The following is a 144179-nucleotide window of genomic DNA, read 5'->3' as shown; positions in this document are numbered from 1 at the left end:
ATCTATTATACATTTTAGTCCTCATTTACATTTTGCTTCTCATACCAGAGAAACTATTCGGTATTTACACATGTGTCCTATTTATTTCACTTAAGAGTATCACCTTAATGTGCATCCACTTAGCTATAAATGTCTCTGGTTTCCCATTCTTTATGGCTGAGTAGTACTCCATTTTATAAAAAATCCACATCTTCTTTATCCAGTCTCCAGTTGATGGGCACTTGGGCTGTTTCCAAGCTTTAGCTATTACAAACTGTGCTGCTATGAACATGGCTGCACATATATCACTGTGGTATGATTCTTTTAATTCTTTCAGGAAGATCCCCAGCAGGGGAATAGCTGGGTCATATGGAACCTCTAAGCCTAGTTCTTTGAGGTATCTCCATGCTGATTTCCACAGTGGTTGCACCAGTCTGCACTCCCACCAGCAGTGGAGAAGGGTTCCTTTCTCTCCACAGCTCCTCTGGCATTTGTTTGATACTGTTACTGATAGCAGCCATTCCTTCTGGGGTGAGGTGGAATCTCAGTGTTGTTTTCATTTGCATCTTTCGAATGACCAGTATCACAGGGATTTTAAGACACATATTAAGGAAATTTCAGAGATGAGGAAAATTTATTACCATACTCTTGGAGCAGAAGAATGCATGTGAACACATCGGGCCAGCTGCTTCCTTGTGATAAGTGGTGCGTGTTTCATGGCGTTGCCATTGTAATGCATTCCTACCAAGGCACTTGGCTTTAAAGAGGATTTTGTGACTCGTGAGCTGGGTCTGTGTTTCCTCCTGTCTGGGATGAAGTCACCACGCTATCTTTAGAACTTCATCATCATTTCCGCAGCAACATGTTGAGCAGCTCTGCACAGAACATTAGGCAGACCCAAACCCACACAGCTTGGAGGGAAACTGGATTACATGCTGGTCTGTACAATCAGAAGCAGCCCCAGGGAAAGTTAACTAATGAGAAAGATCCTATTGCCCTGGCCTTACTCTACTGCTGGGAGAAGAAATGTTCCAGGCAATAGCCCGACTCCTAAAATGAGGTGGTGTTTTATACATTTTCTCTCTGAAGAAATGACTGGTTATAGATGGAGAGAAACCACACCCTCTCTAGTGTGCCTGTGAAAATCATTGGCGAAACTTTCAAATGGCATAGATGGAACTAGAGGGTCGGAGACGAGAATTCCAGTCTAGACCCATGGGAAGGCTGGCCCTCCCCAGTCCCTTGGATGCACTCATCTGAAACCACCCCCTTGTCAGCGTGGGTTCTTCTGCCTGAGTGCCTTCAGCTGGCCCTGTGGGCTACAAGCATTTGCAGAGCTTTCATCTCCACGGTGAGCAAAGCACAACACGGAATCTTCCTGACCCCTTTCTGGCCTCTGCCCTGGAAAAGGATACAAGTCCACCCTGGAAAGCTTTGAACACGTGCGTGTTCTTTCCTTGAATTCTGCAGAGTGTTTCCACAGCAAGTTGCTTTGATTCTTATTTTATCACCACATCGATATGGAATTTTTGTTTTAACAGATGATGTAATTTTTTTTGATCTTCCATAGCTATATTTTATTCATTTAGTGGGAGGCACCTTGTGTTTGATCTACTCCCTGGGAATATGTTTTGTACTGATTTTTGTAAAGTTTAACTAAAAGAAAATAACTAAATGATGAATAAACTTCTCTCATTTCTGACTCCAAACTTACTAGGAGTCAGAAAGAGTTGTCAGAATTAAAAAAACAACACTCAACTTTGTATTTAAAATCAGAAGAGAGGGAAAAGCACTTTGTCCTGTCCAAACTAGAACCTGAATAAGCAAAATTAACTGTGTGCAGACAGATAAATGTGCAAACTGCTCAAGTAGGGAGTAAATTTGTGGTCGGAGGAGCTGAGGAAGAGAGCTGGCTGCAGAACCACTGCTTAGAGTACATGGCAGAGACTCGTGGCCACGCGTGTGACAGGGAAATGCAGGTGCTCGCAGCTGCACCGCACCCTGCGAGTTCGCTCTGCCTCACTTCTGTCCATTCTCTGCGCAGAGAAGTGTGGGGCAGGGCGCGGACCCTCCACTGCCGCCGTGCTCAGCACCAGTGGCAGCTGGACCTGGGAACTCCGGGCACAGAGCTCAGCCTGTATTTAGAAAGAAAAGGATTCATGTCAGGATCAAAAAAGGTTTTTCTAGAACTTAAAACTGGGCAAAAGGAAATACGTTCTTGTAGAGAGAGACCCCTCCTGGATCCAAGAGTCTTTCAGAATGGTGGCTTCACTTCCATGGTGACCTCGGAAGACAAGTTCCCCAGTGTACCTTGGAAGGGCTTATTTCAGGGCCAACAGAACATCCCCAAAAAAGGCATAAGTGGAAAGAAAAATTCTTGATAATTTTTTTAAAAGTCACTTGTCAACCAGGGGTAGAGCTATAGATGGCTGATGTTGACAAGGGCAGGAAATAATCAGAGTTGTGGTTAGTTGTTCAGTTTGCTGCTGGCAACTTTTGTGTCCTGTGCAGGTGCCAAGCTCCATGCCCTCGGCTCCCTGTAACCCACAGTACAGGATCTGGCCAGGAGTTATGGGCCCGGCTGAGCGTCTGACCACACATCTCTGGAATCCTCTCTACCCTGCTGCTCTAATTTGGTTCCAAACTAGCTACCTATGTCCTGAGTGTGACCATAACATTCCTGCATCAGGAAAAGAATATTTTATCAAAACTATGGAGAAAGAAGGATAGGTCCTTTGCTGGTTGGTACAGGGTGTAAACCAACGATTTGAGTGAAAATCCCAGTCAAGCTCTTCACACCAGAAGGACATTCTGAAAGCTCGTGTTGGACAGCTCTATCTCCGGGAAATTATTTTTGTCAGACTCAACAAAAATCCATGTAAAAGCAGTTTGAGCCTTAAACAGAATCAGAGAGAAAAATGAGAAGAAAACGACACCTTCCCTTAGGTGAAAAGTGTCAGTCTCAGAGGCTGGGCTAGCAAGAGAGGACAGGACAAACAAGGTAAACCCTTCGAGGGTTCTAGTGAGGAAACCCAGCAAATGACCAGGTCAAGGAGATCCCATTCCACCAGCCATAGGAGTCTGGCCCTCCCCGCTCCCCACGCCCTGCCCTATCTGTCAGCCCTGTGCTCCAGCTCCCTGGCAGCAGAGGACAAGCAGCAGCCTCCGCCGAGTCAGTGCAGAAGTGACCTCTTGCCCATCTTTCCTTCCAGCCAGAATGAAGAACCAGGTGAGCAGTTCATGCAAATCAACCATCCCTGTAGGGCTTGCCGGGTCTCACACGTAACATTGACTGATGTCCTTTCAAACACAGGGCGGGGCTGCCTGAAAGCGCTGGGCTCATGGAGGGCAGTGGGGGCTCGTGGCACTTTGGTGGCCATACTCAAGTACTAGTCTTTGTGGATGCCTGGAGACAGGCCAAGAGCTGCTTCTTGCCAGAAAAGCAGCCATCTTCGGAGGACACCAGACCTTTGCTCCAGGCCTTAAAGCTGTGTCCCCCACTCGCCAACAGGGTCTCCATGAGCTCCTTCCACACCATCAGATCGGCTGGGTCACCAGCGCTGGGAGGCTTTGTGGGATTCCTTTCCCACCCTCAAACAATCCCAAGGTGATTGCTGTAGTCGCTGCATCCTGCTCACCAAGCAGAACCGGCACAGTGTCATGAGTGTAACGGAGCCGTACAACGTCTGGGGAAAGAGCAAAGACAAAGGTCACTATGCACTGGACGTGACCCAGGGCCAAGAGCTGCTGGAAGTCCACACAGTGTCTGGCATAACAGTGACCCGGCTTATGACTTTTAGATTTTATGGCGGGGCACAAACAATCTGCACTTCATAGAAATCTTCCTCGGGCCTTTCCCAAGCAGGGTGTGCAGTGTGGTCCCCTTCCTAAGGCGGCGGCAGGGAGCCCACAGCCTCCTCCCTGCGTGGCAGACACCAGGATGGCGGCGTCCTGGTTGCTGAGCCAGAATGTACAGCGCACTGGGCGCATTAAGGGCATTTCCAACCCCTGGTGTTTCCTGCCGCTCAGGATGTGACTCCGTGGGGAGGAGGGTGTGCTCTGTTAGGCCTGCCAGGTGAAGCAAAGCAAACTGCTCTGACAGCTTTGCTAGAGGTGCAGGGAGGAAAGCACCTACCAGATCCATAGCTGCGTTCCAGATGCCCAGGGAAGTAACACCTGGAACAGCAGCTATAACGTCAGTCGCCAACTGACTAAGTTTACATTAATCAGCTGTTGCTCTCTGAGATCCATCTGTCTCCTTCAAAAACCAAATGGCAAATGGAGATTGGGGAGGAAACACCACTGAATTCTCCAAGACTAGATGGAGGCGCTGGCCTTACTGCTCCTTCCTTGGGAGAGGAGCCTGCTCCGCTGGGCCCCTGGCACAGCAGGGCAGGAGTGAGGCACTTTGGCTGCGTCTCCTGCCTCACTCAGGACCAGGCCTGGCCTAGTGCCACTGTACTCCCAGTCCTCTCATGCGTGGGGTCGTGCGCCTGCAACTCTGCCACGCTGAACGCCAAGGAGCAGCGCAACGTTGTCTCTCCCTGTGTGAATGGAGCCTCTGCCCTTCCCTGCACGGCTGGAGCACTTCCGTGTGCACGGTGACTGCTTCTCCCTGACAGGAGCCAGAGTTTGAAACTGGCATTAGAACTCAGCGTGGTGAGGCCAGGGAGAAGAAAGCAGCACTGCATACTGCAGCCAGAGGCTGCCACTGGAGTTTGCATCTCACCGATGAGTTCAGGAAGCTTGACTAGGCTGGACCTCCCTCAGCCTCCCGCCTCTGCAAGGCTCCCAGTAGGTGGCAGCAGCGAGATGGAGCCCTCACGGGGTGTGGCTGAGCAGCTCAGTCAGGGCCCTCACACGTGGCCACCCCGGGATCATGGCCCTCACTCCGGTCAGCAAGCACTGGGAGGACAGACTTCCTGAGCCCGAGTGAGGGCCAAGGGGGCTGTGGAAAGTCCTCACTGAGGGGTGAGGTGGAGGCAGAGCTGCTGGGATATTGTTCTCAGAACATTCTAAAGATCGGATTCAGAGGCACATTCCAGAAACCATAAATAATGGCGCTTACTCTCCACTGTAGGATGCTTCAAAATGATGAACGAAATGGAAATAACTATCCCCCCTTTGACATCTTTTCAAAGTCTTCAGTAGTGAAAATCGCTGTTGCTTTGGAGATTTCCCATGCTTAAAGGAAAACACACAACATCATAGGCATGTGAATGTTTAGCTCTAAAGCATTCCACCAAACATTCTTTCCAAAGCTGTGAAAAGGAAATTGAACTCTGAGACCAACCTGGAGCAGAGGCTTCATCTCCTTGGAACCTGCACTGAAGAGTAGATCAGATGCCTGCCATGCACATGCTGGCACTGTAGGCCACAGCCTGCAGGAGTGCACAGAGCTTTCCACCTTGGTACTGGAAGAGAGGACTGGGCATGAAGCAAAAGAGAGCAGAGGTTGGGACGTGAAGCCAGAAAGAAATATCCACAACTGAAACAAAGAGGAGAAATCAAATACAACTTCTGGGAGAAACCCAGGCCACAGAGCACAGGGTTGTTCTAGGAAGCCCCATCTTCCTTCCTATTTCTCCTTCAGGATAAAGCTCATGTGCCCTGATCATACAGCATATAATTTATCGAATGCTCTGTCCTAATGCTCCCCAACTACTTCTTCCTGTACCAGAGACTACTAGAGAAACAGCTTCTTAAAAGTAAGACAGCTGCACAGTGCATGCCACTGGTGTCTTCATAGTCACAGTGCCAGGCATACAAAGAGCTCTTGGACAAGAGTGCATCTGTGGTTCGGCTATGAATTGTCCACTCTCCACTTACTAAGGCAAATGCACCCATTCCCTGGTCAAGCTGCTTGCCCAGTGATGCTTAGCTGTGATCATCATGCCCTTTGTCCCCAGGGGAAGACATGGAGAGGGCAGAAGGGCCAAGCTCCGCTTTTCCTGGAATGCTTCTGAAGGAGGCTCACTGGAGGGTGGACTCACTAGAATGCTGCCATAATCAGACTTCTGCCAACGGAGTTTCACAATCCCTGTCATTTGCAAGTATCGTGATTTTCTCCGGCACTTGGCAGCCACCATGCGAGGCACCTCCCGAGTCCCTGTCCCGCTCTGCCTCATTGTCAGGAGAGCCACACTGTGTTCATTTTCTCCCACAGACCAGGGCAGCTTCCTTCTAAGTCTGGATACCTGATGTCTCCTCTCCTTTGTGCTTGGTCCAAACAGGAACGTGAGACACAGTGTCCCCATAGCAATTTGGAAACTACCCGCCTTTTCTCATTTTGAAAAACCATGGTCTTTTTCAAATGCTCATTAGGAAACATACTATTTTATAAGTTAAAAAGTTATTTTAAAAGAAATTATTATTGTTGAGAACAACTGAGTAAGTGTACTCTTTGTTATGAAGTGAAGTAACTGGTAAGACAATGATAGGGAAAAGCTTTAGATAACTTCATAGATTGAATATAAAGGTAGATGTAGAGGCAAAATAAGTAATGTAATCCTTTAAGATTTGCTTTTCCCATAACTCTTGTTTAAGGTGATGGTTATCTGACTCTTTAACCAGTAGCTTCATTATAGATAACATTTTAACCTAACAAGTTGCAGTGCCTGGGTATTTACAATGTATATGTGCTTATCTTGTGTCTGTGACTTGTAAATAGGAACTGGAATTGTATTTACACATCAAAGACCACTAGGGATGAAATAATGACTAACAAAGGTATAAAAATAAGAAACTAACAAAGAACCAGGGCAGACACTGACCAGACAGGTTTCTGGCAGTCCCGCCTGCTTGCAAGTAAAACTTATATTATTTTACCCGAATTCTGTGTCTCTGTATATTTCTTTCCACAATTTCTGGAACATTTGGTGCATTGGCTGGGAATCGGGAATGAAGTAGCCCTTTTGGGCATCGGCCCAAACCCCACCAGAGGGAGCAGCTCTCTGTCTCCTCGAGAGGAAAGGCGCACCCCTGGGACTAATTTCCTAGGCTCCCCAACAGGACACAGAGACCCGCTCACCAGTTTCGAATCACCTGAACCCAGGACAGAGGACGACAGAAGGAGGGTGCTGCTGTTGGTGTCTCATCTGTCTCTTTCCTTTGCTGGGTGAGAAACCCCAGGAAACCCCTAGTCATTAACTTTTGGTTTTGCTTTGTAAATTTGTATTTTGTAACTTTGGGCAAATACAGTGAAGGGGCCTGATCACCCCTAGTGCTTTGCCATTTGGGGAGGTAGTTCCTCCCATTTGTTTTTGTTACGGTTAGGAGGTCACCGGGAGGGAATGTGATAACTTCTGAATGAATGTGTGAGTGAAAGAGTTCTAGATAGGAGAGTGAATGGAACAAGCTGCGGTACCAAGACAGAGGGAGGAAGCGATTGCACTTAAAGAGTCCTCCTCAAGTTGCGGAACTTATGTGCGGTCTGTCCAGTGATTCTGTGGTCGCATTTAACAATGGTGAGCTTACGCAACAGCCCACCTTAGCCTGAACAGACCTTAAAGTGGCCGAGAGGCCCGCAGCCAGACAGGCAAGTGAGTGATCCCCCACCTTTGTTTGTCTTGTGTCTCCATACAAGGGTATCCGTATATACACCAACATTCTGATCAGCTGATCAACATCTCATCCTACTGTTTTGGAATCCATGCTTAAGAATTTTAAGAAAAGTTTTACTGGAAATTATGGTATTAAGATGAAACCCAAAAATCTTAGAACCTTTTGTGAGTTAGAATGGCTCACACTTTGCCCAGCTTGGCCAACTGAGAGATCCCTAGATGAGGATCTCGTCTCATCCGTCTGGCTAACAGTAACCACCCCTGGGCGGGAATATCCAGATCAATTTCCCTATACTGATTTATGGCTCAAATTGTGCCACAGAATGCCTCCTTGGCTTCATATGTGCACCCTGGAAGCAACAAGCAATATCCTGGTCCTCCATCAGAAAGAGGACCATGCTGGAAAGAAACTGGTCCTTTCACATCTGGACCGAGAGAATTTAGACTTTCCCCCTCCTTTTGAGTTGCTAAGTTCACAGGTGCAGAGGAGGTGGGGACAAAAGCATGAGAACTGCTTGGCTTTAGAGCATCAGGGGGTGCATGCTGTGGTCAGATTCAGAGAGGATCGAATAGGGCTTACACCCAAATTGAAAAAACATTAAAAAGAGAAAATAAGTAATGGATTGAAAACAGCTAAGAAAGCTCTGAAGGGCATAAAACAAAGCCAGAGAAAGTAAGAAATTTTACAAGAGAAATCAAGTTACAAATTTTAGCTAATTGATGAATATATCTGTATTTCAGTTTGAGTTGATGTTTAACTGGTGTGCTTAAAATATTTCTTGTGCATTGCAAATTCTTCAATTGTAATTATAGGGTTAACTTGCTCTTTTCTGTACTTTGTTGATAAAAAAACTGAAGGTTACTACCATTTTATTGGTAGCCAACCAAATTTAAAGTAACAATCTGAGAACAAATTTTTTACAGCTAAAGACACATTATAAAAGGTCTATATTGAGATAAAAAAATATTAAAAAGCTATAAGTAAAAGAGATACAATTTTGATAGAAAAAATTTTGTATGTTTGTCTTATTAGAAAGATAAAAAGAGATATACAAGACCAGAAGGCCTAAGTATGTCAAAAGATATGCAAACCTGATTTATTAAAAAATATGTATGCTTGTTTGTTGGTTTCAAGTTTATTATGAAAAGTTTAAATATGTTTACATTGGTTGTTATCAAAGGGTTAAATTCTAAATATGTTACTATAATATGTGTACATTGGTCCTCTTCAAAGGGTTTAAGAGCCAACAGGTTACTATATGACGTCCTCCTTTATAGTGAGTTAGAAAAAAAGACTACTGGGAAAAGGAACAAATATGTCAGACCAAGGTACAGTATTTGAGATTTGACTTAAAAAAAAAAAGGACAAAGGAGGCTAGGTCCAGAGAAAAAGAAAGTCATTTATCCTCTGCCAAGACCCCTCCAAAATGCTTCAATTATTTGATTCCGTCTTTTCTACCCATCGTCCTAATTGGGAGGACTGTAAAGAACTTTGTTAAACTCTAAAGAAATGCAGAGAGTTTTAGGAAAAATTAAAAAGATCAATGCTCCTAAAATGCCAGCAGGCACACAAAATCCAGATGCTTGGCATGAATGGCAATTTCCAGTGAATGAGTGGCCCAATTGGAACCCCAATACCCCAGGAAGCCAGGACAGCTTAAGCAATTATCAGATGGCCCTTCTGGCAGGGATATGAGCCATGAGTAAAAGGCCTACAAATATGATTAAAGTGCTAGAAACACAGCAGGAGCCCAATGAGAGCCCTGAGAGATTTTATGAGTGGCTCTGTGAAGTCTACAAGATGTACACACCATTTGATCCTGCTATTCCTGATAACCATCAGTTAATAAATATGACTTTTGTGACCCAGTCAGCTCCAGATATTAGAAGGAAAATTCAAAAGCAAGAGACTTGGGAAGGCATGAATATAACACAGTTGTTGCAATTGGCTAGGAAAGTGTATGTGAATAGAGAGTCAGTGAGAGAGAAGGAATGGGCTAAAAGGGAAGATGAACGAGATAAGAGATGGGCCAATTACATAGCAGTGGCTACAGGAGCCAAGGTAGAGAAAGAAGAAGAAGGGTTTTAAATATGAGGACTTAGATTGTGACCAGTGTGGATATTGCAGGGAGAAAAGACATTATAAGAACAAGTGCCCACAGCTCAAAGAAAGGAAAAAGCAGGAAGTAAAGGAAAGAAAAGATACTGGCATGCTGTTGCCTGTGATGGAAGATAGTGACTGACACAGCCTGGGCTTGATGCAGTTAGGCCCCCATGAGCCCATGGTCAATATAATGATTGGGGGCCAAAATATGTCCTTTATGATAGAGAGTGGAACAGAGCACTGTGATTTACTGTTATGCAGCCTGACCCAAAAACAATGCTGGGAAGGCACAGAAGGATTGTTGTTACACTTGCAGGGAACTGGATATAAAGTATCATGGAAGAAAGCCCAGATTTGTGTACTGCATATTAAATACTTAGGATTTCAAATAACGCAGGGCATGTGTTATCTAGGAAATGAAAGAAATCAGGTTATTAGTGCCATTCCTGAACCCCAAACAAAGAGACAGCTGAGGGAGTTTCTTGGGGTAACAGGCTTCGTAGAATTTGGATTCCTGGTTCTGCAGAGATCACTAAACCTCTTTATGAAGCCCTAAAGAAAAAAAATCATTTACTTTGGGCTATAGAACAAAAAGAAGCTTTTAAGAAACTAAAACTGACCTTAGCAGCTGCCCCTGCTTTAGGCATACTGGATATAAAGCAGCCTTTTGTTCTATATGTGACTGAGAAGAACCATGTGGCCCTTGGAGTATTAACCCAAGAAGTAGGCCCATGGAACCAACCAGTGGCATACTTGTCTAAGAATTTAGATCCAGTAGCAAAAGGGTGGCCTCCTTGCCTTCAGGCCTTAGCAGCCTCAGTTTTGTTAATTCAAAAAGCAGACAAGCTGACTTTAGGTCAGGAACTGGCTGTGCAGGTTCCACATGAGGTCCTAGAACTGCTGAACACAAGAGGGCACTGATGGCTCTCAAATAATCGGGTTACTCAGTACCAAGCCCTTCTCTGTGAGAACCCCCACTTACAGTTTATTCCTGTAAAAGCCCTAAATCCTGCTACCTTCTTGCCCACAGAGAGAGGCCCTCCCAATCATGACTGCTTGAGTGTCACCAGTGAGCTCTTTTCCAGCCACCCTGACCTGACCTGCAAATGACACCCTTGTCTGATGCTGACCTCTTTCTGTTCATGGATGGGAGCAGCTTCATGAAAGATGGGGTTCGTCATGCTGGATATGTGGTAACCACGAAGGATGAGGTGATCCCAGCTAGGGCCCCTTCCTAGTGGCTAGTCGGCACAGCATGCTGAGCTCTGGGTGTTCATAAAGGGACTTCAATGGGCAAAGGGTAAAAAGGTAAATATACAGACTCTCGCTGTGCATTTGCTACAGTACATACCATGACATGATTTACCGAGAGCAAGGTCTTCTCAAGGCAGAAGGAAAGCAAATTAAAAATAAGCAGGAAATTATACAGTTCCTAGAGGCAGTGCGGGAACCTAGCAAAGTCTCAGTGATACATTGTTCAGGACATCAGAAAGGCAAAAACTTTGTTACACAAGGTAACAAGAAAGCTGACGCTGAAAGCCAAGAAAAGACAACACACTCAAAGCCTGCTCTCACCACTCCAGAGATTGGTGAGTCAATGCACAGCTGAAGAATGGGAGCACCAGGAAAGGCAGCATGGACTCTTGTGCTATGCCAGATCACCACTGCTCTGAGTTTCTTTGTTTTCGAACTGCGGATGTTTAAGCCTGATGATGAAAAGTTTGATGGACAGTATGTGACTTTTAAAACAGTAAAATGGGAACCAGAAGGCTATCCATTTACAATATTCTTTGATGTCTGCACAAGGGAACATTATGGGGGACCTGGGGTAACTTCTGATTGTGGGGGCTATTCAAGTGAAAAGTCATATTGCAAAGAAAAAACAGTCTGGCTCAATGACTCAGATGTAAGGCAAGTCACTGGCAATTGTGATAATTGTAAACAAGGTCAATGTAATCCTATATCTATGTATATGTCAGCCCCATGGAATCCTATTTGGTCACAAGGAGTAGTGTATCAAATTTATATAGGATACCAATCCACCGCTAGACATGGGCCCCAAAAGATAAAACGGTGGACACTGCAAATTAAAAAGATATGGAAAATTGTTCCCCCTGAAATAGGAAAAACCCCTGCCCTCCAAGAAATCCAAGTCATGCTAAAAGGACATTCCCAAAATTATACGGGGATATGATAAATTTAATTAATAGCACCCACACATTGTTCATGCAGGCAGATGAGAAGTTGGCATCAGATTGTTGGTTATGTGCCCCTTTAAATTTGATGACTTATGAAGCTATAGGAATCTACACCAATCTAACCCTCGATACCAGTAGGACAGCTATGCATTCACTTCTGAAATATCCTTCCAGTGTTATTGGAAATGGAACATGTTTTATAGGGAGACAAAGAAATAATGGGATAAATAATACTTGTACAAAATTAGACTTTTCAAAAGAAGAAAACAATTATGTGGCACAGAATGGGACCTTTTTCATCTGTATGGATGGAGTGTGCAAGATGATCTCGGGAAAAATCACCACAACATGTGCTCTGGGAATTCTAATCTCAACTTTATCTGTTTATATCCAACAGCCATGAGGAGGGAACCTTTATAAATCACCTTCCCAATGCAATTAACTTGGACAAAAAGAGGCCCAGTAGTGCTGCCCATCCTAGCTGTCCTTGCAATGCAGGAAGTCTCGCTCTAGGAGTGACAGCCATTAGCCTAGGGCATAAACAGTATATTTCATTAGGACAAGAGATTAGAAAAGATCTTGAGGAAATTGGAGATGCATTTCAGGCCTTAGAAACCCAGCTAGATTCTCTAGCCAATGTCATGTTACAGGCGAGCTCTTGATTTGCTCACAGCCCAGAAAGGAGGGACTTGGTTATTCCTTGATAAAGAATGTTGTTATTATGCTAATAAATCTGGTGTAGTACAAGAATCACTAGACAAACTGAAAGATCGGATTAAGGCTCTTGATGAGGAATTTGGTATAGGAGAGCCATCCTATGGGATTAATTTTACTTGAGCAGGATGGAAAACTTGGATAGGACCTCTTCTGAGTCCCTTTCCTGTTATAATATTAGTATAATGTTTGGTCCTTGTGTCATTTGATGGATTTCAAGATTTATACAGCAGCATATTGCTGCCACTCACCACTATCAAATGCTAGTGCTAAGAAATGCAGATAAACTAGACAGAACATATTATGGATAGAAGAATTATCCTGAAGTAAAGAGAGGGAGGAATGATAGGGAAAAGTTTTAGATAACTTAATAGACTGAATATTAAGGTAGTTGTAGAAGCAAAATAAGTAAGGTATTCCTTTAAGATTTCCTTTTCCCATAACTCTTGTTGTTCAAGGTGACGGTTATCTGACTCTTTAACCAGTAACTTCATTACAGATAACATTTTAACCTAACAAGTTGCAATGCCTGGGTGAATTTACAATGTATATGTGCTTATCTTGTGTCTGTGACTTGTAAATAGGAACTGGAATTGTATTTACACATCAAAGACCACTAGGGATGAGATAATGACTAACAAAGGTATAAAAAGAAGAGACTAACAAAGAACTGGGGTGGACACTGACCAGACCAGTTTCTGGTGGTCCGCATGCTTGCAAGTAAAACTTTTATTATTTTACCCAAATTCTATGTCTCTGTATATTTCTTTCTGCAATTTCCAGAACAATAACATTTTAAAAATAACACTCAGTTCTCTTTTGGCTGAAAGAAGATAGTCTTTTATTCCTCTAGAAAACTGAGTACATCCCCATTGCCATGAAAAACAGGTGCCTGGGACCCTCTGCTCCCGAGACTCGGGGTCGGTGCTGTCCCCTCTGGGCCCAGGGAAGTGTGGGCCAGTCAGCATGCTTCCAGGGGGCAAAGCCCTGCTCCTGCAGACTCCGCCAGCTCTCAGGTAGCTCTGACAAAGACAGCGGCCAGACCAAAGGCTGCTGGTGGAGGGGACACCCAGACCCCAAGGGGACCCCAAGGCAGTGCAGGGCCTGGGGTCTGAGAGGAGCCTGGCAACAGCAAACCTCAGCCCTGGCTGCCGATGGGCAGAACCTGCTCTCTCTGAACCCCAAGAGCGCCCAACATCCAGGCCCATCCAAAGGGGAGGAGACACATAGCCTGCTAGGCTGGCCCACATTCAGCCATGAGTTGGGAAAACACACCTGCCGCGCACTGGACATGCCCCTCTGCCCTCTCAGGCCTCCACTGGGGCACCTTCCAGGGGACTGGGGCACCAGGTCACAGTTGAATGCACTGCGGGAGCAGCACTGGGGGAGGGTCTGGGCTGCTGCCTCTCGGGTCACCGGAACTGAGCCGCTTTGCTCTGAGCCGCCCTTCCTTCCAGTGACCATGAACTGACCTTCTGAAGCCAGCAGCCACAGTAAACCCGTCCTTCTTCACATTGTGGGTGTCCGGTGTTCTGTGCTAGCAACGGGAAAGCTGCTCCCTGTCCTTGGTGAGAAAAGCGCTGCTGTCTGCTGGGCACAGGGAGGACGTCTCCCACCGCGGCTTGGCCGCCCGCTTCCCAGAGGAGAGCGAGGCACAGGGCGGCCTTCGCGCACTTGGTATTTTTCTAAGTGCTTTCACTCAGAGTTGTCCTTGTGCTGAGACATAGTCCAGAGCTGCAGGCTCTGTCATCTCATGAGCTCCTGGCGACCTGAGCCCCAGGGCATACTGCGCTGCCCCTGTGTGTGCTGTGGGAGGTAAGGAGGCGAGATCCCTGCTACACCCCACACAGACTGTGAGCCGGGGCCTGCAGCTGCGTGGACCTCTAGCACCCGGCTCTGTGCATTACCACCGCCTCCTTCGGATGAGCCGCTTTCCAGATGTGAGCCCCAGCGGCCGGTGCCTGGGGAAAACCCTCGGCAGCTGGCAACACAGGCTCCTGTCTCTTGACAAACATCTTGTTGACAGAGAAAGCTGTGACTCTAATTGGACTCCATCCCTTCTGCGAGACCCTTTCTGAACAGCTGGGGGTACATGAAGGGAGAACCCAGGGGAATGACAAAGCCCAGCTCACAGAGTAAGGGCAGAGCAAATCATTGCCCCAGTGTCAGATACACAAGCTGGAAAACCCAGCGTGTGACCACAGGCTGCGACACTGGCCAGGCAATAACAAGGTCATCCTGCCAAAACCAGAAAATAAAATCAGCCAGGAGAGGGAAGGTTCTTTTCTAAAGAAGCGTGTTTAAGATAGCATGTTCATGACTGTATCTTACAAATCTACCCTTACCTTTTTCTGCTCTTTTTGCTTTATTTACAGAACCCTAGTGAGGGCACCTCACACTCAGGCCTGATAAAAATCTGCTATGCCTAACGTCTCAGTAACATCTGAGTTGATACAAATTCCATACAATCTAATGAAAAAACAGGAGCACAGAAAAATCTGTAAGGACATTTGTAATAAGCAGAAGTGGTTACCGAGTATTTTCGGTAGAAAACTATGCACTGTGCTGAGCACTCTTCCACTTCTGATCTAAACCTTGCTTGCCTTCAGCTATTTCCAACTCATAATGCACAGTAACTGGCAACAAGGCAGCATGAATGGTTTTTTGTTTTGTTTTGTTTTTGTGGTGCCAGGGATCGAACTCAGGACTGTGCTTGCGAGGCAGTGAGCTAAATCCCCGGCCCTGGCATGAATGTTTACAGTCCATTACAATCTATGGCCCATTTCTGTCAAGGCACAGCTCGGTTAACTTCCCTTCCCCGCAATTGGAAAGTCAGTTTCGCAAGCACTTGCAAATTCATTTCACTGTCCCTGACTTATAAACGCATTTGTTCTTGGAGTCCCTCTGGAGTCAGCTGCAATGGCATTTCTAGTTCCCTCATTTAATTAATAAGTTAAATAAAAGCTCTGACATGTGTTCATTTGACATTCATGAGTCATGATGTGACTTTTTTGGGGAAATCACCCTTTCACAGATCAATAAAATAAAATATTTCACCATTTTCAAGTTGAAAAGAAGCCTTCAATTTTTACTTAAAATTGAATCTATCATTAGGTTTCATTTAAGTGCATTTACACATTCCTGTTCTGTATTCCTTTTCTGTATTTTGTGCAAGGTTAAGATTCACTTGCGTAGGGCCGGGTATGTAGCTCAGTGGCACGGCGCCTGCCTGGCAAGCACAAGGTCCTGAGTTCGATCCCCAATACCAAAAAAGAAAATAAAGATCCACCTGTGTGGATGGCCAGGTTCACTGAGCACTGCTTCCCCACAGCAACCACATTTTGATGCTCTGTGGCCAGAAAGGGTTCCAGCTCAAGTGGATGGCAGAGAGCGGGTGGGACGGAGGCACAGACGACACTTTGCAAATTACCATGCCGAGGCTGAGGTGGACAAAAATGTAACTGAAAATGACCGACTGCTTAACGAGGGTGCAGAAGGTGCATCTGAACAATAATTTCACAGTTAGACATCACGGAGCGCCTAAAGGCGCAGGTAGAGAACGCAGCCTCGCCTGTCCTTTCAGGGCGGGGTCACCTGGACCGAAGCTGGCAGAGGGGTCCCTGCACCCAGACCTGGCAACTCCAGGCGACCCAGCCAAAGCTGAGTCTTGGATGTGCTTCGGTTATCAGCCCCTGGCCTGCCGACTCAGTCTGCCACCTCCTCTGAAACCCAGTCTTCCAGCAACACAGGGTTTTAAGTAACTTTCACATTACAACATGAATGGCCTCCAACATGTTCCCTTCCTATGCCAAGCTTCATCTTAAAAGAAAAGGGGAACCCAAGAAGAGTGGTACTTTAATGTTTGACGAAGAGCAAAGGCAAATTAGTGGAGAGAGGACAGTCTCCCTACAATGGTGCAGGAACAACTAGACATACTAAAGGGGCCAGAGGTTCAGATACAAACTTTAAACCCATCAGAAACTAGTTCACCATGGGCCACAGATCCAAATGTAAACTCAAAACTATAAAACTTCTAGAGGCAAAGAGAAATCTCTGTGACCTGGGCTTAAAGATGACTTCTCACATACACACCAAACGTGGTCCACGAGAGAAAACTGACCAGCTGGGCTTCACAAACCTTAGGGACTTCTGCGTATTTGAGAAACACACTGACCCTAACGAGAACAGAAGTTGTAGACTGGGAGAAAATACTGGTGAAACACACACCAGCTAAAGGCCTTTGACTCAAAAGCCAGACAGTGGGAGAGCAAACAACCCAAGCGAGGAGCGGGGAAAACGACCCAGACCCCACCACGACGCCCTCCAGAGGATGCACAGGGATGGCAGCAGCTCCTTCCAAATTCTGCTACTTCTGCACACCCGGCCCAGACTCAGGCAGCAAGTACACGGGCCTCACAGGCGTGCTCGCTGTCCCGCACGCCTGCACACAGGCACGGCCGCACCCCCATCCCGAGCCCAGTCCAGGTGAGGACTCTCCCTGTCCCCTTGCTGCACTGAGCCGACTCCACTGCAGCATCCAAACACCACGGGCAGGCAGGAGACTTGCAGAGAAGGAAGCCACACTTCAGTCGCACTCAGCAAGTTTTAAAACACGAACTTTGCGAGCTGGGCTCTGTGGCGCCTGCCTGTCATCCCTGCAGCAAAGGAAGCAGAGGCAGGAGGGTTGCAACTTCAAGTCCTACCTGGGCAACTTAGCAAGACCCCGTCTCAAAATAAAAAACAAAAAAAGGCTAGGGTGCAGCTCAGTGCAGAGGCCTGGGTTCAATCCCCAGTACCTCAAAAATAAACTTTAAAAATCTTCTCAAATAGGCTTTCCATACATCTTTCTCTGGACTCCTAAATTAAATAATGTGTGTGTTCTTCAGGATTCTCACATAAAATTATCCATAGCCTTGAGATTAGGAGGCTTAATAAGAAGTTTAAATGCTTAAAGTACTAGGGCCTTAAGGTATGAAGTCAAATAATTCACTTTTCTACTAAGCTGAATTACAGGAGAAATTAGTGGATTCAAATATTCAACTCTTGTCAGTAAAAACTTCTGTAAGGAATCTGTCCACACCACACTGCTATGAGCCCTTACTCAATGATTATCCAGCTAGGGTGCCTAGGGCTAGGAATAACTTGAGTCATTTTAGCAGCTGCTTTACTAACAATTCCAATGCCTATGAAAGAAATAGTACTGACAACCACAAGGCAAAATAGTTCATTTCTTTAACAGCAAGCTTGAAAAAGAAATATTTTAGAACCTAGTGAAAAATATGTTTATTTAATGCACATTAGACACAAAGAAAGGGAAGATATGATTAGACACAATCCTATTTGAGCTGAGTTGTGAAAAGTAGAAATAGGAGGAGTTCATTCTGAAGGACGAAAACCGTTCAGTTGGCCAGAAATAATCTAGTGCTCTGTGAATACAACTGAGGGTTCAATCTGACTAAGGTGTGCCGTGTGACCAAAACCTACAGTTAATGTTTAAAAATAGAAAATATCATTACGGTAAAAGACACATTACCATGACTCCCCCTTGTTTTGAACACACAAAGAAAAGAAAGCATGAAGACAGAAGGAAAGGAGGAAAGGAGAGCAAGAAAGAAGAAAGAGTAAGCACAAAAGAAAGAGAAAGAAGAGAGAAAGGAAGACAGACTGAGTTCAAGTCCGTTCAGTGCAGAGAGAAACCGACGGCGAGGTTTCCAGGAGAGGGTGCAGAGGCAGGGGGGCCAACCAGAGCTCCTCACAGTGACCGAGCGGAAGAGGGCCATCAGCCCTGCACTGGGAAGGGACAAATCCTGCATGGTTTTGGCTCTGGGACAAGGGCACATGGCCTGGCCCTCCCTCACTGGTCATCACAAGGCCGGCAGGATCTGGATGGGCCTGTGGGTCACAGCTCGCCATCCCTGGACCGGGCCACAGCTGCTGTCCACAGCCCCGCAGTGGGCCTGCGGTGGCCTTGGCTGGGCCCCGCTGGGGGGACCAGGCATCAGTCGAACTCCCAGGCTCCGACTCCTGCTCTAAATCAACAGAACCCTGAACCGGGAAGGCAAACTGGGTTCCCAGCGCCCCCAGCCTTTCCATAAGCAAACGCCAGTATCATCTAGAGAAATGCGAGAGCACCCAGGGCCTCACGTTATGCCTATGGTATTGGCGTGTATACTGCTCAATGTCCACGAACAGTAACCAGGCATCCAATGTGGAGATCAGATGGGAGGAATGAGGCCTCTAATTGGCCTCCTCGGGGAGCACTGAGGAGGAAGAGGGCACGCAAGTGTGCTGACACGCTGCAGGGAAAGCAGAACACCGAGGTTCAGTGGCTTACCAGGCAAGGACCATGGAGGGCCGGAGACAGGCGAGTCCTGTGGAGCTCTAACTGCCCCTGCCATGTCTGAGAAAACACAGCCAAGGGGCGTTGGTCGCTTGGGGCTCTATGTCGAAGGGAGACACGAGCCTGCCAGATTTTAACCTGACTCTGTGTCTCTTTATTTTTCATCCTTGTCACCCCTTTGTCAGGCTCAAGCTCAGCCTGCAGGCTGGTTCCTGCAATGAGCCAACTCAGCTCATAAAAAGTGAAAGACGAAAGACAGTAGAAACAGACCAACGGAGGGAGAGATGATGGGCTGAAAAGTATTGATTCTTAACATGCTCAAGAAATAAATGACAAAATTGAGACTCAGCAGGAAACTGAAAATTTTAGGGAAGAGCCAGGTGGAAATTCTGGAACTAAAAGATACAATAATATTAAGAACACAATGGCTGAGTTTGTACATAACTAGCTACAACTAAGAAGATATAAGTAATTGGAAGATGTCAGAAGAGAATATTCAAAATAAAGAGAATAAGATTAAAAGAGCAGCAAAAGCAGGGGTAAGAAGAGGAGGTGCATGGCCTGGGGCCACAGAGCGAGAGGGAAGTGAGACCGAGCAATATGTAAAGGAACCGTAGCTAAGAATTTTCCAAGGCAAATGAAAGACAGACATCAAGCCACAGACAAAGAGCTGTATCCAGTGTCAGCAGGAAAAAAGAGAGACAAAGGAAAAACACTGCCAAAGGACGAGAGAGAAAGTCCTAAAAAGAGCCTGCAGGGATTGCCACAAAATCTCAGTATACCAAGCTCATACCTAAAAGGATCACACACGGCAAGGGAGGTTTATTCCTGGAGAGCCAGGGTGGTCAAAACATAAAATTCAAATAAGTGTACTGACAGGATGAAGAAAAAAATACACGTTCGTCTCAATGCAGATTCAACAAAATTCAACATTTTCAGTGCTATAAACACACACAGTGGCTACTCGGGAGGCTGAGCCAGGAGGATAGTGAGTTCAAGGCCAGTCTGGGCAACTTAGCAAGACCTCGTCTCGAAATACAACTTTTTAAAAGGGCGAAGAGGTAGCTACGAGGTGGAGTGCTCGCCTTGAATGTGTGAGGCCCCAGGTTCAATCCCCTGTAACAGAACAGGCAGAAAACCAACAAACCCTGCTCAGGAGGGACCCAGGCGCCCTTCCTCTCCCCCGTCCCATGCGGCGCTTTCCGGCTGAGGGGACACTGATTTTCAAGTCCCGTTTAAGCCGTGTGGAAGAGCCGCGGTGCCCGCTCCCCAGTGTGCTCGTTGCCCACCCGAGCTCCCCACTGCTCCTGGCCCTGTCCGTGCGCTCTGCACCGCCGCCCGCCCTCGGCCAGGCCAGGTGCCCTGTCTCCCTCCCGCCCGCTTCCATGCCGGGCTCCGAGGGATCTGGACCGAGTGGGATCAGAAGATGCATCCAGGCCCCGAGCTGTGGCCCTGCCCCGAAGCCCAGGCAGACATCTTTTCGGCGGCCTCAGCCCTCGGACCCAGGGCCCTGTGCCCATCTGCTGGGGCCAGGCCTGGGCATTCTGTCCATTTTCCTTGTGTGGTCTGCCCCACATCAATTACAGAATTAGAAATATAAGTTTAGGAGAAACAAAGTCACTTTATTGGAAAGGGAAGAGAAATGGGGAAGCAAAACCATTTTATTGGGGAAAGGAAAGGAAAGAAGTAGACAGCGAGCTACCTTGTCGGAGTAAGATGGGGGCCCGGAGCTGGGACTCCGGGTCTTTGTTCTAAGCCCCTTCTGTCCCACGGCGAGGCAGGGACCCTCCAGTTGCTCCCTCTGGCCAGGCTGCGCCAGGTCCCCAGCGCCTCTGTGCACTTTCTCAGATACGCACGCCCGTGGCTCTGCGCTGTCCAGGTGCCCAACTTGGGAGATGTACAGCAGATTTACACTCAAGGACAAGGTGCTGAAAGTGCATTTAGGGTACCACTGTGCAGAGAATGAAATGCACGTGTTTATGGACAGGTGCGTGCGTTAGTGCATGATTTACACATCGAGTTTTTATAATATGGTCTCCCCACCACGCTTCTCTTCTGCTTAACTGCAGGTGGAGGGAGGGAGTTGCGGCTGGCACGAAGGGAGTGAGCACCTGATCCTGTTCATTTGCTTAGCACTTTCTGTAGCAGGGGGTTTACAGCTGTCCTCACCTGACTGGGGGGCCGAAGGAGCCCTGGTTCACCCACGCGGGACCCCTCCCGGAGTGGCGTGAACTGTTGGCAGGGCTTTGCACATCGCCTGTCGGCACTTTAGGCTAGAAATGTTTAACCCGCGTGTACCCATGAGAAAGGAGACAAGTCTAGACTGCGGTACATTCCACTGACAAGTGGCAAATGTTATAAAAATTAAATTCTCTGCAAAGACGTAAATGCTTTTTTCCCTAGAGACTCTCTCGAGTCTTGAGTGAGGTAAATACTCTAATCATCAATGATAGTTTACAGGCTCTAATTCAATTGTTTAAAAATCCTCCAACGACAAACTTCGGATTTATAGTAATTTGGGTTTCTGTTAGATGGTGTGAGGAAAGGGGGAATGAAGTGCTCAAGACAGGTCTCAAACTTTCCAAGAGCTGATTGTGCTAGTGCAAAGATGGAGCAAGGCCCAGAGACATCTGGAACCTAGGATGCTATCAGGTCACAGGTCAAGCTGAGGCAGAGCTGACCTTGCCACTGAAGCACCCCTCGAAGACCTGTGCCGAGGCTTGCTGCCACTGGGCATGGGAGACCTTGGAGGCGGGTGGACATGTGCTTTGGAGGGGCAGCACCCCAGATCTATCCTGGATCGAAAGCCCACAACTGTGAGTCCAAATAAACTGCCTCTCTAACTGTCTTAGGCACAGCGGGGCCTCCATTCGTGAACTTAACTTGTCCTATGATTTTGGGAAAGACAGCCGCGGTTCAGCTTGTCACCCAGCGCAGTTTCCAAACAAAAACAAAATTTTGCCCAATGCTTCCGTTTGTGAACCAAGTTGTTTCAAACAAGAGCATTGATGAACCAAGGCCACTGTCTGTTACAGCAGTGGAAAGCTGACTGCCAGTCAGGGAGGCGAAGATCACCCTGGGCTCTCTGGGGTAATCACAGGGCTCCTAAAATGGACAGGCACAGGCAGACACCCAGGAAATGGTAGAGGGACTCGGCCTAGCACCTCGGCTTTGAAGATGGAAAATGGAGCCCCAAGTGGAGGAACGTGAGAGCCTGGAGAAGCTGGCAAAAGCAAAAAGATTCTCTCCACCAGGCACAGCGTCCGGCCAGCACCTTGCTGTCAGCCCACTCGTGGCTGCGAGTGTCCCCGTGAGATGTGCATTGCGTCAGCAGACTTGTGAGCGTGCATTAGTGAGGCAGAGGAACCCCGCACACATGGGGCCTGCAAAGACACAGTCACTGGAAAAGGCTCCCGGATGAAGGCGCAGCTCCCAGGACACTGACGCCATGGAAGGGGGGTTTGGGAGGAGGAGGTGACAGGAGGGTGTGACAGCCTGCTCGGGCCCCAGCGCTGCTCCCTGAGTCCCCAGCTTCGCCAAGGCACGTGGCTCTCCCACCTCACCTTGGACTGCTGCGGGCGGGGACAGCAGTGGCACTCAGTCCAGGACAGTTGGGACAAATGGGACGACACACAAGGTCCTTCTACCTGGCCAGTGCCTCAACGCTGGGTGACGAGGATACAGAAGGCATCTCTGGTGTTGTTTTGATCACTGCAGATTCTGACAACTCCTGACCAAATGGACAGTGGAGCAATGAACAAAGGGATTTCCTTGCTTCCTGGTCTGGAAGGGCTGCAGCTGCACCGCTTGGATCATCTTTCTCCAGACCCGTCCATGTGAGCATTCTCACTTACAAGTCAGACGCGCCTGCATTCACGCTCCATTTAAGCTCTGTTTCCCTTTAATGCTAGACCCGGGATCTGCCCTTCCCCAGCCCACACTGTGCAGCAGCGTGCAGAGGTGGCGGCTGGCCCACAGCCGAGTGGCTTCCCGGAGGTAGGGACGAGAGGAGGCTGACGGCTGACGTGCGCCGGGCCCTCAGCGACACGGCCTACGCCCGGCCTTCCTCTACGTCCCATGCTGAGCCACCACGTCCCCTTGCTGTCCATCAGCACAGCCCCAAATCATGGAGCCAGAGGGCCATGGCCTGAGGCCCAGAAACTGAGAGCCCGAATAACCCTCCCCTGAGGTGCTTCTCTCGGGTATTCTGTCACAGCAAAGGAACACTGGCTAATTCGCCCAAACTCTTGGCCACATGGGAAACTGCTGCAAGACCAGGCAGATGACTTCTGGTTTTAATATAGATTTACAAACTTCGCGAGGGGCTCCCGGCGCTGTGAGCTAAAATTCACACAGGCATGACTCTGTACATGTGGCACCTGCCGTCGGGAAGTCCTCACACTCTTCACGGGAAGGCCTGAGAAAAGCTCTTCTGTGACTGAAAACACACTGTGAGACAGGCTGAGATGCAGAAGTCTCCTCACTGGAGGCCAAGATTCCCGTGAGTATTTACAGAAGACTTTCACCTAAAGTCAGGTCAGTGTATATTCATTAGGGGTGCAGGAGAGACCCCAGAATTTTAAATAGACTCTTATGTTAACAGTAGGCACCAGGAAGACATAAGTCTTTCTATAAAAAATTTATTTCTCTGTAAATACAAATTGCAATATCAACAAACAATAGTCCAGTGGAAAAATACTAGGCATTAACATTGAAAACATTTTTCTTAATAAATAGAACTTTGGCATTCAAAATTCTAGCTGTAAACTCTATTACAAAACAAAAACAACCCCTTTACAAAAAAAGGAGGCAAAAACGACAGGGCAGAGGCATAAGCCAGCCAGCGGCTCACGTTCCCCTTCACGATGACTGCATCTCATTTAGGTCACGGACACTGTATTCACAAATGAGGTATCGTGGACAGCTCGGAAGCTGAACCTGGATGCGGAGCACCAGCCGCAGGGCCGACTGCACTCTGCTTCTCCGTGGCCACCGAGCACCTTACTGCTTCTGGCATCACACCCTGATGCCAGTTCACGCTTACACATTTAAATAACTTATATATTATCTGTATGTGCACACTTATCCACACATATACACACTTGGACACATTCCCAAGCAGCCCCTAGACCTGCGTCTGACCCCTGCCGCGGGCCCGTGACAGCACTGCTCAGGGCTGTGGGCGGAGGAATGAGATGCAGCAGTCTGAGCTCCTCTGCAGCGGAACGAAAGGTTACTGCAGGCAAAAGGCACGAAAGGTTCTCTGCACGCAGCTGCAGCCTGGTGTTAAGACTTCCTGATCCGAAACTACTTCCTGTCATATTCAATATTTCTCTGAAATAAGAAAAATCCCAAAATACTTTCCCTTCATGATTAAATGTATGGCATAATCATGTGGCAAACACCACTGATGGCATTTTGGGGCAAAGCTGGAAATTTTACTCTTTATACACAATAAAAAGTTTCCCTTTGAACACTGAAGAGAATTCTCACAAATGGACGCTCCGAGCTGGGCCGTGAGAGGTGCTGGTCAGGGCCACACTCTCTACGGGCGCCTGAGCGCGGAAGGGCAGGTGACAGCAGATGGAGGCGCCCCCAGGGACGGTGCCCGGGCTTTGCTGCTGCGGGGCCTGAGGGCCTCCACAGAGCAGTCCTTCCACAGCCTCTGGGGCGCTGCCCGTCTCCCGAAGCACACCACCCTCCAAGCTCGTCAGCAGGCCGGACGCACAGCACTCGTCTGGGGAACGCCTTCCAGCCTGAGATTGTCTCCAGCAAGCTACTTAAAGAGGTCCGATGCAGCGTCACACACTGCCACACCAGAACAAACTTCACTAGGGTATAACGCCACTAACACTGAACGGTGAATCCTATTTCAAATTCAAAAGGGGCCCCACACTTTAAAAAGATAAATTCAGGCGTCTCCTAGTCAATACTTACACTTTTTAAAATCAGAGCCACGGAGAATTTATCAACAGTGTAACCATGAGCTCACCCTGCTCTCCTGACTGAAGGGAATGACGGCGCCCGGGCCTGCGGTCGGTTCTGCTCGCCTGCACCTGAGACCCGGGTCTCCGCTGAGACAACTGCCCCTTGTCACGGGCTCTAAGTGACTGAGTCGGCCTGAGTCCAACTGGGAGCCCTCGGCCAGCGACCATGCTGGCACGGAGGGGCGCTTCCGGGAGGGTGACCTCCGCAGCCAGGAGCAGAAGGAAGAGAGGCCTGAGCGGAGGGTGTGCCCAGGCTCCCAGACTCCTGGTCGGTAACGCGGGCGGCCGCACCTCGCGGTGTAACAGCTGCCGCCCGAGGCGTGGACTCTGTCTCCAGGGCGACAGCAACACTGCGACCATTTTAACACAAGTCGGGGGCTCAGGGAAGGCCGTTGCTGACAAATCAAAATGAAGAATAAACACTGACAGTAACACAGCGGCACCCTCTGCAAACGCCCTCAGGGCTGTATACTCACCGCCAGGGCCAACAGCCGGGGCTCTGCGGGGCTCGCGCCCACCACAGCCCAGCCAGCGCCTTGGCTCCTCAGCGCAGTCTGGAACTGCAGTGAGCAGCGGCGGTTTGTTCATTTCCCACGAAGTCCTACAGACTTTATCTCAATATGGGAATTAAATTCTGTAATTTTTAGAAGACTTATTGCAAAAAAAAATTTTATCCCAGCTAAGCTACAAAACTGTATCCAAAATAGATGAAAACAAATGACCACCACTTCATTTAAAAAACACAACCACTGCAAAAATCTAAACTAACACCCTAGGAGACGTTTAAGGAAGAACCGACCCAAAGCGGATAGAGTCCGCTCCTCAGTCCTATTCTTCAGGGTGCGCTCATTTCTGAAACCCCGGCAGGGCGAGGACGCGGCCGCGAGACTGCAGTGTTTCTGCCGCCCCGTGCTGGGGGGCAGGGGCGCAGTCTACTTCCTGCACAGGGCAGCCTCACACATGCACCTCGGAGAGGCAGGCTCCTCTGCACCCAGCTCTCGGGGCTCATTCGCACTCTGCTGGTCTTTAAGCACTGCCATGGAAAACTCAGCGAGCACAGAGCACAGCCATGCTCTGCCCGCGACAGTCCCGCCGGGCTGGGGCCTCGGGTGCGGGATCGCTGCAGCACTGAGTCTCAGAGCTGAGGGAAGCAGGCCCACCGCACGCGCCTGCACCGCCCAGCGAGAAAGAGGGCAGCACTGTCCTGCACGACCCACAGCTCCGTCCCCACCTGGCCGCCGCCTGAACCAACCTCAAAGCCACACCGCCACGTGGAGGGCAGAGCCTTGCCACGAGGGCGTCCACAAGGCACAACCAACACCGACGCACCGGCCACGCTGCCGTGGGAGCGCGTGTGCCCGCAGCCCAGCTCCGGGGCAGCGGCCCGGCGCCCGGCACCCTGCGCAGCTCAGGACAGCGTGGCTGCGCTTCCACGAGGCGACACAGCCCCCGTCAGTGCGGGCACCGCACACCAGGCGGGCGGAAGATCTCAGCCCCGCCTGCTCCGTTCTGTGCTAGGGTTAGTCCAGAGACAGGAACGGGGACGGGCTTCCCCCAAAGCATTGTCAATTTCAAAACAGGTACGAAGCTGTTGAACTAAACACAGACGTGGGTAAACAAATAAGCTACTGTTCCAAAGTCACCATCAGTCTGGTTTGAAAACGGTGATCTTGGCCTCAGAAGGCTTGCACTAATTACACAGCTGCCTCTGTTCACAATGATACCCATAACAAACAAATAAAAATTGGAAATATTAAGGGGAATGCTAAAATTACTTCAAATTATGGAAAGCCTTCTGGTAACGCATAAATTACCTACAGTACCAAAAGCTACCAAGCCAAAGCCTCGGCTCCGTGACTGCTGAGACACGATGTGGCTGCTTCCTCCTGCTGCAGCACCTGCCCGCTGTCAGAACTCAGTGGCCAGCCCTGGGAAATCCCCGAACATGGCGAGAGGGCAGAGCAGACATGTGTGCCTTTCTCAGAAGCTCTGGGCTGGGAGCCTGAAGTCCTTAGACATTTTGTAAATAAAACATACACACACAATAAGATCCCCGCATATGTGCACACGTAAGACAGAACTACAGGAGTAGACGAATGCTACCCTTTCTGAAGGGCACCCTCCACAGCTCGGCCCTGTAATCAGCACTTTCAGCAGACAGATGTTTTCTTGTAGACTGTACCACACCTTTCAAATGGTAATTTGAATTTTTTGCCTGATTAAAAAAGCCCTCAGAACCTCCTCACATTCCCCTTCCCCTCAATGAGACAAATCCACAGAAATCCCTATGTGTAGCCTCGTGTTTCTTGCAGCTTCCTGTTGTAACTCCTAAGGAACCATGAAGAACTGCAGGCAGCAGTGCGGGACGCCGGTCTCTGCTGCAGGACCCACACTGTCACTGGGTGACGCAGCTGTCCCCCATGTCCTGAGCATAGCGGTCAGATATTGTAGTCCTCAGCTCATCGATGTCCCTCCGCAGCTGGCACACATCGGACAGCTTCCTACTGAGGGTCTCTGGGCTGTGGTCATTCTCCACATCTTCACCTGAACAGTTCATGGCTGTGTGAACAAAGCACAGAGACTGTCTGACATTTTTCCTTGAACAAAGCCATTTTAGGGTTTTCACCTTAGTCATCATGGAGATGTAACGCTACATATTGAATACTAGTGAGGCTCAGATTAAATGATGCATCATCTGATATGAAATACTGTAGATCTTACCTACTTGGTCCTTTACAAATTTGGCTAGCTAAAATGTACAAAATTCATAATGAGGCCCACAAATTCAACAGGGTCCTGGGTGGCAATATTCAAAGTGAAAGGAATGGCCTACAATGTCTCTTTCAAGCTCAACCAGAGCCCTCAGTTCTTTCCACTTGACAAAATCTGAAAATTCTTTGTATAGCAAGAGGAATTATTTTAATTTTTATGATCCCAAAGTGAGTTAACTGGCATGCAAATACTAGTTTTCAAAATACACAGAGAGGATGCTGGGGCTCCACTGTTCCCAACAGGGGATGGAGCCAGCAGCTGCTGCCAGGGTCTGAACGCCTGAGGGGAACCAGCTCTCCATGACTTCCCAGAAGTCCTCAGCAAAGCAAGCCTTGGCAGTGGCTGGGAAGGGTCTCTCCTTCTGCCTCCAGTCAGCGTGGGAGATGCAGGGGCCATCCGTCGGGCAGCCGATACTCTAATAAACATGCATGGGAACTCTGGAGTTCTCCATGACTCAGGAGTCAGCGGGGTGCTGAGCCGGGTGGCTTGTTTTCAGTGCTCTATGCACAATTTCCAGTGAGTGTTGCAGGGGACCTGCTGGTGCCCACAGGGAAGTGATCAGGCCTCACTGAGGAAGCAACAGGCCCTGGTTCACCGGGTGGGACAAGAGGGCGGAATGAATGAAGGCACAGAGGCAGAAAACAAAAGAGCTGATGGAATCTAAAATGCTCAAGAGCGACGGCAGGCAGCCAGGTGCTACCGACCTGTGCCACAGGAGAGGTCGCTATTAGGAAACCAGGCCCCGCTGGCAACGACATGGGAACCGGCTTCGAGGAAGGACGGGCCTGGTGACAGAGATGTCAGCCCAGGCAAAGGCTCCGCCTGTGAGCTAAGGGCAGCAGTCTGACGAGGATGGCCGGGGCTGAAGGGTGCTGACCGGGAGAGGGCAGCGAGCGACCAGCTGAAGCCTGGGCTGGGTGGGAGACGGCTGCGGCGCGCCTGAGGAGCAGGTCTAGGGGAAAGGCAGCCGTGCTGGGCTGCGCAGTTGGCGCGGCCCTGACAGCGCCAGCTCTCGCAGGCTCGCTCGTGACTCCACTCAGGAGCGCGCGGCCTCCCGGCGGGGCAGACAGACCGGGAGACCTGTCAGTGCGGCGTCTCCGGACAGGAGAAGGCAGCGGGCGGGGAGAGCACTCGGGGAGCGCCCAGGACCCCGGGGAGTAATGGTGGGGACTGGGCCTCTCCACAGTGCTGCCCTGGAAACCGGGTGCAGAGCAGAGTCACGGACACACGGGGTTCTGCGCTCCCACTTGAGAAGCAAGGTCTGCACCTCCTCAGAGCTCAGGGACTGGCGGGAAGTGGCGACTGCGGTGCAGAGGCTGCTGTCAGCACGAGGACGCTGCGCCACCCACCAATGGCAGTGCAGGACGCGGCTAAGCGGGCAAACAGGCTCGGCTGGGCGGCTCTGGCCCTCGAGCAGGGCAGGACTCACAGGCAAACACCCCGCTCTGCGCTGGGAGCCCCACAGCACGGCAATGCACGGAGCCTCCCCCGACTGCCCCCAGGCTGGCGGCAATGCCAGCCGCATCACAGCACTCTGCTCAGTCTGTCCAGGCCGGCCCCACTGCAGTCCCAGCACGGATGTTCTTAGCATTTGGCGGCGTCCACATCCACGCGCATGTGCACACACCTGCACAGTGGAAGGCACAGTCCGGCTGACACGGAAAACAGGCCTTGGCTGACTGAATGCTAGGAGCAAGAGTGGCACTGGACTTGCCAGCTAACAGGATCTCTCCGAGGGGACGGCAGCAGAGCCAGCCCTGTTCCAAACCCACAAGCTCACCAGCGGTCACCTCTCCCCGAGTCCCTGTCTGCTCCACTGCAGAGACCTGCGCGCCAATGCCCTACCACCCTGGGGCCACAGGTGGCGAGGGACACCCTGTGAGGGGCACGGAGGGCTCACGCTGGCCTCCACTGTGGGCGCACGTGGGAAGGGACAATGCCCGGGCCTGTGCAACAGGAGTGGCTCTGAGCTAGGCCCGTGAAAGCATCGCCCTCACAGGAATGAGAGCCAGCAAGCATCCTGCAGCTACTTCACCAGTGCCACCTGGACTGCCAGGCGGCTGGAACCCCAGGTGGTCCACGAACGACTGTCCCACCTCGAGGCATGGGACAGGCCCTCAGGCACAGGCCATCCGTCGGGACAGCTGTGCATGCACTACCAAAGGTTCGAGTGGGCAAGAATGTGTTAATCTACACAACCACCACTCGGAAACAAACGGGAATGCCACCACTTCTAGACAAGCAGCCAGGAAGCCCCTTCCAACCCCACCCAGGCAGCCTCAGAATGAACCAAGGACTCTGCCCTGCAGCACCCCAGTCAGCTGCGGCCCCAGTTGTTTCTGTAAGCACAGGGAGCAGGGGACCCCAGCAACACCTAAAGCCACAGCTCCAGGGAGGGCGGGAACACAGCACCCAGGGAAAGGCAAGCAGAGCCTCTACTTGGTAAGCTCCAAAGCAAGGCCCAGTCCAAGCACTTACACCTGATCCCCAGCAGTAAGGAGAGATTGGGCTCCTTGCCCTGGGCCCGCTCATTGAGGACACTGCACAGCGCCTTCAAGTCGAGCAGGCAACAGGACATCTCCTTGAAGAGCTGATCGATCACCGTCAGGTCGAAAAGCGGCCACTTGGGGAGCGCAGTCTGCTGCCCCAACAGCTCGGCTTCCTGGCCCAGACCCCGCAGAGAGCTGGGCTCTTCCGTCGGTCTGTGGTTCTGTGATGGATCAGAAACATCAGCTGTTAGAACGGGGAAAGGCGCTTGAAAGCCTCCGAACTGCAGTCCATGACCAAGTGTCTCATATGTGTACTTAGACAAGCTGACCGCACATGAGTGGGGGAAAAGTAAAGAAAAAGACTCATTTATACAGTGGAAATGGCTCTTCTCTGTCACCAACACCCTAGAGTAAGCCACGAGTGTGGAGAGCTGTGTGTGCCGCGCCTTAAAGATGGCGCTGGTTTCCGCCTTCCGCCATCCCGACGGTGAGAGCTCTTTATGATAAACAACTCCTTATTTGGCTGTGATGTGTCTGATGCTCTGCCCCCTCTTACGTGTACGTATCCGCATTCGCCACATGACTATCCGTGATTGGTTGGTTCAGGGGTACTTATTCTAGGGACGGGTGCTCCCCAGGGGTAGAAGAAAAAGAATGTTAAGTTTTCCTGAGTAAACTGCTAGAAGAAGAGCGTTGGTGTTGCGTCGTCATTGCTGGTCAAAGGCGAACGCGACAAGTGGTGGCCCGTACGGGGACCCTCAGCTCAGAACTTCTAGCAGTCAGGGCAGCGCGCTGGTAAGTTCCCGAGGTAAGTTGGGACAATAAGGTCCGCGGTCATTGCGGCTAGTTGCTCTTGTCTGTAGGCAGAAGGGAGCGAAGACAAGTTCGCGAATTCGCGAACCGAAAGTAAAGTTCGTGGGACAACGAACCGAAAACAAGACATGGGCGCTTCTCATTCGCACCCAATTTTTTTGGCTCTACAGGAGCTGCTCTTATCAAAGAATTTAAGATTGAAAAAATCCATTCTACAGAGGTTTCTAAATGAGTGTGATACTGCCGCCCCTTGGTTTGCAGTATCGGGTAATCTTACAGTCCCCTGCTGGGACAAACTAGGGCGAGACCTAGACATGGCAAAGGAATGGGGAACATTAAAACCAGGAGTTATACCCGTGTGGAAACTTGTTAGGAGCTGCTTGGGGGATCATAGGTGCTCTCATGCGGTAGAGGAAGGGCAAACAGTGTTAGAACAACTGAAAGAGGAGAGATCGGCAAAGTCAATTCATCTGAGACTGAAGGCTCTAGCTCTAATAGTGAATCTGAGGCGGAAAATTTGGAGAAGGAGATTCACGCTCTTTTAGAGAAATTAGATAAGACATCGATTAAGGAAAAGAAAAAGAGGAAGCCTCCGGAGAAGGAGAAGGGAGACCTGGTTCCATCTGCTCCTCCTCCCTATCATCAGGAGGAAATGGGTATGGGCCAAGGGAGCCGTAACCGGTCACTTTGCCCGGATGTATGGCATCAAGTCCGCACAGAGCTGACTCTGGCCTGTCCCGTGTTCCAAGATAACGCTGGGTTCCAGTGCCCGTGGATGCTCCTTCTTCTATGACACTGTTTAGACAGAAAAGAGATTTTGGGATCACAGCCGCCATTGTTGCTGCGGTCTCATTGGCTGCTGTGGGAGCTACCACTGCAGCGCTTGCCATGAGCCAAGCTGTTCAGACAGCCCAAACCTTAAATAATCTTTCAGCTAATGTGGCTCAAGCTTTGGATATCCAAAAGGGAATTATTGGCCAATTGAAAGGAGGGCTATTAGTATTGAATCAAAGAATTGATTTGACCCAAGAACAAGTTGATGTATTATGGCAGCTAGCTCAATTAGGATGTGAGTGGAAAATGCAGGGTCTCTGCATTACTTCTGTACAGTATCATAACTTTACTTATGCCGCTAATCTATCAAAAGTTTTGTCTGAGTATCTTTTAGGGAACTGGACCGGAGAGTTTGACACCATGATGGAACGGCTAAGAGTGGCCATCGTCCACGTAAATTCAACCAGAATTGATCTCTCCCTGGCTACAGGATGGACATCTTGGATTTCTTCCGCCCTGAATCATCTTAAGGAATGGGCGGGTATTGGGGCGGTAGTTTGCCTTCTGATATTGACCTCTCTGGTGGGCCTGTGGTGCTTGTGCCGGATGAGGATTACACAAAACCGAGACAGGGCTATGATTATTCAAGCGCTCACAGCCATTGAGGCTGGGCAGTCCCCCCAAACATGGCTTGCAGCCATAAAATTATGAGGCATCGCGTTCAGGCTGCACGGCACAGCACTGCACATGAGAATCGCTGTCTGCTGTTAGTGGTCTCATGGGGAGCATGTCTGATTGCATGCGGGTTAGTACCGTCCTCTCCCAATAAATCCTTTAACAACTCCCGCCTCTGGAAAAAGGGTACTGGACGGGTTGGACTCAAGTCGGGTTGAGAAACCTGATGTAGAGTCTATACAATGTCCTTTATGGTTGCCAGAGATCAGACCTCTACTCTCAGCCTGTTTCGCTTCTAAACAATAAGGGGGAACTGTGGAGAGCTGCGTGTGCCGCGCCTTAAAGATGGCGCTGGTTTCCGCCTTCCGCCATCCCGACGGCGAGAGCTCTTTATGATAAACAACTCCTTATTTGGCTGTGATGTGTCTGATGCTCTGCCCCCTCTTACGTGTACCTATCCGCATTCGCCACATGACTATCCGTGATTGGTTGGTTCAGGGGTACTTATTCTAGGGACGGGTGCTCCCCAGGGGTAGAAGAAAAAGAATGTTAAGTTTTCCTGAATAAACTGCTAGAAGAAGAGCGTTGGTGTTGCGTCGTCATTGCTGGTCAAAGGCGAACGCGACACACGAGAACAGGCATTAGATGCAAAGTCTCAGGTTCTGGGCTTTCTCGCATCTGCAGCATCTTGGTGAGATACACATTTTTCTATAAATGAGATTTATCCTAAGCACAAAAAGAACTTTAGGTCACTTTAACCTTATTCAGTAATTTTAGTGCTACTGGCAGTAGTAATTAATTACTTTGTACTTACTTTTTGTCTACTGAGAAAAAAGCATGTTATCATGTTAATGTTGATAGGAACCAAAAACTTCAAGTTTTAGGAGATGAAGAAATAAATTTAAAAATCAAAAAAGGGAGAAAACCCTCACTAACTCAAGACTTGCTAAATTTGAACTAGAAGTATCAATACGAACTCAGGATTTACCACTCAAAATGCTGCCTGCAGCTCCAAAATTATCACCTTTTCATCCTGAAAACTGCTAATTAAAGGTAAATTTAATCAGCTTTTCCACTGGAACAGTGTTTCAGGATAACCAAATAGCCTACAGTGATGACGAAGTTTTAATAGATAAATGCCAGCTATAAATATAAAGAAATGATGTAATTGGAAGAAATGAACATTTTCAGTCATCTAACGACTTGGGCACTGATCACCAGTGGATGTCAAACCATTGAGGGACAAGGCTGGGCTAATTCACACATCCAAGCACTCCTGGTGTTCTCAGGGCCTAACTTACAGCGGGAGGCTAGGCTCTCACCACCCAAACCCAGACAGGTCAGCATTTGTGTGCTGCGTTGAGAGGGACAACCAGACACGGAACAGTCAGACCGTGTGATCATCAGACACGGAACCACCTGACTGGGTGATGGTCAGTGCTGTACAATCTGGTTATGGAAACAGCACTCACAAAGCGTTCTCACCCCTTCAAAACGTGACATGAATTTCATGAGGTTTGTAGCACTGTGTAGCTTCAAGAAACACAAGAGTACAGAACAAGATAAATGACACCCATGAGGAAGCAACTGGACAAACCTACATGGTGGGACAATCTACAAGTATGAGAAAAACGGGCTTCTAGTCTTCAACAATCTGATATACACATGTACCAAACTCCCAAAATGAATTACAAGCAAATAATATTAAAGAAATCTAAGGATTTATAAGACACTACAATCAAATGCAATGAGTGGTCCTTGATTAAATGCTGTTTGCAACAGAACTAAAAATTTGGTGAAACTGAAATCTGAATATAGCCAAGGCATTTTCAAATGTCAAGGAATCATTATTCTTGTCAGATGTGACAACTATGGTTAAGAAAATGTCCTTAGCTTTTGGAAATGCATTCTTAAGTATGTAAGCATGAAATGTAACAATATGAGTCAAAACGTATACTTTGGTGTGCATATTCTTCAACCCAGTCCAGCCCTCCCTTCGCACTGCTGAGACAGGCAGCTGTTCCCTTGGTGAATCCTCATCTTGTGCCTTCTCTGCAGATTTTCAAGGGCCACTTTGTTCCACTCAGTCTATGCCCTCCTTGCTCACTGTGGGGCCTAGGTCTGCACAGCATCTGCTTGGCTGGAGCAAAGTCTGTGCAACTGTACTCTGGGACATAAGAAAACGAAAGGTCTGTCTTCCTATTATAATTTTCCTAAGAAACCTAATGGATTTAATTACCTGGCACATTAAAATCAAGTCTCCAGTTTAAAAAGTGTTCTATTAATTGATATACACAGACTAGGCCTTGCCTCGAAACTGAAAGAGGTGTGGATTATGGATTCCCTTCCCAGACGAGCATTTTCTCCTACTCACCTCAAGCAGTGCTTTCGATAATCTCTGGAGGTTTCTTTCTTTCCTCTCTAGCTCTTCCACCATCTTCTGTGTAGTCAACTTCTCTTTAGAAAGTTTCCCTTGGATGGACTAGAACAACAACAACGACAACAGCGATGTGAAGCAAAGCATGCAGCACGTAAAAGAAAGCGTCCACTCAACACAGCAACCAGCGACGCTGGATCCAAACGCTTTGGAAGATGGAGTATCTGAAGTGGTCAAAACATGGAGCAGTGTACATCTGAGAATGACACCACGACATCATGAAAATAATGCTTGTTTTTCATTACTAAAATCCAAGTTTTAAAGAAGTTTATCTGTGATGGTTTTCTTACATAATTCTAATGAACACAAACCTTTTAAAACAACCCGTGTCACTTCAGAGTAGATGGGCTCTCTGGGAATGTCTACTTCTGGACACTGAAATTCTTTCCTGACTCCATTTCACTGAATGATATATGGAGATTTATTTACTTAGCTGCATATTTATAATTTCTGGCCTGACAATATTATGTGGTTGTAATCCAGAATTCAACCTGAAGTTTCTTAAGATCTGTTACAGCTCATATCTGGATGTCCTCCCAAAGCCTCATGTGGTCATAGGTGGGCCTTTCTCAGACGTGGCTGGATGTGGAGTGTGTGACTCTGGAACTGATTCATGGTACAATGCTAGGATCAGGGGCGCTAGGATTAAGGGTGTGAGTGCTGCCCACCCTAAGTAGCCTGGATAAGATGTAAGAGACAGAAAGAGCTGTGGTTGTCCCCTGTTGCTTTGTTACCTTCTGCCTGCCATGGACTGTTTCTCCTCTACCACCCTGTCTTAGATCCAGCTATGGACTGAAACCTTTACAAACTGTGAGCCAAATAAACCTTTCCTCCTTTAACTTTGGGTGTTGGGTATTTTGTCTCAGCAAAGAGAAAAGTAATTAAGACAGAATTTGGTACCAGGGAAGTGGGGTTGTTGCTGTTCCTGACGATGTGGTTCAGGAGCCTTTGGAGCTGGCTTGTGAGAAGGGGAACTTAGGAGATGTGGAGATGCTGCCTGAAAAAGCAGAGCTGCAATGCCTGAGGCTGTACTGGATGGGAGATTCTGGTCAGAGCTCAGAAGACCAGAATGCTGATAGAAATTCTGCTGGTAAAGGCCAGGCTCAGGAGGTGTCTGCTGGGAAGAAGGGCTGCACTGGCTGCTGGACTCCAGACCATGTGTGTTACGCCTTGGCAAAAGTTTGTCTGCAATTTGCTCCTGTCCAGAGACTGCCTGAGACTGAGATTAAGGGCTGTGGACTAATTAATCTGGCAGAAGAAATTTCAAGGCAGTCAAATATTGAGGCAGTAGCATGGCTACTGGTGGGGGCTTTTAGCCAGATTTATGTTGAGAATTAAGAGCAAAGAACCCAGCAGAAATATTTAAAATGTTTTCAGTTTTGCCAGAAAGTTCGCTCCAGTAAAGTTGCAGCCTGCAAAGATGGAACACAGGAGAAATTAGTTGCCGAAAAGATTAGCTAGAAAAACCCAAGTATTTTAGAAGACAACAGAAAAGATGGCCTGAGGACATCAAAAGAACCCACAGGACTCCAGCCTTTGCAGCCTCAGAGTTGCAAAGGTAAAAGACTTTGCTTTCAGAAGATAGCCCCAGAGCCCCGTGTTCCAGAATGACAGTGGCCTAGGTAAACTGTTCCTCAGGATTGGGTGCACAGGCACTCAACCCCCACAGCCAAGAGAGAAGGAAGCCCGGCTCCTGCTCCGGCTGGCAGCAGACCTTGGTGTCATCCACATGGCGCTAGTGTCAGGCGCATGCAGAATGCAACAGCTGTGGGGTCAGGAAGGCTTCCACCCAGAATTCAGAACCCTGGGAGGCCTGAGAGGGCCGTGTGTGAAGCTTTGAGTGTGAAGCCAAAGGTGCAGTGGAGACCCCGGAAGTTTGGAGAAGCCAGGAACGTGGATCATCTGAGGAAAACTGTGAGGGAGCAGATCCGGCCCCACAAAAAAGCCACAGAAGCTACAACCACCACAAGAAGTGCCATGGGGTGGAGCCACTAAGCCCTGTGGAGTTCATATCTTGCCACAGATTCCCTCGGATGCTGGACGTGGACCTACAGGAATTAATGTCTGCCCCGCTGGATTCTGGACTTGCTCGGGTCACCTTCCTTCCTATCCTCTTTGTACCTTTTGGAGTGGTAATGTCTATCTTGTGCCACTGTGTGTTGGAAGTGTCTAACTTCCTTTTCATTTGCACAGGGGCTCCCAGCTGAGAGTTTGCCCTAAATCTCAGAGGAGACTCGGGACTTGGACTTTCAGCAGTGCTGAAACTGTTAGGACTTTGGCAGCTCCTGGAGATGGACTAAATGCCTTTAGCATAAAGGGTGTGCATGAGTCTGGGGGGCCAGGGGTGACATGTTACGGCTGTGTCTGGACGTCCCCCAAAGCCTCATGTCATAGGTGGGCTTTTTCAGAGGTGGCTGATCTAGGTGGTGTCTACATCTTGACGCTGGAATTGATTCATGGTGCAGTGCTAGCACCAAGGGCACTGGGATAGAGTGTGAGGGTTGCCCGCCTTAAGTAGCCTGGATTAGGTATAAGGGACAGAAAGAGCTGTGGTCATCCCTTGTTGTTTTGCTACCTTTGCCCTCCATAAACTGTTTCTCCTCTCCAATGCCCCTCTGCTATCCAATTGGAGCCAGCCAATTATGGACTAAAACCTCTACAAACTGTGAGCCAAATAAACCATTCCTCCTTTAACTTTGAGTGATGAGTATTTTGTCTCAGCAACGAGAAAAATAACTAAGATAAGGTTTGTGACTGTTTATTAGAATTGTGTAAGAAAAGCATCACAGATAAACTAGTTTAAAACTTATATTTTAGTAATGAAAATTTAACAGAGGGGGTGTTTTCATAATGCTGTACTATTATGACCAATTCAGTCATGCTGAATGTAATAACTAGCTACTGACTAATGTTTCTGCCCAGCAATGAGGCGGGCAGCCCTCTCCATGAGAAGCAATCACAAGTGTGTGACAGCAGTGCCATCTGTCAGGAGGGGGGAGGACTGATTTGGGAAATAATGTAAAGCTTCACAAGTCACGTGGTTGGGCTCAAGGGTACATAACAGAAAGTCTCGACAGAGAGGAGCTTGCAGACAGGTACTCTTATCCTAAAGCATCCAAGTTCTGTACGATTTCTAGGCTAATATTAGGCATGAGTGCTAAAAGCTGTCTGACAGTAAGTAACATGTCACCTGAAACACTCTTTATCATAAATTGTATGAAAAAGTATATTTTTGAGGGATATGGAAAAAAGACAGAAAAATTTTTAACTCATTTTCTTATAGTCTCTACTTAAGGCAAAATAGAACAAAACCTGATTACTAAGCCAGGTCTCCAAAATGAAGCACAGTCCATGTAGTATAGAACACCATTTCTTTTTTTTCTTTTTTGGGGGGGTACCAGGGATCAAACTTGGGAGCTTGCACTTGCAAGGCAGGTGGCAGAGCCACTGAGCTGAATCCCTGGCCCCACTCCACCATTTCTTCTTCTTTTTAATCATCCTATCTCCAACAACAGGTGTTAAGTAAGTAGTTATTTTTTGGTATTTTACCTAAAATTCATATGAGCTTTTGAAATACATATTAGTATATAAATTCAAATGGACAATATATTTTTGACATATTAATCCATAATACTGAGTGTTAATTATTTTGTGCATACAATACAGAAAACCTGAGAGACATTTCAATTTATTTGTTCCATCAAGAATGAATAACGTATGTTACTTGAATTCTGCAAAGCATTTTTTGAGATCTAAGATTTTAAAGGCAGGGGAAAATTGCTCAAAATGGTGGCATTCTACTACCCAGAAATTATATGACCTACATTCTTTTCTGAAATAAATATTGGGCTTTGTGAAATTCAGATTAACAACCTGCTTATGATTCACTGGATGTGTTGGGGATTAATAAAAATTTGGATTGTTTTAAAATGTCTACAGTCTCTCTCAAATACCTAGTAAACATTTTTAAAAATTCTGCTAAGTTACTAACCTATGATGAATGTTTTTGAATTCAAAGTTTTGAATTTTGAGCTAGAGACAAAAATAAGGGAGTGGTGAGCACATACAAAGAGTTAAAGCCAGGAAAGTGGGTAAGATCATAGAGAGAAGTATGCAGTGTGCGTGTGTTTTTATGACAGTGGTTTCTACTATTTTTGCTTAGGCTAAATTTACACCAATTTTGCTTACACCAAAAAGCCTAAATGACTTGTACCTGCCACCTAATATTTATGCGAAAACCACAAACTGCTCATTTGTGTTATGCAGCAGAGAGCCTGCTCCACACCCCGCCGGTGGTGTCCCGGAAGAGGGACCCTGGCAGGCCCAGAGAGCAGCTCCTGACCACATGGTGGCTTCGGTGCAGTGCAGGCTGCGCTCCATCACCCAGCACAGGTTTCTGGGCATTGTGTGCTGCGCAAGGCGCCATGCGAAGGGTAAAGCGGGGAGCCCGACCTAGGCCTACCCTGCAGTGAACTCATCAGGAAATGTGGCCAGGGCTTCCTCCAGGCGTGGGTGACTACAAGGCACACACTCCAATTGTGAGAGACAGAGGGGCTAGGTAGAAATATCCCAGGCAGTCAGACAGGCTGGATCCTCGAGAGTCAGGCCAAAGGTGAAACACCACAGCTACACCGGAGACACACTGGCTAAAAACCAGGCCTCGTGTTAAAGACAAGATAACCAGATCTATCTGCGTACTTCCTCAAAGAACAACCCCTGGGCCCAATGAAGTCTAGACAGACATCGGCCACCCCGGGGGGTGACCAGAGACCCCTGGACCCACCGCTTCCTAGGAGCATCTGTTCTTTAAAGCAGGGTACCAGGCTGCCCACTCGGGTCCCCACCCCTCAGAAGCTCTCCTATCAATACATGTCTTCCTGCTCTTAACCTCCGTGTTCCTAGGACTCATTCTTCGATTCTAGAGAACAAGAACTCGGCGCATCATACAGGGAACAGACGGGGAGATATAACACTTCGTATTTCATCCCCGGTGCTATTTCCTGTAACGCAATCTGTGAAGACAGACCTCACTGTGGAAACAAAGCCTCCAATTGCAGGCAAACACAAGGTGCTTTCTAGAGAAGAGCCTAGTGCTCCGAGGCTCTGGTTTATTTATTTACTTTTTCATAGTTTTTTTTTTCCCATTAACTTTATTGGTACATTTTATGTATAAAACACAGTTACATTCATCATTGGGATCTTGTACCATTACATGAGTCTCTTGGTTCTTATTTTTTTCCCCTTCCCTTGCCCACCCTTCACCCCCTCCACCCTTCCCTATTTGCAAAGACTTTGTTTCCATTTTTTCCTTTTCTCATATTTTTTCCTTTCCCTTTTTTCCCTTCCCCTACCCCTCCCAATTCCCCTGCTCTTTTAGACCTTTTCTTCCTGTTACACAATATCAGTTATACATTTTTTAAATTACAATATCAAGATCTAGGAGACATTACCACAGATTTTACAGAATTTAAAAGGATATAGAAAGCATATTACAACAATCTGTTTTGAAATAAATTTGACAACTTCTAAGAAGTACCTTGGAAGACAAATTAATGAAACTAACTCTGGAGGAAATATAAAATTTGAATAGCACCTATTAAAGAAAGTATATTCCTAGCTTGAAAACCTACCTATATGACAACAACAGGCTCATATACATTTTAACTGATAAATTATATCAAACATTTAAAGCAGAAAAAAGAAGGAACACTTCTCCCCTCATTTTAGGAAATCAACATTGTGCTAATACTAAAACTGGATAAAGATAATAGAAGAAAAAAGTATGAACATAGATAAAAAATTTGTTTAACAAAACAAACTATTGGAAATCAAATTTGGCAATATGTAGTAAGTGGTTTTATTATAGGGATGGCAGTGTTGGTTCAGCATTGGAAGATCCACCCCCATAAGTCATCATTTTAACAGAGGAAAGGAAAAAGCCATATGATCCTGTCACTAGTTGGAGAAAAAAGTATCAAACTAAATTCTACAGCTGTTCATGGCAAAAACTATCAGGAGACTAGAAGTAGAACAGAACCTTCTCAACAGATCAAAGACCTGTACTCTATACTTCAGCAAAAACACCTTATATGAATGGAGAAGATACAATGCTTTCTCCCTAATGTGGGGAACAAGGGGAGATATGCCTACTCTTCATCTGTCCATTAAACTTTGAAACATAGGCCTAAACCAAAATAGTCTGGCAATAAAATGACACAATTAGGATAGGATTGGCAAGGTAGAAGCAAAATTTTTATATGTAATAAAATGAAATGATGAAATGATCATCTACAGAGAAAATACTAAGAAATCTCTAGGAGTCCCTAGAACTTGTATTTGAATTTAGCAGGATTAGAAAACACAAGGTATATATAAAAATTCAGGTCTGTGTATACTTGCTATAATTGAAATTTAAAAGTTATGTAGGAGTACGAAGGACCTAGAAAAGTAAAAAGAAAATGAAAAAAGAAGTGTTGTAAGACGTTTAGTACTTAATTTTAAGACTTCCCCTAAAGCTACAGTAATCAAGGCAGTGTTGGTATAAGGAAAGACATATAGACCATTGGAATAAAACAGAGAATCTAGAAACAGAACCACACATATATGGTCCACTGAGGTTTGAAAGATTATTTAACATTAACATTTTATAGAACAAAAACTCAATTCAAGAGCAGAGGAAAAGATAGTGTTTTCAGCAAATGGCACAAAACACCTGGTATCTGTATATAAAAAATGAACCTCAACCCTTTATTTCCATACATAAAAATAACTTGAAAAGATCTATGAACCTAAATATGAAAGACTAAAACTATGAAACTTTAACAAGAAATTATAAGGGAAAATGTTTATGAATTTAGGGTAGGTAAGAACTTCCTAGGATACAAAAGATGTGATGTACAAAAGAAAAAAATTGATAAATGAGATGCCATCAGAATTTAGAACTTTAAATGACATCATTAAAATGAAAAGCAGTCCTTAAACAGACCATATTTACAATGCATATAACCTATGACCAGAATACATAAAGAACTCTTACAGCTCATTAACAGACAACCCAATTAAAAAGCAGACACAAGATGACAAATAGCCAGTACAGCACAAGAAAAGGTGTGCAACACTAGAATCACAAAAATACTACTCAGTACAATAACAAGATTGAATTATACACTCATTAGGGAGATGAAGTTAAAAGTTTTAAAAGCCTTGTCATGACTTTTTCTGTTTGTTGGATTCTCCCCGTTTGCATTTAATTTGTCACGCCCAATGGATTCATTCTGCTGGGCTTCCTGGGGTTGTGATCCCATTGTCTTTTCCTAGGATGTTGTCTACAATTTTTTGGAGTGCTGGTTTGGTATTCATGAAGTTCCTAAGGTGTTCCTTGTCATGAAAGTATCTTATTTCTCCATCAATTTGGAAAGATAGTTTTACAGGGTACATCAATCTGGGTTGGAGGCTGTTTTCCTTTAGGGCTTGAAATATGTCACTCCAAGCTCTTCTTGCTTTGAGGGTTTGCATTAAGAAATCTGCCGTGATTCTGATGGGCTTTCCTTTGTATGTGATTTGTTTCTTTTCTCTCACTGCCTGTAGAATTTTGTTCTTCTGTTGGGTTTCTGGAATCCTAACAATTATATGCCTATGTGTAGATTTTTTTTGATCAAGGCTAGCTGGAGTCCTATATGCCTCACTTATCTGTATGTCAAGTTCTTTTCCCTTGCTTGGGAAGTTTTCTGCCATCACTTCTGTGAACAGTATTTTTATGTCACCTGCACTCTCTCCTGTTTCTTCAGTGACTCCGATCAGTCTTATGTTATTCTTCTTTGCATCATCTAGCAGCTGCTGGATTGATTTCTCTTACAATTTTAAAGCAATTTTTCTTTTCCTGGTCACTAATTGCAATCTTATCTTCTATAACTGAAATTTTGTCCTCACATTGTTTCATTCTGCTGTGTAGACTGTCAATGGAATTTTTAATCTCCTGGAAATCTGTTTGTATCTGTTTTATGGATTCCATTTGTTTTCTATGTTGGGATTCCATCATGTTCCTCAGCTCTATTTTTTTTTTTATCTGTGTCGTCTCTAGATTAATCATGTCTTGCACTATGGGCACAATTTCTCCTGTTATCTGAGAAATTATTTCTGATTTCATTTTTTCCAGATCTTCTTTTGTTGCCTGTTCAGGGAGTTCAGGTGATTGAGTATCAGATTGTTCCATCTCATTTCCCTTTGGGGTTGCTGTAGGTGATCTGAAAGTCTGTTTTTGAGGCTTGTTTACATGTCTTCTCATTTCCACGTGGCGGGGGGGTGCTGCTGCTGGCGCCCCCGTGGCTTACCTCCTCTGCCCTGGGAGCGGTGGAATGGTGACCCGGGAGCCTCCTCCTGGGCACTGGGATTGGCTCACCTCCTCTGCCAGGCTACAGTTTAAATGTCTGTCAGGCCCAGGAAAAGACTTCACGTAAAGTTATCTGTCCTTGGCAGGAACCAGCCAGAGAGCTTCTGAGCATTTCTGCTGCTCTCTGGGGCTGCTCATCTCTGCACAGGCAGGAGTGAGGCCCAGGGCATGAGTCTGAGCCCAGCTGTGGTCTGGGCCCCACCGCACCCCAGCTCTGCCTGTAAAGGAAGGATGCTGGCAAAGCAGAGCATGTGAGGCGCACAGCAGCATCACCTCCCTGGCACCTGGCCAGTGGGCACAGGCCCCAGAGGCTGTCTCCTCACCTGGACCCAGTGTGGGCAAACACTCAATCCCTTTCCACATCCCTCTGGCCTGAGGATGGCAGGGTTTTCAAAATACTTGTAAAAACTTCAGACAGCAGCCCCAGGGACTCGGCAGAGCTGCCCCAAACCAAACCGGTAAAGGTTACAAGATAGCAAAGATTCTTGAAATGGCCCTCCGAGCACTCAGAAAATGAAGGAAAATTTATTCAATAAAACCTATTTTTAAAAAAAGACCAGCACAGACCTTGGTACGTGCAGCAAAACCCACACCATGCTACCTCTCACAACTCAGGAGATGCAAGCGCCGCTCTTGTCCAACCAGCAGTGTGGGCTCCGCTCCTGCTCCCTGCCCGGGACAGTAGGCCAGGCCCAGCCCTGAGCATCCTGCAGGCCAATGTGGCTGGGCTGTGTCTCAGTGATGGGCTGCCCCCTCCTCCTGACCCCCACCTGGGCCGGGCTTCTCCCTAGGGCAGGGACCCCACAGACTGCTCAGCTTGTGGGCAGGGGCGCCGGCCCAGCCAGTTCAGGGGAGAGGCAGGTCGCAGAGACCAGCAGAGGAGCCCCAGGCTGCAGAGCAGGGCTGGCTGGGCCACTCCCCACATCCCTATCCGCACTGCCCTGGCCCAGGCCTCTGCCCAAGGAGACACAGGCCACAGAGCAGGAGTCCAGGCACCATCTGCAAGGAACTGACTTCACAAGTGGTGTGCAGGGAGAAGCCTGAGGCGAAGGGCAGCCTCGGAAACCCTGTAGGTGAAGGCAACTGGCAACTGCTAGGTCCCTGGTGCTGCAGAGTGGAGTGCAGACTGGCTACTTTCCCAGAGCACTCTGAGCATCAGAACCAATCTCAGTGCCACCCAAAGGGAGGAGCCCTGCAGTGAACCAGAGTGGATTAGTCTGTGAAGCAATGTGGGTCACAGTGTGGCTAAAACCAAGTGTGGCTGAGGCGGGAGGACCCTCAGATGGAGCCCAGCCTGGAGAATGCAGTGAGACTTGTCTCAAATTATGCATAAAAAAAGGATGGGCTGTAGCTCAGTGCCAAGGCTTTGGGTTCAAGAGAAAACAAGCTGGCCATTAGTGCTGCTTGACAGGCAGATGTGGTCAGAAAGGAAGTCACGGCAGACAGACACACACACACATGAAATGTCCAGAAGAGGCACGTTTATGGACAGGAAATGGAGCAGTGATTTCTACTACCTAGGTGGGGATGAGTGCTCACAGATAAAACCTACAGGGTTTCTTCCTGAGGCGATAAAAACAAAGTTCTAGAATTGATTGTGGGCTTGATTTAGTGTATTACAAATATACTAAAAAGTACTGAATTGTGTACTTTCAATGTGTGAATAGTATGTGAATATCTCAAAAATTGCTACTAAAATCAGTACAATCAAGGAAAATAAAGAAAACAACTTTTATAATAAAGAATCTTCAACAGGACTTTCCCTTTTCTGCAACACAACTTATAGCCAGGCCAGGTAGGCAGTGGCTCCGTAAGTAACGGGCAAATGAATCAAAGAAGAGAGCTCTTTTCATTTCTGCATTTGTGGTCTGTGTGTTGTGTGTCAAGCACTCTGCTAAGCTCTAAATGTCCATTCTTGAGAAAACTCAGAAGAAAGGACATAAATATGCATACAAGTGTTACGGGCCAATGACACAGAAGAGAATTACATGGCATCGTAAGAGGGGAGCCCAGTTAAAGAGAGAATGGTCAATTCTACCCGTCAGGCAGAGGAGCTCTCCCCAGGTTTTATAAAAATGCTTCTGCGGAACATCAAGAGCCAAGCAGGTGTCTGTCAGAGGGGATCGAGGAGGGACAGGCACAGTGCTCTGGGGCACTTCGCGCACTTCAGGCACTGACCTTGGCTGAGCACCTTCGCACATGCACATGCACATGCACATGCACTTCCACCACACGCGTGCACCTGCAGGGCGCCGAGGGCAGGGATGTAAGGAGGAGCTGTAAGATCAGATGGGGCTGGCACACTAGAAGCTCAGATTTTCACCCATGGATCATAGAGAGGAACCACACTGTTTGTAAACTTTAATCATTTTAACATCGTCACAGAGCTGAGACATGCCAGTAGGAAAAGCTTAATTGGAAGACAGAGAACACCAGTCGGGAGAAAAGTGAGAGTGCTAACACAGATCTGGATGCAGGCCGGGTCCGTGAGACCGGGCGGGCGAGGGCACCGATGCCTGCAGAGTTCCAGTACTTAAGAGGGCGTGGAGTAGCAGCTCATTAGGGAGCTCTGAGAACGCCTGCCGGAGGGAGGGAGGGAGGGAGGGAGGCCAACGCCGGCGCAGGACTGCGAAGCTGTTTCCACAGGGAAATCCGTGTGAAGACAGGGACCCCGGGACCGGAGTCCACACAGCCTATGAGATCACTGCTGACCTGGCGGAAGGCGAGCTCAGCAGCGAGGCCAGACTACATCCGATAAAGAGCAGGTGATTCATGAGACAGAACAGTCCTTGCAACTCCTCATAGTTTATTAAACAGAATTCCTAAAAAACTGAAAGATTAATACTAAAGATTTTGTTATTTCACCGCAAGTGCCATTAATGTTCTCATGCAAATGTAAGTATACTTTAATACTTCTAGGTTTGCAAGTAGTAAATCAGCTTGTCACTGAATGAAAGTGAGAACAAAATAATTCTTACCTGAAGTTCTAAAGTCATCCTGTTAATTTCATCTTGTTGGCTCCTTATTATCTAAAACATAGAAGATAAGTCAGTTTGAATCAATTTACTTTTCCCTTTTGCTTTCTAAAAGTACCAATATTTCAAGCAATAAAGGAAAATATATGGGATTATAAATTTATTTTAAAAGGATCTTTATTTTACAAAGCTATTCATACTAAGCATTCTTGAAATAGCAATGTGATTTGGATCATACATAAAATTGCAAGTCTTTTTTGTTAAACTTTTCTTTATGTGATTTATGAAAACTTTTGAGACTGAACAATTTAAGAAAACATATATCCTTCTGTTTGGCCTTTTACTTAAATTTGAATCCTTTACATTTGCTTAAATTGCTATTTTCTTTCCAGATAAAAACATTCAAACGACAAGGTTCAAAGCTGCTACACAGTAGCACAACTGCAAATCACAGACAGCTGTGCTCACCGCTACAGCTTGCTCACCTTACTGGCCGCCTCATTCTGTCCTCTGAGATCATCGTTTTCATTCTGAAGCTGTTTTGTGTCTAACATGGGGAGGCGGATCCCATCTTCAAGGCATCTTTCTACTTTCTGCTGCAAACTGTTTCAGAAAGATCATTATGTGAGGAAAAGCAGCTCTATTTGTCGATCTGGGTCGATGGCTTCAATATGACGTTCCTTCTTCGGATATTTTTTAATCAAGACCCAGGAAGCACATGAGTAAGTAGACCCACATTTACACAGGTAAGAAAGGTCCACAAGTAGCTAGGGGCTGACAGCTTCCTCAGAACAGCAAATGAGAGACCAGAGTTGCTTATCATGTGACAATTTCGGCACAGGCAAAGCCCTTCATCACCTAAACTTGAGCTCTGTCCCCAGCCCCTAGCTGTCCCTTCTTCTCTAAGGACTAGGAATATGGATACGTGTCTTTGGTCCTTCATTCCAAGCTCAGCAAAAGTTTTCTTGTAAGGACAATGGTTACCTAAACCAGCAAAGTAACATTTCGTCTCAATTGATAAGAGCAGCGATTTTCTGTGTTTACAACCCGGCCTAACAGTTTGTCCTGTACCCACAGTAAGGAGAAACAACAAAAGAATCCCTCTGGCACATTAAACATAAAAGAATAAAGTAGAGGAGGTGCTAGCTTTGAGAAAAGAACACTAGTAATGTTAAAAGAAATTGTATTATCAACAATAATGACCTAAACCAAAACTGTTAACAGCTGCAAGACTTCTAGGGCTAGCTCTACCTCAGCGTTAATCACTCAGGAATTGCAGAGCACTAAAAGATTTCCTATAATTGCATTTTGATATTTTCTTTTTCTTTTTCCAATTATTATGGCTACCTGAAGCTTTTTCTCTCTTCCAAAAGAAATGTCATATTTATTAGTTCTTTGCCAGTCCTGGTGGTACAGTGAGGGCTTCAGACACATTTATGAATAATGGCACCAGAGATACTTTTATGTATTGCTAGTAGTCATCAAAGTATTTGCTTTCTTCATCTGTGAGAAGTATTCTCCCACGCTGACATGTGTCCCCAGCACATCACAGCTGCAGGGGAGCTGCCAGTCCTCAAGACGTTATCACCCTGTCACTGTCATCTCTGGTGGAGCACTTTTCTTAATTTATAAATCTCAAATGTTCTTAAGAATTCATGAAGCAAGAAGCTTAGAAGTACACAAAACAGGTAAGGATAACTTCAATAGTGCCTGATCACATATGTTATGTGACTCATAACTGAAGTTATGAGGAAACAGACTTTGAAGGCAGAAGTAAAAAAATATTAACATGAAATTCATGTGGAATCAGATGGATTCTGGTTTAAAAGCTGAATATATTGAGTTTCTTTTACTTGTTTTATGAGTCCATGTTTGCAGTACCTGACTACATTCCTCATGGGGAGCTGACACATGTACACACATCTTAATCATTTTTATTCCCTTTCCCATTTGCAAAAGAGCTATCTCTGTTTCCCTTTTTCTACCTTTTGTTCTTTATTTATAGTCTGACTTCAATACACAAGAGAAACTGTGATATTTAAGCTTGTGTGTCTGATTTATTTCACTTAACATTATGGTTGCGAAGTGCATCCACTTTCCTACATGTGACTCAAATTTAGCCTTCTTTATATCAGAGTAGTACATACTCCATTGCGTATAAATTCCTCATCTTCTTTATCCATTCTCCTGTTAATGGACTTATAAGCTGCTTTCAAGATCTAACTATTATGAAATGTGCTGCTATAAACATGGGCATGCATGTAACACACTGTGGTATGATGTCTTGAACTCTTTTGGGAAGATAACTAGAAGGGGTTGACTGAAATTTCTAGTTTTAGTTTTTGAAGAATCTCCATATTGATTTTCAAAGTGATTATACAAGTTTATATTTCCACCAATAATGTAGAAGGGCTCCCAGCCTTGCTAGCATTTGTTATGATTTGAAGTCTTGATGATGGCCATTCTTTCCGGAGTAAAATGAAAATTTCAGTGTTGTTTTAATTTGGATTTTTCTAATGGCCAGTGATGTTGACCATTTTTTCAGGTATTTATTGGCCATCTGTACTTCTTCTGAGTGTATTAGTTTCAGTCACCATTTCTTGTTTGGACCTTTTTATTTGGGGGGATCTACATTTTTTGAGTTGTTTATATATTCTAAATATTAGTCCTTATCTGAGGAGTAGCTGGCAATTTTTTTCCTAATCTTAAGACTGAATTTCTTACATTCAGTTTTTGGTGCTTTGTAATCTTATTCAGGATTGTTTCATCTATTTATAGTTGATAGCATCAGGTTTAAGTTTAAAAAGAAAAAACCTAAGTCTCTGTATCTTAGGTTCCTCAGGAACCCAATCTTAACTTTCCAGGCTTCAGTGCACACCCTGAACACAGCCACACCCCTGTCCACCGTGTTTCCCACTACAAAACTCAGCAGCTGTGTGCAGCGCGTGGTGTGCGAGGCCTGACACGCCTGGCGAAGCCCCCGCGCCTGCGGGCCACACACTTCCCGGGCACACACTCGTGCGGGGCAGTGCGTCTGTTGGCCCCTTTCCTGGTATTTAGAGGTTTCCTGGTTCCCTGACGAAACCATGAGAGAGAGTGAGTTTCATCAGCCTGTGCTGTCTCCAACTGTCATTGTTCTTTTCTCAGTTTTGCTCTTCTCATCTACAACCTTTGGAAAAATGTCTGCATGTTGATTCAAAATGGATCACGACTATCTATTCCAATGAAATTGCACTCTGACTCTCAACAGTATGTCTTTAAGAAAAATAATAAAGTAATACAAATTGATGTATTTTAAGTGAAATGCTTGAAAAAATATAAATGACTTAAGAATGAAGTGAAAGGATTCTGAGTCTTCTTACCTCTGAATGGAGGTTACTAACTCCTTCTCCTTTTTTTTCTGGCAGATTAACTGTGCTTCCTTCTCTTGACATTGTTTTTTGATCTCTTCAAGCTTTTTTTCTGTATCTATCAAAGCCTCTTGCAAATTTTTATTTTTTTCTTCTAGAACCTGCAGCTAAGGAGAAATATTTTTGCAGTTCATAATACACGGAACAGTAAATGTTTCTATGAGAAATTACTACTGTTCTCAAGAATTAATAGATTCACTGCTAATATCACACTATCTTCATTTCAAATACAGTATTTAGCACTTCTTTTTTCTGTGGAAGACAGTGGAAGGATGAGATTGTGAAGAAGAGAGGAAGGTTAGAAATTTCTAGAACGGAAAGAGGAAGGTTGATAATCTCCTTCTCATATTTTTGGTTGCAATGAAGCACACCTAAAATTCAGCACCTTGACCATTTCTCAGTGAACAGTTCAGTGGTGTCAACCAGAACTCACCTTGCACAACCGAAGCTCTGCCCCTCAAGCGACTCCTCATCTACCCCATCCTTCAGTCCATCTCCTGGCAAGTGCTGGTCTACTTGTCTCTAACTTGACTGCTCCATATAAGCAGAATCACACAGTATCTGTCTTTGCTAATCTCAAAATATCCCCAGCTTAATCCAGGTTGTGGCTTGAGTCCAAATTGCTTCGTGTTTAAAGCTGAACAACAGTACCTGCCTCGTGTGCACAACACCTTTTGTGTTTCTACTGATCCACCCACCCATGGGTTCCTGCACTGGTTCCAGCTTCTGTCTCTTGTGACTGGTACTACACACCTGGGAACCTGAGCATCTGCCACATCTGTAAGGTGTATGATCTTGGCATTTCCACGTCTATGTTGCTCTCTTGTTCTTGCCCATGCACATTTCCTGTAGGCCTTAAGTCCCTTCCTGATTTTAACCTCTCATGGTTTTACAACTTATGAATTAATATAAAGTAAAAGAATGGCATGCAAATTTTAGAGTATGAAAAATAGTGACACTCCATAGATTAGAGCAATGACTCTCAACTGGCTGGTTTTACCCCAGGAAACATGTGGAAAGGCTACTCACATGGTGGGGTGGGTAAGGAGCAGTGTTACTGCCATCAAGAGGGCTGGATAAAATGCACAGGGCAGACCTCTGTTAAGAAACTGTCTCCCACCACAGTCTACAGTGCTGAGGCTGAAAATCTAGGGTTAGAAAGATTTTGAAAAAACTGAAGAGTAGATTTAATGTATTTGTAGCTAAGGTTTCAAGAGGTTAGGTCTGGCCAGACTTGGTGGAAAGTCTTTGGATGACATATTTTTAAGAAAGAAAAACAAAAGTCAGCGGAGTGAGCAGAGGTCGTTTCTTATACCAAGATGTAAGAAAAACTTATGGAAAGGCCAAGAAAAATGAATCAAACGTCTCTCAGACACTCAACACAAGGTCATGAAGAGACTTAGATCCCAGAGAACACTGGGGACACTCGGAACTGGGATGCCTGGGTAGGTGCGTGCATGCATGGGCAGGGTAACCAGGCTTCCGGAGCAAGAGCCCTATGGTAGCTTCCCTAGGACAGTGACCATGCACTAACCAGCTTAGCTGAGCCCAGTTTCTGATTCAAGTTAAACCCTAAGAGCAGTGAAAAGCACACATAATTCATGATGAGCCAGCTGTCTACAGGACCGACCTGGAAATGAGTTGGCTTAGGAGACGAGCACCGTACCCCACCTACCTGCAGGGTCTGGCTCTGCACGTCATCCAGGGTGGGGAGATCCGCCAGGTACTTCTCCAGGGTCTCGATTCTCCTCTGCTTTTCCTTGTTTTGTTCAGATTCCTTCTGGCATTTCTTCTTCAGGCTACTGATGTACCTATCTCTGGTTTTAAGCTAAAGAAAAAATATCATGAATGCTCAGTAGTGTTGAGTTATTAAAAAACAATAATGAAACTAACACTCCAATCTTGGGCATCGATGAATTCACCCATGTGAAGACCATCACCAAACTCAAGACTTATTTTATAATAAGATTCACATTTTCTTCAAATTTTGTGCTCACTGGAATCAAGAACTTGGGGGGATCTGTTGATAAATTGCAAACTGTAAATTCCTGCCAGGTTGCAGCAATGAGGCAGGCTTCATCATCCACACACACAAGTGGCCAAAGGTGTCCACGTCTTCACTTCCACAATTTTATGTTCAAGCTGCAACTATGTGTTGAGTCTAAATAATGTTTAAAATAACTTTTAAAATATTCTAATTTGGCAATGAAAAATGTTATTAGATAACAGAACAGAGCCATTGGGTATAGTTTGAAAATTGGCAAGGTACTGATTTCTGGAGAAATGATTCCAATTTCTTATATTCTGCAAAGCTACACCCAAATGCTTTAAGTGAACCAAGAAAGGACACCTACAGGTAATTAAAGCTGTTTTGTTATTAGGAGCAGCCTGCGAAGGAACTGCTTACGCACACTCAGCGATGCAGTGAAACCAGCAGACTGGGCTGGGAACACCAGGAACACGTCCTAGGGACGAGAGAGGCTAAGGCATCCCTCCCTCCCCCAGCCACGCCAGCAAGGGCGCCACAGGGCATGTGTAGCGCCTTCTCCCCCACTGCAGGGCTGAGGAGATACGCTAACCACGAGTCTACTCTAGAACACGTGAAGGCCGTGATCCTAATATAGGCGGAACCTCAGACTTTCATGAATTTTTTGACTTTACCACCTGAAATATATCATACCTAATTTACTTTTTATTGTTTAGGACATGTTTGCAGTACACAATGGTCACATCCCTCATGGGGAGTACATGACATATCTGGATTCTTTTCTCCTTCCCTCTCCAGCCTCTCCCTCCCTACATTTAAATTTCACATCTCATATTCAAAGATCTCTCATACCTAAGACCATAAAAAACAAAATGTGTACAAAAACTGTTGCCTAAAATGTAAATTCCAGGCACACATTTACCTTAAATTATCAGTTTCTCTAACATTTAATGTTCTCACAGAAACTTAATAGGGTTCTAAAATATTTTCACAGTTTTTTCATATTCACCAGGGAAAATAAGTGGCAAGAATCAGCAGTATAATGGATTATTCACTCAAATTTTATTAAAGCTAATACTTGTCCATGGTCTAGTTTCTTTCATGCCTTACTTACTTAACTTTAGTCTAAGGTATAATAGCTTTTATAAAAGTAACTTCAACACAGTCAGGAGAACAATGTATGAACAGACAAATTTCAACAAAGAGAAAATACTGGAAATGTTAATCAGAAACCCCAAAGCAGCTGCACTGGATTCACTAACGGAGAGGGACTACATCAAGCAGCAAAACATAAGCAAACTTAAAGACAGGTCAAAGGAACAAAAAGAAAAAGGAACACAAAAGTTAAGAAAGTTTAAGGGCTTATGGACACCAGCAAGCCGACCCATCGTATGCATTATAGGCATCCCAGACACAGGGGAGGTAAAAGAAAGTGTGAGGCAATGGCCACAAACTCCCCACATGTGGAGAAGGAAACGGATTCACAGTCCCAGAAGGCCCAACCCAAAGAAATCCATACGTAGAAGCATTAGAACCAAGGGCCCTAAAATCAGTGATGGGGAAGTTTGAAAACATCAAGAAAAGAATGACTTGTCACATAAACCATATTTCTTACCAAAAAAACTTGCAAGGGCCGGGAATGTAGCTCAATGGAGCCTTGCCTGCCTGGCAAGTGCAAGGTTCTGAGTTCGATTCTCAGTACGGGAGGGGCTAAAAAACCTTGCGGGCCAGGAGAAAGTGGTATGACACATTCCAAGTCCTGAAGGAGAAGGCCACCAACTGAGAACAGGATGCGCAGCAAACTGTCCTTCAAAGCGAAGGGGAGGCCAGGAGGGCGGTCTGGCTGCCACAGTCACCCCACTGATCGCAGGGCTGACGTGGCGGATCCGGCCGGCCGGGCAGGGTCCTCTTCTCCCTCACCGCTGCATGCGCTCCCTCCCGAAGCTGCGTGCTCGGTGGAAGAGGACTCCCTCATAGAGAAGCTGCATTCCCCGCTAGAACCTCCAAACCAGCTCTCAGAAATCAAGGGGAGAAGACTTTCCCAAATCAAACAGAGAGCCCATTGCCACCAGACCTGTCTTATAAGAACTTTTCAAATTAAGATATGAGGATGTTAAACAGTAATAGAAAAGCATGAGAACGTATAAACTTGCTGACAATAATAAATATACAGATAAAGACAGAACAATGTGATACAGTGGCAAGTACGTCACTCTCAATTTTAATTCTAATATAAACGTTCAACAATTAAAATTAACTATAATGGGGGAATGGGATAAAATTTTTAAAAATTATAAATACAAAAATGTTATTGGGGCCAGGGATTTAGCTCAGTGGTTTTGCCGCCTGCTGCACAAGCGCAAAGACCCGAGTTCGATCCCCAGTACCAAAAAAAAAAAATGTTATTGGACACATGATATAAACTGTAAACTGTGGTACCAATAAAGTATGGAAGAGTAAAAAGTGAAGTCTCTTTTTTTAATGTCATTGAAGTTATCAGCTTAAAATAGACTATAATATAAAAGATTTTATATAAGTCCCTACTAACCACAAAAGACCTATAATTAAAAAAAAGAATTAACCACTTACCAGTCCAATTATTTAAACAGAGAATGACCAAAAATTGCATATTTTTTCATTTTTATAAGATAATCTAACAGGAAATTATAATGGAGAATTTTATCAAATTTGTTCAATGTACGAATGGACTGGTTGAAATGACACAACTGCAGGCAGCTAAATTAATCAGAAATAGGACCACAGGCAGTTAGGCAGCGCCCGGCCCGAGAATCAGTGCAGAACAGCTGCGGCAGAAGGCAGTCACCGCAGGCAAGGCTCTGAGGGAAAGAGGACGGCTACACCCACACGACTCTCCTAGGGACGACAGCAGTGACTGACACTATGAAGCACCAATCACCACGGTGGGGACCACGGCCTCCCAGGGCCACTCCCTCCCAGAAAACCCTTGTTCCATGTACGCAGGAGACCAGCTTGAAACTGCACCGCAGGCTTTAGATATTACTGACCTGGCTTATGAATTCGGCTACTGATTAAAATTATGAGTCATTCTAAGGCCTAGTGTGAATGACTACTTGACCTTTTGGCTGATGTACGGAGACAGACTTCCCTAGCCAACAGTCCCAGCTGAGGTCTCAATGGTCAATGAGGCTGTGATGTCTCTACAGCAAGGAAACACTGCAGCTGAGGAGCTATGACTCTGTAGCCATTCTCCACGATCGAACCTTAGCTAAGATAATGCAGGTGGCCTGTTAACGGTGACCTGCAAGACAGCACAGGCGGCTCCTTAACTGTGACCTGCCCTCACAAGAATACACAGTTATTGCCCCTTTACAGCCTGGCTCACTGTGCATCAGGTCTGCTGTTCCCTGCATCTGCCTTCACGCCCCCTTGCCATGCTCTATAGTCATAAATCCTGACTAATCCAGAGCTTGTGGTCTTAGCCATGACAGCAAAGATGGGATGGTCTTTAGGTGAGAGAAGGCTGAGGTCAGTTTCTGGTCCCCCAAGTAATAAGCTATCATTCATTATTCTTTATTCCTTGTTCTCTGTATATTACTCTTTCGTGCTCTGCTGTCCCCTCATTCAGGTGACCGGGCATTCCCCTAACTGGTTGGGCCAACAACCCGACACACACGTTTGCTCTGTCACCTGCTCCCCTATTGGATCCCCATTTAATCAATATTACCTAAGTGACTGTACTTGTTATAATCTTATTGGCTGACCCTAGTTTTGTCCCACCTTGTAGCTGCCTCACCTCGTGGCTTGCTCAGTAAAACACCCCTGAGAAACAGGGTCAGTGGGCAACTCACTTTCTGGACCTCCCTTCTGTCTCTCTTAGACAGAGCTTTCTTTCTCTCAATAAATTCTTTCTACTCTTAACCTCTGTTGTTCCTAGAATTCATTCTATTTTAGAGAACACAAACTCGGCATTTCAGAGCACTAGCAGGGTGGGAGTTATATTTCCCTTACAGTATTTGGAGGTCCACATATCACAAACAAACATAAACACGCTGCTCGAGTGACACTTGGGGTAAACTGTTCATTGGTTAAAGCTTTTCAACCCAAAACCTCAGCAAGACACAAACAGCAGGAGAGGAAAAGAACAACAGAACAACTACAATACTGACAGGAAGCAACAATATGGTAATAGTAAGTCTTCAGGTAGCAGCAATAACTTCAAGTGTCACTAGATTAAACACACCATCAAAAGACACACTCTACACTGTCTACAAGAGACAGTGCCAAAGAATCTCCTAGATTCAAGGCTGAACGAGGAGCAATGGAAAGTCACTCCATACAAACAGCAACCCAAAGAGCGCAGCAGTCGATATATTTATTATCAGACAAAATAATATTTTGAATCAAAAACTTCTGAGAGACAAGGAAAGTCACTATGCAGCAAAGGGTCACTTCAGCAGCCTGGGGAAGAACACATGCCCCAAGCCACACAAAGAGGACAACGTCATCATGAAATAGTTCTGGGAAAACTGGGCATGCAAGGAATGAACTGGACCTTTTTATTACAACACACACAAAAATCAACTCAAAACTGACTACAAATTTTAAACAAAGACTGGACTCTGAAGAGAAAACACAAGGGAAAGGTTCTTGACACTGGGTTTGGGTCATTTCCTGGCTATGATTCCAATAGCACAGGAACCATAGAGTAAGAGGAGAAAAATTTAGGTGAAACACAAAAAATAAACAAGTGAGCCTGTATCAAGCTGAAAAGCTCTAGCACAGCAAAGAAAACAACTAATGAGATGTAAAGAATCCTACAGGATGGGAGAAAATATTTGGAAAAGACATGCACAACAGTGTAAAGAAATGCTAAAGCTCAGTAGCAAACAAAACAACCCAATCAAAAAATAAGCAAAGGACCTGAAGCATACTTCTTCAAAGAACACATAGAGATGACCAGCTGCGCTCCATGGGAGGGAAATGCAAGTCCAAACCTACCCACCTCCCACCTCCCACCTCCCACCTGGAAGGACAGTGACCATCAAACACGAGCTCACGGCTGGTGGTGACCTGGAGAAAGGTGAGCCCTTAGACACTGCTGGTAACATAAGGAGTACAGCTGCTACAGCACACAGGATGGAGGGTCCTCAAATACATATATGGCCTGTAATCCAGAATTCCTACTGCTGGGTATCTCAAGGAATCAAAGTCAGGATCTAAAATAACTGAAACTGGGATCTAAAAGTGACAGCGGCATTCCCATGTTCATAGCAACATTACTCACAATATGGAGTACAATGTGGAAACAACCTAATATTCACTAATGAACAGTAAAAAATGTGCTTTGCTTTTGTGTCAGTTACTACACTTGATCTCAGCCAAAAGGCCGAGAAGCAAAGTGTTTCAGTTAAAACATTTAAATTAAAAATAAATAAATGTGGTATGCTGTATACATGGTGGAATGCTATTCAACCTTTAAAAAGAGAAATCCTGCCAGTTGGTACAACACGGGTGGCCCTGGAGAACACCACGGTAGATGAAACAAGCCTGCTTATGTGAGTCTGCACAGAGGGCACAGCCAGTGGGTGCCAGGGCTGTGGGGCAAGAAATGGGGAGCTGCCTTCCCAGGGGAGCATGGTTTCAGACACACCACAAGCTGAGTAAGGCCCGACCTCTGGGCGGCTGGAGGGAAAGGTGCTATGCTGGGAGCGCTGTGCTCTAGATCACTGTGGCCAGGCCTAACTGGCCACCTCCCTCAGACGAGGCAGGGCCCCACGTGGAATGAGGAACACGCATCTTGTTCGCTTCCTCCCTCAGACGAGGCAGGGCCCCTTGGGAGGAGAACAGGGGACAAGAAGGCGTGGTGAAGCAAGGCTGGGCCGAGAAGAGGACGTCTTCCTGCCCACTCATTCTCCAGAAAACCAAGCATGAAGTCCTGCAGACTTTAGCTGCTCTCCTGGCTCCGCTTACAGACCAGCCTCTTTGACCGCCCCCTGTGCTTCCCTTACTGCTACACTAGAAATACAGGTGCTGCAGATGCCAGCCAGCCCTTCTGCCCCATCAGGACGAGGGTATCAGCTTTACTGCTGTCTTCGTCGTTCTCTTTGTGCTTTTGTAACTTTTTTTCTTTACCTTTTCTTAATCTCCCACCTGTGTTTCTCACTCTGTGAACCCTTGGGCCATGCGGGGTGTGGCAGTGCTATACAGCATGTACTGAGGAACAGGCTTGAGTAGACTGTAAAGTTTTAGCACGACGCACTGGACATGAACACGGAAGAAAACTTCACTGTGTTTGAACAGAGGGGAAGCACAGCAGCCAGGAGGCAAAAGAGCTGCTTTGGGGAGCAGGGGCACAAAGCTTATCTAGCAAGGCCCTGTGTTTGATCCCCAGCACAGAAAATAAAACCCCCAAAATGAAAGGAAATAAAACATAACAAATCGTGTTTTGACATTAAAAGTCTCAAGTACCCGCTGAGACATCCAAGTGGCTGTCAACTAGGCAGTACGTGTATAAACTGACTTTAGTAAGCACTGAACTCCAAGAGTAATGAGATGAGAACAATTTAGATAAAACAAAAAATGTATTTAAACTCTTTAGCCACTGAAATATCATAACTTTCATCACATTTTGGTTTTTTTCCCCGGTACTAGGGATCGAACTCAAGACCTTGCACTTGTGAGGCAGGTGTGGTGCCACTGAGCTACATCCCCGGCCCACATCACATTTTTTAAATGAAGAAGGCTCAGGTGGGAGTCGACTGTAATACCTCCCACACGTGACCAATGAGTATTCCCTCCTCCTTGGGATTATGTAGTACTGTATAAGACGCCCCCGCAATACACAAAGGAAACAAGAAAGGGCTCTGTGAGGTACTTTCAAATTAGCCAAGATAAAAGACATCAGATAGTTGACAAAAATAGAGCACATAAAATTTCTGTCAGCCTTGAAGATAAAAATTCCAACTCACATGTATGTATTTGCACACACGTGCACACACAAAGATATCAACGGAGTCATCTGTTAACACTGTCAAACTGCAGAAATCAGGGTGACCTCTCCAGGGTCACATGAATGGAAGGCTGACGTAATAAAATAATCGGCTGGGCGTAACAAGGAAGTCTACAATTGCTTCTGCAAGTTACCCAAGGATCTGCACCCTCCAATAAACCAGGGACAGCGTGTGACACTGGATGACGTGCCACACATCCTGCCTGGGTCTCTAATGATTCTGTAATGGGGACTGAGGTGAAAAGAGACAGTTTAACACAGCAGGAAAGTCAACCACACACGTAGGAAGTGTGTGTCGCGTGCGAATTTGCCATGTAGCCTCTCATCCCAAACCATTTTCCCCAGCTTAGTAACTCAGTAAGGACAAAAGGCCACTTCCTTTCCTTTCCAGTGCTTTTCTGGGACAGGACAAGGCCAGGGGATGACGAGCCCAATGAGGAGAGTGGCACTGGTGGGGCAGGGACTTTCACTCAGACAGGTGACACAGAGGGATTTCGACTGGGAGAAACCGTCAGGGCTCCGCAGGAGATGCACAGGATTGATCCCTCTGTGAAATGTAACTGGGTGTGACCCCGTACAGGTGAAGGCCGACCTTCTCCACTGAGGGAGAGCTGCTGACCCAACACTTCATCCAGACACCCACCTTCTCCTCCAGCTTCTTCTTCTCCTCGCTGAACTGGCTCATTCTCTGCGTGAGAAAGTCACTGAGCTGTGAGACCTCCTTCTCAGTAGACGCGAGCTTCTGCTCGAGGCCCTCGGGCTGCGGCTGGGCCCCAGCCGGCTCTGCACACGCGGCCTGCAGGGCGGCACTCTCGTACTGTGGCTGTGGGGAGGAGGAACGGCAGGGCTTTCAAAGTCAGGGAGTAAAACACGGAAGTTCCCAGCCCATAGCAGAGGTTTCATGAAAGAGAGCTATTGCTTGGCTTAAAGGTACACTTGGAAATGTAAATAGGAAATAACATGGTGCAATCCCTTGGTACAAGTAAAAGTTTTATGGAAATAAAGAAAAACTAATGAAAAATTTCTTCATGGTGGCAATTTCCAGCTAACACTAAAATCAGTACACATAGTGGAATGGAACAGTCCCTTTTCTAGTTCAACAAATGGTGCTGGAACTAGACATTCACATAGAAAAAATAAAAATAATAAAACTTATCTAGACACAAACCTTACCTCTCTATAAACATTAACTCAAAATAGACCATGGTCATAAATGTCAATCATCATCCTAGAAAATTCCTTAAAAAGAAAAGAATACATTAGGAAACCTAGGTGATCTGGGCCATGGTGATGACTTGCTAGATACAACATCAAAGGCAAGATCAATGGAAAACACAGTAATAAACTGCACTCCATTGAAACCAGAGACTTCTCTTTGGTGAAGGATGGTGGCGAGGATCAGTGGAAACCACCCTAACCATTATGCCAAAAGCAGGTTGTAAGCAGCGCAGGCTACAGAGCGTTAACCCCCACAATGGCTTGGATAGAGAAGTGAATCCGGCCGTGACCCACAGAGCACTGCAGATGGCACATGGGCCAGTACCAACCACCCCACCACCAAAGGCCATGGCAGAGGCCAGAGAAATTGCCGTGAAATGACATGGCATAGCATGGTGGCCAAGGCAGGGTGACTCAACCCAAATGCCGTTCCCAGAAATGTAGCCTTCTTAGCTAAAATGACAAGGGTAACTGTTAGCCACAACCTCTATCTTGTCTGTTCTGTTCTTAACACAAGAGAGCTTTGTTTCTTCTTTCACAAGCCTTGCCTGCATCAGCAACTTATCCCTAGCAACCACACATAGCCCCCTCACCCCAACTTAATGAATGACTGTGTAACCAATAAATATCAGCGGCTCTGGCTGTTCAGGGTCCTTGCTTGCTAAAGCACTGACCATCCCAGTTCCCCGTCTCTTTCTTTGATTTGTCTCTGAGTCTTTCTTCTCTCCTTGCTTCATAGCACTGAGCAGGAGATTGGGATCCACTGCAGGAGTTCTCAATATCGGAATGAGAAGATGAGCCATAAACTGAGAGAAAATATTTGCAAAAGATACGTGATAACAAAATCTGTTACCTAAAATATACAAAGAACTCTCAAAATTTAGCAATAGAAAATACCCAATTAAAAAAGATCTGAACAGATATCTCACAATGAAGATACACAAATGGCAAATAAGTATATGAAAAGACCTTGACCATTTGTCATTAGGGAACTGCAAAGTAATAGCGAGATGTCTTAATTCACATATGAGAATGGCCCGAATCCGAAACACTGATTACAGAGGAGTGTGTGGAGCAACTCACCAGCCTGGAAGACAGCTTGGCCATCTCTTACACAGTTAAACATCCTCTCACCAAAGGACCCAGCAACTGTGCTCCAGAGAATTTATCCAAGGAGTTGAAAACATGTCCACACTAAAGACCTGCACACAGGCGGTTATGCATCTGTGATGGTATGAAATACACATTCTGTCTTTATCCCTATTTCCTATCATCTAGCTCCTAAAAGCCTGGGAATATCCGAAGTGACGAAGAGCATCTCCCGTATGATACAGAGACAACTGGGGATGGTGGCCCTTCAGTATCTTCAGGATGGGGTCTGGTGACCATGATTAGAGGTTTGAACTTGCCAGTCCCACCTCCCTCCATCTGGGAAGGGAGAGGAGCTGAGTTGGTTGTCAATGGCAATGATTTAAAAACCAATCACACTTACACAATGATGCTTCACATAAACCGGCATGGACTGAGCCCCAAGTACTTGTGTGTGTGGTGCCTGCATTAGTAACTAAGGCTCTACACTTCTAGAACCCACATGGATGGAGTAAGCCTGAACCAGAGAAGAACAGACTAAGATACCCAGGGGTTGCCCAAGGAGAATCTGCATACCTGACTGCCTGGGGTATGGGCACACAAGCCCTACCCAGTGGAGGCAGAAGCACCTGTGCTATGTGAGGAGTAGGGACAGAAAGCACACACCTCTGGGTGTCCCTCACCCCCAGGGCACCCTCACTCATAACACCAAAACCTGGGAGCAATCACGACTTCCTACAGCAGGCGAACGGACAAGCTGTGATGCATCCGGACAGTGAATATTGTACTGTGCAGCACTAAAAAGAATTCCACTTGACCTAGCCCTCCTCTTTCTAAGTATCTTCCCCAAAGAATTAAACCGTCATGTCACAGGGATACATGCACACTGATGTTCACAGCAACACAATTTAAAATAGCTAGGTCTTAGAAACTGCATATATGTCCATCGACAGATAAATGGATAAGTAAAATGTGGTATTTACACACAATGGAGTACCACACTGCCGTAAAGAAAGACACACTTGAAATAAGTCAGACACACAAGCTCAAATACTGCGTGATTTCCTATACGAGAAACACATATACAATATACACATTTATACAAATAAAGAACAAAACCAGAAGAGAGAAAAATAGGAAGTAGGGAGAAGTTCAAGTATTTCCCCAAAATACAAAATACAAACTTCATTGTTTGAAAAATATTTCAATATATATGCTAATTGGTTCCATTTATACCACTAGTTTATCCTAGTTCATTGAAAAGAAAGTTCTGTGTTATTACCTGGGTTTTTTTTGTAAGAATCTTTTTGGCTTGAGTCTTGTACTTTGAGTAACTAGTTTGAAGATAGTGATATAATAACTATTGCTATTTTCTTATTAAGAAATTTTGTTTTATTTTTTTCATAAAATTAAAAAGAGAAAGAAAAAAGAACAAGATATTGCAGTGGTGGGAGACCCAGGAGGTGTGGCTCTACTTTGGTGTATGATAATGGATGTTATTATCAGTGTTCAAACCCAAAGGATGGAAGGCATGAAGAGTAAACCCTAGCCAGGCCTGGTGGTGCACTCCTGCGATCCCAGCATTCTGGGAGCTGAGGCAGGAGGACAGCGAGTTCTAGCCCAGCCTGGACAACTTAGCCACTCAGCATGACCCTGTCACAAGACAGAAAAATAGTAAAGGTCTGGGCCTGCAGCCCAGTGCGAAGGCCCTGGGTTCAACCCTCCAGTACTTAAATAAAACAAAAACAAAAAAATAAAGACTAAACCCTAACATAAACTGCGGTACAGGATGTGGGCAGAGGGGACACTGGGGGGCAAGGGGCCCTGGGTGTGAGAAACTCCCGCTCTCCTCTCGGCTTGGCCAGGAACCCAAGCCGCTCTCGGGGAAGTTCAGTGAATCCCTACAAAGTTAACACTGTGATCCTGCCACAGCACAGAGCAGCACGAACACACCTGGAAACCCACGGGAGGTCGGGCTCGCGGGAGTGGGCAGGGCGCCAGGGAAGCGGATGGACGCGGAGGTGAGGAGCAGGCTGCCCTGCATCTCAGAGCGCCGGCGCCGGCGGGCGGCAGAGCTCCGCCGAGGGGACCGTGCCGATGAGAGGCCGCGGCCCCAGCCCTGTGGAAACTGAGTCTCCCGGTGTTCGCACCGCAGCGTGGGGGCCACACTCGAGAGCCAGCGCTCGGCCAAGGCTCCACAGGAGCCGTGGCCGGCGTCCACGGTCAGCGCCAGGCGGGGGGCCAGGCCAGGGCAGGAGCAGGAGGGCTGGGCCTGGAGGTCCCCGGGCTGTCACCCCGGGGGCGCGGGAACCGGAAGGCGACCTGCGGGGTGGGGTCCTAAGCTCTGAATTTCTTCCAGATTGAAGATTCCAGCACCCTCCTCTAACTGCCCCGCCGCCGGGAAGAAATGTAAAAGCAAGCAAGCAAAAGCACAGCGGGGCTCGCGCGGGCACGGGGCAGGGGTCGCGCGACTCGTCTGCTCCCCGCGCTCCCCAGCTGCTGGCGAAGGCCGGGTTGTATGGCTGCGCCCCGGGGTGCTGGTCCACAGCAGACGCCGCCTCCCCCGCAGCTCAGAAACACCAGGGCCCGCGGAAGTCCTGGCCTGCTGCTCCCCACCTTCTGGAGGACCAGGACGGCGCCGTCTCTCCAGGGGATCCCCTTCCTCCTCGCTGCTCAGCGCCCGGGAGCGACAGGTCCTGCCCAAGGCACCGGCGCCGTCAGTGTGGCCCATGAGACCTGCACCCCTGAAAGCCAACCCCGCCGCCCCGCAGGTGAGTCTCCCACACCTGTGTCTCCTGCACAGCTGCGCCTGCCCTCGCGGTCTCAATCAGGTGGGCGTGGCTTCCCGCGCCCAGGGCGCCTCTCCCCGCACACGGGACTGTGCAGGGTCACACAGGCGGTCACAAGCACTCCCTCTGTCCTGATCACACCATTGCTGTAAAATGCGGTGTGTGCCAGGCGTGGTGGCGCAGCCCCGTGACCCCAGTCAGGAGGCTGAGGCAGGAGGATCCCTGGGAGTTAGATGATGCCAGGCTGGGCTACAGTGAGTTCAAGGCCAGCATGAACTGCAGAGCAAGACCCTGCCTCAAACAAACAGAAACAGAAACAGCACCCAGTGTTCACGTAACTCTTGGGCTAGTTCCCGCTCCCAACGCGTGCACCCTGGGTCGTGCGCGGAGTGACCACAGGAGGGCCGCCTGGACCACGCCCGGGACGCAGGGCCGGCCCCTCCTCCCCACTGCAGCCTCACCACCCGCCCTCCTTTCAGCGCACCCAACAGAAGGGCCGGTCTCCCTGCTCCTCACGGGACGCCGGCTGACTTCCTGCGGGGCTCTGCTGCTCCGCCTCGTCGGTCTCCCCGGGCCCCGACTGGGCTCGGTGCGCCTGGGGCCGGGGCTGCCGGCCTTCAGACGCCTCTCAGCGCCCCACGGCGCAGCGACTGTCCGCACTGTGCCTGCGTTTCCGGCCAGGCCGCACGCTCTGTCCGGCCAAGCAAACCCACCGCGTGGGCATTCCTAGCTGAAGTGGCTGCCATGACCACAGTGAACATGACTCACTTTCACAGAATGGACAAAGATGTTCGTAGTCTCCTCCCTGGGCTCTGAGATCCGCAGCACACTGTTCTTCACTACTACGGCCCCAGAATGTAACACTTCCCGTGTTTTATGTTTTTTAAAGGGACTCATTGGTAAAGGTGGGACTCATTGACTCAGTACTCACCAAAACCAAAGGATTTGGTGGTAGGAAAAAGATAAAGGAAAAACAGAAAAAGAAAATGGAAAAAAATAATAAAATGGAAAGTAAACAAGGAACAAGGCTTCCATGAAATAGTTGATTTTTTCAAAGTACACAGGTGCATGGAAAAAAACTCACCTTCAGTTAAAGAGAAAAAAAAGTCCTTCACGTTTTTTCCCATTAAGACCTATAACCACAGGCAGAAATTCTGAGTAAAACATTTTAAGTACAAACTACCTTTTATTCTATCATGACTACCACCGACACTGAAAGCCTTCGCTTTCAGGATGCATCTTGGTTCCCATGTTGTCCCTGGGAGACTCGGAAGGCCCAGGGCCGTCTGACTGTAAGATTAGCCTGTGTTATTAACAGTCAGGTGGAAGTCACTTCTCGAGTGTTTTCCATCTATAAATTTAAGATATTCTTATTTCACAAATTGACTTTATTCACTCTAGAATATACAGAATATGAAAGGCAGAATTTTCTTTGTCAAATGGTCAGAGACTAGGCTCAACCTGCTACGAACCACAAAAATGGGCATGTATAAATTCACCACCTATAAAAATTGTTCATAAACCCAAGGTAAAAATCCCTTTGCTAAGGAAATACTTTACCATCTTATCTGTTGCTTCTTCTAACCCTTGCCATCTATCAGCTCCTATATTTATAATACTTAGCACTTTCCTTGTATTCCCTTGGATAAACTGCTGTGATGTTCTCAAATCAAACTTCTCGACGATATTTCAATTCTCCACCCAAGCTGAACCCTTCTAGGATTCTGAAGGGTCCTTTTCCACCTCCTTCCAGACGCCAACCAGACCTGGCCAACTGACGTGAGCGCCCTCCACTGGCCTGCGGTTTGTCAGAAACGTGCTCTCTTCTCTCTCCAACACCCACTCTTTACATGCTTTAGTTAATGTAATACTTGCATAGTTCAAGAAAAGCACTTATTCAGAGTGATGAAACTTACAAGGAGACAGTGAATGGTTTTACCAAAAATACTATTACCAAAGCAAATCATACTAGTTACACAGCACACTGATACCATTTTGGAGTAGCACCAAGCAGCCTTGCTGTTGAATGAGGGGGTCACAGAAGGAGGACCAGATAGCTTCAGATTTACCTCAGGCAGAGGCATTTAACAGGGAGGCTCCACTTCTGCTACACTTGGTGACTAGCACATCAACATGTTCCATCACTGTGCCGCTGGGCTGAGCTCTGAGGCACACCATCACGAAATACAGGCACACGGTTCCCTCTCCGCAGTGTGCTCCCCACAGTGCCCCTCCTGATACTCCTGTGTGGGAGCAGTGGCCCGGCATGACCAGCTGTGCCGGGGCATGGAGATGCCCTCTGCCTGCCTTCCCCAGAGGCCGGGAGCAGATAGCGGGGCGAACACACTGCACGCATGGCACACACATGCTCCTGAGAGGACACGCGTGGAAAGGCTGGGAGAGGAGAGCCTCACACATGGCTCTCAGGCACCATGGCAACATGACAACGCCAACACAAATTACACACTCACGCAACGCCTGGAAAGAAGGAATAAAATCAGATCCCGAACAATGCATTCTGACACCTTTCAGGAACGTCTGCTGATGCTACCCAGCCACCGTGGACAGACACATTAGAAACTGACCCCAGTGGTTCCTATGGGCGTGACAGGGGCATGACCGGGACAGATGGAGACAGCAGACACCTGTTACATACCTGTGAAGTACGTGAATACACTACCAGCTCACACCTGGATTAAAATATCCTGATTTGATAAGCTAAGTATGCTATTAACACGAGATACATAGTGGCACGTGCCAATCATCAGCACTCTGGGAGGCTGAGGCAGGAGGATCACAAGTTCAAGCCCAGCTCAGGAACTTAGTCACCTAACGAGACCCCATCTCTAAATGAAAGATGAAAAAACCTACACCCCAGTGCAAAGGCCCTGGGTTCAGCCTTCATTACTAGGGGACAAAAGTGTCCTATAGCCTTACCTGCAAACTAGCCACACAAGGATCTTCACAGTTCACGTAACATCCTAACCTGGCATGCTGTGCCCGCAGTTCACTGCCCCTTATCCTCTCATGGAGGTGGGTAATCTGCTGCTTCTGCCTGCAAAACAAAACCTGAGTTACATTACAAAGAACAGACTTTCCTAAGAAATAGTTAAAAGCAGAGCTTTAGTGTTGCAATAATTTTGCAGGAGAGAGTAACAGCATCATCAAGGTTAGGAGCCATAATGGGGACCATGCAGGGCAAGTGGCACTTGGGCTGTGGGGTGGCTGTTGGGCTACGAACACTCCAGGCCTTCTGGTGAGGCTGTCTCCAGTAGGCCCCGCTCCCAGGTCCCGACAGAGGAATGCACACTTTGCTTTCTACCTTCTGTCACCTCCCATGAGAGCTGCTGCCCGTGTGGTCAGTCCCCCAAAGCTTCATGTGGCCACAGGCGGGCTTTTCAGAGGCAGCTGGATTGAGAGTACAGACAGACGCTGGGATTAAGGGTGCCCCACCCTAAGGCTGGGTAACCTGGATGAAAATAAGGGACAGAACGAGGGCCGCTGCTCGTGCCCGCCCTGCTCTAAACTGTTTCTCTTCTGCCGTGCCGCCCTGCCTTAGAGCCAGTGGACTACGGGCCGAAACCTCTACATACTGTGTGCCAAATAAACCCTTTCCTCCCTTAACTTAACTAGGACAGTCAGGAATTCCATGGACAAAATCTCCATTTCTGTTCATCCAGAATGTCATCCAGGCTCTGGGTCAACAGAGTTACAGGTGACCCCCGGCATCTGTGCAAGGTCACCCCTCGAATCACTCTCTGCAGTGAGGTTCCGTGTCAGCCTCCCTGGCTTGGGACCCACCCAGGGGACGGTGGGACACACTGCTGGGTGCATCTGTGGGCTGATGCCTGGTCCCTGGCCCCTTCCTCTCCACACTGCTCCCCAGCTCTGCCTCCTCCAGGCCACCATAAGCGGAGCAACTCTGCTCTGTCACACCCTCTGCCACGCTTCGGCCCAGAGCCAGCTGGCCATGGACTTTACCCCCTGAAACGTGAGGGACATGAAACCTCTCCTGCTTTAAGTCATGGTGTCAGGTGCTGTGGCCAGAGGTGGGAATGCTGACTGGTTCCCCATCCTGTACCTCCATATCCTCCCGACACCCCAGCTGCATGGCCTGTACACCCCTGCCAGCAATGGCCAGCCCACTCAGGGACAGTCCACAGCTTGGACTGGCGCTGACACGACCTCAAGTGGGAATCTCCCTAACCTCTGCAAGACACTCAACTCCTACAAATGTGGATTTTTTTTTTTTTTTTTTTTGCTATCAGGGATCCAACTCGGGTCCTTGTGCTTGCACAACAGGAGGCAAAACCACTGAGCTAAATCCCCAGCCCTAAAAATGTGTATTTTAAAGCTATTACAAGCCAGTACAATGTTAAGAGTTTTATGTGCAACGTCTCTCCTCTTCAAAATAAGCTTATAAAGGAAAAAGAGCTCTTAAGAAAGAGTAACACTGTGGGGAAACAAGCAGCTTGAGGTTTCAGAAACCACTTGCAAAGTAACTCTGAAACAAGCCAGGCTATGTGTTTCAAATTGTGTCAAAGGCCTTGCTCTACTTAGTCATTCTTACTTTTTAAAAACATTTGCTATTCTTTAAAAAACAACCACATAGAAAACAGGAAGCAGGTAACTGAGAAATCCTTAAATCCTTGTAACAATTTTCCAACAGCTTAACAAAGAAAACTTTCCTTCCTAGCTAAAACGGAGTAATGGGGATTGGGTTTCTCTCCCACTTGAAACAAAAAGCCAGGTAAAATATAAGGAGCAAAGGCTCTCAACACACCAGACATCAGGCAGAAAAAAATTAACCCTACACTAAATTCAGCTCTGGTGCCATTAACAAAACTTAAAACTAAGAGCAAACTTTAAAACAACAACAAAACACTTCCCAGAACGAAGCTCGGGAAGACAAAAGTACCATTCATAGAGCCTGACATCAAACAAATCGCCAGCATGCAGAGAAGCTGGAAAAGAGAGCCCGCAATAATAAGAATTGGTAACTGACACAGCCAGACCTGGCCCGGACGACAGACCGCACAGGGACACTGGGTCAGTTATCACAACTGTGCTCCTGTGCTCAAGAAGCCAGAGGACACAACCAGCGGTGAGCAGGTGCCCGGCCTTGGACAGGCGCGGACAGAGTGCACTCCACCCTGAACACACAGCAGCAGAAACGACCCAGAAAGAACCATATGAAGAAAACAGTAAGACAAACAGAAACAAAACCTTTAATAACAGAGTATCTATTGTGAGACCTAACTAACTCCATTTTAAAGTTTGACTCCATCTTAAAATAAGACAGTGAAGTGGCCTTGACATAAATTCCACTTCACTGAAGTCAACTATTCCCCTAGTCTCCTTTGTGCCCATAAAATAATGATAAAATGTCCTTGCTGTGGGACAACAGATAAAAAAAGGACACAGCTCCTAACTCAATCCTCTGTCTGCCCAGAAAACAGATGTTCCCGGGCCCATTATCTATAGAACATTCTGTCAATGTGCTGATTGTTCCTTTTTCCCATAAACTCTACATGTAGCCACCCCTCAACCCCCCATGCTTGCTAAATATCAACCAATCATGTAACTGCTAAATGGAACATCCCCAAACCTTGCGGTAGCCACAATAAAAACCCTGCTGATTTGGAATTCGGGGCTCTCAATCCTGATCCGCTGCGTCGGTGACGGGTGAGTGCCCCTGCTCGAGCTTGAATAAACGACCCTCGTGTGTTTACATCGGAATCGGCTCCTTGGTGGTCTTTGGGGACTTTGCGATCTGGACACAACACTATCACCCTTGGGACGATTCTTAAAGGCCAAACACCTGCATAACTGAAATCTCCAAAGGAAAAGTAAGAAGGGAGGTGGCCCCCAAAACGAAAGCTGCAGAAGATGGTCTAGAATTCCCCAAGTTCGACAAGCACTACACACAGCCACAGGTTCAGGAAGTCTAGCTAACAGCAAGCCCAAGAAACATGAGACACACTAAGCCAAGGTACCTACTAATCAGCTCAGAGTGAGTGACAAAATCTAAAATCCTAAGAGCAGCTAGAGGAAAAAAGATTTGAGGGAGACAAAGGCAGGAGGACTCCAGATTTCTCATCTGAAATAAGGCAATTGAGAAAACAGTGAAGTAATTTAAAGCACAAAAATTTTTTAAAGCTTTCAATCTAGACCTTTTAATCTAAGGAAATATTAAAAACCAAATTAAAGCCTAGTAACCTAGTGTTAACTAACAGAAACAAAACAACAAAAAAATAGGTGAGGTTTAAAAAAAAGATCTTTTTTTTGAGAAAAAGCTAAAATCTGAAAGAATTCATCATCTGCAGATTTCAGCTACAGGCAATGATAAAGGACCCATGAGGGATATGTATGTCCTGTTCCTCTGGGTCAGTACCGGGTCTCCGTGCCTCTGGCTAGCCTCGGCACCTCGTTTGGGAGCAGGCCCAGCCAGCCGGCACCCCACCTGCGCCTGGCCTCTGCAGTGGGCCGTGAAGTCCAGCGCTAACTCTGGTGTTCAGTGGCGGAACGGAAACCCAGTGTGCTGCGGAGCGCGGACAGGGAGAGAAGACCCTCGGACGTCCATTCTCCAGAGGATTCCCTACGGCCACGTGCCTGGATGTCAACAATCAAAATCACTGATAAGCAAACTGTCAAAACAGCATTTAAATGCTCAGCTTTTCTGATAAAATGACCAAGTCCCATTCAACACTTAGAACAGAGGATACATGCGACTCCTTCACTATGTGTCCATCAAAGTAGAACACAGGCGCTGCCAAGTGTCTGTCCCGGGCACAAGCTCACGGGTCACAGCTGATGAAACGCGGTGTGAGGCACTGAGAACCTGACATGTGCTGCAGGCCTTCTAACTGGGCCCTAAATCCTACATAAAGAGAGAACTTGGAAGGTCATTCACCATTTAGTTTAAACAGTATCTACGCTATAGCAAAGAATTTGTCGATTTGAAAGGCCTTCCTACCACAGTTAATATGTGCTTTATTTGCACGTACAGCCAAATGAGAAGCCAGCATGCGGCCAACATCAGCCCTGCCACGACGGGCACGCTCCCCTCTGCCGGTGTCACCAGCAGCACTGGCTCAGCAGTCTCCCTGGGACTCAGTCTCAAGGGCCCTGATTTACTCTTAGCTGATCGACTCAGCGGAACACACAATTCCAAAGGGCCAGCTACTGAAAAGGACTTTCCCGCGTACTTCTGGGGATCAGCCGAGTCCTGCACGTGCTGAGCAAGTGCTCTCCCCACGAGCTACGGCCTCGCCTGACAAAGGGCGAGCCACCAGCAGACCTCTGCCTAAGCAACAGCGCGGGTTAGCCAGGAACCGACCTCTCTTCCATTACAGTGAAGCTGCTTTCTCAGAACGAAGATTTGGTGAGTAACTATTATGAGTTACAAAATGTGAGGAAAGTCCTCTTCTAGAATCGAGGGAGCTCAGAATCCATCAAACAGAGATCAGCATGTAGACCTCAGTACATAGGCAAAAAGCGTGTTCCTGCAACTACCATTTTGTGGATGGCTATCTTGCATCAGGGAGTACATTAGGATCTTTTCACATGCTGTCATTCCTTTAATCTTCATGGTACAAAGCTGAATGGAGAAGGGAGGTTGCCTAGAACAGGAAACTTCAAAACCTCCCGTTTGTTTCAGTGGCAAACTGAGTGCAGTAAATCAAAGTGCAAGAGGCCGAGAACGCCCTCAGAATCCCCGACAAGGCCACCATGGCAAATGGAAGAGGAGAAAGTCCCAAGTCTCCTGGATTTCTGCGCTGATGTGGAAGCTGGCTAATCTATGCATTTTTCTCAAGAGACAGGGCCCACTTAGGAACCTAGTTTCCACTGCAATTACTTTTCCTAAGCGTTTGCTGTGTTTTGACAATGCAGTCATCTACTACAAAAGACACATACAGGATGGAAAAACAATGTTGGGTATACTGGCATTTTCAAAAATAAAATCCAGCGAGTAAGTTTCAGTAAAGTGACCTGCAAAGCATCATCAGCCACACTGTGGCCCCTCACTCCAGGTTCCACCTAACTGGACACCGGACCTGGTGCCATGTCAGAAACAGTGTCTGCATGGGTCACCGACTTTAAAGCTGAGAGTCCACTTTCTTGGGAGAAAGTTCAATATTTGGTTCTAATTTTAAGCACTCCATATGTTATAAGGCTTTTTGTACAATTTTAAGCTTAAATGCTGGTTATGTTCCTTTAGAAGCAAAGGCTGGTTTCTCTTCCACTGTTATGTAAAATATTTTAAAATGTTATAATAAACTTGCAAAGAAAATCCCGAGATGGCTTAGAATACCGGGTGTGACAGACTGCTTACAGAAATGTCCACAAGAGGCCAGGTGTGGAGGCGCACACCGGTGATCTCAGCACTCAGGCGGCAAAGCAGGAGGACCACGAGGAGTCTGAGGCCAGCCTGCACTACAGGGCCAGGCTCTGTCTCCAAAGATAAATGGAACAAGCCCAGCACTACTGTCCCGCCCGACTCACCAACACGGGTGCCCCAGAGGCATGGTCACCTGACTTGTGACCTAGCACGCGGTGGGAAGGGGCCGTGCTGAGCGCCCCGAGGCCGGGTGCCTAGCAAAGCCGGCTCCTGGGAGCTGGGGCCTCTCCCCACTCGAGCAGGGCCTGTCTCGGCCAGGAAACCCCCAAGGACACCCGGCCCTGGCCCCAGCCTCTACTCCGTCCTGCTTCCTGCCTCGTGGGGCCAGGTCTGCGAGCTCTGTCTCCTCACCTGGGCCCCAAGGGACAGACGGCCACAGCCACAGGCCGGCGTCTGACAGAGCGCTGCCCAGCAGCCCGCCTGACTCTCAGATGAGCCCTTCTCCTCCTCTGCAGTCTACACAGATCTGGGGATGTCAAAATCTTACAGTTCCTACCTGGCACTTACTTCCACGCGTGCCGCTTTCGAGGCCTCAGACCACACGGGCGCCTACCTGTCGGGAAGGGCAGAAGCCCGGCGGAGGCGCAGGGGTGCTGTGAGGCGCAGCGCAGCCTGGACGGGGCTGCCCGACGGGGCGCTTGTGCAATGCAGCAAGGCCCAGGGACTGGAGCCACCAGCAGACCACCCTCGCCTGATGGCTCCCGAGAGCCCTGGGCAGGTGGGCGGGCCCAACCCCACAGGCAGCGCCAGTGTGCCGAGCAACGCGACTGTCATTCAACTCCGGCTCCACAGGTCGGAAATACGGAGCAGACGAAAACCGACTCACCGATCAGTGACGATCTCCTTCTGCCTCAGAAGTCCCTCTTTTATCTTCAGCATCGATTCCCACCTGCTGAAATCCTGAAAGCTGGATGGCGAGTAGCTCTGCCGAGACGACGCCGTCAGAGCCTGCACAGACACAGGGACTCAGTTAGCACATGGAGGGGCCTGCGCAGTGAGCAGGCAGGGGCCACCCAGCACCTCCCCGGTCGGTCACCCCCACTGGAGAGAGCGCGCCTGCTTCGACTTCTGACTGACTGGAATCACATTTGGGAACAGAATGTAATACAGAACATCGCGCAGGTTCCACAGCAATGTGTAAGTGTGACGAGGATGGGAGGGCAACGAGACCTTTAACGTGGCTGATGGTCAGACCACACCTAAGGTCTCACTGCCGGGTGGAAGTGACTTCTCAAACTGAGAGACAACACTGCCTCGGGAAGGAACACGACCCGAAGGTGCTGTGGCTCCACGGCGACACCTCCCAGGGCCACGTGGGCACCCTCGCTGCAGTCACAGGCAGCGAACAGCCAGGAAAGACGGCCGCTATGCAGATAATCTGGACGGTCACTAGTCTCCACTGTGAATTATACAGTTCAGAAAAAATACTGAGAATTTAAGAAAAACTCCAGATGTTTAAAATACGTCAACAACAATAAAAGCCAACATGGCAGTCGATGCTCAGATTTCTACCAATGAAACAACAGCAAATTTTTTTCCATATTGGTGTCATGGGTTTAATTTTATCTCCCCCAAAAGGCAAGTTTGAAGGTTGAAGTGGCAACCTGGCGCACATCAGAAAGTGCCCTTGCTTGGAAACAGGCGGACTGAGATACGCAGATAAGGCCAAGCTGAGAAGTCAGAGGGATGACCCCAAAGCAGGAGGACTGATATCCTGGTTTCTTCAGTTTTCATACCACGCTACCTACGGCCCCAGAGTTGTTTTATTCTTCGCTTTGAGACCAGGTCTCCCTAGATCACTACGTTGCCCAGGCTGGCCTTGAACTTGAAACCTTCCTGCCTCAGCCTCCCGGAGAGAAGTTCACTGTCTGAAACTTATGACTCCAAGGCCTGGAAATTAAAATTTGATTTTATATTTTCAAATAATGAAAACAAAAGAAAATATTTTGTGATATGTGAAAATTACACTAAATGAAAAACTCAGTATACTAAATAAAGTTTTACTGGAACATGGCCACGTTTGTTCTTTAATATATGATTTGGCTGCTTTCACAACCGCGCAGCTTTCTTTTGTTTATTCCCTTGTTGCTCATTATTCTGTGGTGTCTAAGAGTGTGTATTAACACAAACACACACCAATGTAACAAAGAAAGAAGCCACAAACATACTGACACGTCATGGTCAACTATTTTCATCAAAAGAGCAACGGTAATGAAATGGGGAATGGAATTTTCATATTTATTCTTTAAAAGATGAAAACCTGCGGCCAGGGATTTAGCTCAGTGGTTTCGCCACCTGCTTCGCAAGCGCAAGGACCCGAGTTCGATCCCAGGTACCAAAAAAAAAAAAGATGAAAACCTATCCACAAAGACTATAGGCAAATGTTCACTCAAAATTATCCAAAATGGCACATAACTTATATATTCATTAACTAATAAATGGATAAGCTAATTGTGCTACATCTGCAACTCAAACAAAAACAGCAGCTACACACAATCACACCGTGACCCTCAAAAAGCATCGTGCTAAGTGCAGAAGCCATTCTCAGGGCTTCTTCTATTTATCACTTTGCAGTACTGCAAACTGCGTGCAGCAGGAGTCAGATCAGAGGCTGCTTGAGGAGGTTAAGGACGACTCGAGATGCAGAGCGGCTTCTGGACCGGTGTAAACCATCCCCGACGGGCCTGTGTGCTACAGGACCATGAGCATTGCTCAAAACTCGAGCTATGGTGTCCAAAGGCTGAACTCCATGACTGCGAGTTATACAATGGATGTATTTTACTTGGTTTTTCTAAACGTTATTCCAGGTAAATGTTTTCATACATTGCATTTGACAATTCCAGCAGCGGAAAGAATCTGCCGTCTCTCTGAAACAACCCAGACATGTGTCAACAAAGGATGAAAGTTGTGGTAAATGTGTACAGTGCAACACTGCACGCCGGTAAAATGACCTGTTATTACACTACACCATGTGGATGAAACTCAGAGATTACACTCAGCAAAACGATCCCGACACTGAAGCATGCAGGGCGATGAGCAAGCCTGGAGTGGAAATGGGCGGGGTGCGAGCTATGGCTATGCAGACGAGCAGAGGTCAGCGCACTGGAGGCCCGTCTTGGCCACGAGGCCCACACCACTGAATGGTGTGATAGGTCAGTAGTAAAATATGCATTTTTACCAAATCCCAGAAAACCTAGGCACTATTTGATAAAAACATTAAAATATATACGCTAGGGCCGGGGATTTAGCTCAGTGGTTCCGGCGTCTCCCACGCAAGCGCAAGTTCCCGAGTTCAATTCCCGGTACCAAAAAAAAAAAAAAAAAATACATACACTGATAAAATATAAAAGTACTGCTGTCATGCTGTCCATACAGAATTTCAAGCACTCAACCATGTTGCTACTTGGCTCAGCCATTTTAAGTAATCACGGAGAACGTGATAATTTAAACTTATGACTATATGACATATTTATAGCCTATGAATAATGAAACTTTTACTAGACATGAACATGAAGTGTAAAGGGTAATTATAAAGGCTTATAACTGCCAGCTAACCTGAGTAAGGAACAGAAAGAATGCCATAAAATATTTCAACATCTATAAAGGTGAAACAAAGACACTTTTTATAAGTAAATACGTAACAGTAGCTGCCAAACTCAGGGAGAGGAGAGAAATCTTCATTTAGTATTCTACCTAAAAACACGTAAGATACATTGTTAGTCAGTGGCTAGAGAAGAAAATACTAATCTACTAGCAGACCCTAAGCTATACACTTACAGACCTAGGAAGACATACGTAGGTACCTCTGATGGGAATGGCAAATTCCACTCATAACTGAAGAGGGACCGTGGGCATGTACAACAATCCCAAACACACGCTGCTCAGAGAGACTCAGATGCGATGAAAAGGTGCCAAAATATGTCACTAATGGCCACACACACTTCTAATGAAGTTTACCATAGTGCAGCTGAAAATAACTCCCAATTCTCTGGCCTGGAGGAATCCCGTTAAATTTAGCTGGTCTCATGCCACCCGAGTGGAATGCCTCAGTCTGTTATCTCCCTCTCCTTCATCTGCCTTTGTCCTGGCTGATCAGCATTCAGCCTGTCACATGGCACGGCGGGCAAGCCTTCCTCTGGTTCCGGGAACTGGCTATCTGAAAAGATGCCTGGAGACAAGTGCTCCTTGGTAAAAAGAACCAGGGTACCTCACCCACAAGTAAATAAATTCACAAAGCTCAGTAATGATGATGAAAATAAACTACAAATAGCACAGAACCTAAAAAGCTTTTATTCACCAAGAAAAACAGGTATTATTACTCAAAGCACTGGATTTAATAGCAAACATGTAAGACTTGACCCGTGTAATTACTTGTGAAATACACTGGTGGACATTTTCTCAACAAAAAAAGGCAAACAAAGACAAAACACATTAAAAACATTCTATTAATAACTTCTTCCTCAGAGTGACCCATTAGAGGCTCAAGTTTTCATTTGGACCTTCAAAATTTAAATTATAGAAGGAACTGTATTTTAATAGTTTTATTACTTGTTTAGTTTTTTTTTTTTTTTTTTGGTACCAGGGATCAAACTTGGGTCCTTGTGCTTGCGAGGCAGGCGGCGGAACCACTGAGCTAAATCCCCGGCCCGTTTAGTTTTATTTTGACAACTAACTCCATAATGCTCTCCTTGCTGGCCATCCTAATATGCTTTACTGAAATAAAACTTTAAGTAGACTGAGTCACTTTTAGGGTAAAAGACCCTGGAAAAAAGTGATTTAAAGAAACCACGATTAAAATAAACTGACAAGGGAAATCCCATATATATATTAAAAATGAAAACAAAAGAACCTTCAATTTAACTTTTTTAACAAAGAAAAGATCCATGCGTGAATCATGATCTCATTACAGTCATGACACAACAGAAACACTCTGTCAAAGACAAGATGAGTGGAGCCGGGGATTTAGCTCCGTGGCACCGCACCTGCCTTGAACACACACGGTCCTGAGTTGGATCTCTGGTACAGGGCAGGGATGGGGGGAGGTAAGAGGAATGGATCTCTCTCCTTAAACCAACCAATTAGAAGATGAGATAAAAGAAATGAAGCTTAACTCTTCTAATTAACATCAATCGTGAATTTTACTTATATAGCCTTTCCCAAGTCTTTTATCCTTCTAATTTACTTTTTAAACTTAAGATAAAATATATTAACAGCAGAATTTAATGAATCAATCTCGTATAATTAATAAACCAGATAACTTTTATTATTGGCACCAAAAACTGAAAAAAATTAGGGTATAAGTGCTAATTTGTGAAACAGAAGTTTATCAAAACAAGTATTTAACGAGGGTCCACTCTGCATTCTGCCTGAGGTTATGCATAACAACTGTGTCAGACAGGGGACCCAGCTCCTTCTAAAACAAGTGCTAGAATATTTCCAAAACTCAGATTACCAAGTAAGCTTTATAAAATCTTTTGCCTTATTTTACTATCAGAAGATAAACGAAAAAATATAATAATAAAAGTGTCCTGGGACCAAAGTACTGCCTACATTATTTCAAAATGTATCCAATAACTTGTCTAAAAGACATAAAAGGAACCACCCTAAAGGGGGCAGGCAGAGTGACTTCATTTCCTACCATTTGGGGTTTCCTAACTTTTCTTAGCATACACATACTACTATTTTTCTTTTCTAGCACTGCAATTCTGGGCATTAATATTTCCTACTTCTATATGTTAAAAATACTGTCTTTAAAATGTTTCGGGAGTTGGCAATAAAAGCTTTCTCAGGGCGAAGTGTGGAGTGGTCTCAAGAGCCGCTGAGCAGTCAGGACACTGGCCACAGCAATGTGGCCCAGACTCACTCTTAATCTCAAGTCCTGGCATCGCCCAGTCCACCTCACAGAACCAACACACAGAACCCGAGAAAGAGAACTAGGGTCTACAAGTGCGCTTTGTAGCCTTTGAGGAAACCCAAACTGTCCACCAGCACAGATTGCTGCAGCCTGGTCTGCAGCACCACAGTGGGGTCTGCCCTCTGCGCCGCAGGCTTCAGGCAGGAGCTGACGAAGCGTGCTAGCGACGGCCCCTGTCGACCTCCACCCAAGGTCAGGGGCCAGTCGGCCCTCACACTCAGCCAGGCTCCAGAGCCCAGACCTCTCCCTAACCTGCATCACCAAGAGAACTTCAGTCTGCTGTAAAACGCAGACAGATGGGACAGGGTCTACTTTGGAAGTGTGACGCTTCAAAAGCGCTGTCTGATTCTCTAGCAGTCATTATGCAGACTCAAGAACTGAATCCATTGAGTGCACTCAAGTTCTAGACATGTTTTCAAGTTAATTTTTTTAAAAATCAATATTAATGTTAGAGTCAACAAAGTTTTCAGATATCCAGGGCCCCAACTAAGCAATAAACTTGTTTTAAAAAAGAATACATTGGGGGGGAAGCCCAATGGATGGCACGGCCAAACCCGTGACCTTGTTCTGAATGCCCGGGCTGGGCCATCGCCACCTCTGACCACCTCAGTGGCAAATGAGAGGAGGCGCTGTCTCCCGTGCTAACTGGGAGGTGGGCAACAGGAAGTGCAGCTTCCCTGACAGACACCAAACCATGCATGACTCGGTACATGAAGTAAGAGGCTAGCTTCATGTTTTTCCCACTGGGACATTTTACATCTCTTGCTTTGTAAGGTACATGTGAATCACACATACAAAATCCAATTTCACAACCTTGGCGAGAAAATCAAGGGTCAGTTGCACTTTTATTTCATAAAACTGTAGCTAAAGGATGGAAGTGATCACGTGAAGGAAGTTCCCACCCGAGGCGATCAGAGAGGAGCCGAACGCAGGGGTGCGATCCAAAAGGCACCAGATCCGGACCCACAGTGCGGCTCCCTGGTTTTTGGGTGGATCCACTCCTCCAGCTCTGGTTGTTTACTGTTTCACCCCCCAAATAACCTTGTTAGCTCATTTTCTCAAGGAGGTTCCTCTAATTACAAAAAGCAGCGTAACTGGCTAACCTTTGAATATTATTAAACTGGATTTCAAATACAAATCAGATTCATTTAAGAGCCTGACCATCTATGTGTAAACTAACATTTAGGTATAAAGCCAAAAGATAAACAGATTCTGGATTTATTTGCATTCATGTCAATCAGTTTTTTTATAGCTTATAATGGCAAAAATTATACATTACCTAATACTCAATAAGATTAATTCAATAAACCATGGCATACTTAATGCTCTGATACTCAAAATTTGTAACATACATTTTTAATATATAATCACATGAAAATTCCTAAACATAACAAAGAAAAATCCTTCAGTGAACATACACTGTTTGGTGCAATTAAGAATTTCTACAAACTTAAGATCCAAAAATGCAAGGCAGCCAACAGCCAGCAGGTTTGACCAAAGGGGTAGCTCAGAACCAACTTCCGTGAAGTTTACGAGCTTAATTATTTTAACAGAGCTGGCTAAAATAGCTGCTTTTAAAAATAACTATTTTTCAAGCTAGGTTCGCATAACCAGAACATCTGAGCTTTAGTTTTTTTAAAAACCTAGAGTACAGGAAGAGACATTTGCTGAAAATCAAAACGCAAGGCAGTGAGAGAAGCCGAGAATGGTGACTGAGGGCCAGCCCCTCTCTCGAGCCACAGCCTTTGAGCTCAGGCCTGTGTGTTCACGCTGAGCACAGCCGTGGGCAGCCACCGCTCTTCTGCAAGGCCCGAAGGGGAGGCCCGGCTTGAGGGAGGGGGGCTGTGAGGCCCGGCCTCCTCCTTCTGTGTCCACCGGCCTCTGCCACTGGCCGCCTCCACCTCATCCATAGGAGTGCGTCTCTGCTCCACAGGCGCCCCATAGCCCAAAAGCTGATGAGATGATGGGGCTCCATTTGTTGAAATTCTGCTCTTTACATTTTACACACAGGTCAAAGTGGGAAGAAGGTAAGAAACAGAGCGAGTAAAATCTCAAGCTTTTAGGAGCAGTAGTTAAGGACAAGGGAGTTCTCACTTCTATCCTCCTTCAGCTTACCCTTTGAAGAGTACACTTGTAAAGGCAAAATAATACTCGCAATATCCATTAACTCTAAAAATATTAGACTGAGACTTCTAAGGGGCAATCAGTGTAAGGAGATTAGGAAAAAATCAGTCTCTGTTCATTAAGTTTACAGCAAAGAAAATAAATGCATCTGTAAAATTCAACTTTCCCCTCTAATTTCTGATTTGTCTGAATCATAAGAGATATGCACTTATAACTTAGTCAGGGACAAACAAAACAGGGCTCCTCCGTACCTACTTCTGAACAACAAAGAAGCCTCAGAAAAATAAAACAAGAAAGAAAGGGATACAGGAGAAATGTAACTCCCAACCTGCTAGATGTCAGATGGCTGAATTTGTGTCCCCTGAAATTGAAGAATGAACTCCAGGGAGCAACAGAGGTTAAGAGGAGAAAAGATTTATTGAGAGAGATGCCTCCTGAGAGACAGGAGGGGACCCGAAAGTGGGTTGTCACCAAGGCCCTTTGTCACGGTAATTTACACATCAAAGTCCCAACATGGGTCAAACTACAATCAACCTATAGGATTATGAGTATAGCTGCTTAGCTAATATTGATCCAAGAGGGAAGCAAATTGCATAGCAAAGGGATATGGAAAGAACAAAGGCATTTTGGGGAAGGGATGGGTCTGGATGCTCTGGTCATCCGCCTGGGCAAGTGATGCCTATCTGCTTTTAATGGACCAGGTGACAGGAATTACAGCATAATTCCAACTTATCCCTTCAGGAGACATGTAGGCCTGGCCATTGCATCTTAATCTCAAGGCCTGGTCTTCCTCAGGTGCACCTCCAGCCACAATTCTGATGTCTCTATTTTTTATTGACTTCCTGGAGAGCCCAGCCCCTCTCCGACTGTGTATTAATTTCTATCTAACTTAGCCGCCTATAATGAAAGGACTGGAGATCAGTAACACACAGCAGCAAAGCGGCCGAACTGTTACAGTGGGAATGGAGGGCAAGGCCACATGGGAACCATCTGCATGCAGTGCTATGACATTTAGGCATTTAGCTCAGGAGAGGAAATGGACAGGATTCAGAGTTTCCAGCACACAAGTGGCAACCCAATATGTGCTTGAGAATGCCAGCTTGGACATCAAGGTGAAGAAAGGAAAGACTACCAAAGTCCAAATGCGAGTCCAAGACACTCCAGGAACGAAGACCTACAGCTGTAATCTGCACTTGGCTTCCTAGTGCATGGGGAGTCCAGCAGAGGACACAGGGTGTATCTAACATTTCCATTCCACACACAAACACATGCTCGTGCCCCAACGATGGAGAATGCAAGGGACCCAAACACTTAGGTGCCAAGCACAGAGACGGTAAATTCAATGCTCGTAGGGACACAGGGAAAATCACTGCACTGAGCTGCAATCACCTTAATAGTGGACTAGCAAGGTGGCCACAGAATTTGAAGCAAGTATTTGGAGACCTAAGGGCTGGCTTTCATCATTCCATTCATCTTGCAGAACGTGTTTCCCTATCATATGTGAGCTTTGGTTCTGTCAGTTTCCTTTAGAAGCCATGGCCTTCCTGCTGTTTAGGTATGTGCCACTCAGTCTGAATTTCCATGCTCTGCTGGTGTTGGCTCCCGCTAGCAGCTAACTTTCAGGAGTGAAATGTTTCATTTCTGTGTTACTTGTAGACTGGCAACTTCCTTGGAACCACACATGTGCCACAGTGTCTCCATCACTTAGGGTGTTTTCTGTGGGTTTACACGCACTTGCGTGCACATGCACACTTTTTAAAACTGTCTGGCCTCTTACTGTCTGTTCACAGTCTTCCTCATCCCTGAGATATTTAATAAAGGAATAAAAATCTGTCAAGAATTCCGACAGTGATGCAGAAGTAAAAGGTGTGGGCTTGCAGACAGCTGCCCGGCTGCTCTCAGGGAAACCTCCCTCCCCACGCCCCCAGGCTTATCGGCTCCTTTTGGGCTTTTCTTCCCCTTGATGAGGGAATCTCACTCTCTCCCCTACCCCCAGGGAGGGAATTCCTATCCTCTCAGGCTCAAGCCAACATTCTCACATTCTCGTTTTTTAAATGTTTTTTCAACTAATCACTCCTTAGGTAGCATTAAAATTTAAAACAGTGATTATCAAACTTTTAACAGAAAAGCACCCTCGAGAGTGAAATAAACTCTCCTGGGTGTCTGGGTAGACTAACCTAAAAATAAAAGCAAGCAACCTCCCTATCTCTGAGATCTTGTATCACAAAACAGTTCGTTCAAAGCTTGCATTTTACTATTGTATGAACCTGTCTAAATATTAAAATGCTCTAATTTAGTCACCACTTAAAAGATCGTGTTCAAATGCTTCCAGAAACACTGGTGTTCCCCGGATCCTCTACCCACCTGACACCATTTCAAACTAGAGTTTAAACTCTTGACCTAAAAGATTACACTTGAGTCAGAAACTGCATCACACTTCAGGGGCACACATATAAAGGTCTCAACCTACACAGAAACAAAAGGAAAGAAATAAGCCAAGGATTCAGAATAACCCACTCCCAGACTGAGGAGACGAGGACCGACACTAGAACGGCTAAGACACCACCGAGAGCAAGTGCCTTTCCTTCAGTGGCCCCTTCATGGGTGCTGGTGACTAAAACACCAAAAAAAATTAAAGTTAAAATAAAGTCACTATGAATAAAAGTCTGCATATACCAATGTTAAGTTTATAAAGTACTAAGGACTACTCAATGATGAATCCAATGAGGAAAGAAAATTTTTCAAAGGGCTCAGTTCAGGAAGCACGGACTTAACAGTATGACCTTCCTTTACTCTACCCTCCAAATAAATTTACATTTTAAAATAATGAGACACACAGAGAGGGAGAGAGAGGGAGAGGGAGAAAAGAGAAAGACTGAGAGACTGACTTCCTGGGGTATTCTGCCCTAAATGGGGAAGATTGCGGAACGGCCCCAGCACTTCTGCAGGACAACCCAGCAAGCCTGCCCTGCGCCCCCAGCAGGTAAGGGTCCCCCTGGGTCTGTCTGTGCCGCACAACCACGCCCTAAGGAATGAGCGGCAGCACAAATGAGTGAGTGAAGCAACCCCAAGCAGCCTGCAGTTTGCAGAGGCAGAAACACTCACACAACAGCATCAGCGTGACAGGGCTGTGTGCAAATGTCTGGTGTGAGGAGCCGCCACGAATTGAAACAGCACTTTGATGGGCACGGGGCTGGTAAGAAGGGCACTGAGCAAAGAGCACTGAGGCTTAAAACAGCACAGGACCTGTTCGGAGGGCCACAGCGAGCTGTACACAAGCAGAGCGCGGACACAGGAACGCGCCAGCCAAGAAAACAGCCCCACAGCACCTAAAACGCCAAGCTGACAGCTCCGGCGGCCAGCCTGAGGGCAAACTCACCACTCCTCTTTCAAGAAAGTGCCATTCCGTGTAGCTACAGAAACGTCGTCTAGAATTCTTTACTGTTTTGTGCCACGGGTCTTTCTGGCAAAATGCTAAACCACTGATCTGTTCCCAGAACATTTTTACAGACATGAAATAAAAAGGGTTGTGAGTGATTCCGTAGCTCGGCCGCTCACGGGGCGTGGGGCCTCAGCGTGGTGCTTGCACAAGGGCTCCTCTGATGGGGCCCAGCCCGTGCTCCCCCAAAGCACGGCACCCTGCCTTGAGAGGCGCAGACAGGGAAGCACTCGCACTTCCTCTCGCCCACCGCCCCGCTCCTCTCGGTGGCCGCTCTTGGCCTCCGACCAAAACACACGGCTGCCCTGGCCCTCAGTTTAGGACCAGGCACTCTCAGGACAGGACGCGTCCCCACAGCGCCCCACCTTTCCAGCACACCCTAAAAGACACAAGCGTCTGCCTCGGAGGTCCTTACGAAGGCTCTCGTGCCATGTGAAAAATAAATCCTTCTCTCTTTTGAATATTTTTTTGTCTGCTGTTAATCTGGGTTTTTTGGTTACAGGGACCTCAGCCGTGAACCTAGCAACAGGCAAGGAAAAGCAATCTTCCCTTCCCTGTATCCCAGAGGGAACAGTGAGATGGGAAACTGGGCATATGCTGCGGCCCAGTCCAGTGACCAGCACGCTGCCTTCGCGGGCTATGCCGTGGGAACAGGGAAGCTGAGGCGGAAACGCCCCAAGCCTCCCCCGCCTGCATCTCAGGCCACCAAGCTGTTTGTCCCCAGAAGAGCTGCCAACACTCTTCAAAACCATCCACCTCAGCAGGACGGTCTGAGGCGCCAAACACGGCACCTCCATCTCGGGCAGGACCCTGTTAGAGGACAGGGCCTCGGGGGGAGCAAGGAAGCCTGGCTTCTGGGGAGACTTCAGTTCAAGTGCATAGCAATGCTGGTGCGATGGTTGGAACAGAGGGATCCCACGAAGGGAGAGCACCAGCAACAGGAGAAACTGGTGGTGCATACACAGGGACGCTCTGTACTTGCTTTGCAGTAATTCTGTAAATTTAAAATGGTTCTGAAATAAAACTTTAAAAAAAAATAAAATACACAAGAAAGGAAACATATCAAAATTATTTTTTTTAAAAAATCTGTGATGTAAGAATCTATGTGTTTATGAATCTATTAAACAACAATACCTACAGGCAGCAATAAGTATGCTAATTTCCAAGCGGTGAGGCAGCCGTCCCTTAACGTCCAGGACAGACTTCAGCCTCCTATAAAATGGAACGCCGTTCACAGGCGCCCTCTGCTCACCCTTCCACGTGCTCTGATCATCCCCAACGCCTGTATCTAACGTGATGTAAATGCTACACAGAGCTGTTAGGTGGCATTATGTAGGGAACAATGACAAGAAAGTCCACGGGCAGGGAATCCACAGATCTGGAGGCCCCGTGTGACCTCACAGACGTCTGTGGTGACAGTCATACGGCTAACGCTTCTGCAACCTGTCATCTACAACAGAACTGAAGATACGGGGTCACACTGGGAGTGTAGTAAAACTAAAGATGCAACTGTTTTCCTTTTCAAGTTCACGGAATTTGAGCTCTGTCTGTGCTCTGGAGGGACAGAGAACTGTCCAGTAATCCCTGCACAGCCATGTCGCTGAGCTCCCAGCAATGACAGCGCCCCACGGCTGCATGTGGCAGAGGTGACTGAAGGAGACTCAGACAGCAATGTGACCCGATGACTGACGAGACACCGCAGAATTCCCCAGCTCCTCCTGAGGGCGTGAGGAACACGCCACTGACTGGCCGGTAAATCCCAGTGTTCCTGCCGAGCAATTTTCTGTGTGTGGGATCAGATGAAGACTAACATGTAACACTTCCTAGAATTCCACGTGGAATCTTCATCACCTTCATCAGCCAACCCAACAAAAAAGGTAAACAAATCTGAAAAGTAAATGATTCATTTCCAGCCCCAACACACACACGGTGAGTCTCCCGGTAAGGAAGATCTGCCATACGCCCGAGCGCTAGGTCATGAGGACACACTTCATCCCGCCCTCCGTGTCTTCAGCGTCCCCAGCTCAATGGCACAGGGCTGTTTTCTCAGAACATACACAGGTCACTGCCACCACCTCTCTGAAGCGTCACTTTCAAATGAATGCGGAAGTGGGGGGCAAACTCAGAGCAGACTTTCCCAACCAGCTACAGTTCAGCAACTGCTCCACCTCCACCCCAGAGCTTCCCAGTCCATGCCTGCTGCCCTGTGACAGCGACACCCACACATTTCTGCTGCAGTGCACTGACCTATGGGGTCACGGCTAAACACGTCCTGATCCAAATTCTCAGTGCATGCCCTGTGAACCAGCTGTGGGATCCCTGACACTCTCAGGCTACCTTAGGTCTCTCGGCTTCTGTTACAGTCTCACTGACAACTGACAAGAAGAAGAGATGTTTTTATTGTGTAAGAACTGAAACAAAAATGGCTGTAAAGTACTGAGCAAAGTCTCCGACATTCATAAAATTATTTTCATTTGGGGATTACCATAAGGTTGTAAATTTTCCCTTAGTAATGTTTACAGAGGGTCTTGGCTGAAATGCTATTTTTCATTGTTTCAGTTGATTCTTTAAATAACAGATTTGCTCAGGAGAAGGATTTTATCTTTCTTTGGAAGAAGCCAAGATCATCTCCATTTAAGGGCACAGCAGCAGGGCTGCCCGCACACCCGTTACCCGCAGCAGAGAGAGGCAGGCTGAGCTCACCCTGCCGCGAGCCTCATAGCGTAAGTCTCAAGTAGCTTCTCATGGATGAGAGTTTGTATGTGCGGGGATTTAAGTAACTCTAGTATGTAAAAAAATTATTCACCCAGAACAGGGGAATGATGGCCAGCTTCTTAAAAGGGTCCTCTCCTCAGTTCTATCACAGAAAGCTCAAGACAGAACATAGCTCTACCTACAAAGCTCAAACTACCATTCACTTAGTAAAACTTCACTGAAGTAGAATTTTTCAGGAAAGCAAATGCTGGAATAAACAAAGCACATCCTTTTAGAAATACTACACAACTTATATTTCAGCACACACAACCCTGTGTCAATAAAGTTTATCATGCAAAGATGATGAAGAATTTACAGCCATTCCTTTTTTGCTAGAAAGTTGCCCTTGATACTGAGTCAGCTCATTAAAAATTTGGTAAGATTTTATGGCAATTTAATGAGGCTATTAAAAAATACTTTAATTTGTAAATTGCTATTTTTCTACAGGCTGTAAATGTCAGCTTAAATATGGCAATTATTTGTAAATGTATTGTTAAACTAATAACTAACGAAAACATGAATACTTATTAGTTCTTTATAAGATAAAGTTTTTATTTGTTAAGCCAAAAGCAGTTATCAACCTGGTTTTCTCACACACATTTCTTCCACATACACTGCTATGAGGCACAAGAACAAAATAAAACAGGAAAGTATAAAATCTGATTTTTGTGGAAGTATTTAAGTTTTGTCTTGCAGCATGATGAAACTGCAGGATCAAAACAGCAATTAACAACTCAATAAACACTGTTTCCCTAAAGGCTGTACTATTATGCTCCCTGTTAAAATTCCTATTATAGTAACTATCTTAGCCTTCAACATCATCTCCGATAAAATGTAATCATCTCTAAGTCTAAAGATGCAAAAACCTTTAAGAAATGCTTTCTACCACCCAAGTCTATTTTTTTCATTTATCTGCAATATGTGTTTTAAAACTAAAATAAAAAAGAAGCACAAAGTGTTAATTACCATTCCACACCAAAAGAGAGATAAGTGAAGCTCTCTGTTTGGTGTGACAAGCCTATGCTGGCCAATCACAGCTGCAGGATCCAGGGCGATATCCTGAGACCTCCCTGAAACACTTTTCTCCCCAGCTCCGGCAGCTGCACGCAGAAGCCTGGAGACGGTCAGGAAGCTCCAGCTGACCGACCACGGCCCGAGATCATCACGGAGCCAAGGTAAGACACAGACTGCACTGCAGTCTCACCTGGGTTTCTACAGTTCAAACGCAGTGAACTTTGAAGAAGAGTTAATCATGCTTTCTAAATTTAGGTTTGAAGTTAGATAATACAATCGCTGCTAAGATGAAGCAGTTTGTACATCCATACGTAGGCACTCAGTGGCTGTGAAAACGAGACGACTTTGGAGAGGGTCAGTCATCTAAATCCTGGTTACTGGTCTGTTGCTTGAACTTTCACTTTCATTTTGCTTTTCAAATGTGAATTTCTGGCAATTACAAAACCCTCCAGTTCCATGACCATCTTTGGTGGTAGTGGGGTTTCATTCGTCACTGTGCTCTCCTGCGGTGGGCACAGGCCCGGATGATGTCTCTGAGGTCTGGAATGTGGGGGGGCTTTGGGGGCGGCTCACTGTCAGGGACCTGGTCCACAGCATCACTGTGATTCCCTGCAGGGATATTAGTAGGACAGTTTCTGAATGTAGAATATAAGCAACTTTGAAAATGTTCAGAAGATTTTTTCCACTCTAAAATCTAGTCAATTTATAACAAACACTTCTAAAATATCTTATATAAAATTTAATACTATATCATAAAGAACAAGTTTGAAATGTTAATAAACTTGTCACAAACACATATAGAAGTCCAAAGTTACAGAATAATTCAACATTTTAAACGTAAACTCCCTACCAATAAATACAGTTTTGTCACATTACTGTCCTACGCGGGGGGCGGGGGGGGGGATGCCCAGAAACGGACCCGCCACAGTGAATTTTAGGACTTCTGTTTGAAATGTACTGTTACAATCCTTATGTTTAAATCTCTCTCAGGCCAGAGCAAATTACATACATACAAAGATAAATTACCTCTAGGATTCCCAGTTCTGGGACAAATGGAATTCACTGATCCAACAAACAAAAGTGCAGTCCCACAGCAGTTCCCCTCAAGACAGGCGAGAGACATTTTCTCCCAGCCTGTGTGCCACTGAGGGAGGCTCAGGGACTGCTGACTGCTCCCGTGTCTCTGAGCTCGGGAAATGCTTTCCTGTGAGACAATACAGCAGCCGCTCGTGCAGCGCTTTCTGCGCCTCTGTCCCGATGCCCGCTGAGTCACAGTGCCCCCCACAGATGGCCCCACTGCAGTGACCAGCAACTAGGGGGCATGTCCGGGCAGTGGGGTAACAGATCGCAGCCACTGCTGCTAAGTGTTCAGCCCACACCCCAGCAGCAGACACAACGTCCAAACTAGTGTGTCCCTAGCTCACGGTGACACTCAAGTGCTGTCTTTGTGCTAAAAATAGTGCTGGATAAAATCTAGATAGGAAAAATGTGAAAGACCCAGAAGGTATGAAACACTAAGTTCTAATAACAAGTAAAGGAACCGCAGTGTTTGCTTCACTGAGGGTCACACCACTACTGTGTCTAGGACTCTCAGCAGAATTACTTTCACAGTATTCAGTAGACAAAGGAAAATGCATTTGGATTATATGTACGTACGTACTGTTTTGTAATCTCACTGATTAGAGACAGAATATTTATTTTAGTGTATTCAAAATGTATTTAGTGTCTTATGTACTGATTATGCCATATGAAACTATATACAATGTATTAAAGCTTTAACTGAAAAAATTAATGTGTAGATTAGCTCTATAAATTAGATAGTGTATTTATTATTGACTCGAGACAAAAGGTCAGTTACAGTTCCCGTCTTCACTCTTGAGAAACAATTTCCTAGGGGCCCTCTGCACGCCAGCGCCTCCCTGACCTCTTCCCTCACTGCATGCTTGTGCCGCTGCATCTGCTTCCGGCCCAGGACAGACACAGGCTGCTCAAGGTCACGAGCTGCGAACAGAGGCCTGGCGAGGGCCCAGGCGCACGGCTCTGAAGCTGTTTGTCCTGCACGCTGGGCAGGGCGGCTGGAAAACAAGGCAGGAGCTGAGAGCGCAGAGCAGCCCGGAAGCACTCGGTAGCGCGGAGGCACTTCATGGGGCAAATTTAGAGAACACACACTTGTTAATTTAAAGCTATTTGATTTCATTTGCATTTACTTTATATATCTAGCATTATTTCTTTAGTAAATGATAGTCTACTGATCATTTTCAAAGCCAGGGATATAAGAAAGCTACACATGTTCAGAGGTATTAAGCAATAAACCTGGGTAGGAAAAGCTCAAAATAACCACAGAGGTTTTTTTAAAAAGAGCATGCCACAATTGAATAAAAGCTTCTTATTATTTAACCTGTTTCCTTGATTAAACATACATCTTCAATCCATCTAGGCTGGCTATCTAAAATCCAGGTCTCTCCTCAAAACTCTTCTCCAAACAGCACACTTTGGGAGGCGCCTACACGCCCCCAGAAGGCCCGCTCTGGTCTCCGCCTCGCCTTCCGCACCGCACCATTTCCACTGCTGCTTTTGTTCAAAGCGCCCGCCCGGCAGAGAAGCCACCCCGCCCTGCGGCTGCCACGCACTCTCTGCCATCAGGCCAGCCAGCGAGGTGGGGACGCGGTGCCCAGGCCAGCTGAGGAGGGGGCTCCTGCGGCCTCCCCAGGGCCCTGGCTGACGCTGACGGGGACAGCGGCTCGGGCAGCATCCTCAGTCTGCGTCCCTTGAACGGTCACCTCAGGGTTCTCACGCGTCACACATTTCCGGGGACGGCGCGCCCCTTCCATCAAGTCCGTCTCCAGAAATTGAAACATCTTCTTTTTCACCTGTTTATACTCAATCTACTTCTCCACTCTTCGAGGGCATCTTGAAAAAAGAAGTCATTATAGTAACTTTTAAAAAATAGGCTGTTGTGGACCTCTTGTTTCTTAACAGTGACTTAATTTATATTCTCTACACACAATCTTTCTTATCCTTTCCAAAGTGGTTTTTTTCTCTTGTTTAAATCATGATGGCCTAACATGTATCGTAGAAAAAAGAAGTAACTGAGTGCCCTGCCTCAGATAAAATGGTATGTCTCTGGACATTCCCCGAAACAGCGAACCTACGTCAAAACTCCAGAATTCAGACCCAATATGCGAAAGTGAAGCCTGGCATCTGGCTCCACCCAGCACAGGCATGGTCCACTGAGGACCCCTAGTGCTCATACTGAGTACTCCACTCAGTGGCTCAAAAATAAAACCGGACTGACTCACATGGATGGGGACCCAAACTCCCTCCCCACATCCGCTTCAAAAAGGAAAACTGCAGCCCCAGCATCTGTAGAGTTAAAATAACACTTTCGTGCAACTAAATGTTAACTCATTATTTCAACATGTGAAATAGTGAGCAGTAATGAAACCACCCCAAAAGCAACAACCACATCCCAGTTCCAAAAGGAAAAAGTCCTCTCTGTGTTGTTTGAAGGATTCTCTTCCAGGCAGGGCTTTGAAGCTAGGACACTCCATTATGGGGTCAATTTAGGAGTCAAGATATTCGGGGGTGGTTTCAGGAAGGGATGGTGCCACACGCCTGTAATCCCAGCAGTCAGGGAAGCTGGGGCAAGAAGATCACAAATTCAAACCCAGCCTGGACAATTTAGCAAGGCCCTGTCTACAAATTTTTAAAAGGTACAGAGATATACCTCATGTGACAACCCTGGGCTCACTAACGTTTCTAAAGTTTTCGGTCACAAAAATCTTACTCAGCTGCACTGGTTTGAGCACACAGAGCCCTGAAGAAGCCACAGCTGCATCTGGCATGGGTCCCTCGGGGCACAGACCCGGGTCCTAAGCGGCCAAGCTGGCAGCCTCCAGGTTGCCGCCCGTCTCACTCAAGCTGGCCTCTCTCAGGTGGGGCCCACAGGCCGAGATGAGCGTCCGGTGTGCACAGGAAAGAGAACCTGCAGCGGGGCGGCCAGGCTCGAGTGGCCAGCTGCTCACAAGGGCCCACCACCAAGGGCCAGACACGTGGTCTGGAGGCAGGGCTTACAGAGCTTTTAATTCCATTTTTAATATGTCTTATTTCAAAACTGAAATAGAAGTAGTCTTTGTTTTGGCTTTGTTTTGTTTTTTGAGGCAGGGTCTCACTGTGTAGTCCAGGTAGCCTGGAACTCACGGGAATCCTCCTGCCTCAGCCTCCCAAGTGCTGGGATTGCAGGTGTGTGCTACCATGCCTGGCTGAAACAGAAATATTCTGATTGAAAACAAAATATCTCCAAATCATAGTATCATTGAGCTGGACAGTTAGCTTTTCATCTGTAAGTTATCTATGATATATGTCTCTGTTTCATTTATTAAGTGTCAGGGCTCAGGCCCCACAAGCACCCACAGGCTGTGGAGCTGGGAAAGCAGGCAGGGCAACAGCTGTCCCCAGCACAGTGCAGTGTCAGCGGGACTGTGTGCAGGACGGTGAGAGGACCTGGCGACCGAGCCTCCCCGCCCGACAATCTGCACCACCAACAGCGAGTCTCGTTAACCAAGCTCCAGATCATGAAGAGGACGACAAACTACTGGAATCTGTCTCATTTGGCTTCTCTCAACTGCTCTGGTTTTTGTTGCTCTGTATTTCAGTTGAGAGAGGAAGGATCCCACTGTGTAGCACAGGCTAGTCTGAACTCAGCATCCTCCTGCCTCGGCCTCCCTGGTGCTAGGATTACAGGCCTGTGCCACAGCACCTCGCTGTTCTGGACTAACGAGACTAAGGAAATAATTTGTTGTTCGTACTTCTTTTCTATGAGACTAGCTCTGCAGCTTTTAGTATACTAACTGTTCACATCCATTCTGTCCACCGAAACCACATGTAAGAACCTGACCACAGAAACAGCCTGAGCAAGCTGCACCACAAACCAACAACACTGCCAGTCACGGTGGACATGGCAAGCCTCCCAACACAAATGAGACTGCACCGCTGCGTCCCGACGGGGGCAGTGACAGGACTCACACGTGCACAAACGCGTGCACACACGTGCTCCAGGTCACACACGGTTGCTAACCCACCTGCCCTCTCTAGTTCCAGGCTGTCTGAGGAAGCACTTCCGTCTGGTGCCAGCCCTGACCATCTCCTCGAACCAGCACTGCAGCCCACCCGGCTGGCATCATGGAGAAGGTGCAGTACCTGACGCGCTCAGCCATCCGGAGGGCCTCGGCCATCGAGATGCCCCAGCAGGCGCGCCAGAACCTCCAGAACCTCTTCATCAACTTCTGCCTCATCCTCATCTGCCTGCTGCTCATCTGCATCATCGTCATGCTGCTCTGAGCTGGCCCTTGAGGAGGGGAGGCAGCGGCCACTCCTCAGCACAGAGCTCCCCGCGGGAGAGCGGGCCCAGGTCAACACACTGTGGGAGCACAGACCCTGGGCTCAGCAAGCACCTCCAACCTTCGCTTCCTAGCGACCAGTGTAGAGTGCGTGAGCCACCCAGCGACTGCTTCCAATAGCCTGCAGTTTCTTTCTCAAGTCCTTTCTGAGGGTGGAGGAGGAGCTTAATTTTGAGACAAAACTGCTGCCCAGGTCACTTCCTGCACACAGCGCTGGCCTCTCTCTGAGGCTAACGTGTTTGGGATGCATTTAGGATGCACTGTCACAGCATCTTTGATAGCTACTGCCTAGTGCTTAGGTCTTCCCCACGGCAGTGGTGGCAAATCTCCAGCATGTGTGCCACAGTGGGCTGTCTGTATCCCTGAAAGCTCTGAGAGCTTCGCCATCACTGCACGAGAGGAACAAGTCAAACGTGCATCACACACAAAGCACCCTGAGCCCTGGCAGCTACAGATACTGCTGGGACCCCTTGTCAGGGGCTCACTTCCAAATCACAAGTTATATTCTTTTCCTGTACCAAATGAACACTTTTTGAAGTTTTTGAAAATCAAATAGAGAAAGGAACATATCCTTATATAAATAAATTCCGCTAATTCTTTTCAAAGAACAGAATTTTAGTACATGTAAGTTAATCATGACTCTAAGACACTGTCATCAGCAGATAAGAACTGGTAACTACTGGTTACCATAACTACTAACACTAACAGAACAGAGCCAAACCTTAATTTAAGGTTGTAGTGGATTACCTAACTTGTCATACTATATCAAAAACCTAAGACTTCAGAATGATTGTAAAGGTTGTTCTCTATCCAACCTCAGACCAACGAAGGAAAAAATGATTTCAAATGACAGAAAAATACATTATTTCAAGCATTAAGGAAATAAAATTTAAATCCTCCAAATATTCTTATATCACGTTTTAAAATGAACTTTTTGTCCTATTAGTTACCATAAGATATAGTTATTTTCCTTAATCTATCAACCAGGTATACAGACTTATTTTTTAAGCCAGTCCACTTAGCTAAATAATAGATCCAGCGCTGCTACCCTATAATCATGTTCTTGATGCACACATTTTCTGTCTCCCCTCCGATCATTTCTGAAGCATCTCGCAACTAATAAAACAACAGAAGTAAAAACTGGTGTTGGAAATATACGTTTACCCATGTTCAATAAGTGAAGTTGGTTCAAGTGTAAGAGTTTACATCCAGGCTGCACCGCACAGCAGCTGTAGCTTCGGGCCAGGCTGTGTCACCCACACTGCAGTCACTCAGGAGCACACAGTGTACAGTCGGCCGCATTTTCCAAACAGTGCTGACGAGAACAATCGGCAACATCAACGCTGACTCAGCCCCCAACACAGGGCTGCGAGCTGCACAGTGCAGAGGGTCCTCCTCTCTGAGGGAACCGGGCGCGATCTCGGCATCACAGGAGCACAGGGGAAGGGTCTCGCACGACAGCGCAGGACACGGCCCAGAGCCCTCACCCCAGCCAGTAAGCGCTGGGTCACAGACAGCACTCAGCACACTGGTCTGTAGCTACACAAACTGCCCGAGTCCTAGAATGGACAGTCAGAGAGCCAGCAGGACTGATGAGTGCTATCCTTTCGTTACAGCACCAACTGCGGACTATGAACCGTGCAGTTAGTTATTCCTAAGAAAATGGAAACAATGATTTGGTTTTTATTCTGCATTTGATAGAAATTACAATCTAAATGTACAAGAACCTATTCTTTAAATAGAACTTACTCAATTGTGATGTACAAAGAGGAAACAATAGGAAAAGCAATGTATTTAAAAAATTTAAAATACTAAATGTTCAAATACTTTCTACTATGGAATGAATTCTAATCTTAACTTACAGGGCATTACAAGGGAATTAATCTTTAAGTGTTTCATGTTGCCTTTTACAATTTAAAAATGTGTATTTGCTGAATGCAAATAATCAGAATCACCTATACTGAAAATTGAGTTCACTGAGTTCCTGAGCTCAGTGAAACTTCTCTATAACAGTAGTGGCGAACCTAGCACGCGTGCCGCAGTGGTCTATTTGTATCATTGAAAGCCCTAGAAGGTTTGCCATCGCTGCTCTAAAATACGCACATGATTAATACTGACTAGAAGGTGTGCTGGTTATGAACAGTTTTCATAATGTAGGTTGCCAGTTGCTTTCCCCAAGTAAAATATAACCACGATTTCCTAGTACAAACACAAGAGGGCAGACCTACATAAAAGACTGAATTAGCTATGCCCTAGCGATTACTTATCTTTTGATTATTTCTCAGTCTTGTCAAAGTGGGACTATAATAAACCTCAATAAAGATTTGCTCGTATGCTCAGTAACTATACACTATAAAGTCCCTAGAAAACATATGTCAAATTATATAGGAAAGGTGACAGACTGGAAATCAAGCACATTACTAATTTGATTAGACCATGCATACAAAAATCAATTACATGCTTTTAAGGAACCTAATGAACGTGTCAGTGCAGATGATCTCAAACAGTAAGCATTCCTGAAGACAAAACAGGATGCAAATACAAAGAACAAAAGCAAAACTGACTTTTCAGAGGTCAGAATATGTAAAACACTCCCAAATGAGAAAACTCTTTCACTTACACTTCGTGCGACACAGAAGCAAAGCCCTCCTTGGTCCCCAGCACATTCTCTGGGGAAGACATCACCTCCACTAAAGAGGCTGAAGTCGCCAGATGGCAACACCTTCACTGCCAGCCCCTTTCAGACCTGCAGAGGCACAGCTTTCCACCTTCTTTCAATGGCTGCAGCCAGACTTTGAAGGGTCCCAGGGAGGAGCACAGAGGGCAAGAGACCCACGTCAGTGTGGGGAGACCCATGAGCAGCAGCCGTCCTTCTCCTCCAACTCCAGGGTGGGCAGAGGGGAAGCACCTCCAGAGTCAGGCCATCCACCCTCCCAGTCTGGGGCTGGGGTGGGATGCAGAGAAAAGAGCGACAGCAGCGGGGGGCCCCGCAGGCAGCGCCCTCTCCAGCACCCCAGCAGATGCAGAATCAGGGGTCCGGGAGATGATGGAGCATCCTGGGAGACTGGCTGACGGGGCCTATGGAGCCAAAGCTTGCCTCTCACATGACGCGGGGCGGGAGGCAGAGGAGAGGAAACTCTGAGAGCCGAAGAGTTCTCCATAAGGCTCTGCTGTTATTACATCCTAACTTCCGGTCTCATTCCTTTCTTGGATGCAAATGAACTGGGGTTTTTTTCACGGTGAGAGCTCAGCAGTTGTGCCTGAGAATCGAAATCTATCAGATGGGCTGGTTCTTTCCTCACTCTTCTCTTCATGTAAAAATTAGCCTATAAGGGCCGGGGATGTAGCTCAGTGGTTCCGGTGCCTGCCTTGTAAGTGCAAGGTCCCGAGTTCGATCCCCGGTACCAAAAACCAAAAATTAGACTATAAAAAGGTCAATAGTTCAGAGTCTTTAAAGAGACAACCACAAAGACAGCTTCTAAAACAGAGAACCTTGAAGAAGGCCAGCCTGACGAGGGCATCGGGGTTCCTTCTGTGGTGGTCCTGCGGGGGCAGCAGGCCTGTGAAGTTGAGGAGCTGGGGTGGGGGTCAGTGGCAGAGCGCTTGGCCAGCACTCAAGGCCTTGCAACACACACACACACTCACTGACTCACTCACAGACACAGCCACTTGGAAAGGCACATACAACAGTAACATGACAACGATGGTGACAATGTTGCAAGTCAAGGGCCTAGTTTTCTTTACTTGGCTTCATCCTCCCACTCTCAAATTTAAAAAGCACTGTATAAAGACACCACCCCAGTGAGACCACGGCACACATGAATGCTGTCCACTAGCAGATTTCTCCCTCCACTCTGCAAAGGGAAGACTTAGAAATAAGGTTTTTTTTCCACAGTACACCTCCTACCCCCCTTCACTCAGGCACTGCTGGAACAGAAACTAAATTAATGTTCATTCCTTTAAATTCACCCAATTTCCTGCTGCCTGTCATCACGCCCACCTGGCTCCTCAGCAGCCCCGATGCCATGTAAAGACACCGAAGGAGAAACCTCTGCCTGACCCCTGCTCCCTAGTATCACAAGCATTCGGAAAACTAGAATGTGACAGTATTTGAAAAATCAGGCTTCCTGTCTTCCAATTACATGAACTGATAAATCACAAATCTGGTTAAATCAACCCTTTTTGGATCTGTGGCTAAGATCACGATGTTTCTATGTGGTTAGGTGGTGTAACCAAGACTACAAGAACGACATCCATACTAAGAGTAGGAAGGCACATGAGATCAGCTAAAGGTTCTCCTGAAAATGTAGCCCGCAGGGCTGCATGTAGGTTCCAGGGCTGTATTCCGATGTAGGAGGTTCCTGTACATGCTCTCTCTTTATTCTTTAATTTTAAGTTTTATTCTATGGAAATTTTGCATGTTTTGATAGAATTAATGTTTCAGAAAATTTTGGTAATAAAGAAATAAATGATTGCCTCGCAAGCACCAGGACCCGAGTTTGATCCCCGGTACCAAGAAAAAACAGATGACAGGATTTGTATCAGGAATTTGATTTCCCAGTAAAAATGAGTGATGGAAATTTATCTTGAAATAGAAAGACTTCCAGCTCAAGAAATTTACATATTTATGTTTTCCCTGGGCTCATTAAGGGATATACAATATCTTTCTTTAACAATGCATTATAATAAAGTGTTTTCCTTACACTGATGAACAAAATCCTGACCTTTTAAAAATTAAGCGTGTCCGATTATACATACCAACGGTTACCAACACCTTTCTAATGACTTTGGTTCCACCTTCTTGTTTTAAAGATGAAGAAACTGAGGCCCCGAGACACTAAGATAGGCTGCGAATCATCCAGGTTCTCACACAGAGGAAAACAAAACCCAAAACCAAGCACTCCCATGTCCATTTTCCTTCCATTACTCCATGTGAGCAGCTTTCCTCCTGCTCCCGGTTTCTTTAGATTAAATATGGTTTCTTTTGTTTATGTTTATGCCCATTTAACAAATGAGAAAGAAAGTAAAGACCAGGTACAAGTTTTTAGTTTTCAGGTCGGTCAGTGCCAAACGCCTCACAGGCTGCTGGACGTTTCGGCCTTCGAGGGCCCACCTGCGGGAGGGCGGGCGGCGCCCACGGAGGGAGGGAGGGAGGGAGGGAGGGAGGCAGCCCCGACGCGCCTTACCTGCAGCGGGGCCTCCCCGAGCTGCTGCGGCCAGGGCGCCAGGCTGCAGGCGTCCTCCGCTGTCCTGCCTTCCAGAGGGTTGGTGCGCAGCTGCTCAGTGAGCCACATCTGTGTCCGCACGGAGGGCTGGATGGGAACTCCGCCCACCGCCTGCTGGCCAAGCACTAAGTACCTGGGAGACTCGAGGGGCTCCGGGCCGGCCTCGGCGGGCTTGCTTTCGGGTAAGGCACTGTGCGTCACGTCCAGGAGCTGCCTCCGGAGCGCGGAGGGGCAGGCTCTGAGGTCCTCCTGGGGGCTGCAGCTCTCAAACTTGTACTTGCAGTCCAGGGCCGATGTCCGCCTGCCCCCACTCTGCTTGTCCTCCAGCCTGAGCACCTCCATGCCGTCGTGCAGGCAGCGGGGCCTCAAGGTCCTCCACTGTGACGTTGGGTCCGCGCCCCGCCCCGTCTTCTCCAGGCGGGTCCCGCACTCCTCCGCGGTCAGGGGGCCACCCAGGCCGCAGCCCTCGGGGGCGGTGAGTCTGGACAGAGACGACCACTTCCGGAGGGGCCGGGAGCCCTTCATGTCCAGACAAGAGTCGGGCTCCCGCTCTCGGCCACCGTGGTCGCCCAGCGCCTGCAGGAGGCCCGCGCTCCATCGCGGTCCCTCGGACACCGGTGAGTCCCTGTGCCTGGGGCTGGACGGCATCACATGGGCGGTGGGCAGGGTGACAAGCGAGCGGCTGGGCCGAAAGGATAAGGCGCCGCTGGACGTGGAGTGATCTGCGGAGAGAACAGACTGCCGCTCAGTTACTTAGCAGGAGAAGGCAGGCGCGGCGCGCCCAGGAGCGTGAACAGGCCGCGCCACGGCCTCGCAGACTCCTCAGGACTGGCGCGTTGGCACCGCCTTCAAACGGTACTTCAGATATACTTACGTAGTAGGGCACAGGAGGGACGGAGTGGCCGGGACACACGTCTGTATTTATCCTAGTTAATCAAAGCACTGTGCCTTTAAAAGAAAACCAGCCATCTCCCTATCGGGAGGCCTCATCATAATCCAGCCAGGCTCCGTCAGAAAATGTTACTTTTGAATCTCTCTACACCGTGGGAGTCTGGGCCAAATCTGAAGACTCAGCATCCCCTGAAACCCTAATTCAAATCGCAAACATGTGAATAGGTGGTAAAATAACCAGAAAGGGTTCTGAGAACTCATCTGCAGAGACGAAGTGGTTCCCAGGCCTCCCACGCCTCCTTCCGCTCCTCATCCGCTCTGCAGTCGCTAAGTCCCAGGCTGTGCACGTTCACGTCCCAGGCACCTCGGAGTCCATGGCTCCAGCGGGCCTGCCCCACACAAGCTGCACACAGGCTCCTGGCAGGAGCCCCAGGGAAAACCCGACCTTAAAGAGCCCTACATTCAATGTGCTCACCAGCACGCGCTAAGTTACCACCAGGCGTGCCGACCTCGGTGGGAGGGATGACAACTTGAACAGCCAGAGGCTGGGGGGGGGGGGGGGGGGAGGCAGCTGTTATGTTTTCCCTATCTTTTCAAAAATACTGACTCTCAAGCCAGAATATATTTCAAGGTTATTTGTGTGCTCTGATACTGTTTCAAAGAAATAAAGTCCATGGGGAAGACAAACTGGTAATGTCTAACTGTTTGGAAAGGTCAGAACCGAGTAGACTAATTCAAAAATGAAACTCCAGTCGTCTTTGCACAGAAATGCTTACTTGGGGAGCCCACAGATGAGGGGTGTGGACAGAACGTCACAGTAAACAGTTCCCGAGTACAAGACTGCCTATCAGGGTCTCAGAGCGATTCTACGATTAGGAACTCTCACATTGTGAGTCCAAACTCCCAAATGAATACTAGACCTGGCATCCCCAGCACACCCTGCAAACTCCCACAGACATCTAAGAGCACCAGTGCATGAGGAAGTGGGCTCAACTCGGCGCTGCCATTTCCCGCTGGAAGAAGCAACAGCAGAGCCAGCTGCTTCCCACAAAGGTAGCTGCAGAGCCAGGGTCTAGAGCAGCAATGGTGCACCTTCAGACCTTTCAAGGACACAAACAGCCGCTGCCGCACACCTGCCACAGGTTCCCACCGCTGCTCCAGACCCTGCACGTAGCAGGGGGGCAGCTCCAGTGTTTGCCCCCAGAGCTGGGGGCAGGAAAGTGACTTGGGTAGCCTAACTAAAACCCAGCCCAGTCCGCACTCCTCCGGCAAGTGCTGTGAAGAGCAACGCCCTGAACACACTGCTCGTCTGCCGGCAGACAGTAGTGAACCATGGAGGACCCAGCTGGGACAAGGTGGCACCAAAGCAAGAAAATACATAAAAGATTCCGTTTCTCTTTGTGGAGCTAACAGTCGTGAGAGGCTGCTCAGGCTCCTTCTGACAGGTGAAGGTGAAGCAGAGATGCACTCTGCTCTGCTGAGGAAAGAGCCTGGCTCTCATTCCTGGGGAGTTTCTAGGGGAGTGGGGGAATGGCAAAGACTGTACCTGCAGTGATCTTACACCGAGACAACGGCAGAAGCCTGGGTGACCAAACAAGAAAACAGAGAGGATATGCTCCTGAGGGCTGGGTCCAAACAGAAAATGACAAACGCCCCAAATGCTGATGGACTATCCATATTAATGGGGTAATTTTAGATATATATTTATTATTAAAAGGGAATATTTGTATTAAGATCATCATAGCCTCTTAAAAACATCTTTACTTTTTTTTTTTTGGTACCAGGGATGGAACTTGGGTCTTTACGCTTGTGGGGCAGACAGAGGAAGCACTGAGCTAAATCCCCTGCCCAACATCTTTACATTTTTAAAAAACAAGATCTAAGACAAAAAATACACTAACAGCAATGTGTATTCCCTATTATATTCATAAAAGTATTAAAAGGTGCTTAATACACTATGATGTGAGAACATAAACCCCTGTAACCTTTGGGAGAAAAGGGGAAGTACACGTATGTCGATATTTAATGTTAGAGTACAGACAAGTTACTTACATGTGTATATGAACATACATATATAACGCGCAGCGCAAAGTTCTGGAAGAATACACCTGAAACTCAGTGAAGGAAGTCACTCCTGCATACGGAAGATGGCAAAAGGAGAAGGGATTTTCACATTTCATCGTACACAATGTCTTACTTTAGCTTCAGGTAAGATAATTCTACCATTTCTCCTGCAAAGGTTGCTTTTGTGATTTTCAAAGAATCACTACCTCCAAGGGCACTGTGCCGAAGGATGGGCGGAGCCTCAGGTGACAGCAGGAAGCAGAGACCATAGCCCCAGGTCTGCTGCTTCCCTCAGCAGCTCCGGGAGCCCTCACTGCAGAGAAAGCTGGCTCGGAAGGCAGCAGAGCAAGTCCCACACATGGCTGCTTGCTCTGTGATGCTGAGTGCAGCTGAGATGGCATTCGTGGACTGTGACAGCACAGAACTGACTCCCGGAGCTCCACAGTAGGAATCCTCCAAGCTTTGCATCAAGAGGCACTCAGGAGACACCAGACTCTGCTGCTCCACGCGCTCTAACACCCTTCACCGACGCCTGCTCTCAGCTCTGGACCCCGAGCTCAACCATGACCAGTATTGAGTTCAGGGTAACATCTGACCGACTGTGACTCTCAGAACCCCTCACTGTCAATGCCAGGATCAGCGCTCGGTCAACGCACACGGGCACACACATACACGCGCGCACACAGCTCCTGAATAAACGGCACGGGATTAAATGGTGCACAGATGGATGTGTGGAGAAGGGGAGCCATTGCGCCTTCTGGACATAATCAGAAGACGTTCATGTTAACAATTTCACACTTCAAAAATGTTATTTTGCCCTAAGGAAGGTTAACTGGGGACAGGTGTAGTGCAGTTCTAATGTGCTTTAAGCTACTTAACTGTAGCCACAAATCCCGAAGGAAAGCCACACGATGGCACCCAGCCTCCATCTAAGTGGATGCTGTGGAAGCAGCAGAGCGCCCTTCTGAAAAACAAGATGGGTCTGCAGCCTTCACAGGGAGAAGGGGTCATGGTTTCAGGCAGATGGAGGCGTGCGAGGGCAGAATACAAGAAAGAGGACATCACTGTAGCCTGATGTGGAAGTGGACTGTTTTTAAGATAACATATTTCTGAGCCAGGGATTTAGCTCAATGGTGCTGCCACATGCCTGGCAAGCACAAGGTCCTGAGTTTGATCCCCGGTACCAAAAATAAAATAACATATTTCTGAATTCCCAACAAAATCCCAACTTCATTTCACTCTTAAATTCAGGGATGTTAGTGTGAGTGTGTGTAAGTGTGTGTCTCTCTCCCTCTCTCCTCCTCTTCCCCCTTTCCCTGTGCTGCTTTATCCTTCCGATAGTGAAAAAAAATTAGATACAAAAAACACCACACCCTCTTGGTCTTGCAGATTTATAATAAACTGTAAATTTTTATAGTTAAAAAAAATCAGGACACTATATAACCATTTCAAAACATTCTAATTTACAATGTACCACCTTAATGTATTAGTCAGTATAAAATAGTATGATAAATATTCATTTTTTGAGTGAAAATACTGACCCTAACTAAGAAGGCAGTAAGCTTTATGTGACCCCATGCCGCTTCTTCCCTCGCCTTCAAATGGCACATCACAGCTATAGCATACCATACAGGAACCTTACACCACATGCAACCCTCCTGTGCTAACAAGTTAATATTTCAAAGTATTTCCTATATTTTATATAAATTTTAAAAAATATTCTAAGTCAAACTCTGGCAGAAAAGTAGCCATATAAAATAATTCAACTAAACAATCTCTGAAGACTGTATTAAACACAGGAACTACTAGCATAAAAAACAACACAAGTATATTATTTGTAATAAAAAGCTTACAGTTTCACTGTGACACAGCTGCAAAGTGGGATTAAAGCTTATCCTAAAGAAACTGCTGAACAACAGATAATGACAGAGAAAATGCAGCCTGCTCATCACCCGCCAGCAGGAGCCATGCACCCAGAGCACGGGGCAGCGTCTCGGAGGGGCTGGGAGTCCAGCCTGACAGCTACAGTTCTTTCTCCACGGAAACCGCCCTTCCAGACTCTGGGCTATGCAAAAACAGAGCTTACTAACAGACTTGTTGAAGAACCGCTAAAAGTTCTTTCTTTCTAAAACCCTAAAATAGCAATCACTGCAAACAGCAATAAAAACCAGATCTAATTTGTGGGCAGAGAGAACTGAAATAGCTGCTGACTGCCTCATTTCTGTCAGCCAAGGCAATCGGCACCATGACAGGGCTCCAAGGCTCCTGCTCCCCGAGAGCCAGTCCGAGTGCACACCAGACTCCATGCCAACACCCGGGAAGCTGGCAGCCGGCCAGCCACCCGACGGCAGACACAACAGTAAGGAGGGACCCTGGCCCCACCTCCCACCAGCGCTAATCCTAGTGAATCCCAGACAAAATACAGTATCTCAATTGTAGCACTTTTAGAAGAAACCACAGGTGTCTATTTTCAGAACTTTGAATCAGGCAAAGGTTTATTAAATACTAAAAGCCTAAACAACACAAGAAAATACAGCTAAGGTGCACTTCATTAAAATTTTAATTTTGCTGCAAATGATACTTTATCAAACAAAAAGAGAACCAGCAAAATGAGAGAAAATTTTTGCAAATCACCTATTTGATAAGGACTTTTATCTAATTATATAAAGAACTCCTATAACTCAGTAAAAATACAAACGACTCAATTTAAAAGACACGGAATTAGCATTCTCCAAAGAAGATATACAAGTGGACTGCTCAAAGCATATGAAAAGATACTCAGTATCATTTGCTACCAGGGAAATACAACTGGAAACCACACTGAGAAGCCACTTCACACTCACCAGGATGGGCAGGATCAAAAGGAGAGGGGACAACCAGGTTGCGGAGAAGCCAGTGGCACATGCAGCAGTGCCTGCGCCTTCACACACCGGCACCTCAACGAGTTCAACATCTCGCACCCAGCCTGGGGGTCTCCCCACCCGAGGGTATGCAAGAACATCCATGCATGCACTAGCCTGAAGAGCCAGGAAGAAACAATCTGCACTTCCTTCAACTGATGAGGATAAATGTATCAGCCACACAAGTACTGATACACAGTACAAGGATGAGCCCAGGAACATCGCGTCAAGAGTACCGCATGCTAGATAATCCCATTCATATGAAAAGACCAGAATAAAGACATCTGTAGAAACAGGGAGTGCAGGGGCTACCAGGGCTGGGCAGGGGTGTGTGAGTGAGAGCCACTGGGTTTCCTCTAAGAGAGATGAACATATTCTAACAAAGGACTCTGCGACTATCTTCTAGAAACATTAAACTGTCAACTTTAAATGCTCAAACTGCATGGTATATGAAATACATCTCAGTAATGCCATTTTTTAAAGGACAGATATCGAAGGAAATAGTATGAGAAGAAAAGTCAACCAAAGGAACCTGAGAAAGAAAAAAACCTATGACAACAAAAAATGCATCAAAATATAAACATTATCATACTACGTGAAAATCCACCTGAAAGACAAGCACTGTCTCGTTATTTTTTAATCCAGGTAAATGTTTATGAGACACAGCTAAAATGTGAAGTCCTATTGTGGCACCATGGTACCTGCCTGGAGTCAGGACAATTACAAGAAACAAGCTTGTCCATTAATAACAGGCCTGAACATCACAAGGTCAGGGCCACGGAAAGCATTCTGTCTCCAACTGCTTGCTTTACTCTTTATATCCTTCATGAGAGCAAAATGCGTTCTTGTTTCACTATAGCTAAAGATATGGCCTATTCTTTTAATGACTCCATGAATTATAGCAACAATAAGAGCAATTCTGTACAAATTTAAGTTCTTGGGTTTTTTTGGTACCGGGGATGGAACTCGGGTCCTTGTGCTTGCAAGGCAGGCGGCAGAACCACTGAGCTAAATCCCCAGTCCTTTTAGTTCTTGTTTTATCAAACCATAATTCTCAACCATCTCAAGAAGCCACTTCAAATCCTATTAAGACAGAAAAATTACTTGCTTAACATAATTGTAGAAACCTACCTTTCACAAATGAGACAGTTCTCAAACTATTTTTGATAACTGTCTCTTAATAACTGTTCACAGCAAACTAAGAAACTTTTCTTTATAAGCTTATATAGAGCAAGATCCACAGCTCTGTTTGAACCACCCCTCCAAAGTGGCAATTCTCATCTCTAACCAGATTACTGGCAACTTCAAGAACAATGTGAGGTAGGGCTTGAAAAGATCGCCAGTGCAAAGCAAGACTCGTTTCAAAAGCTGGTCAGAAAAAATAACTTGGTTTTATTTTTACACAAAATTAATGGGGTTTTTTCTTGCTTCCTTCACAACTGCACTCATGCACCCACGTTCCGCGGGCTCGCTCCAGTTCCCACGCAAGGAGACGTCTCACGGGGCAGCTGGCTGGCAGAGTCATAAATACTTCTCTCCTATAAAATGTTTTATAAGTCAAACTAAAATCCAACCTCTTAAATTATGAATGTCTAGGTCCTTAGAAACAGAGCTACTACTTTATGGCAAAACAAGCAAGACTTTTTATCTTTGTTGCATGGGGAGCAAAAATTCTCAAGATACTGGCAAACAGAATGCAACAAATCATCAAAAAGATCATGCATCATGACCAAGTAGGCTTCATCCCAGGGATGCAAGGAAGGTTCAATGTCCGCAAATCAGGAAGTGTGTGTGTTACATGACATAAACAGAGGCAAGGAAAAAAACTCATGATCTTCTCAACAGACACAGAAAAGCCTTTGGTGAAATCCAAATCCCATTCATGATAAAAATCCTGAAGAAAACAGGCATAGAAGGGCCTTGTCTTGATATGAAAAAGCCATTTACGACAAACCTATTGGCAACATTATGACATTCTGCTAAATGGGGGAAAACTGAAAGCTTTCTGTCTAAAACCACAAATAAGACAAGGATGTCCACTATCACTACTCTTGTTCAATACAGTACTTGAAACATTAGCCAGAACAATCAGGGAAAAGAAAAGAAAAGAAAAGGGATCTATATACATATAATATGTATCTATGAAAGGAAGAAGTCAGATTATTTGCAGATGATGTGATCCTATACACAGAAGAAACAAATATTCCACCAAAAGACTCATGGAATTAATAACCGAATTCAGCAATGTAGTACAATACAAATCAAACACACAAAAATCAGTAACATTTCTATACACCAATACTGAACTCACTGAGAAAGAAATTAGGAAAACAATACCACTCAAATAACATCAAAAAAAAATTAAATACTTAGGAATTAACTTAGCCAAGGAAGTGAACGATCTGTACCACCAAAACTACAGAACTCTGAAAAACGTGATCAAAGAGGACATCAGAAAAGGGAACGACAGCCCCTGACCCTGGACAGGCAGATCGAATACAGTCATAATGGCCATATTTGCAGTCTCTATATAGATTTTACATAACCCCAATCAAAATATCAACAGCATTCCTCATAGAGAAAACAATCCTAAGATTTATATGGAAACAGAAAAGACGCAATTTACATGAATTCACACATTTCACCTAAAAAAAAAGTCACAACAAACCAAAACCAAAGTAAAACAGCCCTTCTGCCACCGACCCCTGGAAGGAGGAAGAAATGCACACCTTCCTCACTGCCAAGTCACAAGCGTAAAAAGAGCTGAAGGCAGCTCACTAAGAACTGTGCAGACACTCTAGAACAAACTTGGGTTATATCTGCTACCCCTAAACAAATTTCACACAGGGCAGGGATTTAGCTCAGTGGTTCTGCCGCCTGCCTCGCAAGCGCAAGGTCCCGAATTCGATCTCCAGTACAAAAGAAAAAAATTCATACATATTACTTAAAATCAGCATAATTATATGTCAGGGGAATTCTCAGCTACAGAACACAAAGAAATCAATATGTTTTAGGTTATTCTATAATGTTTGGAATCTAACAAATGTAGGTTTAATTTTATAAATGATTAAAAAATACAGACTTATGCTTAATGAATGACAAAAAACTATCATCGAAGATCAAAGTATATAAAGCATATGCACTTGACATTGATATGAAATATTCTAATAGATATTATGCTTTAAAGCTCACACTGTGCTGTAAATATCAATTAGTTGTGTTCTAAGAGTTCTGTGACTATTTTTTACTGTTAATTTTATTGGTACAACTTAAATATATATAACAATCACATTCGTCATAGCAAATTTGTACCTGTATTGCAGAGGACCGTAATACTGATCGTGCCCCAGGCAGGCTGTGAGGAGCTAATCTCGCAACTGGCTTGTTTATAGAAGTGAGTCTGGCCGAAGCCTACGTGCTGAGGTCGAGTAACTCGCACCTAATTCCGTTCCTACAACTAAACCTTCAGACTAGGAGGACAGTGTTCCAATTACAATCATGTATTTTGTCTATTCTGTTCCTAACTTGAGAATGCTTTGTCTTGTCCTTTATGAGCCTTGTCTTCATTAATTTCCATAGAAACCACACTCGCCTTTACCCCAGTTGATTCCCAATAAAAGTCAGTGCCTGGGACTGGGACTGACCCGCGCCTGTCGGTTGCACTGGCATTGGTGGTCCTGGCCCCTGCTCTCGCTCCTAGTTCTGTCTTTTAGTTTTATTTCTCAGGCCTGCAGTGTATCCTAGTCAAGTGGGGACTGGAACCTGACTACAGGGGTCTCTGGCACCTGTACAAACTGATTCTTCTTTTTCTCCCAATCCCCTCCCCTCCCTTCAACCCTACCCATTTACAAAAGCTTTGTTTCCATTTTATTCCTTCTTTTCTCATTTTTTCTTTTCTTTCTTTTCCTCCTCCCTCCTCCCCAGCTTCCGTTTCTTTTTGAACAATTTCTTCCAATTTCACATTATTTATTATACATTTAGGTCCTTATTTACCCTTTCAGTTTCTCACACCAGAGAGACAATGTGATATTCACACGTGTGTCCTATTTATTTCACTTAAGAGTATAGTCTCAAGGTACATCCATTTAGCAAGAAATGTCTCAAGTTTATCCTTCATTATGGCTGAGTAATACTCCATTGTATTAAAAGCCCACATCACTGGGGATTTAGCTCAGTGGTTTTGCCGCCTGCTGCACAAGCACAAGGACCTGAGTTCTATCCCCGGTACAAAAAAAAAAAAAAAAAAACCCACATCTTTTTAATCTACTCACCACGTGATGGCCATTTGGGCTATTTCCAAGCTTTAGCTATTACAAACTGTCACTGTAAACATGGGTGCACATATATCACTGCAGTGTAATGCTTTTAATTCCCTTGGGGAAGATCCCCAGCAGTGGAATAGCGGGGTCAAATGGGACTTCCAGTCCTAGGTCTTTGAGGTATCTCCATACTGATTTCCACAGTGGTTGCACCAGTCTGCACTCCCACCAGCAGTGGAGCAGGGTTCCTCTTTCCCCACAGCCCCGCCAGCATTTGTTATTGGTTGATTTCATGATAGCAGCCATTCTTTCTGGGGTGAGGTGGAATCTCAGCATTGTTGTAATTTCCATCTCTCGAATGACCTGTGATGTTGAACATTTTTTCATTTATTTATTTGCTGTTTGTACTTCTTCATCTGAGAAGTGTCTATTCATCTCAGATGCCCATTTTTAGATTGGGTCTTTAAATTGGAGGGGTCTGATTTTTTCAATTATTTGTATGTTCTAAATATTAGCTCTTTATCTGAGGGTCTGCTGGCTAAAATTTTTTCCCACTCTATGGGTTGTCTCTTCACTCTGTTGATTTATTTTGTGGTGCAAAACTTTTTAATAGGATGAGATCTCAGTTGTTGATTCTTTGTATTACTTCCCTTGCAGTCTGGGTTTTGTTCATGAAGTCTTTGTCTATCACTATGTCCTCAAAAGTTCTACCCATTCTCTCTTCCAGCAGATTTAGTGTTTTTGTTTTAATATCCAGATTTTTTTTTTTGGTACCGGGGATTGAACTCGGGCCCTTGTGCTTGCAAGGCAGGCAGCAGAATCACTGAGCTAAATTCCCGGCCCAATATTTAGATCTTTGATCCATTTTGGTTTTAGTTTAGTGCATGGTGAGAGACATGGGTCTGGTTTTAGGTCTTTGGCATATGGAAAGGCAGTTTTTCAGGCACCAATTTATTAGAGGCTATCTTTCTTTTAGTGAACATGTTTGACACTTTTTGTCAAAGGCAAGGTGGCTGAGTGTGTCTGGTGGCTGAGTGTGTCTGGAGTTGTTTCTGCATTTTCTAGTCTGTTCCACTGATCCTCGGGTCTGTTCTTCTGCCAGTATCATGCTGTTTTTATCATAGTAGCATAGGAATCAATCTAACAAATGAAGCAAAGGACCTTTTCATTGAAAATTACAGTACTCTGAAAAAGGAGATGGAAGAGGATATCGGAAAATGGAAAGATATCCCTTTCTCTTGGATAGGAAGAACCAACATAATGAAAATGGCCATATTTCCAAAACTGTTACACAGATTTAATGCAATCCCAATCAAAATACCATTAGCATACCTCACAGAACTAGAGAAAACATTACTAAAATTCATTTGACACCAGAAGGACCCTAGAATAGCAAAAACACTTCTGAGGGCTGGGGATTTAGCTCAGTGGTGCCATACCTGCCTTACAAGCACAAGGTCCTGAGTTCGATCCTGGGGTGGAGGGGACAATTCTGAACAATTCTGAGCTGGGGTAAGAGTAAGGCAGGGGCATCACAATCGCTGACTTGAAATCATACTAGAGAACTGCGATAAATACAAAGCTATTCTTAACATTCAGCAGCCACGATGGTCATTGGCTGGGAAAGCACAGAGGAGGAGGACCTAAGAACGAGAATGCACCCCTCCTGGTCACACCCCCAGTGACAACCCCCAACCCGGCACCACTTCCTAATACCACATTTGGCCATGAACTCACCCATGGATTCATCCACCAATGAGCAGAACATCCCACGATCCAATCACCTTCCAATCGCCTAACTCTCAGTACACGAGACTCTTGGGGGACATTTTAGACCTAAACCATAACAGAACGTACTGTAGAACAGCTCCCATGCTGCGAAAATCATGAAAGGCAAATAAATGCAGTAAAGAAAACAATACTAATAAGAAAAAAATATTACACCAATGAACACAGCAGCCTTTCCTTCTCAATAAAGGTCTTTATTATGTCTTCTAAAACTCTTTCCTAGGACCAGGGAGTTAGTTCAGTGGTGCCACCGCCTGCCTCGCAAGTATAAGGTCCTGAGTCTGATCCTCGGTACCAAAAAAAAACCCTCCTTCCTATATTCAGTTAACATTTTAATTCCCTGCTTTAAAGAAGAGTACCCCTCACCTCCCCAGACAAATACCATTGGTACCATCCATCACTCAAACCACAATCCCAGTCCGTTTTCCACACACATCTCAAGCCTGTTTTTTATGGTCAGTTTTCAGAATCCCACTACTCTTACTGTTAACCACAAGTCCTCATCCTTGCCTGGAACTTCCGCCCTGTTTGTACTCGTCTTCAGATTCTGACACTGCCTTACCCACATAGTGTGTTCTCTTCCACTATCTGCTGTGACCACAGCCATGCCTTCCACTCATTGATTCTTTCTTCCTTTTTTTTTCCTTCCAGTACCAGAGATTGAACCTGGGCCTCATGCACCCTAGGTAAGCACTCTACCACTGAGCTAAATACTAGCCCTCGATGAGTTGATTTTCCATTAGAGGGCTTGTTTTTTTGTACCAGGGATTGAACTCAGGACCTTGCGCTTGCGAGGCAGGTGGTGGCACCACTGAGCTACACCCCTGGCAGTTTTCCATTAGAATATTCTGCACAGTGACTGAACACACCAGTAAAAGCACTCTCTGCTTCCCATATTAACTAACAAACTGTCAGGCAAAGAAGCTGAAGTTCAGCTTGGAGATAACAGTCAGAGGAAATGGAAATTAGCAAAAAAAATTTAACATCTTTACATCAGCCAAATTCAAAGGAAAAGTGAAAATCATGCTCTTCATCCCTAAAGAGATCATAGAAACTTGTATTTAGCACTTGATGAATTATTCAGTGAGAAAAGCAGTGATATTTCCTACTGCTAACACAAATAGCTTAGTTCCAATTAATTCCAAGACTAAAGAAAAAAAGAACTTTTCTAAATAGCAATAGAAAAGGGTGTGGTTAATAATATGCAGCAGAATCAAAGAATTTCTAGGGATTATGAAAACAATGCTAATGTAGTCATCTTCTGATTGAGATACTGTCAGTTCTCCTGCTCAGTGCCATAGTGAAGGTGGCACCCCAATCCCCACGAGGGCCCAGACCGGGGTGGGAAGGGAGACTGCTGTCGGCCTTAACTCTCCACATCACTGGTCAGCTTTTGTGTTGTGGCCAAGATGCCTGACACCCACAGCTTATGAGAACCTCGTGGTTCAGAGGCTTCCATCCATGGGCAGCTGGCTGTGAGGCAGAAAGGAAACCAGGGTGGAAGAGTATGGTGGAGGCAACTGCTCACCTCATGCATCCAAGAAGCACAAAGCTTCTTGGAAGAGCCCCGAGAGGAAAGGTCAGGGTCCAAGGCCCCAAGGTCACTTCCCCGGACCCACCAGACACGCCCAGAATGTGTTTACCGAATCTCCGGTCCACCAAGTTGGCAATCAAGATTAACCACCACAGTTTCTTACTGCTTTGAAATGCTGCCTTTTGATAATCAATTTCCACCTAATTGTGTGTGTTACAAAGTACTCAGGTTGAAGTGATTGCTAGAGAACGCAATATCAATACGTAAACATGGGTACATGTGAAGTTTTCTTGCCAAATGTCGAGGTGGAAATTCTAAGCTTTTGTCTTAATCTCTTATTTGTTGTTTGGCTTATATGCTACAAAAACAGCAGGAAGCCTTCATATTCCACTGCATTTTCTTTCCAACACAGGAAAAAAAATAAGCACACGTGGAAGCTTACTTTACTCTTAAATGCTCACGGCAGTTGAAGCCACTCTGGATTACGTCTATGGCTATCTCCCTGGAGAACAAAGCAATTCCAGAAGCCCAGTGTGGTATAGATAGGTCATTAAACCATCTCACAAGTTTTTGTCTTTTGGCAGGGCCTTACTAATAGTCCAGACTTGCCTTGAACTCTATGTAGTCGAGGCTGGCCTTGGACATGTGAACTTCCTGCCTCAGCCTCCCAAAAACTGGGGTTACAGACGTGCGCCACTACGTCCAGCTAAAAATAACTATTTTTAAAGGAAATCCAATATATAGAAACCAAAAAGGGGGAAAAAAAATCAGAGAACATATATGACTTTTATTTTTAAAACCTGTGTGTGTGTGTGAATGAATACGTGACAAAAGGTCAGGGAGAATTTGCCGTGCCAATAACACTGGAGGCCTCTAAAGCCAAAGCAAAGGTCAGAGAAAGGGAAATAAAGGGAGATCTGTTTTTGCTCTATGTAATGCTTGATTCAACCTTTTCCAAACATGAACCTAAAATCTGAAATACAATTTTGCTTTTAGAATTATGTTCATTTTGATGTGCTTTTACGTGTCCATGAATACCTTTATAATCGGGCCAAATGAGTAGAAGGAGTATACAACAGCAGTAGACACCAAGGAAAGTTTCACAGTCTCTTTTTAAGTTTTTTCCTTCTTTTTTTTCCACTTACCCCACAATGACAGTGTGTCTGGGTCAAGGTCCACGCTGAGTCCACAAGGCACTCTCTCCCTCCAAGACCTGAGACCCGAGACCCGAGCGAGGGAGGACAGAGAAGCAGTTGTGGAGCCCACAGCAACAAACAACAAGGACCATCCCCAAGGGATCGCAGCAAAATTCTCAGCCATGGAAGCGAAGAACGAGAGACAGTCAGACAGACAGAAGAACCCACAGGGAAATGCCAGCAGGGGAAGGAGCAGGGGGCGTCGAGTGTCTGCAGAAAGAAAGGAGCTCGAGCCTTGGAAATAAATACCAGACCCCAAACTGGGACAGACAGAAACACAGGGCTCAGACAGGAGCCTCACACCCCAACGCTCCAGCAAGGGAGCAGGCACCCAGCACATACCAGTCCCTCCCTGTGATGCAATCGGGTGCAGAATCACAAAGGGGCCATCCGACTGTTCCTGATGGATGAATGGAGTCATTCTCACCAGACTCCTGAAATAAGGGTGTGAGGACGGAGAAGAAGAATCGTTTCTGAAGCAATGATGATAGAGCAAAAAACTGTGGCAGGAAATCTAAAAGTCATGTCATAAGTCCTACAATAAATAAGCTGTTTCTACGTTAAAGATGAAAGCAGGCTCAGCGAAGTGAGAAATTCTCCAAGAAGTGGCCCTCTCCCTCCCTCACGGACAGCAGTGCCTCTGTCTTGGGGACTGACGCCCCTGTGTGATGGCCTAGGAATCACTCTGCCCCTGCAAGCCCACCCATCCGCTCTAACACTGCATCCGTTACCAGTGAAAACAACCTCATCATTCACAGTCTTGTAAAAATCCCATTAGGCTAACTGAAAACTTGAAAAAAATCCTATAATGGCTCATTTTATTTACTACTTCAGGAATTTTAGTAGTCACCCACAGAAAGTAATGCCTTAGAAACCATTTTTTAAGCTGGGTATGGTTCATGCCTCTAATCCCAGCCCGTGAGGAGGCTGAAGCAGAAGACTGCAGTTTGAGAGTAGCCTGACAATCCAATGAGCCTGTCCCAAAATTTAAAAAAAAAAGTTGGGCCAGGGGTTTAGCTCAGTGGTTCCAGCACCTGCCTCGCAAGCACAAGGTCCGGAGTTCGATCCCTGGTACCAAAAAATAAAAATAAAAATAAAATAAAACAAAATAAAAGTTAAGGGCTGGAGGTGTAGCTCAGTGTAGAGCTCCCCTGGATTTGGTTCCTAGTACCACAAAGCTAAGCAAATGTTTTTTAAAAAGATAATACATTCTTATCTTTAGATAAAATTTATCTTTTCTTTAGCATATCAACTTTTTCTTAAATGCCTTTGAAATCAAGTCAAAATGAATCACACACTTAAATGTAAATGATAAGCCTCTTAGAACAAAAGAGAGAGAAAATATTTAAGATCTGGGACTAATCAAAGAGTTCTTACATTTCACCTAAGAAGCATAATTCATAAAGAAAAAACAGCACACTGCAATTCAGATTTAAAAACTCATGCTCTGCTGATGGCATTGTTAGGTTACAAAGACCAGCTGCACAGCTGGGGTGGGGGTGTTTACAACAGCCCAGCCCAGCGAAGACCAGCATCCAAATGTGCAAAGAAGCCCAAAACTCAACAGTGAAAAGGCAATAATACAGTGAGAAAGTGGGCAAAAGACACGAAGAGGTATTTCCGTGATGAGGACAGAAATCTCCATTCCAGCCTCCTGCCCGCTCAGGACAGTGAGAAGAGCAGAGCGCCAAGCACAGGACTGCGGAGCGCCTCCTCTACACACACCCACACTGCCTGAGGACTGCGCGCCTGGGAAGAAGCACACACAAGCCCTTCTGCAGCAAAGAACAGCAGGAGCATGAGAAACAGCAGCTTCCAAGCTAGACCACGAGAGGCAGCTCAGTGGGAACTATCTGACGGAATGTCAGGCAACTGCAATCAGCATGCTGCACCCGCTGATGAAAAAGCCAGTGCGTGCAAGAACAGAGGCCTAATGTCCACAGCAGCACACAGATGCTCAGAAAGAATCACAGGGAAATGCTAGAGATGGAAACGCTCCACTAGAAGAGCAGAACCACCTTGACATGGCGTCAGGAGCACATGCTTTAGTCGGCTTCTCACTGCTATCACAAAATGCCAGAGCACAGCAACCTCAGGGCAGAAAGACTGACTCGGGCTTGCACCTGCAAAAGTTTGGCCCACAGCACAGGGCCATGGCAGGGGAAAGCTGCTCGCTCACGACAGCCAGGAAGGAGAGCGCAGCCAGCACGCCCAGCGTACCCTTCTCCTGCTGCTGCCCTGGGGCAGTGCCCTGGACACAGCCAGCCATGCACTTTACTAATCCCAGTGATCCTCAGTCCCACCTTGTAGACAAGCAAGACTGACCATCACAGGAGACTGAGAGCAGCTAAGGAAAGTCTGTGAACTGGAAGACATGTCAACAGAAACATCTAAAATTAAAAACAAAGGGTAAAAAGACTGATAAAAATGTAAGACAATACCCAAAGACTGCGGCACAACTACCAAAGGTGGACATTATACCTTCACCAAAAAGATGGATCACAGACATAAATGTAAAACAAGAAACTAAAAGTCATGGAAACACAAATTAAAGCAGCAAATCCCACAGAACCACTGAGAACACCAAATGCAGACAGGGACATGGAGCGGCAGACTCTCACCCATAGCTGTGGGAACATAAAAGGTGCAGCCACTCTGACAGACAGTCTGGAAGTTTCTCCCAAAACTAAACCTACTTTGATCATACCTATCCAGCAAATGTGCAGGGTACTGACCCAAAGGAGCTAAAAATGGATGTAAGTACAAAAATGTGCACAAGAATATTTATAGAAGCTTTGTTCACAACCTCCAAAACGTGGAGCAGCCAAGACGTCCTTTAGTAAACAAATGGATAAACAAACTGGTACATCCAGACTCCGGGATATTACTCAGCACTGAAAACAAAACAAGCCATGAAGAGACACGGGGAAACATAAATGCATACTACTTAGGGAATGAAACCAATCTGAAAAGACTATATAAAGTATGGTTCCAGCTACGTACGTGACATCTGGGAAGAGGCAGAAAGTACGGCGATGGTAAAAAGCAGTGGTTACTAGGACCTGCGGGTAAGGAGAAAGGAACAGGCAGCCCCCGCCGGGGGTTCTTAAGGCAGTGGAACTGTTCTGTCCAGGCCCATCCGGCTGACAGGGCCTCAGTGCAGGCTTGTAAGTGCCTACGCTTTCACTCCGGTGAGACGCTGACCTCAGAGGAGGCTGAGCCCATGCGGAAACAGACATGTGGCAAATCTCTGCACCCCTAAAACCCAGTTACCTTTGAAAAACGAGATCTCACGACCACAACGTGCTATCACCGTATACAGAAAGGGTAGGGTTTCTAAACATCAAACTCTGGCAAGTATAAGGAGAAACTTGATCACTTATACACGCAGTAGGGGGAAATGGCAGTCACTCTGGAAATGGTGTGGCGGTTTCTTCCAGAACTGAACAAGCAACTGCTACACAACCCGGCTGCTGCACTCCTGGCCACAGGGCCAGAGAAAGGAAGGCCCGTCTCTGCTGCCCACCAAGCCCTGAGGGTGCGTTCGGGTGCGTTCGCAGCACCTTCAGGCTAAGGGCAGCACAGCACGAGGGAAGCAGCTTAGACGCCCACGGCAGGGCAGGATCAGCTGCAGTCTCCAGGGCCCCACTGCGGAGCGCCACTCACCCATGGAAAGGGAGGAACTGTCCTACAGACTCCCATTCACACAGCGCTCTCCAAACAGACAGTCAGACCTGGAAGAGACTGGTGCTGTCCAGGAGAGACAGACGGGGCACAGAGAGGAGTGCCGGAGCACAGGCTGGGTGCGTGGAAAGCTCTGCATGTCACCTCTGGGGCCATTACCCCCTGCAACACTGCACTGGAGCCGGGTGAGATATTTCCAGGGGAAGGGGTGAGGGCTACACAGAACCCCGCCGTATGAATCTTAAAACACCACATGCTACAGCTCTCTCAGAATAAGATGTTTAGTTAAGAAAATTAAAGGGAAGATGGAGGATCACCAGAGAGAGAATTTAATTTGGTGATACAGCAACTCAGAAAAATATTAAGCACTCAAATACTGTAATTTTTAGTTTGAACAATAAAGTAGAGCCGTTGGATATCCGCAGTGCACAACTGTTCTCCATAGCTCACCTTCCACACTGTCAGAGCAGGAGGTTCCCACGCCAGTGTCCCCACTGTCCGAAGCTATGCTGTGCCTCCTGCCTGGGTTATGTCGGTGGCTGTACGGCACAGTGGTGGCCGCCCACAGGGACTCATTACCAGGCAGCCACACCGGTGAGCAGTCCAAGCCTGAAAGAAAAATACACACCATTAACACACACAATGTCCATGGGGAGGGACGGGTTTGTATTTATCTTGTGAAAAATACACTTAGGATCTAAAAGGTATATTCTGCCCAAACTAAAGATAACTGATGAGAACTAAGACTTGTCACCTAAACTTTACACATCACCCATATATCAACTCGATGCTGATTTTGCAGCTTCCTCTGGCTGAAGACTGTTTTGGCTTCTGGGTACTAAGCATTTAAATGTACTGTTGTCTTATTAAACATATTAAATCGATACATTTATCTTCACGTGCTAAAACCTGCTTTGGGGTATCTGATGGGCAGTATCTGTAGCTCCATATTCAGGCACTAGCTACGTACTGAAGATTGGGAAAGCTGAACTGAATCATATTCATGACCATTAGCGGTAGAAGCTAGGCGTGGTGCGGCACACCTGTAATCCCAGCTACATATAATCCAGCAGGAGGATCACAAGTTTGAGACTAGCAGCTTAGTGAGACCTTGTCTTAGAATTTGACAACAAAAAAAAAATTTTTTTTAAGGACTGGGGAGGTAGTTCAGTACAAAGACCCGAGTTCAATCCCCAGTGCCACCAACAAGAAAAAAAGTAAATGTACTCATTATGTAAGAAAAATCAACTTTTCTACTACATCCTAGGCATTTAAAATTTTTGTTTTTTACTACCACAATACACCTTCTTTTACATCTCTCTCTCTCTCTGTCTTCTTTTCCTGGTACTGGGGATCGAACTCAGGGCTTGGTGCTTGCCAGGCAGGCGTGGCACCACTAAGAAACACACCATCTTTTACTTCTTTACCTTTCCTAAAATGTAGCAGCACATTTCCTGCTCTTACCTCAGTCCATCTTCCTGAGTTACACTGAAACTTTGTGAGCCAGTTTAGGGTTCAGTGTCCTCTCAATGTTTACTTCACATCTGTCCGTTTCTATGTTATACTTGTCTTTGTTTTACCCATCACTTTATTTTATTTATTTTATTTTTTTTTTGGTACTGGGGATATAACTCAGGATCTTGCGCTTGCCAGGCAGGGGTGGTGCTATTGAGCTACATCCCCGGCCCTTAACTTAATTATTTTATTATTGACTGCAATGCCACTCAAAGCATAGCCATGGACCAATGCTGGTATGAACTATCTGTTACAAGTAAGGTACAGAAATAAGAAATATGGAAATTTTACAGTAATCAGAGCAATTTTAATCTGTTAAATTTAGTTTTTAAAAGGCTGCTTTCCTAATATCCATGCAGGGATTCCCACACTGGATTACAGACTTACCCAAGGACGGTAACAAGCTCTCAACAAAACCCAAAACCTTAGGGTACCCTTAGGAAACCGGCAGGCATGTTACCAACGATCCACACAGCCACCTGCACACAGGCCCTTCCTGCACAGCCCCTGTGCTCCTGCACCCACCAGCCACCAGTAAACAACACTGTGTCTCCTAACTCATGGCCCACTTGCATTTCACATAGGGGCTGCATCCGAAAAAAGGAGGATGGCATCACCAGGCACCTATGTCCCTGGAGACAAGACTGCTCAGCAGAACTGCCAAGCAGCAGTTGCATGGGAGCACACAAGAGTGCCTTCAGGCAGTTTAACCACAAGGAGCACAAAATGACAACATGCATAAAATCAGCTACACTCACTTTTACCCTACTTTTAGGTGTAGTCAATCTCTACGTAAGATTGAAATCAAAATACTCAAATTAATAAAACTAGGCTTGAAACTACTTTTTTCTCTAGCTCAGATGAATGACTTAGTTCTCCATAAAAGGTATGCCTCATAAATATGATTTTGAAGTTTTGCTTAAACATGATTTATAAATGGAACTTGGGCTTTATAGCTAGATGAAGTCCATGGGCAGCCCTCAGTCTTGTGAGCTCCCCTTCACACAGAAGGGGAGGCACCGGTGGAAGAGACACGATGCCCTCTGAGGTGCAGCACAAGCACTGCACTCGGAACCACATGCTGGAGCTCCCAGTGGGAGCGGGACCCAGGGTCCCCGTGAACAACCCCACGCATGGCCCAGCCAAGGCTCCTGGACTGGATCTGCTCAGGCTAGACCTATGGTCCATCATCTACACCGGAGGGCAGGAAGGTCTCTCGAGTTCTAAGTGAGCTCAGTCCTGTCTACACCACTGTCAAAGGACACACCAGGGTAAATCTGATGAAGAAATATCTTTTTAGGAATACCCCAGAAACAGCACACACAGGCTGCATATGTATAAATGGAAAATAAAGGTAAGAAAAAAATGTCCAATCTCACTAAGAATGAGAGAAATGAAAACAACACTGAAGTTTTGGGATTTTAAAAATTATCACATTGACAAATATTTGAAAGAAGGTGTCAAAAAAGTAAGGTAATGTTCATACACACCTGGCAGCCTGGGGACAGGTATCTACATTTCAACACAAACAAGAGCTACTGGGAATTGATCCTACAGAAACACCAGTAAGTACAAACACAAACATGAGGACACCCCAACGGCACAGCTTAAAATACATAATGCTTAAAATAAAACACATCTCTCTGTAGATGAATCAATAATGCTTAACTGCTAAAAATAATATCACTGACTTGTTCTTTTCAACATGAAAGGATTCCAAAACATGTAATGTGTGAGAAACATTTTACAGAGCTGCATATTTAATAAGACCCCATGGCTGGAGAAGTTACACATATATGAGGGAAAGGAAGATTCAGGGATCTCTACACGGAAACATTATAACACTGGCTGCTAAGTTTTACCAAAGAAGCAAATACATGACATGAACATTTACACCATCACTGATTTCTATTATTCGTTCTGTCACTAACTGAGGGAAATGCTGAAAATTATGTACACTGATTTTTAGGCTACATGAACATTTGATTCTGAGGTTAGGAACCAAGATATAAATATTCAATAGATTCCTAGTAACAATTTTTTAAAAAGCTGGGTAAAACTACTAAAATAAAAAATGTAGTTTTTATACAATGTAACTATTTTGAGCAATGCAGAGTATATGCTACATTTTAACCCACAACGTATCTCCACCTCACTTACTACTGACAAATATTGGCCAAAGAAACCATCTGTAGATCAAAAGAACAGTCTCTCTTTCAATCTCTCTCTCTCTCTGTCTGTCTGTCTCCCTCTCTCCTCTCTCTCAATTTTGCTCTCTTCAGTGACAGAAAAAAAAACCCCACTGCATATACTAATTCTGTGGGGTTCTATTATCAGAACCTAGAAAAATCTTCAGTGACTAGTCATATAATTAGTTACTGTCATGAAGAATAGCTCAACATAACTTTTTCTGTAAAGGGCTAGAGTAAATAGTTTTAGTTTTTTACAGCATTCAATCTTGTCAACTACCCAACTCTGCAGCTGTAAGGGAAGTCAGCTGTAGACCACAGGAGTGTGCCTGTGTCCCGATAAAACATTTTACAAGACAGTGACGAGTCAGATCTGACCCATGAGCTATAGCATGTAGGCCCTTGATCTACCGGAAATGCTGTCTACACGTGCACTGATTCCTGGGGAGTACCCCCATCAGTGCGTGTGTCGACTCCTTCCTTTCTCTGAAAGGAAGGCTAGTTCATCCAGAGTCAGATGGCCAGCCACACTGTTCAGAATACAGCAACTCATGAAACTTCTGTGTCAACTCACCTGGGCCATGGGTGCCCAGATATTTGAACAAACGTTTCCACAAGGCTGTTCTGAGCCTAAATTAACACTCGGTGGCTAGACTGGACTGCTAGATTGCTTACCTTCACACTGTGAGCAGGCTTCCTCCCACCAGCTACAGGTCGGAGGAGAACAAGGAGGCCGGCCAGAGTTTTCCCTGTGTGCTGGCCTGGTACCTGAAACACTGGATTTTTCCTATCACCTTGAAGTGAAACACGGGCTCTCCCTGAACGTTGACCCCGCCAGCCTTCAGACCAGAAGTGTATCATCAGTAAATCCGGGTCTCTGCCTTGCCACTGCACCCCACAGACCTTTAGACTTCATCGGCCTTGACACCCTCGTAAGCCAATCCTCATACATAATTATCTTCTCCTGGGTGTTTCTCTGAAAACCCCTACAAACAATACTGGGGAAATTCTAACACTGCCTGCAGACACAGGAAGAGAGCAGTGGTCCAATCTTCACTCCCCTCAAAGTATCTAATATCTACTCACCAGGACGCCTGCTCAAGAGATTACAACGCGCATGAGTACAACCTCAGCTACCTGTCACCTAGCACCCACCCGAAGACACGGAAACCAAGTGACAGAATGTTCAGACATACTCCCACTCCACCTGCCGGAAACTCAACATTCCCTCCTTGAACCACAGGAGAATGCGGTGCTCCTGACGCACAAGAGGTTACACTCAGACGCGCCCACTGTCGCCTGAAAATATCACAGGTTACACACGCACCAGTGCCCTGATGTGCCAGGCCGCACTGCACACGTCGTGTCGCGGGTAACACACGGCTGACTAGGAGTCCGACAGCAGGTCACTGGCTCAGGGAAGAAAACTCCAGTGTAGGCTTCTTCTGCACACACATCACCTTCACACTGTCACAACTTAAAGCCCCTAAGCCGTGCCGTGATAAACTGGGGCTATCTGGAACCCCAGAGCCTGTCCACTGGCAACCTAGGGACTGGATCTCAGCGTCACCTTCAGAGCCTGCCACTGACAGGCCTGCACGTCCACTGTTTACAGAACACAAAAATAAGCAGCCATGCAATACTTCAGGTCCTTCCACTGTTGTCTGTGTATTAAACATCTCTGATGCAAGCACTAAACATATTTGCAATATGGCAAATAAAGCATTAATGTATAATTATAAACTTCAAAACAAAACCAAAGACCATGGACAAAGGAGGACAAATCCCAGAGAAAAGCACAGACAGATAAATTATGAAAAAAAACTCAAACTCACTCACTAGTAAGTAACAACAAATTAAAAAGACATGCTGTTTTTCAGCTATCGACCTCGCACAGATACTACAACAAAGACCAATATAATACATTTATTATCCTCCTACCCACTGCCGAGGTTAATACTAAGCACTCAGAAACCTCTGCAAGCTCTACCAACCAATACATATCATGCGTGTCTAAGCGGTTATACCTATTCCGTTACTTCTACTCTTAAAGAAACAATCCAACATCTGGACAAGCGGAGTTCTGGACATAAGACTGACCCCTAAGTATTACTTCTAATAAGGAACAATAAAAAAAGAGTCCCCAAGTGGGGAAAGGAACAAAATTCTGGCCATTAAAAACAGTGTTAAAGAGGATCTAAAAGTATAAAATGCTTACACTGTCCATCTAAATAACTAGATACAAGATGAGATGCACAGGAAATGCACAAATAACCCGCTGTCTAATAATTCTGTACCTCAGAGCCACCACATCAAACTGAGGGTCTGCCCACTCACCTGTTCTCTGGACTGTAATAAAACTCGAAGAGCGCAGATCCCAGCCCTGAGTTTAGTGCCGCAGGCACTAGAGTCGAACACAGGCACAAAGCAACAGAAGGAAACAGCAGAGCATCACTAGCAGTTTTCTCCATCCAGAGCAGTGATGGCGAATCTTTAGAGACGAGGGGCCATGCCGCAACTCAAATCTACTTATATATCCCAAAGTGCCAATACTGCAATTAAGCCTGAATACTGAAGTTTTAGGTTGGAAAAAACAACTCATACATTACATCTTTTGTCTTAAAAGAGAAACAGAGTAACACACGCACCATAGGTTCGCCACCCCTCCTCTAGATGGTAGGATTACTGGTTATTTCTTTGATCTTCATGCTTTTATTTTCCTTTTAATTGTTTTGGTTTACTTTTAAGTTTTATTTTGGGAAATGCTTAACAATCACCAATAAATCCAATATTAACTTATCATTTAAGTCCAACTTAAGGTCTGAGATGAGGTATTCTCTCTTGGAATGGGAGGAAACACAGTCTTAATTGACCTAATTTGGAATAAAATGATACATTCTAACACATAAATGAAGCTACCACAACTTTTTAAAATGTTTACAAATATAAAACTGCACATTAACATACATAAAATAATCTTATCTATAAACAAAACTGGGGGAAAACTGTGAATTCAAAATTAAAATTTTAGAATAAATTGTTTGCTTTGGTTGAAATAGTTTAAATCCATTTGGATACCATCACAATTAACCTAATTAATTGGAAGCAGAACTACAGCTTCTGAAAGCTGGGGGGGGGGGGGGCCCTGCAGCTCGTCCCCTGCCACAGCGCAGCGTAGCAGGCTGTCTGTTATCACTGAAAGCTCTGAGAGGTTCGTGGTCACTGCCACAGGAGGCCCTCCTGGGGAGGCAGAGCACCGCATATGAGGAACCCGGGAAAGTCCCACGGGCTCTGGGGCCAAGCAGACCGGGGTAGGGGGACTCTAGGCAGCCCACCTCCAACATCTCGTCCTTTTACACCACTAAGGTATTTCAATTACTCAGGAGAGTAGCATTATGACCCTGTTTTTGCTTCATTTTGAAAGATAGCAAAACAATTTACCCAGGCTTCCTAAGATGACAAAATAAAATGATAAAAGTACTTGCATATGTCGATTTCCTAAACTCATTTGTTTTAACCCTTAAATATAACTACTTCTTTCAGAAAAGACCCAGTACAGTATATGTTATGCACTTAGAAAACTGAAAAAGATTAACAAACATTGTGGATAAAATGAAATTCTCATCTTTTAGTTTATATTGAATGAATTCAGAATGTGAGAAGAATAACATGTCTCTAGGCATGCAATCCAAATCACAAAGCAGGAAGAACTAGATGTAAAAATGTGTACCAGTGTTTTAATGAGGAAAACGTCCCAGTTACAAGACTAGACTGCTTAATGAGAAAGAACATTCAGCCTGGAGCTACACTCTATGCCCATTAAGATCAACAACAACAAAGACATCTAAACAAGCCCAGTGATCTCCGGGAACTCACACCTAGCAGTCCTCCCACAGTGAGACAAGCACATGACCTGACCGTGAGACTGCTCTCTAGAACAAAGACACAAGCACTGCTGTAAATTGGCACAATTTCAAGACATGGTGCAATCTTTCAAAGACAATATGTTACATTTTTAATACCAATTTAAAATAGAATGCTCAGCTGTAACTTATTAAAAAACAGACACTTCTGGGCCAGGCATGTAGCTCAGTGGCACCGCGCCTGCCTCGCAAGCCCAAGGTCCTGAGTTCGATCCCTGGCACCAAAAACAAACACACAAAAAACAAACACTTCTGACATTGGAAATGCAGGAAGATTGGTGTCAAACAAAGAAACAACCTACTTTATTTTCTTTCTGAAGCTTTTTATTGGAAGCAAAGATGCAGACAGTATCAAATCTTCCACCATCTAGGAACATGTCTGTAAGTGCTCTTAGAAGAAAAACATCTAGTTTTCTCATTGAATATTTAATGATTGCTCTAAGCCAAAAGAAAATGAAAATAACAGCACTGACAAAGCAGATTTACAATTTTACATAGGAAGCTGGCTATATAAATCATAAAAGCGACTGGAAAAGGTTTTTCAAAATGTAAGTTACCACACACTAGTGGGTCTTAAAATCAACTTAGAGACCAGTCTTTCTAAATAAAAGAGAAAACAAACTAGAAAATATCAAAACACATTTACCCTTATGTCAACAGGCAGCAAATATTGTACACTAACCATGTCTGAAATGTTAACAAGCACACGGTACTTCAGCACCAAGTTCAGATGGTAGCCTTCCACTAATGCCAATTCTCCACGTCAAGTGAACTCGCTACGTGACCTAGTTGCAAATAAATCAATCCAGGGAATACAACACCACTCTTTCCGTGAGCCAACCACTCCTGTCTAGACCAGTGGTGGCAAACCTATGGCAAATGCCTCAGCAGCCTGCTTGTTATCATGCAGACCTCCAAAAGGTTCGCCATCACTGCTCTAGGCCCTATCTGGAGCTGCAGGGCCACAGGGCCCTGGATCACAGGGTGGGTTGACGCCACATGCCAGCCTCACCCGCTCACAGGAGGATCTGCTCGGAACAAGCCGTCCAGCCATGCTCTGCTCACGGTCTGTCGGCTCCTTGTGCCATACGAAATCAGACTCAAGACTCAATCTGGTCAAGTCCTGCACCAGCTGGAAACCGCATGTCCAGGCAATGCACTCCCGAGCTACTGAGAACAGAGCACTCAGGCACACTTAGCCACCCACCTGGGGCTCCCGATTCTCCTCCCTGACTTCCTTACAAACAGCCTTTCCTAGCTATCCAGGTTCATCCTTCGGGCATGCACTTGTTGCTTTGTTCATTCCCAATACTGTGTATCTTCAAAACTCTAGCACCACATTTACTACATCACTCACACTAGCTGTGTGTGTAAAACTTTCTCTCGCCATGCTGAGAACATAACAGACCTTTTTTTTCCAAGTGTTCAGCCCAGAGCAGAGCTGCACACTCGGGCGAGGGCTCTGCAAATTCAGCCATTATCACACAAGGGCCCAATAAATGCTCACAGAGTAAAATTAGAATTTTGAAAGCCTTACAATCAGAGCTATGAAAATATCCTTCCCCTTAGAAGAAGGATTGAAACAAGGGTTTTGTTTGGGAGTTGTTGTCTGTTTATTTTAAAATCCAGGTCATTTAAAACTATCCCTAGAGCCAGTATGCATTTAAGTATCTATTTAAAGACCAGTAAATATTTATTAAAGTAGCTTTTAAAAATGTAATTTTAAATGGCTTAAAGAGACGATGGCCAAAATTCCTAATAAATATTGGAACATGGTTTCCAATAGGTCAAAAAGACTTAAAAAGTCTCCCTCTCACACACACACAAACTAACCACATATCAAAATATTCAGATTATCGGGAGCCAGAAGAGGAGGGAAAAGCCGGAAACTCTGGTACATACTACGCTGGAGGAGATCTAGCTGGGAGCTCAGGAAATGGTCCCACCGTGATAGTTATATTCCTCACTCCAGCCTCCACTCTCGGCACTGTTTACCTCCGGGGTAAGCAGCTCTGAAAGTCTATGTCCTCTTAGTTCTGTGGGGGCTCAGACTGCGAGGCCGGTGGCCTGCGTCGATGTGCACACGGCTTCCCGGTGACAGGGAGACAGACGCAGCCTCTGCACTCTAGGCTCTAAGGCCGAGGAGACAAAGTCACATACGTACTGTCTCACGGGGTTGCTGAGAGAAATGAACACACAAAGATATGTTTAAAGTCCCAGGTATATAACTAAGACCTCAATAAATCTTGCGATTTTTAACACTGTACACGTATAGAAATGTTCCAGAACAGTAACTAAAACTGTTAAAAAACTGGGAGATGACTAGCAAGGAGGAAAGCTGGACAGGCTTAGGCCCAACTTGGAGCCTTTGAGTAGAGTTAAGGTTTTACTAAGCGTATATATGTACGCGTATATATGTTTAATAACTAGAGAAGAAAAATCATCCGACAATACCACACTACTTTTCCTGCTCTTGTACGGCACAGCACCCTCCTCTCTTCAAAGTTTCAACCTGCTCCCCTCCCTGCCCCTGCAGGCAAAGCCACACCCTCTCAGCAGCCCCTCTGGCAGAAAGGGGCTCACGCCCTCCTGGGGACGGCACCGCCCAGGGTCAGCGCCCTCCTCCGAAACCGACACCTGGGCTCCAGAGCAGCCCCGCTGTCTGCCTCACAGAGCTCCGCTGTGGGCCTACCCGACAGGGAATTCCACAGGCCACCAGGAAAAGCGAGAGCTCCACTCATAATTTTCAGGGAAAGTGGTGCACTTTTCCCAGGATTTACCACACAAACAACCATCAGGCCTCTTGGACGGGCACCACATACGCCACATGAAGCATGGATAACCAAAGAGAGCATCGCCTTACTCTGTGTAAATTGAGTGCGAGAGGAGTTTCTCTCACTGAGAGCTCAACACTGCCACCCTCCAGTAACTGGATAGCTGTGTGCAGCAACCACTGTGTTTGCACCTGGATAAGCAGAATTACATATTACATTATGCAGTTTTACTCAAACTGAAATGGATTAGTGGGCTTAAAAATATTTCTGCAAAGAAACCCAACATTGAAACCCTGAAAATGTAAGTACAAATAAACAAAAAAGTAGCCAAGTTGAGCCCTTCATGCATCATTCCTTATGTAAAAGGTTGGGCCAGGGATGTAGCTCAGTGGCACTGCATCTGCCTGGCAAGCGCAAGGTCCTGAGTTCATTCCCTGGTACAGAAATTTTAAAAAGGGAAAAAAATGGCACTCAGATCTGCCTAGCATTTTCACTTTAAAAAATAACAAAGCATTCCACTGATGGCAAACATGATGCTGTTACAATGAAGCTCTCAACAGATGATTCATATAGTTTAAAAGGTAAAAAAAATTGAAGATTATCTTATACATGCACCACTGAAAAACAATGTCATTAAATGATACCAAGAATTACATAATGATCATCCAGATATTCATTACAGGTGTTAAAATATTTTTCTTAAAGTACATCTGAAAATTGGTAAACGATGACAAATTCTGCATGCACACAATAGGAACATTCAGGTCAAAGTTTTAGTGAGGGTTATCCATGTTCAAAGTAAGGAATCCACTGGTCTCCATACTCTACCCACCTGCCCCCTTCACTAAGAAACAGAATGCATCAAGGAAAACAGTATAAGCACAGCCACAAAGAAGGATGAAGACAGAACTGCGTTCCTCCAGTCCTCAGAGAGCCAAAGATCCACTCAGACAGGAGACACTGGGCTCTAACTCAAGGTGAAATTCTAGGTCAGGGGAAAAGTAAGAACCAAGAATAAAACAGGATCAAGTTGCAAGATTGGGAAATGAAAGTCAAGTAGTCCTTGAAGATGGCTCCACTCAGCTAACACGAGGTTAGCAGCCAGAGAGAGCACACCTGCTCACAAACACTCTACTAGTCAGAGAACAACAGTAAAATCTAGCTCAATCTAAGCAAACGGGCTTCCTGGCATTTAAGGATTTAACTCAGATTTTTAGGTAAAAAGTAACCAGTAGAGGTAACTCTCTATATATAAAAGAGAGGGGAGAAGAAGTTGATCAAAGAGTTTCAGTTAGATGGGAGGAGTGAGTCTTAGTGATCTATTGCACTTCATGTGGCCCTGGTTAATAATAATGCACTGTATACTTTAAAAATGCTAACAGAATAGATATGTAACATTCTCAAAACAAAAAAAAAAAATGAGTTGGGGAAGTAACAAGGCATAATGATTAAAACATCACATTGTGCCCCATAAATTTATACAATTATTTCCCAACTTAAAAAACAAGATTTAAATAAATAAAATGTAGGAAGGAAATCTGGAAGTTCTTTTTTATTAACTACTACAAATAATTTTTAAAACATGACCAATGAAAGAATAAAAATAGGTTCTCTCAATATGATTTAAAATTTCCTTATTTCCAATTCTACTACAACAAGGGCCTTAAACTAGCTAGGTTTGTTTAGGCCCTGGTTAAAATTACTTCAGTTAAGGCCCAGGGATTTAGCTCAGTGGCACTGTGCCTGCCTGCAAGCACAAGGTCCTGAGTACTGGGGGAAAAAAAACAAACTACTGAGAGATTGTTAATAAAACCCCTACAAAGGTAAGGGAATATACAAGTGGTATTCCAGGGGGCTTTACCATCCCTTGGAATATAACTTTTTCATAATATTACCTAATAGATAAAATACTCTTCATGGTAGTAAATTATTCCAAAACTAAGAAAGACTATCAGAAGAAACACCTGATCAAAATGAATTTTCCTAAATAGCAAAACTGTTAGAGCTAACCAATGCCATAAATGCTACTTTAATTGATATAGCCACTGACTTCCAAAGGAAGTAGAGTAGGGTAATTATTCCTCGATAACCTTTTTTAATACTTCGGGACATAAGTCCAATACATTTAAATGCAAAGCCAAGACACGTTAGTCTTAAAATAGTTCAAAATAACATTGACAAAAATCTATAAATACTTGGAATTTTTACACCCCAAATTAAAACAATTTCTACTCAAACTTTTCAGTACATTATTGCAAAAATGAGAAGGAATGCTCTGTATTAATAAGAAAGGTTCAAAAAAGCTTCAGAAATGTCCTAACAAAGCCACATGACGCAATTTCTTAAGGTCATCAGACAGGCAAGCTCTGCCTCTATAAAGGCTGCAGAAGCAACTATGGAAACTGTAAGCTACCAGAAACACAGTCCAAAGTTTTCACCCCATACTCCTTCTAACAAGAACTAAACACTACAGTTCATTTCCAAGCTCTGAACTTTAATACTGAAAAAGTTTTTTGTCCCCAGTGCTGGGAATTGGGCTCAGGGCCCCACCTGTGGGACAAGTGCTCCATCCCTGAGCTGCATGCCCAGGCCTTCCTGAAAGTATGCCGTGAGGCAAGGCCTCGCTAAGTCCCTCTGGATGGCCTTGGACTTGCAACACTCCTGAACAGCATTTCTTCAGAGTGGCATCAACGAAGCAATCAAATGTTACTCAGCAGATATCTGTGTGAAGAAGGGAACAGAATGAAGTTTCCGAGCTCACTCTCTTAACTTAAAATCCTATCGACCACTTGAATTATTTTACCACTAACACAGTCTTAATTTCTCACAGGTGAGAGGAAACAAAAACCAAAGTGGACAGGCTCTTGGCCCAGAAAGGTTTTTGGGGGTTTTTTTGTAAATAAAGGCAGACTCTTTATTTAAAATCATCACTCACCCTACCCTAATCTAGCCCTCCCATTGTTAATGGAAGAATCTAGCTCTTTAATTTGCAGTAACTTTGAACAGGAATTCTTAAGGGGAGGGGAGTGAGCTACCCACCCCCCACTGTTAGCAATGTTTGGAAGCATTTTGGGGTGTCACAACTGAGAGGGGAGGGATGTGCTGACATCTGGCGGCCGGGGCCATGGGTCCTGCTGAGGTTCTGTAAGGCACAGGGCAGCCCCGGCTCAGGGAACCCTGTGGTGAAGTTAAGAGAGCCTGTCCCCAGGGTACTTAAGAATACCGCATCCTTGTCTTCAAAGATCTGTGTAACTGCAGAGCACACACCAAGAGCAGTTTGGCAGAGCAGCAAACAATCTCCGCAGTAGGGTCACACTTTTAGTTTTTCTGGTGAGATAGAAATATTGTGTGGTTTCAACCTCCCAGTCTTTGGCCTCTCCACTCCTTCACCACTAGGCGCGCTGGGCTACAGGAAGACCAATGTCTGGGTGGCCCGGGACAGCAGTCCCAGCGGTCCCTGGACAGACAGCTTGGCCCAGAAAGTTAACAAGAGGATGCAGTAAAGCCAGGCACCACAGCCCAGTGCCCTGGTGGCCAGCCTCTCCTGTCCCGAGGGCGGGAACACTGCAGGTGAGGCAGCTCCGGCACGTGGGCACCCTTGATGCAGCCTGCCGCGCCCGGGTACTTCCCCTAGACTTACCCCGGAAGGTCACAGGCTCAGGTAGAAGCTCCACTTGCAGCTTCAGTGGTCCTAGCAGCTATTCTACTAAAACTAGGAGGGTACAGAATAATACGACTTTCACAATGACTTGATTCCTTAACAAATGTTACTGTCATTAGGAGGAATAATGATAACTAGCTCAATCTGTTTACGCCAAACACTGCTACTCAAACACTGCAGCTGCTCTCATTCAGACACCATGAAGTTTCATGCCCGGTTCCCACAGGGCCAGGGAGCTCTCCAGCTCTGCCGCGCAGAGCCAGCAGCACAGCTCCGCTCCCGGAAGCAAAGGGAGGAGGGCTTCTGCTCAAGCAGGGGGCCTGGAGAGCAGGACTGTGGCCAGGCATCGAGAGGAGAGGGCGTGTTCTGTGTGTGCAAGAGGAAACCAGCTACAAAGGGCAGGGCGACTGGTCACTCGGAGCAGCCACTGCCTTCCGTGTCCAGGACACACAGCAGGCATCTGCATTGCTGAGGTCTGCCCATCACTCGGATGTCTGTGGAAGTGGGGAAGACCGCAGCAGGGAGCCAGGGAATGTGCTGTACCGTCAGGGCCACAGGTCGGGGAGGAGGGCAGCGTGGGGCACCCTGGAGAACCCAGCCCAAGGGCTTCCTCATGCAGGAGGTCCAGGTAAAGGGCTCACCGAAGACGATGTCTGAGTTCTGGCCTCAGTTTCCCGAGCTGGGACAAAGGCTCCCTTCTGGCCAGCAGTCCCTGGACAGTGTGACCTCCTTTGAGGCCTGAGATACCCTGCCCACCTTCTGCCACCTCTCTGCTGTCTGTTCTTCCTGTACCTAACTCGCTGACGATCTCCTTCCTGTTCTCTTCTGGTGCCATAATGGGCCCACAGCATATTATCACGCCTGCCACACAGTCAATACTAACAGAACCCTTCACAAACATTTACCAAGGTGACCAGCACCGTGCTAGATGACGAAAACAACAACAGATTTGCTTTTTCATTAAGAAAAATAGAAACTCAAAGTAAAATATTGGTAATTTGATGTTCTTTTATCCTAATCATTCCTATTCTTAAAATAAGTGACTTTACACAATAAATTGCCCTCTTTAGAACACTGCTTCAATAATCTAAAAATATTAAAGCATAAAATATAAAATCTTTAAGAAATAATACTAGTAGGTTGTAATGTAAAAGTTACCTGATCATATTCTTGTTGTTAATGCACAATTTGTGGGAAGTAATTAGGTTCTAAAACGTAGTAAAATACTATCTAGCAGACATCACGTCTTCACTATCTTCTCAGAGTGCACACATTTCTCCCAGTCAGAAAAATCATGATTCCCTAAAACCCTTCTGTCCACATCATACCGAATATTCACAACATAACAGAGCATTAACTCGCCATGTATCATCTGGTCTCGGACTAATTTAGCAGCTTAATTCAAGTCAAGAGGTGATCGAATTCCAACTGCTAATCAAGTTCATTTCACCAAAGCCATCAGTGAAATTGAGACTCACGCTTCAATCCCGCGCCTACTATGACAGAACACGTCCACTTAGTTCTGGCTGAAGAATGAGTCTCTCTGTTACCCTGGTACTCCGGGCCCATCTTATTAAAAGCCACAGCGGAAAACCTTATTCCTGGTATGATCTGACCAGTTACTGCCATGATTGTTATGATGTCACTCAACACCCACAGCAACGCCATCAGCTGTAGAAAACCAGGGTTAAAGCGTGAAATCATGAACAAATGACATTCCTTTAGCTCACGAATGTGTTTCTTATAACAGTCTTTCAGCACATTTTAAGTACATTCTACCCTAAAATGTAAAGAGGAATATTTAGTATAAGCAGATGTCAGTAAACACTCAAAATATTAACATATCATGATAGCTTTCCAAAGCCAAAGGGAAATACATTCCTCCTCCACCCAACTTAGAAACTAGAATACATTTTGAACACGTGGTTATTTCAAATGCACCCATTCACATGCTGTGTTCTGTTTACAATCAGACTTCTAACTATACTCACCCCCTCTCCAAAATAGGAGAGAGATGTGATCTTTATATGGAAAAATAAGAAAAGACTGTTTAGTTTCACAACATGGTTACGCATAAAGATGAAAAACTGTGGAGAAAGCCAAAACAAAACTAAATCCTGAGACAGAGGGCAGAAGTTCAGCGTTTTCCAAACCACTTACTATTCCTATTCTTCAATGCTACTTCCTTTAAGAGAAAAAAGTTCTCTAATGTTTCAGAAAGCTAGTTCTATATTACCTACCTCTGGTTTTCATTTTAGTCTATCCACATGCATTAAGAAACAAACCCATTCCAAGATAATTAGAATTAACCCACATACTGACAAATTAATTTTAACATCAGAAATGATTTATTTATCACTGTCTTCACACTGTCCTCAGGACCAAAAGGATTGCTGATAAATTCGAAGGACTTATTCTCTTTATTCTCAGGTAAGGCCTAAATCTGCTCAAAATAGTCAAAAGAAATATTAACAGTATTTCAAAACTATAATTTTTCTTCAAATTCTCAGAAAAAAACTCTATAAGTCGACAGAAAGGTCACGATCTTGACTTTTACTATCTTCTCATTTCTTAGAAACCATGCAAGTTGTTCAATTAAAGTATAACTTTTAAACTAATTGTAAATAATTTCGAGTATTTGTTTACTCGAGATGAGATTAAAGAAGCTAAACAAATACACCAGTTACTGCGAAAATAATCCTTTCTCAGCATATAGCTGAAAAAATTTTATTGGAAAGGCATGTCCTGATTTACCAGACATTTATCACTGCCAAAGGTAAGATAAAATACGCTTTTGCAAAGACACACTGTCCAAATTCCTTACATTTGGGTAATTTATGGTGTCTTCTTGCACTCTAATCTATGCCAGAACAAGGGTAGAGACTGCAACACAGCATCAAAGCGCTTCAGTTACTTAACTTCTAAACACGGAGAAACAATGGGAGCATGTGATACGCGTGCAATACGCGCTGTCACCACCCATCAGGTCTGAGGGCTGCAGACCGCAAAGACGGCTCCGGGTGCGGACGAGCGGGCGCACTCTGCGGCCCGGGAAAAGTCTCCCGGGCTGAGGTCAGATGGCAGAGCTGGTGGTTTCCAGCAGGCAGCACAGCCTTAAACTGTCTCCTCCTCTCGGAACAAATAATGCAAACCAAGTCTACTGCTCCTCATGAAACTCGCGCCCACATTCAATGCCACCAGCTGCAGCAGTGAGCAACAGCACCTAAACCCGAGAGAGACCTAACCCTAAGTCTGATTTTAAAGCGCACCCTGTCCCCTAAGCTCCGGATCACACGCGCCCCGCTGGCCAGAGCCGCCAGATCTGAGTTTCTCGGGTGTCTCCGCAGCAGGAGCCCAGCGCCCGGTGCCGTCCGGTCCCGCAGGTCGGCCCGGGCGGAGCCGGCGGCCGGGCCAGGGGGCGCAGGGAGCGCAGGCGGCTCGGGTCCGGTTCGGAGCCGCCAGGCCGCTGTCCCCGCGGCCCAGCGCAGCCCCGGCCTCGGCACCGGCGACGCGGCGCGGATCGCGCGCTCTGCGGGCCGGAGGCCGGGCGAGGTCCCAGAGAGGCCGCCGTGCTTACCCGGCGCGGGCCCGCGCGGCGCCTCGGCCGGCGAGCGGCCCCACATCGCGGTGCAGGCTGCGCGGGCTCCGGCCTCCTCGCGCGGCGCAGCTCAGCGGCGGGCGGGCAACGCGGGGCCTGGGGTGGCCGCAGAGCGGGCGGCGGCCATGGTGGGCGGCGGCGGCTGCGCGACGGGCCGGGCCGGGTCGGGACGGCGACGAGGGCCGGCGACGAGGGCCGGCGCGGCACAGCCAGCTGCCGCTCCCGGCGAGGTCTCAGCCCAGACGTCCGCCGCCCGCTCCGCCCGCGGCTCGGGGCGGGGCTGGGGGAGGGGCGGAGCGGGGGCGGGGCCTGGACGGGATGTGCGTGGACCAGCCTCCTCGTGTGTGGGCGGGGTCCTGGGCGGGGCCTGAAGCTGGGCGGGGCCTGCGGCCCGGTCTCCCGGGCCTGGTGCTCGAGCCGGCCCCGCCTGGCCGCCCCGCCCTGGGCGGCTCCTGGCCTGGGACAGCCTCGGGGTGAGCGCAGACCAGTTCCTGCACCCCGCGGCCCGGGAGCAGACCCTGAGCCAGGCGGGCTGCGGGCCCCCATCCCGGTCGCCGGGGAGGAGCGGACGGGGCTCGGCGGGGCCCGGAGCCGGAGGAGCAGCCCGGGCCAGGCCGGGGCGGAGACAACCGGCCCTCTGGCCGCAGCTGCCGATCCCACTGCGAGGACAGAGGTTTTTAAATCTTCACCTTGGAAATGCGAGCTTTCCAAAACAGACAGCTCGGACACAGCGGTTCCTTTAGAGAGTGCTGGTCCGGGGCGGGGACGCAGACGAGGGCCGGTGCGGGAGGCTGGATCAGTCGGGGACCAGAACCCAGCCTGTCCTCGGTGCACCGAACCCAAACTGGACCCAGGTCCCGCCCTCAGTCTCAGAACCCAATGAAGTTTGCTGACCAAGGCCTCAGTTTGTATTTTTTCCTAAAGACACTATAATTAGGAAATTCTGCTTAAGACATTTAGAAGTAAGTTACATTTAAGGATATATTCTATCACTGCATCTGTAGTGTAATTTATCTGACTGCAGCTGTACATTTAGTCTCCCTCTGGTAAACCTTCAGTTATTTCTCCACTTCATGGGCTATCACCCAGGACCAACTGTTTCTGATGAGAGAAAGCGACAAACAGGAACAGAGGATACGGTTGGTTCCTTTTTCTCATTGAACTATGTTAGCTCAATTAATATGACAAGATACATTTAATTAAAAAAATAACTAAAGGGCCGGGGGTTTAGCTCAGTGGTTCTGCCGCCTGCCTCTTAAGCGCAAGGACCCAAGTTCGATCCCTGGGACCAAAAACAAAAAAAAACCTAAAAATTCCAAAAAGAGAACTATCTGAGGCTATACAACTATATCCAAGTATACATCTTTCCATGATTTATAGTTACCATAGTATCATATTAAGTACAGCATTTAGTAATTGCTAAACTTTTTTGATTCAGTCTAAGAAATGTATGAAATAGTGCAGATGTGAATTGGTCCTTTGTGAGTTTAAAATCCCTTGTTATTTCAAGTCTCTTACGGTTTCCTCTGGACTCTTAACAGTGTTAGAGAACATCATTTGTCCAGTCTATCTGCTTTTATGAATGCGGTGGGCATGCCACCTCGAACGACAAGTACATGCGAAGCTGAGACTAGGTAAAATAGTTCCATGCCCATTACAGAGTGAAAGCAAAGACTGAAAACATGAGCAGTTGACACCAAAGGTGAAATTTTTGTGTTCCTACTAATTAAACTTGGGAGGAGAGCGAGCTAATGTGATTAAAGTCCTTGAAATAGTAGGCAAGAATACAGTGGAGATGGAACAACCTTAGCTGCCCATTTCTTCCGGTCACAGGCATTCCAAACTGAGCCTCTTCCACAGTTCACGTGTGATGCACACATGGGTGACCTGCTGTCCTCAGAGTTTTATGATTAATGTATCCAAGCATGAGGCAGAGCCTCAGGACAGCTAACGATGCCAGGCCTGGTGTTGTAAACAGCGTGTGTGTTTGTTGAGATGATATTTTAAGATCACGGGCCAAATCTTATAAGCAGGGAGTTATTGCTGAACTTCAGCAAATGTCAGTCCTAGTAATGTTCCGCTGAGCAGAGGCAACACAGCAAGCATGAAGACAGGGACTGTGTGTATAACAGCTCCAGGAGTGCAAATGTGGCTGCTGGACTGAAATGATGTTAGGGGAGGGAACATTGTAAGGATGAAAACTAGAGCAAAAGAAGAAAATAGTTCACAAAACACCATATTTAATAAAAAATTATAGGAAACTCTTCATTTTTAATGTTGTACTCCAGAAAAGACATTTTGAAATAAAAAATGTTGCATTCCTAAATCTTAAATTTGGGTGTAAATCTCTGGTCTGCTTAAGCTATCTTGTATATATTTTCTGATCCAAGTTTATCAAATTGGGCAAACCACTATCACAGCTGAAGAGGGGTATAACACTGTATAAAGATGATATTTTTAAAATGCACAAATATTGGAAACCTCAAGCAATGTTTATATTTACAAAAATATAAAATATTAAACATACACAATATATAGGAAGATTTAACCAACCAATAATAATTGAAATAGTTCCAAGGAACAATTACCACTAGATAGAAAAAGATTTACAGATGAATTCTAAAACATTCCAACAAGTAGATAATGCTGGTGTATCAAGAACCACGATTTACAGTCTTTTCCAGGTCACAAAAATGACAGGTTACTTATCTTGTTGTGGGTTGTTCAAATCCCAAATAATCAATTCATAGGAAAATAAAACTAAGAACTTTTTTTTTGAAGACGGATTTGAGAATCTTAACTTATAGCAGAGAATATATAGCAAAGAGAATTCAACTACACAAGAGAGGACACATAGGTTACTTAATTTCCCTAGGCCTCAATTTTCTCATCTGTAATTTGGGATTGTAACAGTGACCACCTCATAGGATTGAGGATTAAATGAGTTAATGTTTATAAAACATATAGAACAACACAGTGCATTTTACATCCTGTAATGATGATGTAGACAAATTGACAACCAGAGATGAAACTGCTGTATTTCACCAAGTTAGTGTGGTCAGGTCAAGTTAGTGTAGATCATGTTTTATATGCACACATCAGAATGGAGTAAAGTACTGCTTGCTGCCTTTTCCTGACCCTTTTCGGCTTACTGATTGTTCATGACTTGTGTTGAAATACCTGTTGAGAAATAGCTGCCAAACTCCTGGGTCCAAGTTAATATCAGCCTTTATTCTAGGCAGGTAATCCCTGAACTCCAGTGGGAAGTTTGCTTAGCTACAGGGTGCGGTGTCCTGCCCAGCATCAGCAGCACGGAGGCAGGAAGACAGGAGACTGGCTAGCCACAAAGGCCAGGACTTCTCATCTCAAGTCTGACTCCCAGAAGCCACAGAAAATGAAACTCCCCCCAAACCCCGGTCTTTGCCTCCAGAGTTGGGCCGCAGTGACCAGTGGTCAGCAGGCAAGGTACAGAGCCCTGAGCGGCCCTGGGTGGGGAGTGGGTAGGAGGGGAACTCAGCTACCGATTGTCTCCCGTGGAACCGTCCGTGTTTCCTGCAACTGCTTGGTCAGTGGACGATCTTGAACTTTCCTGAGGTCAGGAAAGCAGGTCACATCTCCTTACTGATCTGTGCTGGAGGGTAAGGGCTGTTTAATAACTGACGATCTCCAAAAATGTTCTCAGTAGGAAAAACGGCTATCAATCGAGTACACCTATTAGTAGTTGTTGGAGAAAAAGAACCTCCCAACATAGGCTTTTGATGATCTGAGACTTCTCAGTAAGCCAGTTGTGTAGCTTACCCATCCTTGGAACGCTGTGCTGAACGATTAGCATTGGCTCCATCTTGCAGATGGGGAGAGGAGATGCAGAGCCATTAGTCAGCCAGACAGAAAGCAAGGAGCTGGAACTTAGATCTGATTCCAAAGCCATGCTTTTCCACCATGCTTTTCAACGTGTTAAATTAAAAAATGTAGCACTTTTCTTCACATGCCGCACGAGAAGGAAGTTACTGGTTCTGTGATTCCTGTGTGGAGTCCAGGGTTCAGCTGAGATTGGAAACGGACCTTACTCTGGCCTGCTGATTTTCTCTGGCTGCAGCCAGCACAGTGAGCACGGGGCAGGAGAGGGCGGTGGGAGAACTGGACGCTCAGGAGAGGGCAAAAGGCAGGAGGACGCAGCAGCAAACGGTTGCCTGGTGGGGAGTGTGGAAGGACGCAGCACTGAGAGCAGAGGGGCAGCGTGGGAGAGGAGGAGGGAATGGGGAGCCCAGGTTCAGTCAGAGAACAAAGGGCGAGGGCAGGACGCTGGAAAGATGTGGCCTGGGGCGAGAAGGCCGGGTCGAAGCAAAGGTCTGCGGTGGACTGGAAGGAAGGACTTGCAGGCCAGCCTGGGAAGCCTCAGGCTTCCCATCAGGAAGGGCAGTCCCAGGTCTGGGGAGGAGTGCGTCACAGACGCCTCTGGCTACCGCCACCACAGGCCCTGCCCTGTCCCACATCCCGGTGACTGACACGGCGTGCTCAGGGCCTGGCCACTCTTCCAGTCACCTGGCTGTGTCCTTCCCTCCCTGGCTGCCTGAGGCCTTGTCAGGTCACCTTTCCTCTCAGCCCTGCCACCTTCCATGGAGTCACGTCCACTACACAGCTCGACACCCTACCCCATGCTGGCACCTGCTTCCTGCAGAACTCAACAGCCGGCCCATGCCAGGGACAGACAGAAGAAAGCTGGGCTGTCGTGTCTGTTTGAAGTAGGGTAACAGGGCTCCTGTGGCCTGGGATGAAAATGCTCCAGAGGGGACGGAACACTGAGGAGGGCGACTAGGGGGCAGCACCTGGGACTACAGCCTGAGGCCATGCCAGAGGACGGAGCCAGGCAGGAGTGCAGGCACAAAGGTTGGAGAGGACTCAGGACCCCTCCGTGCCCAGCACCCAGGAGCAAGAGGCTCTCGGTGCATGGCCTGGCCGGCCTGACCCTGGCCACAGTGGAGATCTGCTGCATGCCAGATGCTGCCCGGGGCCGGCGGCTGCAAATGAGCAAGACTCCGGAGTTCACTCCGGCTGCCAGGACTTTCAATCCAAGTCACTGATTGGTGACAATTGCACTGCTCAAATCATTTTACATCACTAAGACAGCGTTCGTGTAGGCAGTAAAAGAGATTCTGTTTCCATATGTTAACTTTGGTAAGTTTTCTTTCCCCAGAATTTCCAGCTCATTGTCCACCTGCTGAGGAAATGGAGGGATCTCCGGGTGGTAGACTTAATGTCACTGAAACACGCCTCAAGGATCCCAGCTAATTGGAGACCAGATCCTTTTAGGAAGATACGAATGGAACTCTGAAATTTAAACCAGTATTACAATGATATAGGGGAAAGAGATATAAACCTGCTAGATATCCAAAGCGCAAGTTTGTGTTCTCTAAAATCAAAGAATGAATTCTAGGAACAACGGCGGGTAAGAGTAGGAAAAATTTATTGAGAGAAAGATAGCTTCTGCCTAAGAGAGACAGAAGGGGGACCGGGAAGTGGGTTGCCCAGGGACCCCGTTTCCTAGGGGGTTTATGGAGCAAAGCCACGAGCTGAGGCGGGTTCAAGGTGGGACAAAATTATAGTCAACTAGGCAGATTACAAATACAATCGTTTAGGGAATATTGATCCAGTGGGGAATCACAGGCGGGTATGAGGTGGGGCAAAACTATGATCAACCAATAAGATTACAAGAATAGTTGCTTAGGTAATATTGATTAAATGGGGAGCCAGTGGGGAAGCAAGTCACATGGTAAGCGTACAAGGACGGAGCAAGGATTCTCAGTAAGGGATGGGTTAAGGTCTTGGTCCTACACCCAGGGAATTGATACCTATGTAGAATATCAATCACTGCTATCCAGCCCTAGACAAAGTACAGGAATGTAGTAGTTTGTTTTTATAATGCTAACCTCCAGTGAAAGTGTCTCCATTGTCCTTTTTTTTTTTGAGATAGGGTTTCACTATGTAGTTCAGGCTGGCCTTGAACTCACAGCGATCCTCCTGCCTAAGCCTCCAAAGTGCTGGGATTACAGGTGTGTGCCACCATGCCTGGCTCCATTGTCCTTCATATTGACTCCTGGAGGGCCAACCCTGTCTAACTGCCTACAAGATATCTAATTAACTTACCTATCTACAATATTAATACATTCAGAAAACCAAATATACAAATCTAGCTACAGTTATAAGGTTCATGAGGCAAGTAATTTTTTCCTTTTCTTCCCTGATTATAAAAACAATTCAGTACATATCAAAATAGAATTACAGTATAGAAAATACTAATTATTCATCTGGCAATGATATGTGGAGAACTGAGGCAGGGTAGGAAAATTAAAACTAGAGACAAGTATAAAAGATTAGCCCCTCACTCCCGCCCTTGACAGCGGTCTTATTTTCTGTTGAGGAGACAGGCACGCACATCCATGCGGCCAGGTCTGTGAGCTCAATGGAACTGAGATTCCCCTCAAAAAAGACAATTCACTTCAGGCCACAGTCCTCAGTCTCTCCTCTATGGGTAACTTAATTACTCTGCTTCGACCAACAAGATACTGATTGAAGAAGTCACAGGCTGACATGAATTCAGTCTGCAAAATCTGGTGTATGTACTTAAAAATAAGTAAACAAATCAATTTTTAAAATATCACTTTAAAACACAGTATAATCATTATGACATAGCAATGATAGTAAATATATGATAAATAAGAAAGTGGGGGAAAGTAACATCTAAATCTACATTTAATGAGTATGTTTAGGAAATTAATAAATATAAAATTGACAGTTATAAATTCACTTGTATCTTAAAATTTTAACATAAGGCTGTCTCAAACATTTTTTGTTTGCTTCTTTTATGCAACAGGGTATTGATACATAGTTCAGATATGACTTTGGCCTCCTGTGTAGCTCAGGCTAGTTTAAACTCAAGATTATCCTGTTTTAGCCCCCTGAGTGCTGGGATTACAGTCATGCACTAACCTGCCTATCGCCCATCACCAAATACTTTTTTTTTTGCACCCCTGGGGATTGAACACAGGGCCTTTGCACTGAGCTACATCCCTAGCCCTTTCTATTTATTTATTTTTATTTTGAGATGAGGTCTTGCTGAGTTGCTAAGTTTCTCCGGCTGGACTCGGGCTTCAGATTCTCCTGCCTCAGCCTCCCGGGGCACAGGGATTACAAGCAGTCACCACCACACCCAAATATCGTCACCACCAGCTTCCAAATGTAGTTTTAGGGTTTGTTTGTTTGGTACCGAGGATCGAACTCTTGGGACCTTGCGCTTGCAAGGCAGGCGGTGGAATCACTGAGCTAAATTTCTGGCTCCAAATATAGTTTTAAAGATGTGTTTTAGAAAAAAAAAATGTGAACTCCCTTACATTGGACGTATCTCAACTAAATTAAAGTTGGCCTTTTTTTTAACCTCTACTTTCAGCCATAGGCAAAGTATTTCTTAAACATCTCTAATATTTTGTAATGTTATGTTTGGGGAATCTGTTAACTTACTCCCTAAAACTGAGTTCAAAAAGATTAACATCTCACAGATTTTTTTTTAAACAACTGTAGAAGATTTAAAAACTGTAGAAGACTTTAAAAAGACTTAAAAGGGCAGGATGGTGCACACCTGTAATCTGAGAGCCTGAGGCAAGAGGACTGCAAGTCAGAGTCCAGCCTAAGCAACTTAGTGACTTAGTGATACTCTGTCTCAAAATAAAAATTAAAAAAAAATAAAAACCTAGTAGAATAATCAATCCTCGCATGCGTTGTAGTAAGCAAGACTAGTTTTTTAATGCTCAGTTGGCCTAGAGTCCCTGGTTCCTGAGCTGCCCACTGGAAGCACAGTGGAGCCCTGAACATGGAGTGGACCTGGTACCCTAAGTATGCACAGGGAATGTGGATGGACTAACAGTGGACACAGTGTCCAACATTAACTCACGCTCACACACCCAGTGCTCACGCTTGTACGGAAGATGACACAATCAGAGACATCAAGGAAAAAGAAAAGGAAAGAAGTCACCAAAGACCCTTCTACGTCTGTGTTGCCAATTTAGCCAACTTTTCCCCTTGCACATAATCTCCTTTCACCTCCATGACAGTGACACCGACGCTGATGCGGGGCAGTCCCTAACTGAGGGAGGCTGAAGGACACCCGTTCTCCACGCTGTCATAGCTGTGGTCTCTGGTTTCAGCAGGGCCCACGGCGGGTGGGAACCCATGGAGCCTCAGCCAGCCCTGGGGAGGCGGAGTGGCAACGGAACGCCTGCTCTTGCTGTCCCTGGAAGGCCGGCCTGGTCTGGCCCCAGCCCAGGGCCTGAGTTTGAGGCTGGAACACTGACTCCCACTGCTCGCCCTGGAACAGCCCTGGATTTCCCTGGCCCCTTCCCCCTGCAGCCTAACTCCCTCAACTGTTTCCCACAAAAGTCAAGCACAGAAGAGCAACACTACATTTGCTTCAGTTTTGATGTGCTCTATCCCATTAAATTTTTACAAAGAATTGTCATCTTCCCACATGCCAGCTTGGAGAACAGATGGTGTAAATGTCTTGAAGGAAGAGTATAGTGAGCAGATGAGCATGTGTCCCCATGTCTCCAAGGCAGGGTGACTCACCCCAGGTGCCTCCCTCCCTGCGGGCATGAAGCCACACTAGGCACAGGGTTGGTTTTCTGCAGCCTTTCTGTCCAGGGTACCGTAGGTTTCTCACAGTGGCTGGGTTGTGTCCCGGCTCCTGCCTGCAAGTGTAACCTCTCTCAGAGCAAATCCAGCCTCTTAGGCTGGGAGATGACTTCCCTCCAGGGTGACCACCGGCCCCTAGACAAGGTGTCAGCTGAAGGAGACTGCAGAGGCAGCTGTGGTGAAGTCCTGTGCCTGGACCCCTTCTCAGGTCCTGGCAGAAAGCCCACCCGAGTGTCAAGCCAGGTGACCTGGCAGGTTGCCAAGTGAGGCGTGCTGTCCCTATGAGAACAGCTTCTGGGGCTGCAGCAAACCTGCACTGCCCTGCACGACACCCAGGTCCTCAGGGAGGTGGCCAGACTGCTCCCCACGGAAAGGACAAACACAGGCCCTGCGTGTGGGTTTGGGGGATTTCTACTGTGTGTCTCTTCCTCTCCCCGAAATGCTTCGGTGCATCTTAGTTTGGCTCTGGGTGACCAGGTGCCCACACGCAGATGTTCTCGGGGCGTTCTCCACCGCCATTGTCACCCTGCTGGGGACTTGGGACACAGTCAGTGACTGCTTGGGAACGCTCACCATGCAGCCTTGAGTCTGGTTCCTTAAATATGCTGAGGAGATTGTCATCATGTGAGAGGTGTCAAGACAGTCAACCGAGACATGAACATGGATGGCTGAGTTAGGTTACCATACACCTCAGCTCCATGTGTTCTCACAGTTTAATACTTGTATAAACAAAATTAGTATTTGTCCATGTGTTCTATTAATGCATGCAAGAGTAGATCATAATTTATATATTGTGCTTTGGAAAAACGAAAAATAAAGTATTCTAGGGCCAGAGATTTAGCTCAGTGGTTCCAGCACCTGCCTCGAAAGTGCAAGGTCCCGAGTTCGATCCCCAGTACCAAAATAAATAAATAAATCTAAAATATGATTTTTAATACATTCTGATAAGGTTTATTATTTTTTAATTAAATTTGTATAAAGCATATGATATTAATTTTACTACAAATAATGATTAATATCAAGAATCATTATGTGCTTATTTTAGTTAAAATGTTTAGGATTCATACATTAGTAAACTAAAATTTGGATACAGAAATTGTGCAACATCTTTACTTTGTTTTATGAAAAAGACAGAACGGGCCGGGGATTTAGCTCAGTGGTGCAGCACCTGCCTGGCAAGAGTGAAGCCCTGGGTTCGATTCCTAGTACAAAAAAGAAAAATGAAAAAAAAAGACCAAAAAGAAGCCCCTAAAAAATAAAAAAAATTTAAAAAAATAAAATAAAAAAGACAGAAAAGAGCCGGGGATGTAGCTCAGTGGCACCGCACCTGCCTCGCAAGCGCAAGGTCCTGAGTTCCATCCCCAGTACCCCCCGCCAAAAAAAACTTTAAAAAAAAGGCCGGGGATTTAGCTCAGTGGTGCCTGCTGCCTGCCTTGCAAGCACAAGTTCCTGAGTTCCATCCCCTGGTACAAAAAAAAATCCTAAATCGCTAACAATATAGATGTAATATATTATTTGATGACAACGTCTTTTTTTTTTTTTTTGGTACTGGGGTTCAA

At 46.2% G+C, this 144179-nt stretch overlaps 2 protein-coding genes, 2 long non-coding RNA genes and 1 pseudogene across 8 annotated transcripts; 3 read left to right on the top strand and 2 right to left on the bottom strand.

The window, feature by feature from the left end:
* Positions 1-23521: 23521 nt before the first annotated feature.
* Cep85l (centrosomal protein 85L) lies at positions 23522-134193 on the bottom strand. Of its 5 annotated transcripts, none has more exons than XM_021240679.2 (13): positions 133918-134192; positions 116729-116887; positions 97924-98684; positions 72920-73041; positions 66630-66747; positions 59240-59419; positions 51294-51446; positions 49571-49719; positions 46694-46811; positions 46212-46262; positions 34782-34889; positions 30135-30366; positions 23522-27443 (listed from the first exon to the last, which is right to left on the bottom strand). In XM_021240679.2, exons 1-13 carry the CDS (start codon positions 133961-133963, stop codon positions 27280-27282), a joined length of 2361 nt encoding a protein of 786 aa, XP_021096338.2. In that variant the 5' UTR covers positions 133964-134192; the 3' UTR covers positions 23522-27279. The 5 variants fall into 5 exon arrangements, with proteins under 5 accessions (XP_021096338.2, XP_004860221.3, XP_021096340.2 ...); XM_004860164.4 differs by having other exon boundaries at positions 49571-49725; positions 133918-134191; XM_021240681.2 differs by lacking the exons at positions 116729-116887; positions 133918-134192 and adding an exon at positions 98837-99365 and having other exon boundaries at positions 49571-49725.
* On the bottom strand, positions 56875-56985 carry LOC147824284 (U2 spliceosomal RNA; annotated as a pseudogene).
* On the top strand, positions 87343-93877 carry Pln (phospholamban). The gene is made up of 2 exons (XM_004860163.4): positions 87343-87499; positions 92433-93877. The coding sequence occupies exon 2, from the start codon at positions 92520-92522 to the stop codon at positions 92676-92678; it is 159 nt and encodes a 52-aa protein (XP_004860220.1). The 5' UTR covers positions 87343-87499; positions 92433-92519; the 3' UTR covers positions 92679-93877.
* Positions 98402-116729, top strand: LOC110344988 (uncharacterized). The gene is made up of 3 exons (XR_002387999.2): positions 98402-98579; positions 110516-110550; positions 112557-116729. It is a non-coding gene; the product is annotated as an uncharacterized LOC110344988 (long non-coding RNA).
* A 125-nt stretch (positions 134194-134318) lies between the features above and the next one.
* On the top strand, positions 134319-140668 carry LOC106010674 (uncharacterized). Its single transcript, XR_001184437.3, has 3 exons — positions 134319-134900; positions 137177-137403; positions 139133-140668. It is a non-coding gene; the product is annotated as an uncharacterized LOC106010674 (long non-coding RNA).
* The last annotated feature ends 3511 nt before the right edge of the window (positions 140669-144179 follow it).

The sequence above is a fragment of the Heterocephalus glaber genome, unplaced genomic scaffold (assembly GCF_053883595.1).
Source record: "Heterocephalus glaber isolate CG9 unplaced genomic scaffold, H.glaber_assembly_v1.0 deba00001550, whole genome shotgun sequence".
Lineage (NCBI taxonomy): Eukaryota > Metazoa > Chordata > Mammalia > Rodentia > Bathyergidae > Heterocephalus > Heterocephalus glaber.
Note: the sequence above shows the minus strand (reverse complement) of the source record. Positions and strands in the feature narration are given on the sequence as shown.

Bases quoted from the DNA above. Each gene is read 5' to 3' on its own strand.
- Pln (XM_004860163.4), top strand. From the start codon at position 92,520: ATGGAGAAGGTGCAGTACCTGACGCGCTCAGCCATCCGGAGGGCCTCG.
- Cep85l (XM_004860164.4), bottom strand. From the start codon at position 133,963: ATGTGGGGCCGCTCGCCGGCCGAGGCGCCGCGCGGGCCCGCGCCGG. The intron at 49,726-51,293 runs GTAGGTGGGGTA...ATTTCTCCTTAG, and splicing joins TGCAGAGCCAGACCCTGCAG to CTGCAGGTTCTAGAAGAAAA. The intron at 27,444-30,134 runs GTAAGTGCTTGG...TTGTTCACACAG, and splicing joins CTTACTGCTGGGGATCAGGT to CCATGAACTGTTCAGGTGAA.